We start from the raw sequence: 122,433 nt of genomic DNA, 5'->3' as shown, positions 1-122,433 counted from the left end.
TATGCATGCCCCTGTTTTTGCAGAAGGGTTTCTAAACTGGGGCAGATTGCATGGAATTCCTCTCTTCTCACTATATCTGTGTGTGATCTGTTTTTCACTGTGCGTTTTAATTTATTGCTTGCTGAGTTTGAACAGCAATAGCATCAAATTGCATCAAACTTGAAAACTGGCTTTCTGATTGTTTTCCTCCCTAATCCATCGGCTCATATCTCTCTAAGCAATATAACACATTACCTTTGTATTATCTCGTTATTATTTGTCACATTTTTTCTCTCCTTATCCCTTGGACAAATGTTCAATATTAATTCACCTATTCATTCCTTATTCATTTTCTGAAGCTGTCTCAGATTATACTTGGCCTCATCTGTCTGTTCTCCTCTGCCTGGATGTAGCCTGTCACAATATTTTTGTGTGTTTCACTGTTTCGGTGCTCATGTTACAATGCTGTCAGATAAAGCTTTTGTCTTGTATATCACAGTCACAGTTTGCTTGTGTGCCTTACCATTTGGTATACTTTCTATACTGTATTTTTTGTCATTTGATGTTTATTTGTCATACAGGTTATTTTGGGAGGAACTGTTGAAAATGAGCAGTATGGCTAACATTGACACAGATTAACGTACATTGCCTCTGCAATCACTAAAAGTACAGTATATTGCTACACTATTGATCCCATGAGGCTGAAAATAGGGTTATTTCCTTTAATTTTTTCGAATCAAGGGACTCAGTGTATATGATGTTGTATTGCTGCACAGACTGTGAAGCCCCCTGAGGTAAATTTGTGATACCGGGCTACACAAAACTGAAAAGAAGGGAGAGACCAGAAAACGAAATCACTGAATGGATGAAAAACAAGGATATATAGACATGGGTGAAATATTTCATGAAAATCAGTGCCCATTGTCGGGTGTTGTTATATATTTTACACATCTATGGAGCTCTAATTGAGATATGAAAAACTTCCTTTCAAAAGATTATCTGGTGTGTTGTTGATGATGATGATGATGATGATGATGATGATGATGATGATGATGATGATGATGATGATGATGATTAGCGTTGTTCCAAAATTTCCCCAGTACGTGTTTAATTGGGATGAGGTTTGTTGACTGCAATGGCCATAGCACAACATTTTCATATGCATCAAACCATCCAGCTACCCCTTGTATCCTGTATGGAAGCATCAGCTTCTATTCTTAAATCCTTACCACTATACCAGGCTATGTTGTAACCTACATCAAAAGTGTTTATATTACAATACCTCAGACTCAGTTTGTCAGGATCACCTCTTGATTTTCAGACTCATTCAGATTTTAAGAATCTAAAGGTAAAGTCACAGTGACCGGTCAAAGCTAAACAGAGTCTCCTAATCATTTTCTATTGCAGAAATATTATGTTAGTGCTTTGCAAATATAGGAAGGAATATAGAAAGATAGGAAGGAAACATGTAGTATATGTTTATAGTACGCCTGTAATAATGTGACCATTCCAATATGTTCATGTCTCTCTGCTTTGTTTCTTATCTACAGGTTTAGGCGGTGTGTGTTCCTGCAAAAGTGGAAGTGTTGCATTATGAATGGGGACGCAGATCACCTACAATGCAGTCACTGAACACTGTGCAAACCTGAGATCTTTCTCGCTTATCCATTTGACACAGCACACAAATACACGTAATACGATTCCGAGCAATAGTAACAAAAGAAATCCAAGATGTCCAAAACAGGAGTTGTAAAAGTTGTCTTACTGTTTGTTCTGGAACCTGTGAGACACTCTGTTCTCTAGTGCTGTTCGAAACTCAGTTTTCTGTCAGAAAATGAGGATTTAGATCAGTTTGATTTATTCTTGAAATGCTATTTTCTTTCAGTTATACAACATGTTACATTGTGATAACCGGTTGTCCTAAGAAGTGAGTTAAAATCCACTTTCCTGAAGATTGTCATGAGTCAACACTTACTATCTAACAAATCCAGTACACAAGTTATCCATCATAACAAAATAAAGTGGGTTTACTGGATGAAATACAAAAACATTTAAATAAAAAAAAAAAAAAAATCAGATTCAAACCTTAATCTCTGTTGTGCTGCCTGCCATTTTGTATCATATGCAACTATTTCTCAAAGTCAAATTCAGTGTAACGCTTTGGCATAAGTTCCTGTACACACTTATTTGCATATGCTGCACATGGTGGATTTTAGCCGTACCTTAATTTGCATATCGCTGAGCAGTGTCCTACTGTTCAGCAGCTGGTTGTACTGCCAACCCCAGCCAACCTCCCCCACAAAGCTCTGCCTGGGTAAAAGTGGAGGGGCATGTGGTGCAGCCCGGCACAAAAAACTGAGGTCACCTGTGGCCTCAGGTGATGAGGCACCCACACCGATGTACCGGGGGAAATAATTTGATCTTGGCCTGTAGTCTCCAATTCCATCTGGGCCTTGTTATAGTCAGTGTTCATGTGAGAAAAGAAGATAAAGACCATATAATACAAGATAAATAAATGTATCTAAATAATTTACTAACAAGTACGATTATACACAGAGATATGGAGAAGTTACTAACAAAAATGAAAACATTTTGCAATATTATCAGCATATATATGAAATATTGTTGATTTAATCTCCACACAATGCTTTCAGCAGCCAGTGAGACAAATTCAGTTTAACTAACTGAGACACACAGGATGAATAAAATATTGTTTATGTAAAGTTAAAAAAGAAAAAAAGTGCATCCATTCAGCATTTAGCTTTGGGTGATTTGTTGCAACTAATTATCTTTTTCAAGGCATTTTAGAACAAAGGATTACTGTTTTTCAGAATATCAGAATATGCACTCTTTGAAGTTTCTTTTTTTAATTCATTGTTTATTCTTACTAGTAACAGCTACATAAAGGAAACATATATTATTAATCTTTGGAAAATATTCAAGTGTTCTTTGTGATATAATAGACCACAGAAATAGACACAGTAGACAGTAAGCTATGCAGTCCGTAAAGTGCAGATCTAGTATAGCTGTGTGTCCAAAGTCTATAGTGCAGTACATTACACTACTAGTATATTAATCTTCATAGTATACTATTTTTCCCTGTTGGTTTACAAGAATTCAACATGATGCTACATTGTTTTACACTAGCAGGGAATGTTGTAATATGTGTGCTGTGCAAAAGCAATCAAGCTTCAACTTCAGAGTGCTACTGCTGAGGTATTACTGTTCCTGGAGCTGTTTCATCCCCATCCACACTACATATTCAACACCTCCTTAAAATTAGCACATACACAAGTGGGTCACATGGGATTGCATACTAAATGACACATTGTACACTTAGACACACTAACAATCTGTCAACTTACTTTTGGCCCTAGTTACAATGCCATCATGTCACAAATTAGAGTTATGTTTGCTTTGGCATGAGCCACATTACGCTTAGACATCGTATAATTGTTGAACAATGCTTTTGGGTCTCTAAATAGCACAATTACAGGAAACTGGGTTAACGCAGTCTCACTATACATACTTTCCCACCAGTTTTCAGCCCTCTAAGTAGTAATAAGAACACCAGCATACTGCAGATAAAGCTACAGAGATACTGCCTCAATTGACAATTTCAGTTTTTTACAAGAAAACAAAACTTCTGTGAGTTGGATTCAGGTGAAGAACACAATAAAAACACATCCGCTCCATGCTTCTCCTACCTGTAAAAATCATCCTTTGTCCATGATGTGGCCCTCCTGCAGCTGCTTCACTGTTTTGCATCATTATTTGTTCAACTGTTATGTTTGGATCAGCTGAAGGCTATCTACACCTATATAATGGGCCGCCTTGGGTGATAACATGAGCCAAGCAGTCTGCTCTGTCCATGGGGTCATGGTTGGTTGTCCTGCAAGCACTGGTTGTCATGTCATGGCGTCAGTGCTTGTGGCCTAGTTACATTTTTAAAAACAGAGGATTCTTCTGCTATTGAATCATGTCCACCTCATATCACATTTTATCTCAGTTAATCTCAGATCATTTAATGAAATTAATGCAAATGTATGAAAAATGTTCCAAATGTTTTATTATTGTCGTATCTTTATTGGGAACTTTTTGTGTCTTCGGGATACAATAATGAATTGACAAAAACTTTACTTAGTTAGTTCCCTTACTCTACAGGAACATATATTACATGTTTTATGTTCACCCATCCCGATAACTAAAACTAGACTGTTACCACACCTTGAATCTTTAGTATCTATCTAAATGTGTTATCCCCTATTTCGTCGCTAGGTGGTGCCAAAGCATCACTTTTCCATATTGCATTCCCTCCTTCCCTCCTCATTCCCCCTTTTTTTTTGTTAAATGGACTCGCCCATGACCCGCCCCTTGTGACCAAATCTGTGTCAAATCACACACAGGCAACAACGGTAAAACCGGAAACCCAACTATTTTACCTTCAAAGTAAGATTCTAAATTTGGTCACAAAAAAAAGCATAATTGTATGCAAAAATAACAAGATTAGAACTGCAGAGCACTGAATCAGAAACAGTAATTTGATTAAATGGTCTGTCAGAATGAATCATATGGCCACTGAAAGTACAATGCTGCATGGTAGACTATGATACAGTACATTGCCTAATTTTATGGGGCTTTGATGCCATGGACAATCATGAAAATAAATCTGGTGCATAACTTGAAAATACAGCAGGTTTTGTGTATTGAAGGGGCTAGTATGTAAGATTTAGTGGCATCTAGGTGAGGTTGCAGGTTACAACAATACCGCTCCCCTTCCAAGCATGTAAGAGAACCTACAGAGACTGCAAAACTCACAAAACATACAAAAATGCCTTCTCTAGAGCCAGTATTTGGTTTGTCCATTCTGGGTTACTGTAGAACCATTGTGGTGCAACATGGTGGACATGTTCCATTGACTGTAAAAGGTAATGAATGTAGCTACATTGACGTCCAATGCCATCTTCGATTTTTGGAACAAGAAGTGATCATATTTGGATGAGAGGGTGGAGCTGATCCTAACACTAGCTGTTAGCTTGGATAGCATGGTGCATTTACAGTCTATGCTAAACTGTGATATGTTAATGCTATCTCTAGTGAAAAACATGCTTAAAACCATTAAAGCAAAATGTACATACCATAAAAAATGAACATGGGACTTGTAGTTCTTTTAGTTCAACCAAACACTAAACAAGACTTTTTTAGCCAACTAAAATGTCAGTTAACTTTCATGAACTGAAAACACACTGAAATACGGCTATGCCTATAATCCATTAATCTGGGGTTACGCACTACGCACTGGTTACCTAACTAACATTGTCATTGTGGTAGTGACTTGGCATTCACAATGTAGTCATGCCCTAAAGCATACCCTACTTTATCATCTATTTTATTCTAAATAGGACCACTGTGTATAAAATTAACATTATACTGTATTGGAGAAGACTTGAAACTAGCAATTGAGACCATACACTCATTAGGAAAGTGTTTACTGAGGTAATAAAGTAAGAAGTAGGGTCATCTTACAGACCTCAATGGGACCTCTTTTTGGAGCCAGTGGAGATGCTCCATGTTGGCCATTAGAGATAATGCAGGTTTAAATCACTTTTGCACTTGCTTCACTTATTAGAACCACAGCCACCCATCAGTGTATAAAGATAACTGGATACAGTATTTGGAGGCAGATCCCTGTTTATTCCTATTAAAAGTTGGCACAAAAAAAAGCCATTTCCTGCTGTAAAAAAAATACCTGAAAACGTACTGCACACGGTCTATGGGCCCAATGTGCCAATGGAGCATGCTCATGACAGACTTCCGCCAGCTGACACTAACTTCTGCAAGCTGACACTGCCCTATGACTAATATTAATGAGGATAACATGAGTCATTGTGCAGCCCCTCCAGACTTTTGAAATGTGATCAGACAAAATGTATCAAATTCTGATTGTGAAAAAAATGTCTTTTGCGGGGGGTTGTGATGCTAAAAAAAACAACTGCTGACATCTCATTGTAAGTCTATGGGGGGAAAAAGTCACTTTTGGCCAGTGTGCAACACCTGACATTGTAATGACACAGCCTGACCAATATATAAAATTGGCTTCAGAGCCACATGCTGTTCTGGTGCTTTGGAGCCACCACTTGACCGGCTCGCTACCGATATAAAAGGCTAATTTTAAGGTTAATGCAAACACAATGATTCTTATTTTCAGGTGATTATAAACTAATGAAAATAGATTTATGAATAATATATTGTCAGCATATCCATAATATCCCCTTAAATCTTACACACTGCTCCTTTAATATAGCCCCATGCGCTGCGTCATTTTGCATGTATTGATAGTCAGTGCAGCTCAGAGAACAAATACCACAATTATGCATTGATTTACTGCAGAAAGACCCCTCCCTAAAACATACCGTATCATTCATTCATTGTCCCTTTGTGTTACCACTTTGTGGGACCGTGAACAAAAGCAGGTATTTTGAAAGCCTGTTGGAGGAAGTGGTGCTTGTGTTTGCGTGCGGGTTGGACTCTGGCGTGTCAGTCACCATGGTGGCACACAACAGAGAGCAGCGGCGGCGGACCCAGCTCCACTTTTAGACCCGTTTAAAAAAAAAGGACAATAATGTGTTTTGTCAGTGAGTGAACCCGGGTCTAACTCTCAGTATGGACACCAGGTTGTTGTTGTTGACGGGATAAGCGTTTAGCTCTTGGCTCACTTTTTTCCCTCCGTGTTTAGCTGGATCATCCTAACATGGGATTTCTTTCCGTCGCTTGCAGAAATGCTGAAGACACAAGGAATGGCTAATAAGAAAGGGGCATTTTTCACGTTGAGAAAATAACTACAAGAGACTAATTTGAGCCGGCGTTTTTAAAAGGGAAGTTTTTACTCTCTGCGGTGGTGGTGGTGGTGGTGGAGGCTGCAGCAGCGGGCAGCGAGCAACAGAAAGACCGACACCCCGAGGAGACTGCTCGCCTGTCTGGCTCCAGTCGTGGCCTGGCTCCGGGCACTCCCAGCTTATCCGCTAGCATCGGAGCACAGGCGACAAGCACAAAGCAAGGCAGCAGGGGGGGGGACTTCTTTTTGCTTATATCCGTGCCCCCTGGATATTTATAAACTATTTTTTTTCTTAGAATAAGGAATTCAATACCCTGCAGACGGCGTCCTCCAAAACAATGGCGTCTTATGTGGATAACAGCTTTCGGCAGGCTGTGATGATGAATCCGGCTGATAGGACGCAACAGGTCAGATGAAATGATTTATCATGTTTAGCCGCTGTTGTAATACACATACAGAAGTGGTTGTTTCTACTGATTGGTTACAGTACTCTCTAACACTGTTGCGTCCCACATTGCAACAGTGTATTGGTGTTTTTGTGTGCAATTGTTGCCATTCAGCTTTGCTCCAGAGTGGCTACATCCCGCTAAGCCCTCTATCAGCAGAGATAATCAAGGCTACTTAACATAACAGGAGCTGCATCGATGGTGGGATCCTAACTCATTAAGTTTGTGCCACTCTTCTGTTTTTCCGCATTTTTTTTAAAGGCTTGTACATTTTGTGTAAAGTCGTCTCAGGCGAAACTGACTTTTACATTTTGCACACACAAAAAAAAAACAAACATGTAAAAGGTTACAGAGGTTGTTACATGAGAGGCAAAGACTGGAGCTAATCCTATGCTAGCCAGTACACTAGCCTATCAAAACAGACGCAAACCCCGGCCAGTTTTAGTACACTGGGACCCAATTTGAAGATTAATTCTTCCTTTAGGCCTTTTCTATTGATACTTGGGTCTAGCTTTTCTCTTTTGTTGGGGTTTACAGCTTCACTGGACATTACCCTCTGGCCTAATAGTGTTTGTTTCTGTAACCTAATGCAACAGTACCACCTCAGTATCATCTGATCCGTGCCAGCATGCCTCCTGTGGGAAGTCTAGAGTGCCAATTGGGTGACTTCTGAACATGCAAATCCTGTGGGCTGTGGTTATTACCCTTGAGCCACATACAAACAAGCTTGCATGGCTGCAGATACTAGCTGTGACGCCTTGCAGATGAATCATAAACATAATAAACCCAGTTTGGCTGTAAAGATGGTGTCATTTCATTTGAGCACTGCTTCCACTGCAAATGGATGCTTCTGCTGCTGCTGCACACGTTTTACACACAATGGACAATCAATAGGCCAGCACTTAAAACCAGTGGGCTACAGTTGGTGGCACGGCCGCCTGTTAGTCTATCTGACATTGAGGAAACAATTATAGTGTCATCGATGGCTTGTTAACTGTGGTCTTTGCAGCTTTATGCAGCCTATAATTTGGATGGGTGACAAATGCCATTATGGTTATGGAAACAAAGAGTATGATACAGAATCTGGTTGTCATCAGTGGCAGTATTGTTCATCCAAGCTGGGATTAAGCGTTAGTGTTTTATATTAGGGCTTCAGCAAATTTATATTTTCATTATTGATTGTTCAGTTGTTTTCTGATTTGTATATGAAATGAAAAAAAATCTTAGAAATGCCTGTCAACACTTCTGAGAGCCCATAGCTACATTTTTCGCTTGCTTCCTTTGTCCGAGCACAATAAGCAGCAAATCCTCACATTTGAAAAGCAGGGCCTAGATTGTGTTTGCTATATTTTCTTGCATATTATAAGTATCCTCAATTGATTATCCTTTTATAAAAACAGTTCTCAATTCATTTTCTTTGCTACTCCAGTTTTTTTTAGCTGTTGTCTATTGGATTGATTTAAAATCATTCAATCATTAAGTCAAATAGCAGGTATTGTGTTTTTAGCTTTGATCGTTACATTAGTTTTTATTCTCCATATAACAGGGGACTTTCTCAGTCCAAGACAGCTGTTCTGAGGATGTGATAACAGGACAGTGCTCCGCTGTTTCGATAAGGAAGTGAGATTTAAATTGATATGATGACTGAAAGCTGGCAGTGTAACACCTGATGGTATAACCTGTCTTGCTCTGCAAACAGACCTGAAAGAAGTCACACCTGCATGGCTTTCAGTTTCATATCAATATCTTTATGCTCTGTTTGAGGCTTTCCAAGCTTCCAGTGTACAAGGGGAAATCAAGTTCTTGGAGTTTGAGCGGGAAAGAAATGAAAAGATAACGATAATGCCTTACTTGGAGATTCAGTAAACAATTGTGGTACTATTAAGGTCCTTAAACAATGCATAGCCATGTTGTGAACCCCTTCTTTTGAAATGAAAAAAATGTATAATTTAGAGGTGAGCTAGGACCTGCTCTGAATGATTTGAAAAATGGCTAAATGTTTGAGTCATAAGGTTTAAGTGTGATATCCTGTAACCTTTTGGAAGTCTTTAGAAACAGTAGATGCGTCACAGACAAGTTCACCACCTTTTTTACAGGATTAAAAGCCATTAGAAAGCCTGTGGTTATTCTGCAGGAAGCAAGTGGACATGTCTAATAAATGAGCAGCCCCTTTTTCAACATTTATCTCCACGGTATAGAATATCTTGTGACTGTAAGACTCCTTTGGTTTACTCCTCTGTGTTGTTGAGTAGCAACACCTTTCCTAGTGGTCCTTTAAACTGTCTAGCGACTGAGGTAGCTCACACAGTTTATCCTAATGGCGTTGGCAAGGCCTCTCTGTCAGGATTAGCTAACGGTTAGAGGGATCTGTCTTTATCGCTCAAGACTGTCCACAGTTGGATTTGACCCTCTCCCTCACCCTGTTGTCACATGGCAGGTTAAATAACTGACCACTTGACAGCTTTGGTTTGCATGGTTTTTACACTGTAGCTGCAAGTGCAGTGAAATTTTAGGGTGGACGAAGACGCAGAGGGAGGGGGACCCAATTTTCCTGCATATTATTGCAGTGGTGATATGAATTAAGATTACACGACGTGGCTGTTTGATCTCTTCTTTATTTCTTTTTTATGTTCAAATTCAATAATGTACAGTATTATGGAGGAAATGAATCATTTTGAATGAAACAGAAGTATGCAAAGTGTTTCTAAATAGCAGCAGAACACATTTGTTTAGAGAAACTGTGGAAACTGTTTTGTTGTGTCAGTTGGTTGATTGACAAGCTGGATGTTTGCAGGGTTTGACATTGTAACCCTATATTTATACGAGTTTATCATCTCAGTTTGGTTGCACAGATGATGGATTTCATCATGCAGATGTTATCAAGTAAGGGTTGATGGGGGTTTAATCTTGAAACAGCTTTTCCTACGCTGTCTCTCCCTAGGGACGTCTTTTTTTCTTCTTTCTCCTTTATAAATGACTGCAAGGGACAGACGCATTATCAGATTTGCAGACGTCACAATGACAGTAAGCCTGCCTCTGGAGCGGGATTCTAGTACGGGCTCATATTTGACTACTCATGCAGTCATACCTAAATCAAACATGCTTTTGCAGGATGCTGCTCTCATTCAAAAAACATTGACTGACATTAACTTGATTATCAAGGCATTGCTGAGTAGAAATGTGAGCAGTTCTTTTCACTAAGTAAGTAATTTGAATATCTTTTGAGTTTTGATTGTTGGTCACACAAAATAAGCTTGTAAGACTTGGATCTGGTAACCTGTGAGGGACAATTCACTTCAAAATGAGATGTTTTATTTGACTTGTCATGATTTATTGCAATAATTTTAAACAAATAATATATATTCAATACACCAAACAGAGACTTTGTTGTCAGGTCCCAAGGTCAGAGCTGGACTATCTGTATCTGTCCATATCATGCACGGTTTTATCTATATCCTTTTTGATAGTAATTTCAATGCAAAAACGTCTCCTTACTGCAGACTGTAAAAGAAGTTAATTTTACCCGATTAACTGAAACAACTGTAGATTTTGAGACAGCATTCGTGTCTTTATCTCATCATTCAACTATGTGTTATGGATGGAAGAGAGTAGAAAAAACCCCAGACTGCATCATCGAACCTGGAACTAATGAGTCAAATCGCTTTCTATAGTCAGGAAGAAAAACCTGCACAAGCTTCGCTTTCTGTAGTTAACTGCTTCTGCTTACACTGTGCTGTCTATCTGTAAGACATAACTGTACTCTGAACAGACTTCTAGCTGCTCTTATTTAGCCAGGTGGCAAAGCTAAAGGCCACAAACAACAGTAATGATCCTGCTTCACAGCCACTTCACTGGAAGGACAATCTGCCTACTTTACATTGTTTCCACATTCTGGACCTAGACAGGAGGTCAGCACTGGCTTCCAGTGATTATACTTGGACATACCAGGGAGAAATTAAATGCATTTAGAACATTTAGCGGCCATTATTGACCTCTTGTCTTGCAGTGAGTAAAATAAATCTCAATTCTGAGGCGATTAGTGGTTCATTACTCACAAATAACCAGCAGTTAGGAGTTTAAATGTCAAGCCAAAATCACAAATATTCCAAATAGCAAATACTTCTTTGTACTAAGAGTGATCATAACATGATAGAGAAGTGCTAAGTGAAGAAACAAAAGGGTCAAGGAAATAGCTTGCATGCCAACACGGTTATTGCATAACAGAACTTGCTTTGTTTTTTTTAGATAAGTTAAAGGAGAACAGTATTTAGTTGGAACTGGACTGGATATTAGTATAGACGTGCTGTTTACACTAAATACATATAATAAAGTATGTAAATGATACAGAGCTGTTTGCTGAATGCATTTTTCAGGAAATACATGTTTTATTTTTGCATAAATATATGCATATATAATGCAAACTTTTGTGTCATAGTATATTACATTTCAAATATTATAAGCATAGGATGGATCACACTTGAATGACATAGATAATCGAATAAAGTAGATTTAAAATATTCACTCATTTAAATTCTAGTGTAAATAGTTTAAATTCTAGTGTAAATAGCTTAAGCTAACAGCCCTAACAAATAAAGTTAAAGATAACCGTAAACCAGTACAGGAAGCAGTTGCCATAGGTTGTAAAATGACTGATGAGCACAAAGCTGGCCTGTCCCTCAGCATCCTGCTCAGAACAAGCAGGAAGAGGAAAAGCGTCAGGATGCTTTTTGAACTTAAGCAGGAAGACTGGTTTGTCAACAGAACTCCTTTTGCATCAGATGCTGTGTTTTTATTTTCTGAAGCTGGGTGTTGTTCTGTGACTGCCTTCCTATTTTTGTCATGGCGTCAGGAGCATGTGAACGACTATTTAAAAACCCTCCATATCGCTGACCCGAAAAAGTAGGACAGACTTTCATAACAAGTTATGCTACAGGAATCGTAGTGGTGTAATTTTCCCAGGCGACACAGGGTTTTCAAATTCTCCAAAACTCCCATCCATCCTGTGAATTGAGGCGCTGCTTGACTTGGCGTTTCCTTGCACTCTGCAGTGCAAAGCCTGTAGAAGAAAAGTGATGTCACATGTTATTCTTGTGTTGAAAGCGGAGGCTGAGTGTAGGCTGAAGTGGTTACACACACCGCGGCCACAGTGACGTATTCCTCCCAGTTTAAATACAGGGGATGATTTCAGGAAGAGAAAAAAGAAACAAATGCACCAACGTCCGATGCCTACACAGAAGACCAGTACAGCTTCTGATTGGCTCATTTGAATCATGCTTTTAAACCTACATATGCCTTTTTTCATGATCATGGGACAGCAATAAAACACAGCACTGACTGGCCGCCTGCGCACTCATAAAATATATTGATTATTGTATTAAAAGTATAGATTTTTCAGGGTTATGACTATACAGGGAGCAAGTGACGAAAAGGTTCGACATTAAATCACACATGTAACCTCTTCGCTGCATGACGACGGCGTTCATGGCTGTTTTACAGTTTAATTGAACAGATAAATATCATAATATCATGGTTGAATACAAGCCAGAGAACATTTGCATTCCAGACGTTTTTCCTTACTGGAATACACCAGGATGTTTGTGTAGTCCTTTGTGTGCCTGTTGCTCCTTAAAATCTAATAATGAAAAAAGACCAATCCAGACTAGTTTATGTTTAAATGTAGGAAGGAAGTTGAAGGAACACACAGTGGTTTTTCACCCACAAAGCATCATTTAACACTAGCGGAGTACAAAACTAAGCTCCAGCTCATAAGTGTCGGCTAAAATGTGTGTATTTTTTTTACATTTTTGGTTACAGTTATACAATGGGTGAAGTAGGTGATTTCTGTTTAAGTCTTGAATCTAAATTTACAACTCTTAATACCCTTTATGAAGGTCTACTATAAGTCGAGGAGGATCATTGCCATTTAGGAGTTGTGTTGTGTTCAGTCATTTACTTTGTGTGGCCTCAACTAGTTTTGTCTACATTGGTTTGAATTATAGTGATTTCCGATGCACAAGTTGAGGGTTTCTCCAGTCAAAGAAACTTGAGAGGTACAATCAATGATTATTATGTGTAATTTGAAACTAATAACAGATCTGCGTTGCGTGTTGGTCTATTGAGGCTACTGAGGAATTGGTGCCTCCTCTGCTTCAGATATCGCTGTGTCGTTGAGTGGTGTTGCATAATATATGAGTGTAAAAACATTTTAAGTGGTTGACACTAAAACCTGACATTTACTTCGGATGCATAAAGGCCAGGGTCAAACTAAATCTTTCAACGTGTCATCTAACCACGTCTGGAAGATAGACTGTTTAGAGATAGTCTACCCATGCTGAATGGAAACACTGGAAGTGGTATGAAAAACCCGTCGTCATTGAGAAGGGTGAGACAAAGTGATCGTTCAAACAGGGATAATGACACACTTTCAGACAATCTTTACTCAAAGACATTCATTGTGTTGCACTGGATTTGTACACACAAAAAATGACTGAAGTTGCTGTGTCAACAATGACAAGTGAGCTTTAGAGAGAAGCCACATTTTTACCATCTTTTTGAGTCCATATATCTGGTCACTGACTACATAAAGTACTTGTGACATTGTTGGTTTCATTAAGTTACATAAGCCCTCCCCCATCCCCCAACCTACAATTTAACTGTCAATAAGCTGACAGACGCTAGACGACCATCTGACAAGCACTTTGAAAGAAGGTAGCTATCTTAAGATAGCTATTCATTTTTTTCCCATTAAACTTCACTGAATGTGTGGATTTTGAAAAACAAACAAACAAACCAACCAAAAAAACCCACTACTAAATTATTTTTTCAGTGTGTTTGTCCCTTAGGAGGTGCCTGAAAAGTTTTGCCATTTTCCCAAGTTTGCAAAAGTATGTTAGATGTTAGAGCTTTTAACTATCTTTTTGCACCATCCTACCAGCAACATCCCGAAATACAATTTAAGTCACCCTGAGGAGTGTTATTGGTTTGGGTAAGAAAATGTGTCTTACTAAGAAAAGCAGTGGGATCCATCATAACATGTGGGAGACATAGCTACGTCTCGGGTCTAGCTAACATTACTTTGAATGTGTGTGCGTATGTGTTGTCAAGGAGGTTTTATAAGAACTGTGTGTGCCACATAAAATGTGCAGAATTTCATTTTCTTCACCATTCATTATAACATTAGCAGGGTTTTCTTTTTTCTTTTTTCCAACTCTCTTTCGAAATTCGCCACAAAATTAAATTACATCCTCCCTGATCCTATTTTTATCGGTCCTGGGACGACAGGAGGTCCTTAAGCTCGAGTCCTGGATGTCCTTCAGCAGAATCATATCAGCGTTTCCTTTTTTAACAATAGAGAAGAGAGGAAGTTAAAGTAACATGGTTTGTTTATCAGAAGACCTCATGCTGGCTTCAGAGTACTTACTTTGCAGTTTTCACTCTGCTATACTTTCACATTGTGTTCTTGAATGCTGGTATATTAAGGGCTTACCTCAGGTTGTGTCATTCATACAGTGGTTGCTTTGATCTGTTTGGTTGCACCTTTCTTTGTGTAAAACTTACTAAAGAAAACTCCGCCTTCTGTTTCCACAGTTTTATTGCATTGGTCTGAAGCCTTAGCGCACAGAGAACCCGTCATCCCCCAATCTGACTTTATGATTGGAAATTTCAACACTCAGTGCAACGTGACCCTTTTTATCTTGTCAGATGAACTGGGATGTTGCATTCAGGGTCACACTGTACATTTGTTACGACTGAATCACACATTATAATGTCAAAGGCATGTTTCAGTTCCTTATGTTCACATTCCTTGAGATATTTTTAAAGCAAAGAAAAACAACTCTGGAGTCAAGGCTCCAGAAATTCCATCGGCCTTCACAGCAGAAGGCAATAGACCTCATGCCACTGAGCAACCACAATCTTTACATAACTTAGCCCGAGACCCACTTGGCTGCGTGGAGAGCTTAGAGAATAAACCATTCCTGACGTGCAATATTTACATGACTGCTATTGAATTACACTACTAGCTGTGGCTGTCATTAAGAGCTTCATACCTAAATGAGATTTTTGGAAATTTCAGCATTCGGAAAAAGTGACATCTACATTGCATCGAAGATTGACAGCACATTTGAAACAAATTTAGGTACTTTTAAAAAGTATAGTAGGCAATCTCTCAATTCAGCAGACAAGATCTCTGCATTGTAGGGACACTTAAAGATACTTAACTGAAGCTAAAGATGTACAGATTATTGTCAGCAGTTGTAATGTCAGTAATGTAAACAAATACCAGAAAAGTTAGATTGAATCTGCTTTTTAGCCTCAGTCCCGCAGCTCCCTCGGGTGTATAATCTGCTGTATAATCCTCCTCTTGGTGAACTGCTCAGACATGACGTGTATCAGATGGAGAGCTGATTAATTTGCGTGATTAGCGATCTAAATCCCAGTGTGCAGGTTCGCCATGTAGCTTATGCTTGTTTGCAGTATTCGTAACAATGGCACTTAAAGATGTTTGCAGTTGCATTGTTAAAATTGGTGCCATGTTTTTGGCAGGGCTTGCATATAAACAAATTTATAATGCTGCTGTCTTTGGAGATTTTAATTAGGAGATTCATATATGAGTTGGGCAACATATGCTCAGATTTTTTTTGTCCATCTAGTTTTTCTTTTCAGGTCTGAACAGTTGAGGACAGGATAAAATCAAATGCGTCATGCTGAAATTTAGTGAAGTCAACATTTTCTCTCACATACTTCCTACTTATAGGGCCTGACTAAAATCAGTGTCGTCAGTAAAGCTTGGTTTAATTAAATTTCTTGTGCAAATCTATGCACTAAATGTCTCTATCCTACTACTCTGGTGTGAAACCGCGTCCAAGTCGATTTAGCATCATGGCTCTATGTGTCTGTCCACGTGCAGCAACTGGGGCCATTGTAATTAACACTGTGCCTCTAGTCAATTGCTCACCTGCTTAAGTTAAAGCTTTCACACGTCCAACAGTGAGACACTTGCAGTTTATCTTACTGCACTGAAAACTGTCTGAAATGATTTTATTTTGGCATGAGTCTCCTTGCTATGAAGCATTTTAGGAACTTGATACAATCACAGATCTATTTTAATCAATGTAGGCGGTATAATAACACTTCTAAAAAAACTCTTCTATCTCTTGTGATGTTGGAGATGTAGACTTTGCAACCTGCTATGTCTTGGTGTTACTCTTGGAGCCTTTTTTTACAGGGCTGGGTGGTGTTAGCGATAATTATCTCTTTCTTGACGATGAAATATAATCTTGATCATTTTTGGGCAAATTATACAACAGAATTTTTATAACCCAGTCAAATGGAAGCAATGAAGGTTATCTCCTTCCACCAGCCAATTGTGTTTCTGTGTGTGAAGGAAGTCCAGCCCTTCCCACTGTAAACAAATACACTGCAGGGTAGAGGAGGGCTAGAGGAGGTCTTGAGTGAAAGTACAGGATGAAGGATGATTGAAAAGTTTCTGTGACACTATCATTCAGCGGAGACATCTTTGACCCAATGGCTAATTTTACATGCTTTTGTGAAGTCCCTCTAGTCAGTCTCAAGCTGTTATGTTGAGTCATAACACTGTTTGCTGGATCTTCCTTTGATCCTAATGTGGCCTGTCATGCCTCATGCAAACTTGGGTTTATTAACAGCTGTGCCAGTAGGCAGGTGATTACTTGCCATGTGAGCTAAAGGAGGTGATTTATTACAATGCTAGCATAAGCAAAAACAGCTGTTTCTGCTAATGGATGCTGTTGTCAAAAGTGAAAACTGTAGCGCAGAGTAACAGTCTAAAAATAAAGCAAAACATGAACGGGGAAAATCAGCCCCAAATGTCATTGCTTTCCTCATTTAGAAATCCGTGATTAGGAATACTGTTGTTCCACTTCCTGTGTGCAGTGGAGCGGATTGGTGTACGATATCTGTCTTGTTGAAAACTTATCTTTGTAATTGGTCCCCGAGGGTTTGTCTAACCTGTGGCTGGTCACGTTTCCTCCTCTGCAGCCCTCTATCCCTCCGTTGCCCATCAGGGAAAATGTCCGTTCATTACCAAGGCCTCAACGTAATCTGATTCTTACTGGAATGTTTGACAGATTCTCTCTGCTTCCTGCTTTTGGGAAGAAGGGGGATAATTATCTTAGTTTGCTTGAACTGAACCACAGATTACAGTCTCTTTCTAACGTCTCCGAGAGCAGATTGCTTTGGGTGCCAGTCTCGAGATTATCAGGACTCTCTCTGTTGCTTTTAAAGCAGAGGGCTTGTGTGCGCCCAGAATTTTTTAGGATTTAGAAGTTTGTGGAAACATATTTATTGCTGTGATGCAACATTCCCCTCGCAGCCCAGTCGACATTCATTTCACTGTGATGACATTGTGGTATGCTATCATCTGACCTTTGAGACAATATTTTTTCACTAAATGCTCTAATGTCAGTTACAGCTAAGCATAATTTATTAAGTAGCATTAGCTCATCGTCGCCTCCGACCTCGACCGGGCTAATTGACACTTGCCTCGGCTGACCTCAACCAGCCATCCACCGCCAGACGTTTCCCCATATGGCCATATATTTCCTTCGCACTTAAAACGTTCCTGCTGAGACCAAACCCTATTCATTAATCATTCTTGCCATGATTAGTATGCTGATCTCCTTATGTGTTATGTACCCTTAATGAAGCAAAGACCAAGTATCAAAAAACAGGATTGCATAATGCTATATTAGTTCTTTTGAGAGGCTAATGCTTGTACAATCTTCTTAAGGCAGCATTTGTGATTGAGTAAGATGGTTAACTCCACTGTTCTGTTTGCAAGCAAACATTCACAGGAAAATGCTGTTCATTAAGAGTCCGAGGGGAAATAGTGTTGAGTAAAGGAACTCCTCATTCAAAACGACAGAGCCCAGATGGTCCCTCCGGTTTATTTACTGCTAAACCTCAACCTAGTCAGTGTATTTTCACAACCGCATCATATGTACTGTTAATGTGATGCTGTGCCAAGAGTAAATAGTTGTACAAGTGGTGCTCGGCATACAACTGATTAGTCAGACATTGCTGCATATGTGTGAAGTGAACACTCAATATGATAAGAAATGATTCCAGTCCAAGAACACGGAGTAATGACTGATGCTGCCGGGTCGATATTTCAACCACTTGAAAGAAAAATCAACATGCGTGATGTAGCAGAAATGAAAATGAATTGCTAAATTCACCAATAACTCATATGCTCATATTATTTACAATGAATGATTGGAATTGGCAGATATTTAACAAAAATAAATGCCCGGCTCAACCACACAGGTTTTTCTTGCTGATTAGACCACCCCTCAGGTTGAAGAGGGATGTAACTATGCTGGCAAAGCTGTACATTTTCCCACCCTTATAGGTGTGAGAGACATAATTAGGCAAATGTGTAGTGTGTTTGTAGTGGCTTAAAATAAAGACTGTTGTAAAGCTTTTTACTTATATGGAATGATATAAAAGCATTTGAGATGTCAACTTTAGACTTGTAGCTCCTATTTGTCAATTAAAAAAAATCTTAGATCTTCACAGAACTATTCTAAATTTACTTAAAATCCTTTTTGCACATGAAAAGTAATTACTTGTACAGTGTTTGAAGTCCATCACAAAGAAATGAGAAGTTGTGAATAGGTTATGTTGTTCCTGGTACATATTTGTTTTATAAGCTAATCGTGTTTTCACTCAAACATTTGTGGAATTTTCTAAAATAAATGTAACTTGAAAGATTAATTAGTGATTACAATGTGACTGTGTCCATGGTGCCATGTTCTAGAGTATATTTATATATGCACTGCAAGTACTTGTGCTAATGGTTTCTAAGTGTCATGAAATATGCAACTCACATAGGGACAGTGTTCTCATGTGACAGTTTTCTCGTACTGTCTGCCTGTGTAGGTCGTACTGCCTGCGGCTATGTTATTATTGGGCTAAATGAAGACTGTATTTGATTATAATTGGAAGGAAAGATGCAGGCCATTCATGCATGCTTCCCTATAGGCTTGGGTGCTTTGAATCCACCAGCAAGTGTGGTGTGGACCCAACACAATGACTCCCTGTTACAACCAGCTTCTGCTTGTCAAAAACAGTTAAAATCACCCCAATTATATTGTCGCTGCACTGGACCCGCACTTTTAACTAAAGTGTACCAACTGCAGGTGTACACATGCCAAGCAGACTTAAACAAAGACTTGCATTATTGTCCAATACCACACGGGTTACAATCTGGCTTAATTTTTATAGACTAGTACATGAAAAAGGTGGATTATTATTACAATAAGAGAACCAACAATCATTTCATGGCGCTAAGCCAATTTCAAAGCCTCTGGCTTTTATTGAAAAATATGCATAAAGTGTAATAAAAAGCACATATGCAAGACAGAAAATGCTATGAATGTACCATTAAACTCTATAAGATCCCAAGGAAATTAAATAATGTAGGAATTTTAAAATGGATAAAAATTAGCCGTATTCATTAGTTTGCTTTTGACTAACCTAAGTGATGGCAAGGAACGGGACTGTCTTGACTCGCGACTGAAGTCAAATAACATCACAATGGCCCAACATGGTTCACTATGTTTCTTTTGTAAAACATCCTCAGGATATAGCCTGAAATCCCCGTCCGTCTGGTGCTGGGGCCTATTTTAGTCTGAGTGAAGTGAAAGGTCTTGGGTGGGATCATAATGCAACTCTGTAAACAGGAAACTTCCATTGAAGACGAAGCGAGCTGCATGGGCGCTCCGGTATCGTACAAAATTCAAGGAAATGAAGAGGATTTTCACCACAAGTCATGTAGTACCTGGTAGAGAATGACATTCCCATTAGCACAGATCTCTCACACAGGAGTTTATATTGTATGGTATAAGGTTGTACACATTTCTGAAACAGACATAGCTGAAACAGCCAAACAATCTGTATGCTTAAGTAGCTCTCACAGCGCCGCTATCTCTTTGTAGCTATTGTTACCTTAACTGGCTCACCAGATGCATCATCATCTCACATTAACAAGTGATAATGTGCATTTTTCTCTCTGGCTTTTGGAAACAACAGCGCCATTGTCTGCTTTTGTATGGAAGGTTTACTGTGTGACAATCACACCCTTTTGAGATAAAAAAAAGGTGAGGAGTCACACCTAACACCGACAGGCGCGAGACCCCCCTCCATTGTGATGGCGAACCATGAAAGAGCATAGATGACAATGTTGTCTAGTTACTAACAAAGGCAATACTGCTGGCTTGCTCCCAACTCGGAGGGAACATGCTGTTCATGTGCTGATAGTCCTGCATCCCCGAGACCCTCTGGAAACACTCCAAACATGAGACCACTGGCAGTGCCAAGGTTGCATTAAAATTAATTTAGGGATTTAGTGCATCAAATTGCCAAATTAAGATCTGTAAGTCGTATTTATTTAAGTAATACATTCTTTTCAATGCCTTTTCTGAGCCTTGGTTGAATCTGGTAGTGCTGTAAATGTTATTGCAGGTCGATAATGAAATATGATAGTATTTTATAAAGGGCTTTCATATTTGACAAGGTTAGGTAATACCCTTTTTTGTGATTTGACTTTTTTTTTAAGTGGGCTTTTTTCTTGTGTCTTTTGTTTGGGTTCAAAAACAGAATAAAATCCGAGCAACCCATTAACTTACAAGTCGGGGATACTCATCAGATCTAAGATATTGCATGAATAGTGCAAAGACAAGGCGCCATCAGCAGTTCTGCTAACATGATTTAAATGTCCTTTTTCATGTGGATACATTTTTAAAGTGCACATCCTTTTTATGCCACCACAGCAACATCAACAAGACATGCTCTCAGACATCAGAGCGTGAGATTTTTACATGAGATTTCTTTACAACAAACACACTGTCCCGCTGGTGAGCAGGGAGTGTTTGTCGCCTTGGGGCCCAAAAAGAGAAATCTGGCTTGTGTGAAAGCGGTTTTCATAGTGAAAGAGTTTCTCTGGTTGTTCCCTAGCAACCAGCAGCCAGGGTAGCATTGTAATGCTGGAATTACTTTATGCAGACGGCCATAGGAGACGCAGCAGAGCTTTAAAAGATTGATTATTGAATTCCATAAATATTTCAAACGCACCAGGGGGATATTTGGGATTAATGGCTCTACAGTTTAGGAAACAGACCAAATGTATGCAGTCATAGCAAAGTATTGAACCAGGGCGGAGTTGGGATTCTGTGTTATTTTTCTCCCATTGTGGAACTCTGGGTGTTTTCATTAGTAACTGTCCTCCAGCCTTTGGCTTCTATTTGTGTCAAGTTAATTGGACAGAAGAAAGAGGGGGAAGCTGGAACCAAACATTTTTGGATCATTTAGGCCACTAGGCAAGCCATTGGCCCCAAGAAGATGAAAGCACATCCCCATCCCATTTTTATCCACCCAACCCCTTTTCTCCTTGTTTTCGCTTTGAGCTCATGAATTGATCTTTATATGATGTTGCATAACTTTGTGATGATTGCGCTGCACCTCTTTGAGGTCTTTGTTTGAGCGAGATGGAGCGAGTTTCATTTGGCCAGACAGTTGGCTTTGTTCCCGGGTACGGACCTGCTACGATGAGGTTCAATGACAGAGCTGAGAGATCCCTTTGTGTCCGGTATTGGTCAGAGTCCACCGGTGAATCCACATTGAGCCATTGTTGTGGTTAGTTGTGCATGTTTATGGCTAAAACAAGTCTAATTTTGTAATCCAAGATATCATTAGGAATAAATTATTAAACATTTAGTGTACTTGCAACATCCTGTGTTTCTTATCTAAATGAAAGGAATGACAATTGCAATGCTGATACACCACAATTTAACACAAATTAAAATTGGAATTGATTATGCAAAAGATGACATGTGATACTAGAGCTGCAGTTCATTAGTGTCTAATCTGCAGATTATTATCTTGATTAATCAATTAATTGTTTGCTTTATAAAATGTTAGAAAATAATAAAATGTTTTTTTTTTGTATTTCATAAAGCTTAAATCTAATAAATCTTTAAGTGACAGTCTGAAACCCAAAGATATTTTTAGACAAATTATTTGGTTGAATGACTTTGTTTCAGTTCTGCAGCACACAGGAAAGAACATAAGCAACAATTACAGCAATGGGAGGTCCTTTAACACTGAGAAAAAAAAATCAGCATCAAGTTATTGTTTCACTTCTTTAACTTTGATTCCAACACATGATTCTACATGATTAATTGTGCAGAACTACAGCAGACAGTCTGTGTGCAGAGGCTGTTTTCATAGGGTACAGTGGCAGACTCTGAATGAGTCTGGGGTCAGAGTGGTGGTTATCGTGGTGTAACACTTTGGTCACAGATTGTGTCAAGAATCTGCAGACTGGAGGTTGTTTGCTTTTATAGAGTCTGCATCAGTGATAGAGACGGTTCTGGCTCTCGGTATGAAATCTGGACCCGTGCTCAGCTCAGATGGATTAAATATACCACTTTCATCGAGGCTGAGAAAAGGCGATGTTATAGCGGAGAGGACATCTTGACAACACATGAGTTGGCATAAAGCAGCTGAAGAAAACAGATACAATATAATGACTTTCTGTTTAGAGATATAAAAACTGATATGTCAAGAAAGGGAACATTACGACGGAACTTTCATATATTCATTTCCTTGAGGTGGACCCTCAAATTCTATTTGCACTGTTGGTTTTTTTAAGTGCGTAGTTGTTATCAAAATGCGTCTTAAATCTGCATTGTTTTGAAATAATAATGAGCATTACTGCTAATATTTAATCAGCTGAAACCACTTCAAGCTGCAAGTTGTAATTGAGCAGATGTTTAACTTAGTTTACCTCATCAGTTTTATTTCTATTGTCAACTCCCAGATCTTTCTTTTAACTTGTGATATGATTGATAGCTTTGATGTCAATTATAACTTTGACTTCCTCTTTCCTTGTTTGATAATATTCTATGTAATATGGGGTGTGACTGAGTCAGCAGATAAGATTCAGCTCTAATTAGATAGCTGTGAGGTCCTGTATGAATTTTGGCCTGAGTAATGCCGTTTGGATCAAATTCAAAGAGCACTAGTCAGATGCAGGAAAGCTAATACTTCAATATCACAGACAGCATAGCTTGTTTTTTATGCCCAATGGCACAACAGTGCAGCACTCGGTCCTTAACACTGTTTACTGCAGGTTCTGAATTTCTCTCTCACCATCATGCAGTTTCTTTTTTCACAAATAAAACCTGTATTAATATTTCTCCATGTGTACTGTGAACTATGCAGTTATTTCCTAAAGGCTGATCACAAGCTCCTTTCTTCATTGTGCTCATAAATTATTACCTTTCTTACCTTGTAACTTGTAGCAACCTTCCACTCTCCAGGGTTTTAGCCTGCCTCCCACAAAATGGGAACTGTGTTTTTGTAATTTTGTATTCTGTGAAAATATACATCTTTTACATGAATTGTGTAGGTTTATTTGTTTATAGAAAATATGTCAAAGTCATGGCAGGTGTTTGTGGTTTCTTAATTATCACATTAATTAAATTAATTGCCCCAGATGTTTGGTATTTGTTGTAAAACTAAATAGTAAAATGTATAATAGCATTTAGCTTCATTTTGTTTTGCTGAAAGAAGTTAAAAAAGAGGTAATGACACATCCTGTAATTTTTCACCTCGAAAAGGGTTTTTGTTGATAGCGTGTGCTGCTTTGCTATCATGCCGCTATCAGAGGGAGATAGTGAGCTGCAGAAATAAGTAAGATATATTTTGACATACCGCAATGACACCCAAGCTGACAGTTTTTTATCTTTAGAAGAGGTTGCTGAAAGTTTGGCTGCACAACTCTATTTTTGGAAGTGCTCTGCTGAAGACACACACACACACACACACACACACACACACACACACACACACACACACACACACACACACACACACACACACACACACACACACACACACACACACACACACACACACACACACACACACACACACTTCCAAACCAACATCTGTGTAAGCTGGCTGCAGCACTGATCAAAGCAGTTAGGTTGGATAGGTCAGTTAGCCATTAGCCTTCATTTTGACATTCTTAATGCTATGATAAATCTGCTCTCTTTCCATCAAACGCTGACATTATTATTTGGAACATTTTCTAGCATTATTACATAATAACAATAACAATAATGATAATAATAAACCCTCTAACAACTGTTATTATTGCAGTTCAGCATGTGTCCAATTTGCATGCCCCAAGAGACCGAGTGCATTTTAGTTCTTGAGGGTTTTATACTGGCAGCTCAAGTAGGTGCTGTTAAGCTCATTCACATGCCTCCCTGATTCCTGTTCCAGCCAGTCACCATGTCCACCAGCTGCCCGACCATGGTGGGAAATAAACAGCAGCTCCCAAGTGCTTTTAAATTGTGCCTGTGACTGCTTGGTTGCTCTGCTGCACCAGCCACTTCAGTGACTGACTATCACTCACACGTCTAATTCTATTCAATAAATGCCAGCAGGCTGGTGTAAAAGTGGAAGAGGCAGATGATTGGATGTATTAGATGCCTTCTTGTAGACAAAAGAGAGTCCTGTTTACTTCTCAAGCATTTCTGAACAGGTGGAAGTGTAATTGTATGTCCAGTGCTTAATTCAGCATCAACATTCAGCAAGCACAGAGGGGAAGAAGGGGCCATGTGCGCCGCTAGCTTAACCTGTTGAGTTAACACCCAGTGCTTAATGTTAATAAGACTGCTAATAAGCTTTGTGTAATATGTGCCAACTTCATTCAGGTGGCACATGGTTTTAATGTAGTCCTGGTGGCAAAACATGAAAGGTATCTTTAGAGTTTTGTTCCTTTTGATGCACAATTTGGGAAGTGTTAATTGACGCCCCCCTTCAATATAAAATTTAAAAAAAGTTAAAATGCAGTCAACAACTAAATTCAAGGTTTGATAACAGTTATACTTTGCCAGGATCCTTTTGTTATGATAAAACATTTACTTAAGCATGTTTTCCCCCCCCAAGGAATTAATGTCCTGTTTAAAAAAATAACTCTTACGTTCTCCCTGTGACACTATTTGCTATCACTGTATGCTGTGTCTTTGTAAAGTGGTCACTCAGACCTCAACGTTTGGCCAGAAAAGCCACCGATAACGATGTAACGCTGCTTGTCACTGTGTGACCTTGTTGTGGCCCACAAAGCCTCCACCTGCTCTCTCACACAGGCTAATGGATAAAAATACCCAGCAGATCCCACACTCTCTGTCAATAGAGATTCAAGGACAACTGCTGGCCACCCTGTTAACACAGGGAATGTACAAACAAAGGCAAGGGGAATGCACACACACACATATTAACACAAACAGAGACAGACATGCACACAGTGGCACCCACTGGAGCATCATACTGCTGCCCCCGAGGTGTATGATGAACATTGTGCACATTTGGAATAAACTGCCGTCGCTGCTGTTCTGTCTGCTTCAGGGGGGCGGTCCTCCTCAGTCCCACTTGGCACACTGACACAGACATGCTGTGGCTTATGTGCTGAGCAGACAATATAGTGAAATATATTGCCATTAGCAGATACTGCACTGTAGGCAACATGACCTTCCAACCTTCAACACTAGCTGTCTGACTCCCAGTGGTCTGTTTACCTCGTTAACCGCTACAGGCTGTTTATCTCCTCATACTGCAGCTCTGTCCACCTCATTATGCTCTAACACTTGCTTTAAATTGTTATTCAGTCTCTGATGCAGCCTTAGGCTGCAACTAATCTATTCATTAATTGTTCGGTCTATAAGATGTCAGGACATATTGAGACATGCCTATTGTAATTTCCTTGTCTTCAAGTATCTGTTTTTGTCCAACCAAGGCTCAGACTTAAAAACATCAGGTTTATCAACACATAAGACAAGGAAACTGATCAAATTCCGTCAACTGAGATAGATAGATAGATAGATAGATAGATAGATAGATAGATAGATAGATAGATAGATAGATAGATAGATAGATAGATAGATAGATAGATAATCAACAAATAGTTGCAGATGAGACAAATGCAGAAAATAAAAAATAATTTATTAATTGACTAATCATTTAAGTACTCATGTAAACTGTAATAGTGATGACTGCAAATACCAAATAACAAACAGCATCCACCTGCAATTATGCGTGATGGATTATACTACTCACTGCTGAAAAATCAGTGCCTATAAGGAAATATTAAGCCAAAGTCCTAGTAGTTGACACAGATGGCTCCTCTTGGTATGCCATATAGTACCTTCCATAGGTTAGGAAGCAGTAGGGGGTGGGAGACATGGCTGGGATGGCCTCTTTTACTTATGTGTGTCTGTGTCTGCCTGTTAGTACCGTGGACACCGAGACATTATCTAGCCAGTGTCATCTGAGGAATGCAAGCCTCACCCCGAACTGACACACAAGACGGCCCCCTTCTCTGTCACGGTAACAAGATCCAGGAATACCAACACATCACCGAAAGAGGGGTCGTTGGCTTAAAAAGGCAAACCTGGAAAAGGTCAAAACTTCAAAGAAATTTCCTTGATACTGACGTGGTGTGGAGCTGCACAAAAAAGTTGAATGAATAAATATATTTGACATATTTTTCAAAATACCAGATACATTTTGCAGTGTGTAGAATTTAGCGGCATCTAGCAGAACAGACTTGGCAGAAATGAAAAATATTAAGTATGTTTTAATTAGTTTATAATCACCTGAAAATACAAATTGTTGTAACCTTTGAATGAGCCCTTTATATCTACAAGAGGGGCGGGTCCGCTTCAACAGAGCCTGCCATATTGCAACGCCATGTTTTTACAGTAGCCCAGAGTGGACAAACCAAAGATTTGTTCTTTAAAGGGCCTTTTGTTTTTTTTGCCAGTTTTGTGGCCACCATTGGTTACCCTTCAATTTTGGAAAGGGAGGGGCTATCAGTTAGATAGATCCCACTAAATCCTACACACTGTTCCTTCAAACAGAAAGGCATTTCAGTTTTAACATAAAATGAAAAAAATCCCAGGCAGCTGCATTTGTATCTCAATTATGCTAATCACTGAAAAAGAAAATAATATAAAAAATATTTCAAAGTCAACACATTCTGCACTTCAAACATGAATTTCTTTTATCATGCTTCTGTAGCTCTAACAAGATGTTTTTTTCTGCATACCGCGTCCATGTTGAGCATGATTCCAGCTTTGAAGTTGCCACAGTTAAGTTCAGAGGGTGAAGGTACGGGGAAGCAAGCTCACCCCGCAGTGACAAGTGAGCAATTGTTATAAAAGTAGGTCGTCCTTGCTCCCAAGTCGTGGGGGGATTAATTTGTGCTTTTCGCAGCTATTTTCTGAACCAGAACAACAGCAAATCCTCCCTGCACAAAGTGCCGCGATTAGAACGGCGATTCCTCCTTTGACTGCCAGGGATCAAGGTCGTAAGCATCTTAGACAGGGATGGTGTAAAGAGCAGGCTGTTAGAAAGAGACGCAGCTCGTCTCCTGAACACAGCCTCTCTCTCGCGAACTGGAAACTGCAGCAGTCGATATCGCAGTCTGAATGTCATATTTAATATCATTATTTTCAATCACAAGTCAAAGACGTTCTGCGCTCATTGTCAGGAAAGCTGTGCTCCACACTGCACTTAGGAAAGAGTTATTTCACTCTCACGAGAGAGTCCAAACTGTAGCTGATAGGGAAAGTGTGCCATGTTTAACGGTTTGACAGATTTAAACCAACGACCCTGAAGGCCAATTTAATGTTTTCTGTATTCGCACACAGTCTGTTCATACTTTTTTCATTGGTCCACGGGCACAGACACGTTCCACATGTGCCTGCTAGTAAACAGGGTTGCAGCGTGATAGCATTCCAGAGTTGGTAAATCCAGTCTGTGAGTATTACAAACCGCTGTGCTGTTTTTTATCTGATCAGCTTTTAAATGCAATAATCTGTTACTCCAACCGGACTTGCTGGATTGTATTTCATTGTATCACTGGCACTTTAAACAACATGCCCAAACCAACACAGCCCCACGTATTGTTTTACACAGGGCTGTTTTTAGTCTGAATGCAGCTGAGGAGTCCCTTTATGTTGCTGAGCTGAACAAGAAGGAAAAGTTGAAAAAAGGAAAGCTTAATGAGAACAGGAATACAGTACAATAGATGTGACGGGCAATGCTATGTGTCCAGTCTGCACAGTGACGCTGCATGCCAACGCCACAGAGGGGTCGCATGGACTCTCGTGGCCACACTGATTCCGAAAGTATGAATTGGCTTTGTATTGAGAGCACAGGTCCGCTCCTCTGACTGCCACCCTGGACAGGAGTGATCACAATGTGCCAAATTACACAATTTGCCAGTGAGGCTTTGCTCAGTGTGAAAACTCATTCAGACAAGTTCTTTACAAGTGGCCTGGCAGTGCCATCAGATGTACATATGCATCACAGTAGGTGGCCAGCCTGGTTGATCTCTGTCATCCTGCCTCTCTCTGTTTTACTCTCCTTTCTGTCGGCTTGATAACAATAGCCATTTGGAGTTTGGAGTTTGCAGACAAAGAAAACATGTACCGGAATGGACATTTCTTAGTATGTCAGAGTGAAAAAAAGTTAAAAAAGCATTAAAACCAGATTAACTGTATTAAAAACTGTCATTTCAATACTGTTATACAGCTGCAACAATAATTCTGCCATGTTTACATTAACAGGGACATCTGTAACCATCTAATAGTCACATCTAATACTGTGTTACACCATCTGACAAATGGCAAACAGGCAGACTGGGGCAAAAACAGAAGCAACTGTAATGTATGAGAGAGATGGAGGAGTAACATGATGCAGTGAAAGTCAAAGTTTTTACAGGAACAACAAAAACAAGAACAAGAATCTGAAGTAAAAATGAAGGAACCTCAGATGTTGGTGGTGAGGAGGAATAAATATATTCTTCTAACCAAAGTTCCGATTAAAAAAATCTTGGTTGGATATTCTGTGTATCTTTTTTGGTCAGAAACTTTTGCAAGATATGTTTCGTACCACCAAGTGATACCACAAGTACTGTATACTGAAACGTCACCACAACATGCAATATAATGACGCTATCGAGGCCATAAAGTGTACCAGAATATTACTGCACTCTGACCGCAAAACATCACCAAATGCAAAAACCATAATGTGCCCATGATGTGGAAATCTCTTTCCGCCAGTGAGAGAATTGAACTGACGTTAAATATCTCAGGTCAAGTGAGTCACATGTTTTGCAGCTCGGGCCAGAAGGTAACAAACACGTAATCGTGATTACTTGATAGGAGGATTTCCTCGATGGTATTTTCGATAAGAGCAGACGGTTGAAGATGTTAATGTTGTCAACAGAGGAGACAAGATCATTGATTTACTCTGCCGGGTGACTCAGTGAGGGCAGCGTGTCATTAAAACAGCAATCATGTGTCACGTTTTATGGCTTAATAACTGTTCATCGGACATTCCTACACCATATAAAGCACAACAACACCACTTTCAGCTTGCTCCTTCTGTCACATGAACATGAACAGATCAGTCTTTCTGTCTTTAGAGTGTAACATTTTTTAAATCATGTAGATATTGTCAATTTTCAAATAAGATCGGCATCAGAGATGTCCTTCACCTTCCTACCTGACACTCTTTGTTTACCTCTCCCACAGTGTCCCATTGTTTTTTTTTAAAAAGGTTAGTGCCCTTTCTTTGATGCTTGTCCACAGTCTGTGATAAATGCATGCAGAGGTTGGCTATCTGTACTCAGCCAGAGCCAAATGAATAAATGGATTGACCATTTGTGCCACAGTGAAAGGACCCAAACAGAGGATAGCTTCCTATCTGGCAAACAGACACTGTGGTGTCAAGAGATAAGAAAAGCAGAGTCGTTTTCGAACCACAGTTGAGGATAACTTTGAGCTGCTGAATTAATTGAAACAATTGAAGCTGCTGCAGTGTTGCAATTTAGGAATCGTCTATTTTTTTTGTTTTTTGTTTTGGGTCTTGTAGGAGTAGATGGCTTAAGCCGAAACTTAAACAGGATATTCTGATGTCTGAATCCCTGATTTGTGATCCCGTTACATGTCAGACAAGGTTCATTCAGTCAGTGTTTGTTTTATTTATATTCATGCCAAGCTAATCCCAAGCATTAGCATCTCCGCTTCAATGCACAGTTTGGATTTTTAAACCCCAAAAGAATTTCTGTTCCCTTGTGTAATTTTCATGTGAAACTGTATTTGTTTTCACTGCAGCCATTGGCTCTTTTATATTCTCACAAGTCTCAATGAACACAATGGAAGAACAAAAAAAAAATCAAAATTTTCTTGACCTCCCTTTGCCCACTGAATGCTTTGCCACTCAACAGGCTGGCACCTGGCCCGACGTTGCACCCTTTTCCTCTGGGGCCTTACATAATGGGTGGAAAATGGAGGACGCCTCGATCAGTGTGTGTGTGTGTGTATTTTGGGCCCCAAATAGGGAAGACAAGGCCTGCTATTGTTTAATTTGTATCCTCAAGAGGAAATGCCTCCACTCGTTTGGCTGCATTGCTTTGCTACCATCTGTCTTACAAATGAAGGTGTAAATAAATGACACATTGTGTTGCATGGAGGAAACAAGCAGGGAAGTGTACAAAGAGGTTAGATTGACAGTATGTAACTGGTATGCGAGGAATGCCATTGGTAGTTTTGCGCAAACGGCTTTTGAAGTGTCCCCAAGGTTTTTTTTTTTTTTTATCAAGAACAGCATCTTGGTATGTTTTTCCTCCGGTAGGGACCACCTGTATTCCTGGAAGGATTAGTGTGGAAAAGGAAGGGGGAGGGATTAGATGGTGGGGGAGTTTGAGCTACCCCCAAAAAGCACAAAAGCCAGTAGTTTATAAAAACAAAAAAAAGAACAAGCTTTGTCTTCATGCAGTGCAGACAATGAGCAGAATTTTGGCTGGATGCAGCCTTCATCAGCATGTCCTAGTTTCAGCTACCCACTACTGCTACCTTCTTTCCTATGTCTTTTCTGCGAGTCCAGCCTCTTAGAAGAGAGACTGTTGGTGCTGCTTTAAAGATGTGAATGAACATTAATCAGGCCAAGTGATGTTAAAAGCATAGATCAAACACTGTCTGCTTTTGATCTCCGTACTGAGAGGGAAAAGCATAAAAATCAGCTGTTAGAATAATTAAGGTCCATGCAAGGTCTTTTGTTTGTTTGCACCAAATGCGCCACAGCCCTCTTTGAAATTGTAAAGCTCGCTTTGGGTTTGATGCTCATGTCTGTATCCTAAAACATTCATGTACGCTTACAAGACAAAACCTAAGCAAATCTTCTGTCTATGCACTTTGTGGTGATTGTGTTTGGCTCGGTCTAAAAGGAGACCAGAAAGAGAAAAAGAAAGAAAATCAGACCGGAAAATGTAGGGCCTAGGGAGTGGAAAAGATGGTGTCCTTTACATTCTTTCCATACAGTCAATCTGAAATATTTGAGACTGAAGCCACAATTGATGGTTTTGCATATTTCTCCCTGTGTGGCTGCGTTTGAGTGGCGCTGTTTTATTCACTGTGATGTCACTGTGGAATGGGGAAAAAAAGAAACCTGCAAGACTGCCACCTAGTGGTGGTAGTTGATACAGAAGTTCAATTCTTCCCACAGTCAACACAATCACAACTGATCTGTGTGTAGTAGGTCAATGAAAGCTGCTTGTAATGACACTCTACCTATTATGTCCCTTTGTTTTTATTGTCTGTACAAATACCAAATCAAATCTATGCTTTTTGTATCTATTGGAGAGCATTGAAGCAATATATGAGATATATGTATATTCATATACATATGAAACGTGGGACAAGACACAGGAAAAACATATAGCGAAGGGCCAGGTAGAGGACCTTTGGAACATTGACCTACATGCTCATTGGTCAACAAAGTTTGTCTTCAACTTTTAACATAAATATAAACATCACCTTTCAGTTAAAAATGCAGCATTAGAATTTGAGTCTCACTGAGATGAATGAAAGCCATTAAAGGTTTTGAGAGCACTAACAGTGTTTAAAGTTAGAACTGAGAATTGTATTAGTTAAAAGACTAAAATGGGAAGTACTTATGTCTGTGTTATGCAAATATTGGCACCCAGAAAGAGTTGACCTCTACACCAAATGCAAATACTTGTGTGCTAAATTTTGTAAACTGCACATGTACACCGGAATATCTGCATTCCTTTTATATTTGTATAATTGTTCATTGACCACGCCTATAAATTTTTTTAGCCTTCATAAAATGAAGAGTACATGTTAATTTACATTTGCAGTTTTGCAGAAATGTGTCACAGCAGTCGTCACTGTGCATTTGTGCCTTAAAAGGACAGTTCATGAATGTTGCAGTTCCTCAGTCCCATCTGTAGGTGTCAGGAGATGTCTGAACATCGCCTCTGCTCCTCTTGACAGTGTTTGACTGACCATAGACACTTTGAACATAAGGATCTGGTTAGTGAGGATATCACTGTGTGATGTAACAGGGCCTGGCAACCCTCAGGACAATATGAGACTGTTTCTGTGTCCACTTTGTCAAGGCCAAAAGCCAAATGGAAGAAAAAAAGCTTCAAGAGTTTAAGGGACCAACACCCAGTTGTCTTGTTTTATAACAGTTTTGATATAAATTCAGAGGGTGTAATAATGTGTCATATTTGTTTACTGGTAGATTTATATGTTTATAAGAGTACAGACTCCACTTTCCACTCTCCACTTGCTTTCTGTAAATATTCACTCTTTCATTTTGTTGATTGTAATAGGAACCTCTGAATTTAACCTTAGGCGGAGCATTATGTGCATGTTTTCTTTGTGTGTCTTTAATTTTCTGGCCAGTTGTTATAATGCTCTTTATTTTGTCAGTCTAGGAGCCATGTGCAGCTGTTTCATCCTTTCTACGGTTTGATTTGCATAAAAAATACTAATAATAATAATCACGTTTGTCAGACTTTGACTCAAGCTGGCCTCAGGCTTTGTCTTTTATCCAAAGCATGCGTACATTTTAAATCACATCTGAAATAAGTTGGGTTTGTTTTTTTCCCAACTAAAAATCTTTTCCTTTTTTTTTTGGTGGTATACATGTTATTTTTGTCAATGATTTTCGATTTCTCAAATCGGCTTGAACTAATCATAGAAAGGCTTTCAACACTGGAGGCAGTCTGGCGCTTCCTCGTCTTCTGAGACAATCACTCCAATGCCAAATCAGCACAAAGTGTTATTTAGGTTTTGTGGTCAAAATTTCATTAAAAAAATAGAAAAAATTCAATAAGCTTATGATTGCTGTAGTCAGAAACATAACCCAAGAACAGGGTGGCCATTCTGTGCGGCTTCATGTCGGTGTTTGTGTGTATGTTTGCTGGGGTCTGAACACAGAGTCTCTGTTGTCCACTATGCTGTCGCCACATCTACCTCAAGTTGCTGCCGACAAAGACACCCCAGTAGCTGCAACCAGCGCCACCCCACACACACACACACACACACACACACACACACACACACACACACACACACACACACACACACACACACACACACACACACACACACACACACACACACACACACACACACACACACACACACACACACACACACACACAACATACATACATACACAGTCAGTGCCCCAGTGTGTACCAATAGACAGTGGAGTAGCTGTGCTGGCTGCCAGTGCTGAAAGAGGGCCACTTTGTTTCACCTCTGACTTGGATTCACGCCAAACAATCTGAGAGTCGCTCACTGAGTCATTTGATGAAGTAATTGAATGGGGAGTTTATAGTTGTGCAGTGTAGTTCTTTAATTTTTTCCTCTGCGAGGTGCTTTATTGCTTTCTATTCCAATGCTCAGTCGCACAAATCAATGTCACTGTCCTTGTACATTTTTTTTTGTTTTGTTATTTGAGTAGCCAGTTTGTCCACTGCAGTATGAAAGATCAGTATTACAAGCGCCAGTGTGAATACATAATGAATTTGAATGTGCATTTGTTGACACTTTTTGCTGACACAGTTGGCTGTGGAACAACTCTGATGATCAACAGATATTTTGGGTCATTTATTAGGAGAAAATACTGAAATATTCAATAGCTTCAGCATTTCAAATTAGGAGATTTGCTGTTATGTAATTGCAAATTAGATATATATATTTTTTTGCACTATTGGTCAAACCAAACAGATACTTTTAAGACATCACCTTGGTCTCTGTGAACATTTTTCAAAACTATTAGATATTTCAGAGACAGAATGATAAATAAATCCAAATTAATAATAGAGTGATTTGAGTAAGTTCTCTACCATTACATTATAATTACATACTTTTATTATGATGTCACTTTTAAACATTAACTGCTGCGTCTGACAACATTTTTTGCTTTTTTTCTTCAGGACCTGGAGATCGTCTACTCTTATCTCCACGGCATGGAGGCCTTGTCCAACCTGCGAGAGCACCAGCTGAGGTGAGTGTCTCTGCGTCTTCCTGGCACTTCATTAACATAACTTAGAGCTTGATATTCCAATCACATGAATTTCAAATGCAAATTTAAACACTGTGACAACTCCTCAGTGTCTGCTCCCTAACGGTTGTAGTCAGGGGTGGAAAATTAACACCGAGCCGCAAGCCAGATGCTGCTGAATTTCGTCTGGCTTTCTAATCAAGCAGCCGCTCTGCCCTCCAACCACTCGTTGACTGGAATTGTTTTACTCTCTAAAAAGCAAATCTGGCTGCTAAAAGTACCAGAAATCCGTCTCTGAATGTGATTTGGCATAAAGACGTACATTTTCTAGATTGAGTTATTTAGTGTCAACACATATTTCTGAAGTTGTGAGACTTATCACTGTTATAGATAAGAAAGTGATACGATCGGTTGGTTCTTGTAGATGTGTACATATTAACTTGATAATAGATGTTAACAGCTTTAAACCTCTGAAACAACATTTTGGCTTTAAGCAAACTTGTTTAACTACATCTGACCCTAGTATCTGCAACATTTTTCTGACTTTCTGCATCTGATGCATTCGCAGACAATTGTGCAGTTGTTTTACAAGCTTCTGAATGCTCCAAAAGCTACTGAAAGCAGGGTTTCATTAGTATTTGATGGATTCATATTAACAAAGTAGTTTAAATTTAGATTTTTCATAGAGTTCAACTGTTCAGGGAACTACAGTGCATACAATTTACCCTCAGACCAAGCACTTCACTCAAAAGATGTCAGATTGTCTAACATCGTGTGAAACTCTCTTTCAGACAGTAGCCCCAGACAATTTTTGCAACTTTCCCAAACAGGCAATCTGACAATGTATATTTTCAGTCTCATATAGTGAAAATAAATCAGCTACTGTGGCCAGTTTATGGAAAGTTTAGTTTGCTGTGAATCAGTCTGAACTTTACAAACATTACAAACACAGCTGATCTCAATGCGAAAGGGACCAAAAAGACAAAGATTTGACTAAAGTGCATCTGAGTTTTCTCAGAGTCAGGGCTCTATTATTACAGTCTAGAAATTTGTTGTAGTTCAGCTACAACTGAAACGATGTGAGGGTTAAAAGAAATCAGCAACAATTTTGATACTGAGTTATTCAAGTATTTTTTAATAACAAAAAACTCTTATTTGCTGGTTTCTTAGTCTTCTATGATAGAACAATTCATATTTACAGTTTTGGACAAGTGGTGCTGCAAAACAAGCAATATGAAGATGCCATCTTGGGCTTCAGGAGGTTTTAATTGCTTGTTTCTCTATTTTTATAAACTAAACCATTTAATGGCTAATTGTTACCTGCAGCCCTAATTTCAGCTCTCACATTTGGTCATTTTCTGTTGGAATCAGACTCCATATCTAACTATAGAAATGAGTTAGGACAATAAAAGAAGCCATTTCTCTCTATTGAAGCAAACTTTATGATTCAGGCTGAAAAAACAAGTGTATTATGACATAACAATTTTTTTTAAATCTAACCTAAACTGTTGTGAACATTCGCTTCTTCTCATCATTTTGCTTTTCTCACCTCCCGTCATCACGTTAAGCTGCCCATCTTATCTGTCTGGCGTAGACTTTCCAAACAGTGCATGTCAGAAGTCTGTTCCCAGCATGCCTTGTGTGCATACATGTGGATTATACTGGCGAGGGAACAATGTAGCAGTACATGACCCGCGAGCTGGAACATTCCACTGTGTGACCCCTCGGAGGCCTCCCACCCCACAGTAACCTTTCTCCCCTCTGCTCTCTCCTCTGTTTGGATGCTGAGGAATGTCCCCGTGGTCCCAGAGACCAACCTACCACTCCAAAAAACTTTTTTTTAAAACCAACAAAAAAAAACCTCCCAGGCAGCCAGACATCCCACTAACTATGGGATTATGTTATAGTTCGTTTTTTTTTCCTCCACATTTTATCTGAGAGGAATGTGTTGTTTTTCTACTGCGGCTCATTTTCACAGCGACTTGTTTTTTAGAGCCGGGGATTGTTTTTCAGTGCTTGTGCAACGGGGGCTACAACACGACTGCCGCCCCCAGCTATTTTTGAAGGCTTTTGTGTTTTGATTAGCTTCTGTTTACTGTAGTTGCCAGTCTGCATGTTGAAATGCACTTGTCTTCTCTGGATTCATCATTGGAAAGCCTGATATAGATGAGTTTCTGTTTGTTTTCACACATATGAGGGGGAAAAATGGGGCTTTGCTTCTAAACACGTGACCCTTATGAAAGGAACAAGTAGAAAACAATCCAAGAAATCCAAGAAAATATGTTCTGCCAAATGTTGTGTTAAATTGGTTGAATAGTGGTGATAGTTTGGAATTAAACGCGTGAAGACAAGTGTGTTGAAGTGCAGTCTGGCTCCTTCATGGAAGCAATGCAAGTATAATGCTTAATTTGGGAAGGGAAAAAAAATAGTGATGAAATGTATTAATAACTTACTGATATAGAACACTTGTTTTAGGAGCAGAGACATAAAGGGGTTTATGTTGTCTTGCTGCCCTTTAACAAGACATTAAACCAGCGGTGACCAAATACAATAATATGTCAAAAGTGCAAATATGAGGGTGTTGCACCAAATTTAATGTAGCTATATTAAACTAATATATCTATACAAGCCTCAAGGGTGATCACACCTAATGGTGATGTCATGGCGTCTTAGTGTACATCACTGCATTAAGGCAAGACGAAAACCACCAGAGGTCAATAGGGTATTAAGCTGCTCTTTGGTTTTTGTGTGTGGGGGGAAAAACTACAATATATTCAGCACAAGTACAATAAAATCCTACATGCTGTTACTTTAAAGAAACAAGTATCTGTCACTGATAGCCAACAAAATAAATGTAAATGAAACATTTCATCTGAAAATACATTCTGAGATCACAAATGGATGCCATCTAACTGTGTCAAGACAATAAAATGTGGCACTTACTGGATTCTGCATTTGAAGCAATGCCCCTACGAGAGCTCAGTCCATTAATTCTAGTCTGTTTTCGTAATATTGTTTGTGCTTCCTCTAATGAAATAAATGTATTATTTCCTCCTTTTGTTGTCTGACCCGCTCTTTTCCCTCCCTCCCCTCTCTGTCCCTGCAGGATAATGTGTGAGACGGTGCGTTATGAGAGACACGAGGCCAATGAAGTGCTATACTAGTAAGTACCACTATGTCTGGAACTCTTTTGTTGTTTGTGTGTGAATAGATATTGATGGTATTAGAACAAATACACGTATCCCTACCAGTGTATCAGCACATAAAAAACAATAACGGCAGCCAACGTAACAATATTTCATTTCGGAGTGCTCAAAACACTTTGGGCTCGGTTGTAACTCAGAGTTATTGATGAGCTGAAGCATGCCGGGTCTACACGGCGGAGCGACCCGGGTGACTTAAATGAAAACAAATGTCCATAAAGCACCGATGCAGTCAAACGATGCCTTTATGAAGCCGTGTGTGTGTTTCAATACCACAACAAACCACTTTAAAACATGGCTGGAGAAAAGAAGACCTACATGAGATTTACAGTGTAATTTTAGCTCGATTAAATAAGTCTGTGTGTTGACCCAGAAAAACTGGCGATGACAGCTTTTAAAAGCATTTCCTTCAAACGGGAGAAAGCTAGCTAGTAAGCTTTGGCAATGCTTATAGGCTCCTCTCTGGTAGGTGCTATGGTGGGTCAGTATAGTTGGAAAGCTGTATTGACAGCTTCTCAGTGTGTTTTGGGCTTGTTTTGAAAGGCTGCCACAACTTAAGTAAGCAGCGAGCACACACTTTGTTTGACTGCTGTCACACGTTAACATCTTCCCGTCACCCATAGTGAGAATTAAGACCGTTAATTAACTCTATCAGCGTCTCGAGGGGCTAGAGAGTGTGTGTGTTGTCCCTTCTCTGCCTTGTGATCCTGTGTATATGTGTGTGCATATATGTATGTGTGAGTGTGAGGGGGGATGATGGGGAAAGAGTCAACACCTCATTAGAAGCCCACTTGGAGGTGTGGGAGCTGATTAAACAATAGGAATGCAGATTAAGCGGTGGTCGAATAATAGATTCCAGTTTCAGCAAGATTCCCTGAGGTCTACCACAGTAGTCACTGCACACACATGTATACACACACACACACGAACACACACAGCCCAGACTGCTTTGCATTTTTAATAGTATCGTTATTCCTGGATATTTTCATCAAAAATATAAACTATGCAGATTCATGCTCGTATGCGAACAGTACTAAACTGGCTAAATCTGAAAATGCATCTTGTTCAATTCGCCAACACTGAGCTCGCATTTTTCACACCAAAATACAAAGCTTGTTTTAAAAAAATCTGAAATCTAAATCTTTCGCTTTAGTGTTGACAGGAAAGTCAGCTTTTGCGTCACTGTGAGCCTGATCTGATACCATAAACTGTGCTGTTAAGCAGTAATGTGAAGACTACTTTCTCTCACCTCAATCTCTTCCTATAATCACTTATTTCTAATGACCAGCAGCTGATCACACAACACAGCTGTTAACTATTAACCTGTATTTGTGGTGATGTTGTCTGACAATTTTGTGATCATGAATAGGTGAGTTGATCGTTATCTCCTTGGAGCAGCATAGGAAAATCTGTTGGGTCTGACTAACAGGTAGTATTAAAAAGTCATGATCAAATCCATATTTTCTGCTTCTTCAGCTGTCAACAGAAAAAAAAACAGAAACAGAAAAACAAGTTGGAGAACAGAGGTTTAACAAGCTGAGACTCAACAGAAAAAAACAGGCTGTATTTGTCCTTCTCCTTATTAGATGTTCAATGTGATAAACACTTTTTTAGTTCACCGTCTTCAAGGAAATAGAAAATATGATTTGTTATTTGTTTATGTCTGAAAATGACCCCAAAGCACCAGCAGGGAAGCATGTTACTTTTACATATAAACAATATTTTCAGATTTAGCAGGCCGAGTCTGGACACAGTCAGAGAGAAGCTGTCTATACTCTGCTTAGTTTACATCCAGACTCGAGCACTGAAGTACAGCAGTAATTTTCTTTTTGCTTTATTAGCTCATTTCATTTGCACTTTTGTCCTTGACTGGTTGTCTTTTAACAGCTGTTTGTTTGCATTTAATTATGTTCATGTGTATGTTGCATGCATGTGTCAACCTATAAAATGTGGCGCTCTCTGATAAGAGCTGTGTGTTAAACAGCAGCAGATCAGATTGAGTTCTTTCTTCCGCTGGATCTTAATCAGCTCTCTCATCTGAAAATACAAGCTCTTAACAGCCTGTCTTCATGACTTCGTCTGTTTATAACAAAGCAATAATCTGCTGGGAAATGAGGGCTCTAAAAGGCAATGAGGGAATTTAACTGAGATAGTATCACTATTAAGTTGTAAAAATTGTATGGCTTATACATTAAGATGTAGCTCAGACAGCTGTGATGTAAAAAAAAAAAAAAAAATCTTTAAAGGAACAAGCCACCATAAAATTAAAGATATTTATTGCAAAGCTAAAATTATATTGATACATGATCAACATACATTTTTGCTTTGAGCTCTTGAAATCAAGGACAGGGTTATTTTCAGATGTCATTTTACATCAAGGTTCAAAAATCATTTAAAAAAACATTTTACAAACATTAACTTACACTTCACAAAGTGACATTCACATTTAACTAAACGTGTCTTCTGTTGAATGAATGCTCTGGTTTGGAAATATGGAGGATCATTTATTTGATTGTATGCATCATTACATTATAACTACAATGATATTGTGATATAGTACATTAGAGAAATAATTAGAGAAACTCTTGATTACATAGCCAGATGATAATTAGCACTGAGTGATATTGACAAACTCACATTGTAATTACTTTAAAACAAATACTTTGATATCATTGTATAACAAAATAATGTGGAATCATGTTACGAAAAACAATCTTTGAAGACTAAACTAGGTACAGTGATTCACTGGTCATTTTATTGAGCTTTACACTCATACAGTCAGAAAATTCATGTAAAGCAGCCTTAAAAACAATATTTGATGCATATCTGGATGTTATAAAATAAAGGAATCACAGATGATATCGAAAATCATGTTAAGATATAGATGCATCAATATTCCACCTAGCTGTTGCCTTTGCCAAGTATAAATTGGAACCAAATGTCTCTTTGTCTGGCAGCCATCTTTCTTATTGGCAGTCCTTCAACATCCAGAGAAACATTTTACATAGAACCGAAGGCTCTCATGGACACGTTCTTCTCTTTTTATACAATCACCACTGTTGAATAAAAACACTCAGATTCGCACGAATGACCTCGTCGATGACTCGTACACTCACAGTCTCACTCCGAGTGTCCCTGACAGTCGGCAGTCCTGAAGTAATGATAGGAGGATCAGGGTAATAGTTATAAAAGTACTCTTTTTTTTTTTTTTTCCCCGCCTGGGGCTCTACGTAGATTGCCAGAGCGCTAACGCTGCACACACGCACGCACATACAGAGTCACACACAGTATCTCATGGAAACATCCCATGCTGCGAAAGCCTGAACCTCTCAGGTTTTACCGTCCAGAGATTATAGCGCTAAAGCCCTTCTGAGATGGAGGGTGACCTGGCACATTTTACAGTGGCTGGTTGAAGAGGGTTAGTATCTTGTGTTCAGCCTTTAACCTCATCCATGTCAGCTCTTTCAGTGCAACCCTCGACCTTTGACCCGCACTGGTCTGTGTGGTCTAAGTAAAAAATCAGAGAATGTTGCAGTTTTACAGTTTGTTTGCTTGGGAGTGTAATTTGTTTAGTAAACTTTGTGTTGCTGTAAGTATTCAATCTGTAACCATTTGGATCATAGATTAATCTTTTAAGTCATTATTTAAGCAGGAACGTCAAAAGCAGCATTACTTTTATTATCGAGTAATTCCCATAATATTTTCTCAACTAATCGATTATTTGTTTTGTCTATAAGAAATGTACAATGATATAAAAGAGAGAAAAACAACAAATCTTCATTTAAAGAGGTGGGACCAGCAAATCTAATTATCAGAATAGGTGCAGATTAATTATGTTTCAGCCGACTAATTGTTTCAGCTCTATTTAACAATAGCTTCTGGTCACAATAGAAAATATTCTTAGTCTTATGTGATCATTAACTGGCTTTTGATTGCACAAAACAAGACATTTGAAGATGTTGCCTTGGGCTTTGCGAAATTATGATTTTCTTTTTTGACAGTTCTATTACGTAGGAAAATAACAAGTCATAATACATAATAGTCATTTTTTTGTTTCTTTCATTTTCTTTTTGTCAAACACAATATAAGAGTCAGTTTACTCATTATCTTTTATTATGGAAACAACTGAAGGTGAAGACAGTTGTCCTTTCCTTTGTTTACTTTTTTGGTTGCTTTCTTGTCACGATAATTCACATTTTAATTCAATACACGACAGATTTTTGCCACCCAGCGTGACCTTCGTGCTGAAATCCCATTTCACCGTCGCAGTCAGAGAGCTATACGTGTTGATAGAAATAATTAAAAAGAGGAAGGACGACTTGTCTCCTTGCAGTGGACTGAATCAGTTAATGTCAAACAGCTGACGTCCATATTTAAATAGAGTTCATCGAAACTGGTTGACCACGATGTTGCCAGGAGAGACAAACTCCTGAAAGTCTTATCTCACAAACATTAAGCGTGGCAGCCGATGTGTTGAGGTTTTTTGACTTGATAGTTGTTTGTTTGTCAGTTTATTTGTTTTACATAAAAATAAAATAACTTTAACAAAGTATTAAGGCAACGTAGCAATACTTAAGAAGAACAGTTTGGTCACTGTGATATTTTAACCCCTGGCTGAGGTTCAGAGGGAGCAACATCCCCTTGCAGCTGTCAGAAATGTGTCCCCCCCCTTACCAGCTCCTGTTCCCTGTGACGCTGTGAAGCTCGAGACAGCAGGGTGGACGTGGAAAATGAAAAAGTCATCACATCACAATGACCTATTGGCATATATAATTAAATGTTCTGGTAAATACAGTATGTCCAAAACTGACATGGAGACATCACACAAGTGCTATGAATGTCTAGTCTAGTGTCATGACATATAGCATATGTGAAGGAAGTTTAAGACCGCTTCCCAAACATATATACATATACATACATACATGTATTTTATCTTATTCTTCACAATAACTAAACATTAAACCCACAGTTGCCTCCAAATTGCCTCTTCTCAGTTATTTTTAAGTTTTTGTTTGTTGGACACATGTGGTACAAATGCTCAGTTTCACAATGTCACCGCATTGAGAGTCTCTTGACAGTTTCATGGTGAAAACATTATAACAATAACAACTTAAAATCATCATATTTTTAGGTCCTCGTTCATATTGTAAGTATACACGACTGTTGTGTTGCAAAACTCCTGGCATCCCACCATCCTATCTGGTCTAAACTCTGCATCCATTTTAATCATCTGCTTTGTTGATATTGGCTCTACTTCCTGATTGTTCGGGGTCCCATAGACGCTATTCTCATACATTCAATTAAATATAATAATTTACAGATCAACAACTTTTCCCCTTAGATATAGTTTTCTTTTTGTTTTAACCTAATTAAAACCCAGTATCTAAAAACATGTTTAATTGGTATTGTTGGCACAACTTGAGCTTGCACATTTGATGGTGACAAAATACAGAAAACACCATAAATCATTGGCATTACACCAAATAAGATAGAGATATAAATATAAATATTTTGACAAATAAGACAGCAAATAAGATGCTGTCTTAAACCACAGAGAGACTGAACTGCTTTTAAATGGACAAAATAACATAAAACTAGATAAATAAAAAATAAACAAAGGACAAGAGTATATCAAAATATGTCGGAGGTACAATGATTCATTTATTTGCCAATTGGCAGAAAACTAATCAGCCGCTACTCTTGATAATTGAGTAATTATTCAAGCAAAAATGGCAAAAGTTAGATTGTTCTAGATGCTCAAATATGAGAAGTTACTGTTTTTCTTGGTCTTATATTGTTGTAAAATGAATATATTTGGGTTTTTGGACTGTTGGTTCAACAAAAAAAGATTAGTGATGACATCACCTTGTGCTGTAGGACATTATGATGGACTTTTTCACAGGCTAAATAATTACATGATTAATTGATAGTGACAAAAAAATAATTAGTTGCAGCCTTAAAATTCATTGTATTTAACTATGTCATAGCAGATTGAGTCATGTCATCAGTTGAGATTCACATCTCATTAATTTAGGAAAAGTCATGAATCACTGAGGTGATAAAACAATATCAAAAAAGTATATTTTTGAGCTGTTATCGTACCTAGCTTATCATTTTTTCTCAGTTTTATATTTTCAAAAGGGGACATTTCATTCTTGAATGAAATCATTCATTTTATAAGTGTCAAACCTGCTATAATACACATAATAGTAATATTTTCACCCTTCCCCCACCCCTGCAACCCCGCTCTACCACTGCCATGGCACTCCCATAGCCCGATTCCCTGCTGCTAAAGGCTTCCCATGTCGGGGGGTATGATGTTTAGCATTTGACAATTGCTTCCAGTACGCATGACCCAGTTCAGTCAAGCTGTCGTAGCTCATAAGAGTCTCCTATCGCCTACTTTTTTGGTGTATCTCCTCTTCCTCCTCCTCCTCCTCCTCCTCCTTTCTCTGCCATGCGAGGTGCTCCTCTCGTTCGGTGCATCTGTATGCCAGCAATTAATAATTGAGCGTTTCATTTGTGTCGTCTGCGAATGCATGGAAGAACCATAAAAGGACGGAACGAGTCTGGGGGGAGCGGGGATGGAGATCAGTAGAAAAAAGAAGAGAAAAGAAGAGAATGGATGCTGTTGGAGGCAGCGAGGGGAGATTTTGCCCCGTGTCAGTAGGGTGTGCTATCTACAGCCTCATTATTTCTGCAAGGAAAGAGTGGAGAGGAGGAGGAAGGTGGAGCGAGACTTTGTTCTCAGTGATTTAAAAAAAACCAAAAAGAAACTCAGTCAGCACAGTGATGCTGGGTGTGAATATGTGTGTCTGTGTTGGGGTGAGTGTATAAAATGTGTCTGTCCTTACCTTTTAAGTTAGTAAGCAAAAACCAGTCCCGTCTTGCTCATGTCTGACTGATCATTGATTTTCTTTTTCTTTCCCCTCTAGTCCAATTAAAAACTCTCACTTAGACCAGATGAACCGCTCAGCGAAAATCACACAAACTGCTGTCTTATTAACACCGTAGCACCTTTAAGTACAATAGATGTGTTCAGCTTGACGAGCAGACATTCATTTACAGTGATGACCTGGCGCTCAAAGGCACAGACTGGTAAACAGACAATTGAAGACTTCACATGAACAAACATCCATTGGAATTTCCAGTTTAGCTGATGTCCATCAATAGCTAAGTTAATTATAGGTTTTGTGCCTTTTGGCGAAGCCTGACTGCAAAACATGTAGTGACGCAGGCTCATAATAATCAAGTAAATGTCTCAATTGTTTCAAAACAGTTTCAAAATGATATCATGACTCTTCCCTTACTGTTTCAAGGAGTAGTTTCCCTTAAAAGCTTGCATAATTCAATAAATTAGTACAACCTCCTTATTTCGGGATGCAAAATTCTATTTCACAATATTTTTCTTGTTTATCGTATGCTTGAATGAGAATTACATGCATCAATTTGAAAAAGAAAATCCCGATATCTAGAAAAGTATTGTTATTTTTTGAAGCAGCTTTAGCATTAAAATAGAAACAGGTTTGTATGGTCCCTCTGACTGAAATATTATTATATAATTAGCTTATTAATACTGAAACATCAGTGTGTAAGAAGCAGCTGCTGAAGGTTGAACTAGTTTCAACTACTATATTTACAGTTGGATCATAAATCAACATAAAACAGCAGTCAGCTGGTGACTCCTTACAAGAAAAAGGAAGGTTGTTGTTTCCTTCTTCCTTCACAGCAAAACAAAACTGTTTCACAAATAGTTTTTACCAATGAGTTATTTTTGGATGTTAGCTTTTTTTTTCTTCAAAATGAATGCCCAAAGTAACATTATCAATCTTTTTGTGTCCTGCTGTACTGAAATCATATACCAAACCATGACCCCAAATCCGAGAAAACCGAACAGTGAATCTTGTGAGCCAATGCGCTCCTGTTACCGACATGCCTATTTTTGTGCACCTCTACCAAAACCTCATGTCAAATTCCCAGCACTGGAGAACTGATAACAGTGTTACGTGTCACGAGATACTTCCTTGTGAGAATTATGTGGTTCCTCTTTACTGTCAGAGAGCTGTAAGGTGACATGTTGATCTAGGGCTGTCAAACAAGGAATTTCTTAAAATCACAATTGATCTCAAGTGAAAGTAAGACACACACCACTGCTTTGCTCAGCTCCAGCAGAGCTAACGTTGAATCCCAAGTAATCCTATACAGTATACACCAAGAATCAACAGTAAATATACCAAGATCCTCCGTGATATTTGACCTGAGCTGCATGGTGACTGCATATGCTATGTTTGTCTTTTAAGCCGTTCTGGCCCGTCGCATATAAATGAAAGCGCGCATTAACTTTCTTATCCGACTCCATAGCATTTATTTACATTCTCTGTATGTTAGTGTACACCCTCTCTGATAATCCAGCATGTACTGATTTCAAGAAGATTCAGCGTATCTCGACCTCGTGAGAATATCTTTCTGCAATCCCTATGGTGGCCGTGAAAGCCCGAGATCACTGAGATGAGCAATGAAGCTAAATTGATGCATTTAAAACATTTTTATACTTTAGCATGCTTTATTAACACGGATAGACCGCATTTCATTTCTGAAAAGTATACTTTAGAATTTGTTTATATGAAAGCAAATTCTCTTCTCTTTGATGTCCCTTAATAAGCTCTGTGGTTCACTATAGCTGCTACGTAATATTTTAAACCTTGAAAAAAAAAAAACTGCAATTAAAATAAAAAAAAAAAAGAAAAAAGTATCATAAGTGTGGTGCTAGTGTGTAGATTTGTATACTTGTGTGTGTGTGTTTGTTTACCACTAGTGTTGTAAAAATATGCCAGCTGTATCATCCAGGGGTCAGTTTGAGTTTACTTCGTCTGTGATGCCCAATTTCCTTGTCTGTGTGTTTCAGCAGGGCCACGAGTGTGGGTGGATGAGAAATGATTCCTCAGTTCATTCATAGTTCTCTCTCTCCCTCTCTCTCTCTTTATCTCTCCCTCCAACACTCTCCACTCTCTCATGTGGTCTCCCTTTCTTGTCTCTTGTTAAAAATCAGTGATCTGTACTTGGCACACACAGCGAGCAGTCTTACACCACTGATGCACTAAATTGCAGCAACAGTGCATCACAAAGCAAATATATTAACATAAAACAAAGGACATTGTCATCTTTTTGCTGCCTTGTTCGCAATGTCATTATGCAGTATAAGTTGATCATTTAGTAACTTGGATTTAAAGCTTTCACCAAGATTTCTTTGTGTTTGATAAAAAATGTAATTAAATTGCCAGAAATACAGTATATGACATTAAAAGATAAACTCATCACTTTATTTTTTGGCCATCTCCTGACTTAGTTTTAGTTAGTTTATTTCAGTCAATCATGTCATTAAAAGAAAGGTTACAAACCAGAAAGAAAAAAAATAAATAAATAAAGAAAAAAACATCAATCAGAATAAACAATAAGTAAACAGAAAAAGAAAATTTGGACCGAAAAGGCATAGGCTGAAGCATAGCTTATTACGCCTACCCTGTTACAACTCTGATTAATTAAAAAATAAAAAATAAAAAGTTAAAATGTACAATTTGTTATTTATTAATAAATGAAATAAGCAATCACAAAACAGTACGCTTACGGTTACACTCTGTTGTATTCAGTGCTAATTTGCGGTTGTTTTCTCCCTCTTTCTGTCTTCCAGCCCCGACGACATTGGAAGCTGCTGGTACATCCTGTTATCTGGCTCCGTCTTCATCAAGGAGTCCATGTTCCTGCCCAGAAGCAGGTAGGATCATCAGCCGTTTTGGTTCAGGTCACCATTTGAAAGGCTCGATCTTGGCACTAGCATGCCGAGGGCGTCTTCTCTTCAAAGCCTGTTTAGAACAGTCACAAAAGGAAAGATAAAAAGCTAATCCTGGACTGGCAAGAGATAGCCAAGTTAGATTCTCCTCTTTGTTTCCTTTCCGGTCTATCCAGAGGAGTAAACAGTAGCAATTCCTTTTACCAAAATTGACTCCTTATTCGCTGTTTGCCGAGCGACCACAGAAGGTTACAGAGGACACACCTGTTTGCTGGAATTCTCAAAAGGAAAAGTTTTTACCCAATCGTCGCCTGTTCTTTTAGAAAAGTTTCCGAGAAGTATCCAGCAACAAATGTATCCAATTTTTCCAACCGCTGGACAAAATGTGATTGTGTCAACATATGAAATATTTAGCAGGAAACCACCACAGCTACTCCCACTTTGTGCTACTTGCTGGTCTAATCAAAAATATCCTGATATCCCAGTATGTCACATATACAGTGTAGTTGCTTTTATCTGCTAAAAAAAAAAAAGTGCTGTGCTGTGTTTTAGTGGATCTACCTAAACAAGGACCACACTTTCTAGGACTTACTGCAGGGCACCACACATGGCATCAGCATAACCTCCCTGCAATTGTAGGGAAACAATACATTCACAACATCTCTATTGTATAAATGCTGTGTGTGCCTTACCAAGGTAAAGTCCAGAATGAAAAGAGATGACAGAAGAGAGCATAAAATGTACCCTAATGTTACAGAAAGACATACAATTATTATAATTCTGTCCCCTTTTCTCATAAGTTAGGTTGTGCCAGGAGCTTTAAATATGAGTATTTGAAGACAGAAGTGTGGCATAGAACAAGTTTGTCATTAGCGCCCACCTCCGTGATGGATGATAATGATCTATGACAGCTTCAGAGCACTTTAAGATTCACGTTCTTCTCTCGAGCTCTCCGCAATCAGTTCACAGCAGTGATCACAACCTCTGAAGCCAAGACCCAAATGTTAAAAAGCTGCGATTTCACAAGTGGATCTGTTACATGAACCATCTCTGTGGGCGTCTCGAAAACAATGATCTTTTTCATCCATTAGGCTTGCGTAACATACCTACGGCCACTCATAGCTCCGGCCCGCCACTTTAGCCTGTGGAGCAGAACCGTCCCAGCAGTGCAGCGGGGGGGCGGCAGCAGCGGTCATTCTCCAGATTCACGCGGACGTGGGAGACATTTAGAACGCAAGGCTATCGGAAATGTGCCAAAAACCTTCTCCCCTCTCAAATATAACCTTTTCAGTTTTGCCAAGGTGAAAGTATGTGTGGGATGCCGGAGGGGGATTTGCAGGTATTGGCAGATTAAAGTTAATGCCCAACCGCAGTCACAGGGGAGGACAGGGCTCTGAAAATGTTTACTAAGCATATGTTGCAAGGAAGCCTGGGGAGGGATCCGGTCTTCTGTGTGGGGTTACAGGGTTGATAATTAGCTTAGTTTTAGAGTGATGTCAACAACACAGCACAGTCTGTCAGTTCCACTAAATTATAAATGTGAAACACAAACTGCACACTGAGCAGTTTCAATCTCAATCACTGAAATTTCCAAATAAAGGTTGAAGATCATGTGAAAAACTAGATCTGTAAAATTGAAATTGACCGGTCAGGACCTCACACTTCTCACTTTCTACACTTACACAAGCTACAGTCAGGATTCTGCCTTTTTTTATCCATTTACTAAAGTATAAGAGAATTCTGAGCCTGTCCTCACCAAGAAAACATCACCAGTCCGATGTTGAGATGCATAAAATAACGTAGCTGTACGTTTTCCTGAAAAGCAACTTTTTGTGGTCGTATGAGTAACGACTCTTCTCCTTCAGAATCAAAAGAGAAAGTAGCTTTACAGTTTTTTTAGTACTGTAAAACCACTACGTGAGATGATCAGGATGTACAAAGTGTGTTACTTTGACATCTGAGCCTGTGGTTCACATCCCATCTTCTACCAATAATTAATATTATTATTATTTTAACCATGGTTAAAATAAACTCAGCTACACCTTAAACACAGAAGTAGCAGATTAGAGAAATATTGGATCAACATATGGCTTACAAATATTAAACCTTATTAAAATGGATGGACCTGTAGAGTACAGTCAGCCAGCCAAAACACATTATAGAAGAGCTAGGTTAATGATATATATATATATATATATATATATATATATATATATATATATATATATATATATATATATATATATATATATATAACATCAACTATTTAAATACATCAGTACATGTTTCTCTCTCGTGTTACGCCTCTAAAAAGGTAGTCCTGATTATTCCCAGTATGACCAGTTACAGATTGTGGTCTGTGGGCTGATTGATTGGCTCATCTTAGGCCTTAAGGGGAAATTGCTCTGCTTTGAATATGACAATGTATTTAAGTTTTGCATCACCCAGCAGACTTTCGCCAGCAAATCAGCGGGGGAGCTCTAGGTGGGTGCAGGCAACATAGAGGGAAGTTAAACATTGTTCATTTGCATATACTGCCCACATTGTAATGATGCAATACTGATTGAATATTGGCCAAGTTGTACTTGTCATAATTTATTTATTGAAAATTGTAATTGAATTTGGATACATATGGTTTATTTATTGTTGAAATCACCACAGGGTTTTGACTAAGGCTGCTATTTGAAAAAAAAAATGTGGGGAATGAAGCAAGACCGATTCCCAGAGTGACAAGGAGGCCTTTTCTTTTTAAATGACACATTCAGAGCGACACATTTTGATTCAAGGTTTCAAGGACTTCTGGGTCATGAAAGTCCCTCAGAACTTTATCAACTCAAGAGTGAGAAAAGAGAATAATAAAATTGTTTTTCATGTCAGAAATGATATGACTGTATTCAAAGTAACACTACCAGATAACTTCCTAGTTACAGTAAGTAAATGTGAAATCAACAGTGTGTTACTTGACAGATGACGGCGTCAGTTTAACTGGAAGCCGCCTGACGTCAAAATAAATAACTGTCAGGCTTTTTGCTTCAATGATTTCACAAGTGCTGTCATGAAAAGTGACGTTGATTTTGTTTGAATCTTTCCTTATTCAGACTTTAAGATTCAGTGGTTGGTGTTGAGGTCTGAGCCACTGTTGTATCTTTTCAAAATTATTATAGATGTCGATTTCATTTTACAATATTTGTTGGACATTTGTTTCCTTCCTTCTTTCATTAAGCTACATTTTTTAAATTGGCATTGTGATAAAGACAAACCAAACACATCCACACTGCATCACCTAGTCTATAAAGAGGAGAAATAGTGAGTGCAAAATGGCTCTGAGGGGAAATTGGTTGTGACATGAGGAACTGAATAGAGTCCAGCGGGACTTCCTGAAGCTTTTAAAGATGTGGTGGAATTGGGTTTCAGACAGGCCCTACCCAGAAATGGCTGTTCATATCTACACTGGCAGCAAGGTTGAAAACCTGATATGCCTCTATCATTCTCTCAGTGCTTCACTCTCTCTCTGTCTGTCTCTCTCTCTCCCCTTCCCTCACCTCGTCTCTGGTAGCTGTAGTGAGATGTGATCCAAGGGAAGATGAATGACTCAGTCATTAAGTGAAGAAGCTGGAGCCATGTGCCTTGTTTAACCCAGAGGCCAGTGTGAAATCAGATACAACCCAGTTACATTCATCTTAATAAGTGGGTGACATAGATGTAAAACCTGTATGCTTAAAACATTTAATTAAAGGAAATGCATCCATTCTTAGTTTGTCTAATTTTTAAGATCCTCTTAACATTTGACACAGGCTTGGCAGTGGGAGAGTTGAATTTTCCTTCAGAATGTTGTTTTTGAAACAAATCATTTCTAAATAAAGTGTCAATGATGCCACTCACAACTTTCTGCCAATGTGAAACTTAAAAAAGGAACAATTGGACATAATTTTAATCATTTTCTAATTACCGAGGCCCTTCAAATTTGGCGAGGTATGAAAATAACAGCTGTCTTAAAATGTACATGTAAGCATTTTGGAAGGATCTCTATTTTAAAATATTGTGTAATGAAAATGTTTCAGTTACAGTTTCAATATATACCATCATATGAAACTCTTAACTTGCAAAACATGTACACTTTATTAACCTCGTGCTGGTTTCACTTCCCATGCTTGATGGCTTTGCACACATTTATTATCTTGATCAGTTGACTGCTGTCAGGACTTTACCTCCGGTCATTCAGAGAACAGCTTCCTGACCATCAGCCCTCATATTGGGTAACCAAAACCACAACTCCTAACTGAATCAGCTCATATCAGCAGCCAGGGGTTTAAGTAAGCAGAGAAATGTCGGCCTCATCGCTTTTGTACGTGTGAACGGCAGGGGAAAAAAAAGGTCAGTAGAGGTCAAATCATGTCTTATTAGCCTGCAGCAGCCTAGACAGACTCATCTGTGACTGTTGATGACAAACTGTAGACGATAGCTTATTCTCTAATTGCGCAAATATAAATCTTACTCATCTTTTCTAGGTGTTGCTCATATATTTTCTGCTGAAGTGGACACTAACATGCTCAAAAAGCTTGAGCTGATTTTCAGTCCCGTTGTGACTAAAAAACAACACTTTAACTTCACATTTTAAGAATATTGCTCCTTGGATTCAATTTGATGTGATTATTCATGCGGTGTAAGTTTTATGAACCCTTTTTAGATGTTGAAACATGTTTACAATCAAGTGTCACATTTCAAAACTGGTGCAAGCTATGAGAATTGTTTTCCTTTTTATTAGAGGAACATATTTCAGAATAACTTCTGGTTTTGGCCAACAGCAGTTCACAGAAGTGTCAGAACCAAAGTAATAAATCCATTCGCTGATTTGTAGACTACCTCTGAAACACTGATATTTACAGGCTTCAGTGTACAACCTGTTAAATTGTTTCCTGATAATAACTGCCTCGTGGTTTTGAAATTTCAAGACTATCTGACTTCTGAAAATCAGCTCAGTAACGAGGCTGGGTTCAGATAAAACACAGAATGTACCATGTTTTAAATGTCTAATACTTTTCTTACTTATTCTTTAATATCATCTGATTGTGATAACTAGAAAATTAAAGTTGACAAACTCTGAAACTGACCAATCAATCATCTGTGCTGTAGTTTGGCTTGCAACATGTTTCCCTTCAATCATTCTTTCCCAAAAAAAACCCTCGTCATCAACCTTCCACTGTCCTGCAAAGTCAAACTTTGGCCCAGTTCGGCTCGAACATTCACAGCGAGACAAAACAGTTTTAGAAAGTTGGAGGGAAACGTTGCATCGGTGTTGAACATGTCTCAGCTCGAATGACGCTGGCTGGTGGTGTTGCCTGTGACTCAGCTTGTCAAGTTGCCAGTGGCTGGTTTTAGAACATAATGCACGCTTACCTGTTTCAACAGCCAATCAACACGTAGCAAAGCCTGTTGGTCACGTCAGCTAACTATCAGCTGATCGTAACGGCAGCATTTCGGACGGAGGAAAAGCTTATTTAATAGGGAAAGATACAATATGCATAGACAGGCTACAACTGTCTGATGCAAGTATCATGTCATCAATACTAGAAATGAAATTGTAGTAAGTAACTTCCTCATATGTTAATAAGACACTACAAATTATATCCAGCTACAACAAAAGCTGTCAGCTAGAACGCTAGCACAGAGTCAATACACCATCAATACACCGTCTCATGAGTTTTGCAGACCAGCAAATTGCAAAAAAGCAGTTCCAAGTTACATCTTGTCTCATCGTGAATCTGAACTGGGCTTAATATATTAAAGCAGAAGCAGTGAGTCATCTGTGTATGGTTGCGCTGAGCTGTTTTCAATGTGAACGGACCAGTTTTGAATGTTTACAATCAGACGTCACAGATTCTTATGTAAATTAGTATCCAGTCTCGTTTCCAATCATCGATCAGCACTGTTTTCTCCTACCACCTCCAAAACACATTCAGTATTAATCCAGCTGATCTTGAGCATTTTCCTGTAGCACCATGTCCTAAATACATTTATCCTTCTTATTACTTCCTCTGTCAATATTTATATTTTTGATTTATTTCTAAGAACAGAAAAGAAACAGGTTTTAAAGTGATCTTTTGACATGTATGAAATTTATCTTTTTTCTCTGAGTTAATAGTAAAAGATGAAATTATTTAATTACATTTACTGTGAGTTGATTTTACAGTGTTGTCACAGAGTTCATGAGTAATATGTACCAAAAGAGGGAATATAAAAACTGGTCCACACCAGCCGCACGCATGCAAATACAAACACGCCCTCCGCCCTCTCGCTCACTTATAACTCTGTAGCAGGAAGTGAATCGTACGCTGGTATGCTGGCTGTAGTCAACGCACCACATTACACAGAGAGAGAGAAAGAGAGAGAGAGAGATAGAGAGAGAGAAAGGGGGCAGAGCCATTGGACAGAGGCTGATCCAAACACACTTTCAGAGCCACACACTCCCTATTCTCACACACAAATCTCAGACAGCAGCACCGGAGTGCACGCAGGACGATAATGCCGCAGTCACACCAAAGTATCGGGACTCGCTTGTTGGACTTACTGTGGACTAACGTTGGACAGATATTTTAGAAGAGGGGGGATCCTCTTATCTCATCAGGTGGCAGTGTCACTCTGGGAGGAGTTTGGAGTGCCGGGGGTAAGTTTCCAGACAACCATGAGCGCTTGACTCCTGTGTATGACTCACTAAAGCACTGCCTAAAAAACTTTAGTGTTTTGGTTGTAATTTAAAAATCTGACTCGTCTCCAAGCCGGGAGCTGGTTGCAGTAAAACCTTCAAGTCTGGAATGTGAAACTTGACTTTGATGTTATTTTGGATTTGTCAGTGTGCACAGTGTGCTGCCAGTAAAAGGGGTGTGTGTTCTCCATATTTGGGAGGGTAAGACACGAGTTTGGCAGCTTTGAAACCAAAACAAAGATGCAGTCCCTGCTGTGGGGGGAATGTGTTAGAAACGGATGATAGCTAGCAGCAAAGATTGATTGACACGTCTTGGAAAAGTTTTAAACAGCTAGCCCAGTCTTTTTTTTTTTTATCCCCACTAAGCTCTCTACTTCACTGCCCTTTTCTCTTTGCCATTACAATGTCAGTGAAGTTGTATTTTGGGAAGCAAAAGTCACGAGTCAATCGCACATTCTCGGCTGCAGTGTCAGCTTCTATTTCAGAAGTGGCGGGGCAAAGGTTCGGCTTATGTGTGCGGTTCAGCCACGCTGTTACTCCGAGGAATTCTGTTTATGTTTGCAAGGTGAGAGGTGGTTAGATGGTCAGCTGCAGCTCTGAGAGGATGTTGGTAAACCCCTTCAATCCTGGATGCTGTTTTCATTGACTTAACAGTCATGGCCAATCACTCCTGAGACTCTCCTCCCTCCTCCTACTCTGACCTCTCATTCTCTCTGCCGGGTCTAAAGTCTTGCATAACCAGGGAGTTTAATCTTTCTTAGGGGTCTGTTGGGTTAAAAAAGCCAGTGTGCCCTCTCACCACTCGCTCAGTCAAACGGCTTAACAGAGAGAGGAGACACCCCCCTCCAACACCCACCCATGTCCTCCTCCACCTTCTCAGACCAGGGTGCAGATTAGGGAGTGCACCGGTTCAGTCAGACGGCAGAATGGATCTGAGGCTTTGGTGGTGGGCTGCCGGGCTCACAAAGTGAAAGGCCGGTGATGCATGTGGAATGACATTCCAGACACCCAAGCTTGTTGTGTAACGGGGGGAAATGCGAGGCTGCCGAGGCAGGAAAGATGTCAGTCAGTCAAGTGAGAGAGAAAGTCAGGGTTTAATTTTAAAAAAGAGATACTGGCTGCCTGTCTGAAACAACAACTGAAACAAATGTGGGAACTTTTTTTCCCGGAAAGTGGTTGGTAACACACAAAATGTTGATTTAACACTAAGTCAAGCTCGATTATGGTGCCACCAAAGAGCTCCACATAATTCTCCACCACCATTTACTATGAATTTTTCATTAAAAACTGCATCACTTTTTTAGTTTTCTTTCCTCTCTTGGTTTAAAGCTTTAAATAGTGTTTCCATCGCCTCCTCAAGGAAGTGTTATACTAAGTCAGGTGTAAAGGGGATCGTCAGAATCAACCTTTAAGACTCAGTCATTTGGTGTCGATGGTTGAAATTTACATGTTTACGACTTTGAAGTGCTCAAGTCATCTGACAGCTTTTGTAAGATTGCACAGTCGGCAGTAATGAGGATATTCATTAAATTCGGGTTTCACTTCTGTAATCGACAGACAGCTGATGTGTGACATCCTGTTTGCTTTGTTTTTAGCCACTTCTGTATTGTTAAGTGCCAAGTTGAATAGATGAAACCTTCAGAAAAAAATTGCCAGTCATAATTGTGGGTTGGATGTTGATACTACTTACAAGTCTTAAACTGGTTATTTACAATATATAACATTATCATAGCAGTATGCTGTCAAAGATAAAATGCAACAGTTACACAAAAATGTCTTGAAATGTTTCCAGTTTAAAAGTTCCCATCTGTTTGGGGCTTTTTTGTGTGTTTTAGGGACTATTTCAGACGATATGCTTCTCCTCTTTATGCATTGTTCTCAGTATTTCAACGTGTTCTCACTGCTTATTAAAATTCCCCGCCAAGAGACGATAAAGTCAAGTGAAATAGTGTGACAAAGAAGAGTGACATAGAAGATACATGAGATAACTTGAAGCAGCTATGATGATGTATGTGATGATATGATTTGAGTGCAGGAGTACAGATTAGATTATGTAGGTGTGTGTGTGTGTTTGTTTGCATGTTTGGATGTATTCATATAGTGCTCTACACTATATAGTGCTCTACACTATATGAATGCAGTCCATTTACCAGTTACATCAAATTGTAAAGCTACATTATTCCATTGCTGAATTATTCATAGTGAGTATATTGTGCACACACTACGGCATCATTAGTAGGGCTACTAAAAACAAATATTTGCATGGGTCACCTCAACCTAACCAAGCATCCATTGGGAGAATCTGATGTTTGTTTTAATTACACTTTTTGCCTGATATACATTTACCCACACATCAGGTCTGGTACTTATTTATTTGTTCAGGACTAGTCATTAAGTAGTGGAGGCTTTTAATCTCCAAACAAGACACTTTTGTGTTAGAAACCCCCCACCCTCTCACTCTCCACTTCCATTATCCCTTCTTTAATATCTCACATTGCTAGTGGCATTTGCCTCCTGTGAAATGGAGGCCTGGATTACTAATGTCAGGAATGTAATGGTGGAACATGATTGAACATGTCACTTTGGTGTTTGCGTTCAGTGGCCTAACGTGTTTTGTAATGGGTACTGGGTGGAATCACTACTCGCTTTTCCACAGTGTGGCGAGCCAAGAGAGGCTCAACAGGATCAGGGTTGGTACCGACTCCAAATGTCTGTAAAACCAGATCAAAAGCACTCGTTCGTTTCTCTGAAGCTGCTGCCCAGCTGACAAATCATCTCTGCTGGAAATAAGTTGCAAAAGAACTAGCACTTGTCTTCTTGTGAGAACGTGAGCGAAAATACTGAGTAAGCTCTCCATACTGTGGCTGTGTTTGGCCCTGTGGTGGAATTCAGGCTTGTGTACATCGGGGATACAAGCAGAGCTAAAACGCATTAAACCGAAGCTCAAGCAAAGCAAAGAGCAACCATCAGCATTAACCCCCTCGCTGCCTTTATTCACGCAGCTCGATGTTGTCCGGCCAGTCAGTCATGTTGTCTTTGATTCCAGTTTATGCCTCTCAGCAGTTAACCAGGAATCGGGTGGAGTTATTAGAAAAACAAAAGCTATCAGAAAGTTGACGAATTAGCCATGTAAAATTGCAGCACTGGCATAGAAACAACAGAACAGCTGACAAAAGAGCAAAAAACACAAAACCTAACAAAGGCTTGTCTGTGAGAGGAGGCAGAAAGAGAAAAGCAAAGCCAGCTAAACTGACTTTTAGAAAACCAAACGCACCACAAAAATCATTATTTGCTATTTGCCAGAGTGGCAGGTAGAAAATCTCACAAGCTTCAGCCAAAATTGATCAGCTCTTTGCAGTTAGCTGGTATTTATTTTCCACCCTGACCAAGTTGTGCACAACAACATGTAGCTACAGGCCCAGGGCTGTGAAGCATTTAGACCACGCTGTGCCAGGCGTCAGCACCTGCCGGCGTGATTGATGAAAGCTGCCACCTCCACAGCCTCAGTGTAGGTAGCCACACCGTTACTCACCGCTCACTTCATCTGAGAGCGCTAAGGAGAACTTTCTTCATCCAGAGTTACTCAGTCATACAAGTGTGGTCCGAGAAGAATTGGCTTAATGCCTGTTTGATACAAAGATGTGTTGCATTACCCTTATTATCCTTTAATCTACATGATTTTCTTGAATTGATTAATTGTTTTAGTATAGGAAATGGCAAAAAGTAGTGAAATACATCAATCATAACCTCCCAGAGCTCAAATGATGTTCTTAATTTGATTGTTTTGTCCGACCAATAGTCCAAAATCCCAAAAAATGTAATTAACCCACACATATTACAAAGACAAGCTGCTAATGCTTGTATTTTAAAAACTCAAATCAGCAGATGTTTGATATTTTTGCTTCAAAAGACAACTCAAATATCGATTGTTGCTGCACTAAAATAAATCAGATCAGATTTAAAATATTTTTAAAAGTATAAATATATGAAATAATATAGAAAAATAATACAAAAAAAATTGGAACATTTCAAGAAATAACATAAAAAGATGATTTTCTGTCAATCCACTACTCTGTTAACCAAGTGGTTCTAAAAATTATGAACACATATGAATGTTATGAACTTACATGCCATCTTAACTTTAATGAAAATTTAAAGAGATGCATCTCATTTCCTGTTATAAAATCCCAGCTCGTCACATTGAATAATGCAGAACAACAAGGCACACAAACTCCACAGCACTGCGCGCTTTTTGAGTCACTTGAGTTTATCTTACAAAACTATCAGCAAACCAACAAGATGTGGGTCACATTCTGAATCGCAAGATGTTAAAAATAACAAACAAAGAGGGTCTTGTGTCACTGCATTGAGGTCGGACGCTGGACAAAGACGGCATTCTTCACTTAACCCGCAAGTTGGATCTCCTCATGCTAAGAATTTCCATGGCTGCTGCCGCTCTCTGAGACATTTTGGTCTCCGTTGCTTTTAATATTCCCTCGTTCCCTCCTCATTCCTCATTAGGGATAACGAGGCATACTGTACAAATTGTGACGTCATGAAAGTGAACTTTTTCCAGAAGCGGGTGTTTCCCTTCAGGTGGGAGTGGTCACAGCTGAAAGGAAGAACTGTCCATTCAAGGCAGCTCTGTTTCACATTTTATACAGAAATTCCATACTGAATATTTAAAATGTTGGGCAGAGAGGCGCCTATAGACTCTGAGTCTTCATGTGCCTCTTGGCTGTCAGAGAGCTGAAACTCAAAAGAAATATATCACAGTCGTAGACTTACAGATTGTATGGAGACTGATTGGGGCAAACAACATGAACTAAGCTGTCTCAAGTAAACGCTGATTTCTTGATTTTTCATCATTTTATTTTTATTCTTTTTAGTTTTGGGAAGCGGTCGGCAGGCAGCCTGCGACGTGGATGTGAGTGCATCGTCCTGGAACCATCAGAGATGATTGTGGTGAGTCCCATTTTTCACACTTTTAGCACACAGGTGTCAAGGCATTATTACCTCACACACGCACACACACGCACACACACGCACACACACACACACACACACACACACACACACACACACACACACACACACACACACACACACAAACACAAACTCAAACAGCATCAAACATACAAAGAATACAATCTTAATTTTTAATATGAAAAACGTTTCCCTTTTGTACCCAAATGGAAAAACCGAGTATAACAACAGGATACAGAAGCAGAGCACATACTCAAGTTTTCTAAGTAATATGTTTCATTCAACTGTCACTGCAGATCATTAATAAATCAATCCCTGATTTAGGCTTCAAGAGAAACCATCAGTACTTCGGATCCCAAAGACTAAATCTAAAATGTATTTAGACTTAATCAGTTGTTGCTGTAAGCATACTGGAAAATTATCACCAATATTGATTTTGTAATTACATCATGTATAATTAGGGAGCTACACCCATGTGAATCACCAAATGCACATTACCTACATCAGAGTATGGATATAATTTGAAATGAACACTCCAGAGAGTTTGCTTGTGATGGGTTTTTTTTTTATTAATATGTGTAAGTGCCTTCTATCGGCATTTCATCACAGCTGTATTAACTGTGCGTTTGCTGGAATCCTTCCAGTGTGTGTGTGTGTGTGTGTATGTAGTTTTTAGCATCCAAGGCTGGTAGAAACTCTGACCCAGTTTTATGGCAAATCAAATGTTGGCTTGCAGAAAAAGTAGTTAAAAAGAAATCATTCCTTTCTCAATGGGACACAGAAGCAGAGGTAGCAACACCATACTAGCATCTGTTGAACTGAAGCCCTCTATAGCCTGATGTTATTCGGGTGACAATATTCCTCTGTGAAACAAAATCGACCTTGTACAAAATCAAACAGCTGTTGGCAGTATCGCTGCGAGTAAATTGGTGTACGGTATACTCACTGCAACTTCAGGTTGGCTCATTTGATAACACTTCATCAAATAGGAGGAAAATGACAGGTTAATGTGACAGGAGGGCCAGAAAGTTGAATCTAAATCACTGGATTGCACTTTAAATTGAAGATCTTTTTTTCATTTGAAACAATGAATAATGCCACTTGTCCTCAATTTAAGGTGAGGATCACCCACCATTAGGGAGGGCATAGTGTCATATAAATAAACCCTGGAGATAAAATCTGTTATCATAACTGCTCCCTGATGAACTGGGCGGACATCACTCTATACCTCAGACCAGTGACTTTGATTAGACTTGAGTACCCAAATTATTGATATGAACCCTTGAAGACATACAAGACAGGGGAAGAAACATGGCATTTTTTTTTACTTCATTAAACTCTAAAAAACACTGGATCCTACATTTCCCATAATGCAACTTAACAGCATATTTTATTTGACGCCCTTCCTGCCTGGTAGATGCCCACATCTTCAAAACTCCACATGTCCAGTTGTAACACACACATTTTGACCATCAGGTTTATATTCTCAGTAGTACTCCTCATGATGAGTGAGATGAAAACCCTTTTAACAATGAACACATATTTCATGTGTAAAAATGGTGGAGTGCCCCTTTAAGTAAACAGCACCTATTACTGAGGAAAGAGGAACATGGTTATGCAAAAGTAGGAACTGAGAAAACACAGACCACAGGACACAGATGAATAACAATTCATATTTTGTTGTTGACCAGTTGCATCAAATGAGGTCAAATATGTCTTTGACCAATATCACAAATTTACCTGAGGGGGTTTTACAGTCTGTATAGTAATACTATATCCTTTGTCTTTAGACCATTTGATTCAAACGAATAAGTAAAAACTCCCTAAAAGCCCTTTAACGGGGAAAAATGAAAGAAACCTCAGAAAGAGCAACAGAGGAGAGAGTACTCTACCAGGACGGACAGGTGTGAAATATATGTGCATACACAATAGAACTGAAATTACAGAATACAGCATTGAACAGGATAACAAAATTATATATGAAGACTGGGATGAATAGGATGAAGAGCAGTTTCCAGGTGCCACCAGAACAGAATAGGACCGGAGTCACGCGACCTCCGTCACCATGGAGACCTGGCAGAAGGACAGACTGCACATGCACACGCACACGCACACGCACACAGGGGAGACTCACATCACAGCATTCACATACACAGTGTTGTGTTTTGAGGGGAAGAGAGAACAAAGCTGTGCAAATATTTTGACTACCACAACTCCAGCCAACAAAACTGCACACTATGTTGTAAATGAAGCCAATGTGTCCATTTAGGTAGCGCTAAGATGCCAATTTTGAATAGGTTTTAAAAATCATGCACGCCTGTCTGTGCATCTACACACAAACACACTCTCCACCTTTTATGGCATGTACAAATCCATCCTTTGAAGGGGTGTGTGTCTCTCCCCCATAAGACTGTAGTCTGTGTAGGTGCGTGGGCTACGACACGAGTCAGGGATGATACATTTTAATACACAGCAGCATCCATTTTCTCATTTTATAATGTCATAAGTAGTTTGTACAAATGATTTTGCCGGACTCAAGCGGAACCTTAAGCTGTTTAAACTTGAGCGTGCACAACTCACATCCACGGTTGACCCAGATTGCACAGTGACAAGCAGCACTAATATTTTACTCTGTTTAAAAGGTTAACACGAGGACAACTGTGCAGATTTATTATCAAATGAGAGTCAGCCATTATTATTTTGAAAGTAACGTGTTGTAAAGTTGGGTCACTGAGTCTACTGCAGCAGCTAAAATAAAGTAGAATTAGCAGCAAAGCTTCAGTAAACCAATTCGTAACTTTAGATCCAGGCTATCAATGGTTTATTGTACATTTTAGATGGATCCAGCAGTCTGCGTATCGATTTAGTCGCATCTTTAACTTTACAACAAGCTTCCGATCCGTGTGTGTGAATCGTTGCACCCCTAATTATTTGCCATCTTGTAAAGGAAGACATCAAACGTAACCACCCTCTTGTCAGTATCAAATAGCAACTAGCTGGCACTGATGCAGTCACAGAATATCTCAGTAATCTCCCTTTCACATGCTGTAATTGCTGTGTCTCCTTGAATGTGAATGTGTGTTAACTGAGCTTCTATCAGATGCATACCCCCCCCCCCCCCCCCCCTTTACTATTATAGGTGCCAACCTGCCCTATAATTACTGAGGAGGATTCTGTGCTGCTGGAGTATAGATGCATGATAAAACTGTCTTAGTTTAAGTTTGGTGAATAAACAGAAACGTGCAGACCTGCAGTTTAATGCACAAGCACAGAAACTTAACACGTCCAAAGAAAAAAAAAGAGAAAAGGGAAGAAAAAAAAAAACAGGAAAAATAAGCCTCTCATGTGTCTGTACTGTACAAACACATGCATGCACACGTTGTTCAGAGATTTGCAATTAGACACACAATCACACTTACGCTCTCACTCTCTCGCACAGCTCCCCTACCGTTGTCATGGCAGCAGCTGGTACGGCAGAGTGAGAGATTTTAGTGGTGTAATCCCAAAGGCTGAGCGCTGTGAAATGTGAAGCCGCAGTGAAAGTAGTAAGCGAGATGGGGAGAAGAAAAAAATGAAAAGAAAAGAAAGAAAAAAAAACCTTAAATATGTCATTCCATCATGACCCAAAGCCACCAGGCAACAGAGCTGTACGGTTTAAGTAGTATTTAGCCAGAAATACCTCAGAAAACTGTATAATATGACTTCACTGAGTGCTCTGCTGAAGTGGCATTACAGTATGTGCCAGTTTCCACGTGGATTTTTTTTTTCCTCCTTCCTCCCAGTCCATTAAAATGGAAACATGGATTTTATCTTGTTTGAACTTGTAATTTCATTGCAGTTAATATGTTTAACAGAGACAGAACGTTGAGGTTGTCTTCTTCTGGCTCCATCTCTGTTTATCTCAGTTTGTCAGTCAAATCTATTCCCCATCGTTCTTCTTCATCTCCCTCCTTCCTCACTCATCCCCTCTGTTTCTTCATCCCCGTGTCTCTCTTTTTTGTGTGTTGTGAGCACCCTTTGACGTAGGTGTGCAGCCCACACACACTTCTATTTTTACGCAACGAGAGGGGCGGTAGGCAGGGAGGAGGCGGAGGAATAGGGAGATTGAGTATAGAAAGGTGGGGTTGATGAAGCTGAGTGTGTGAGTGTTTTTTTGGGGGAGGAGCGGGGGTGAGTGGGGAAAGGCACGAATGAAGACTAAGACAGTCACTCCCCCCCTCTTCTCTTGTGTCCCTCCCTCCCTGTCGTTTCCAGGTGGACTATATGGATGAAAATGAGGAGTACTTCCAGCGGCAAGCCTCGCACAGACAGTCCCGTCGGCGCTTTCGGAAGATCAACCAGAAAGGGGAGAGGCAGACAATCATCGACACCGTGGATCCGTATCCCACCGGAAAGCCACCCATAGCCCGGGGGTACCACACGGTGAGTTGCGTCCTGCGCTACAGTTTTTCTTGTTTACCCCTCGCTGCGGTGGATCGCTGTGTGCTCCAGAGGCGGCTCAGTGTTGCTCTGTTGCCGTGTTGTGTTCTGTTTGTGTGTCAAGCTCCTTCTTCAGAACCTGTTGTGCAGTCTCGCTTCCGGCAGTAGCCGAAAATGTGTGCTCCCTGTTACATCCACTCTGTGTTCTCTCTGTGTTTGGTGCCCTGTTCTGACCCTCGGTTGTAGTTTTTCTTGTGTTGTTATGTTTCGTGTCCTGGGGAAGGGCACCCTTTTCCCAACAGGGTGTGCTTCGAGCCCATTTCCCTAATCTTTCCAGCCCTGAGCTCTTCTAGCTGTGGTGTTTTAATTGCTGTTTTACTCTCCCTTGCTAGATTACTGTTGCTACGCGTTGGTGTATTGTTTATAGCTTCCTGGCTTTGGTGTGTTGCCCTACTGATGCTCTACCCACTCTATAATACATGTTTTGTAGTTTGTTGAGCATCCCATATAGTTTGTCTGTGCTGAACCTGCCTCCTTGAAAGCTTGCTTGTCTGTGCTGCTTGTGGTTGTCAAAGTCCATCAGTGTTTGATTTTATTCATGTTTCATGCACTTTAGTGTCTGTACAGCACATGCACATGAAAACACATGAATGCAACACTTAAGCAACTGTCTGAAACCAAAGAAGCTGTTCTTAAAAAAACATACTTTATTTTCAGTCAATTGTGTAGTGAAAGAATAATGAATAAACAGTACAACACTACTTATAGACAAACAATCAATACAATAGCAAAGTCACATATGCTTAAAACTGCATGTTGTTGTTTGATGGTCATATAACCAAGAAGAGACTTGACTTTAAAGACCTGCATAGCACCAACATGGCGGTTTATAGAGCACTGTGATCTGCTGGTCAACCTTTGCACTGTAGTTAGAAAGTTAGAAAATGCTGAATTAACACAAGTATTCATGAATATGCATAAATAAAGTGTCTCAAGGAATGAACTACCAGTGCAGCTTCAGTTGTTTCAGAGGTTTCCTTGGCAATGGGGATGGGGAGGGGTGGGACACACACTATCTTATATAAGTTTTGTCTTTGCAGCGTAATAGAGATATAACTTACTTAAAGGCACTCTGTGGAATGAGCTGCATTTAGAAAGTTGACAATATCTCACTAGACAGACAAATATTTTACATTTCATTCATTTCTGGCACCTGACTGGCAACACACATTTACAACTGACTTCAACAGAAGGCTTTTGTTGTTGTGACATTTTTTCAAAGTACTCTCTTAAAAACTTAATCGAATGAGAGGTCGGACCAATCAGCCGAGCTCTGGAGAGAAGTTTAGATGATACTGACAACAAGCAGCGCACTGTATAATGGAAACAAACATGTGGTTTGTGGCTCTGACTCTCAGACTTTTTGTGGAAGACTATCGACTTAAACCATGTGAAGGGATTCGACTCCAGCAGAGGAAGAGTTAGTTGCCCGTTGAGTAGCACCAGGCGTTCTCCCATCTGTGCTTTCTTTCCCTGGGAATAGGAAGCAAAGCAGTTTCACACTAATGATGCAAATACCCAGCATGCAGTTGCTGCACACAGTTTTTTCCTGTTCTGCACAATTTCACTGCATTCCCTTCATTCCTGACGATCCCCAGGGGGTTATGTCACTGTACCCGGGTTCCTCTTGGAACACAGTGAAAAAATCACACTTAAAAAGGGAAAATGCGGCAGACGTCATCTTCCTCCTGCCTCCACGTGGCCCCACCCTGTTTCCTAAATTTAGACTTGCTGTGTTTTCGATTCAAAAGACTGCACTGAACTTTCTCATGGCCTGACATCTCCCGTCACACACTCAACTCTCCTCGCTCTAGTGCCATTCCTGTGGGAAGGATGGAACAGGCGCCATGGCAACCAGCAGTCCCAAATGGGCTCTGCTCGAGTGCACTTAGAAGTACAGTAGGGAAGGGAGCTAACTTAACAAGAGTGCAGTACGCTGCTGCTGCTGCTGCTGGTGCTGCTGAGGCAGAGGCAGAGGGGTGGAGGGGAGCAGAGCGACAGAGGAGCTGAATCTGGGCGGATGCTAAGCTGACATAGCCAGCTAATCTCCAGCATTTAGAATGCCAGGCACCGCTCAGATTTTCTTCCCTCCTACCCCGAGGCATATTTAGGAGGTGAGAAATGCACCGAGGAGAAACTTGGGATTGAAGAAAGGAAATCTCTCCTGCTGGCAAGGTTTTTATTCAGCTTAGTCACTCCTATGAAGGCAACTGTGAGGCCAGGTATGAAAACATCAGAGGACTCACTGATTTTGAAAATTGCAAAGCTCTTCTTACTGTAAATGATGAATAGTATAGACAAATCTGTTTTATTTAGAGCAGCAGTAGTTATCCATTACTATTATATGATTGATTAATCCTGTAATCTAAAATGTGTAAAAACATGTCATAACCTAAGATGATGTTTTCAGATTACTTAGTTTGTCTGACCAACAGTTCAAAAGGTAAAGATATTCAATGGAGAAAAGTTGCATATTTTCACATTTTAGTTACTTATGCAATAAATCAGTAATCAGAATTATTGCTGATTTCTTTCTGTGTGACATCTAGTCGACTCATTGTATGTTGTTTTTATTAATTGTAGGCTATATCTCAAACAGGATTTTACCTTAATGGAAGTAACAGGAGTGGAAAAAAATAGAATACCTTTATCCTAAAGACTAAAGAGTTGTAGAGGAAGCATTCAAATCCTTTACCTAAGTAAAATGATATATAATCAGGGTGCAAATTGCCGGGGGTGATGGTGGGGATTCCCCTCACTCTCCCACCCCCGGTCTCTCTATATCAGAGCCTCTGCTGAGTTATTTTCATCCTTGGCGAGGACAAAAATGTATCTCCCTCATTGTGATTAATGCTGCTTCACCCATAGACCATATAAAATATTAAAATAAAAACAATCTAAGTAAAGCGATCTATAGTTCAAACAGCAATAAAATCAGAAATGGATTTGGACTATCAGCGCTCGTGTGACAGCAGAGATGACACGGAGTCTAGACTACATAATGATGCAGTAAATGGATCAGGTGTTGCCTCCATCCCTGCTCAGAGATTTGCAAAGATGTGAGTAAAAGAGGGGCCACTGTGTTCTTAGTCTGACAAGTGGGCATATGATGACAGCATGTTGTGCTATTGCATGTTGTTGATATTTTCTACTCCGATTTGAAATTTATTGCATATATAGCTGAATTAAACAGTGACTCACACGAATGACATCAAGTAAATTTGTGCCTCTGGCCAAATGGTGCTATCCACACTTCTGCCAGGAGCGGGATTTGGGAGATTTAATTCTGGCATGTTAAATTAGCATTTAGCCTTTTGTTTGTATATGATCCCATCTCCTATGTGTTATCATGAGGAAAGGATGAAGGAATTAAATAGTCCTGCACATGCAGAGGTTAAGTTTATAATTATTTTATAAATGTTACTCTAACAGCTGCTCGAAATAGTGTATGTGACACTCTCCCTCCCCCCCTCTGATTTTTCACACATGCTGCCTTTAAATAAGACAGTACAAAATATTGTATTACAAGTCAAAGTCTGACATTCAAAAGTGAAATAGTTAAGGATAAGGAATAGAATAGTTAAGAATTGTATTGTAACATCATTTTTTATTTTGAACTAAATGTCTAAACTCTATTTTGGTTTCTGAACAAGTGTTTTAAGATGTGAGGTAACGATACCAGTCAGTGCTGTATTAAATCATTATCCAGAAATAGGTAATGCATCACCAATAGCAGAGTGTCCCTCATTTAGCAGGACCGTACCATGACAGCGAGGTTACAAGTTTGATTCCTTCAGTGGGCAGAGTGTCTGTGAATAGCTGTGTGTGTGTGTGTGTGTGTGTGTGTGTGTGTGTGTGTTGCTGTTATCCCCGAGCAACACACATGCTCAGTCATTGTAAGCTACTCATGAGAGTGCCAGTTTAATACCTAAAATATAAATGTAATGCTAACCCAGTAGTGGAACTCCCACTGGGAGTGCTGAGACACACACTCACACAGACACACACACACACACACACAGACACACACACACAGGCACACGCGAAGATACCCCCAACCCCCACCCTCTACAACGATCTGAAGCTATTATCTGTGTGAAGTGAGGATTATTTGGCTCTCAGGGTTCAAACATATTGCAAATTATTGCATGAACAATTTAATATAGAGTCTCGCCTTAGAACAATATTCATGTGAATTAATGGCTTCATTTGAATCTGTGTGGATAAATACTAAATACTACGTTTGGCAATAATTTAGAGAACTCGTGTAAGGAGAAATAAAGTGACATATTTGTTGAACACAGATTATTCCATTAGCTGATGATGTTTTTTAATCAGTCAATCTTGATTATGTAGCACCATCCATAGAAGTAAATGTTTTCACAATTAGATGGAAATAATTATAAATCCCAAACAATGTAAGATCTGAGATTAAGTGCACTAAAATATTGAAACCTAACACTAAAATGTTTTAAGTCTTTTTGGATGTGTTATTAATCCTTTAGTGCTCATATATCATCTGTTTCAGAGCTGATTAGAGCCTGGAAACTGCTTCAAGTCTTTGGGATACATAAGCTCAGGTCATGGAGGACATGAGCGATCTGTCTGAAATGTATAATTAAGCATTTTCTGAACATGGTCTGCTGCACGTAAAAAACTGCATGGTGTATTCTTGAAAAATAGTCTGTTTAAAAAAAGTTAACAGCAGCACTCTGAGCAAGCTGTACCTGAGCCTTTTGTCTTTTTCTTTTGTAGTTAAGATAATAGTGAGCTTCAACAGTGCAGGAATTTGTCTTTCAGGAGTCTCCTCCAGAGAAAGAGAGAAATGGACTGACCTTTGTAATATTTCTCAGGTGAAAGATGGCATTTTTGGCTTCACTTCTAACACATTGTTCAGATTTATTGTCAGAGTCATATACCACACCTAGTTTTTCCCCTCGTCGAGTAACATTTATGGCTTTTAAATTCAGGTATGATGTAAGACATTCCACTTCTTTTTTTTAACCTCGATTTATGATTACCATGAGCTCAATTTTATTTCCATGTTAGAAGTTAAGCTTCTTGTCCAGCTAAAATTAGCTTGGCACAGGAAACATTATATCGCTTTTTGACATTTACTTTATCGTGTAAAGCGCCTGAAAAGAAACACAGATCTGGTTTAAGCCTAAATTTGTACTTTGCCATCATTAGAAGCACAGATCCAGATTAGATAGATATATAAAAAATGTCATTCTGTTTTTTTATAGATGTGTTCTGGATAAATCAGGGCAGTGAAAGAGGGCAGTGTTTAGGATGCAACCCGTGTCGTCTGTGCGCTCAGAGCAGCGGGTTAACACTTGGGTGCCTTGTTCAGAATGGAGACCAGTTATTTGTAGCATCTCTCTTTCTGCCTCCCTTCACTCCCTTTCTGTCTGTCTCACACATACAAACACACACACACACACACACACACACACACACACACACACACACACACACACACACACACACATACACAAACACTCACACACTCACACACAGAGAGAGACAGACAGACACACACTCAACCTCTCTCTACATTCTCCCTTGAAAAAGGCTTGTAATCTCCATTTCTCAGTCTCTCTCCATTTAGCACTTTATCTCACACATGGCATCTCTTACTCTAATATCCAAAGCCATTTGTGCTGGTGACCTGCCACACACACACACACACACAGATTTTCTCTCTGATCTCTCACTCAGCCACTCACTTTAAGGTCTTTGTGTAGATTCTGTCTGTCGCTCTTTTCGAAATGAAATGTTGTGGCTGCCATCAAACGCTAAACTCACGATTTTATCAATAACAAATTATAATTTCCACTATCTCTTTTACCCATTGTCTTCATTGCCTTCTCTCTTTTCTCTTAAACTCTCTTCTCCTGCGCTCCTCCTCACCTCCACCCACCCTGAACTCTCTAAGCAGATGAGTAATATTCCTCCTCTGGGTTTACTCAGTGGCCAGTAGAGCATCCAAATGCCCAAACAGCTGTTCTATAATTATACAAGCAGCATGAGGCAGACAATCAATACTCCTTTTACTCTTTCCTCCACCCGGGTGGCCTGGTGGTTAGCGAGGCCGCCCTGTAATCAGAAGGTTACAGGTTTAATCCCCACAACAGCCAACGTGTCCATCAGCAATCGTGGGCTCTGTCGGAATTGTCCTTGACAGTGACATTGCTCCCAACTACCAACTACGTTTAATTACTTTAAAATACACTGTAGATTATTGCACAGATTTCTTTATTTGATGATGGGTATTTTTGTTCGAGAGGTCCTGGTAGTAAGAGTCTGAGGGAACTAATGTGAAGATTGTCTATTTGCACAGGCTTCTGAAATGTGCCACAGGGCTGTGGGTGGCTGTGGGTGCAGGGAAGCTTTTCACCTTACATCAGATAAACTTCCATGCCTCTTTATTTTATTATATTAACATACCTCTTAATAGGGCTGAAAGTTTTGCTTTTGCTTAAAACACTGTAATTTTTAATCCACAAGAGCAGATATTTTATTGACAGATGACATTTTTTTTAAAGAGGAATAGTTTCACATTTTGGGAGATATGCATATTGGCTTTCTTACCAAGCATTAGCTGAGAGGATTATGACGATCTCATATTAGGCTGTTCAGTATGAAGCTACAGCCACCGGCCAGTTAGCTTAGCTTAGCACAAAGACTGAAAACAACCCAAAATCCACTCAGCAGCAAGTCTAAAGTTCACCATGACTTTATATTTTGTTTGTGTAATCTGTACAAAAACAACAGTGGAAAAAGCAACTATCTGTGTTCTAAATTGCTCTTTCAACACCGGTCAGACAGATTGCAATTATTTCCCCTAAATCAGAAACAGGGTGTGAATGGTATCGGAGTTTGTATGCGTAACAGAACAGTTTTAATGAGATAGAGGCTTTAAGCTTTCTCCACCATGCTCTCATGTGTGAGATGTAATTATACCAAGTTAATTTGGCAAAGATGTAGTGATTTTTACAGGAACGCTACACATCGCATGGTTTAATTGGCCACTTATTGTCTGATTGGAAGTTGAAAATGTCCTGCAGTGGCAATGAGGAGGTTCAAAAGTTGAAGTGATCTCTTCAGTAATCTGCAGGCACGCTACAATGGAAAGATGTTCGGTTCAAACAAGAATAGTAATGCACATGTCTGTGTGTTACCCACCTGTCCTCGGCTAAGAGCGCAGAGAAAGTTTTCACCTTGAAAATGAATAAATCTGCTGGGTCCTAGAACACTGAAAAAAGGTTCTGCCATCTTTGTTTTCAGTACAAGTATTCTTGTTTCAGGATGTTTCTTGAACATTGAAAAGAGTGACATTGTCTGCCTCACCATAGGAAGGATAGTCTCACTTGTTTTAAAAAGGCTACATGCTACAGGAGAAAAAAGAAGCATCAAAAACAGAGAAACTTATCAAAAATGTAATTCTCACAGGGTGAAAAGTTACACCTTTTTTAAATCAGATTTTAAGATGCAGTGAGACACAGCTACAGCCTACATTCAGTGTCTTCCTAACATTTTTTTTCTTAGTTTGGTGCAGAACGCTGCATTTTAACATGTCAGTGAAGCTTCACCCGCTGTTTCTCACATCCTCGACTGGCAAGTGGCATGTTTGATAACTTTCATTTCCTCTGCTTCTTTTCATGGCTCTCTCCTTAACCTGGCTCCCAGGAATGCAATAAACCTCAGGTACTGTATCTATTAACAATATTATCTGTTGTGTGCGTTTTCGTGTGTGTGTGTTCTGCTTTTTGCGTCTTCAAGATGTCTGTTTTTTTGTGCTTTAGCTGGTAGTTTTTTATCTGTGTCTGTTCCCCATTTGTTGTATCTTTAGCTGCTGGTAGACTTCCTTAATAAATACCTTCCATTTGCTGGCATGGAGGCTGATAAAGACGAAGAGAGAAGCCTGCACCACACTACAATACTATTACCACAACATTACCAGGAACATGAATTAGGTTTCTTTTTTTTAAAACAGCGCTGATAAAATGCAACATCTTCTGCTTCCATATATATTATCCTTTTTTTTAAATCTGCGGTTATGTTGGAAAACGGAGCGTGCTTGTTTGAGAATGGACCTTATCATGCTGCTGGGTGATGACAGAGAAATGATAACGATCATTCAGGTACAGCTTATGGGCCTGTAAATGGAGATAATGGCAACAATTAAACTGATTGAGGCACATAGTATATCAAACACTGTGCCTCTCTGATGTGCTTGATAATGGTGTTGACTGCTTTTAGGCTCTTTGGATTATTATTATTATCCCTGCTGCGTGGGTGTGGTTCTGTTGGGTCTTGTCTTGGTGTGGAGCGCTGAACGATCTCCTGATGGTGCTGTTAATGCGCTCGATGTTTCATTTTGATGGCTTTAAAACATACTGTATGTATCCAAGCATAACGTGGCTGTTTAAAGACCATTTGTTCAGGGTGGGCTTGAGTTATAAAGCACATAAACATGGTATCATTATGACCTGATAGCAGCAGAGCTAACATATATCATATCTCAGTATTTGATCGCGGAGTCCTGCAGTGTCTGAGCAGAAACAGAACGCAAGGAAGAGGTTGAAAGGATCAGAGCTCAAGGTGTTGAGCAGTCAGACCTGCTGAGAAATGCGAGAGCGGAGAGAACAAACCTGCCACTCTCGTCCATGGAAAAGCTGAGCTCCTATTTTTAGAGCTGTCCTTTGTGACAACCTGCTCTGCTTCAGCTGTGCACAGATACAAAAGCCTCAGTTTTGAATAGACATTGTGTAGGAACTGCGGCTGAGAAAGAAAAAACGTTTTATTGTACGCTTTTTTTTCCTTTTTTTTGGTCATTTTCACACCTCTTGCATTCCTTCATCATAAGGTATTTGGGCTTGAAACTATGCAAAGAAGCCTTAAACCAGCGTTAGAAACGAGTAAAGACAACAAAGATGACTTGAGTCAAGCATGGTTACAGTGAATGCTGAAAGATGATAGAGTTTATATATTCCCCATAGTATATAATACAAGAAATATGCGTTTTCATAGTCAGTTGGTCTTCCTTTGTTTCATTTAGTTGAATACCTCTTTGTAAGCACAGACACCTAAAACAAAACTAGGTTTGTAGTTATTTATAGCTAAATATCAAACATTATGCCATGATGGAAATAGAACAGGTATTTTTGGGAGAGCGCATACTCCATAAACCAGGTGAAATTGTGCCTTGTGCAACTGAGGTGAACGAGCTACTCATTTATTGGCTCTACTTCCTTTTTCTAACCAGTGTTATGAAACATGCTTACTGACATTTGATGTGCTTTGCATGTCAGTTTTGACATTCAAAGACCTTTTTGAAAGTTGAGTATTTTCAAAAGGCTTGACAGGTGACATTTATTTGGATGGTAATGAGCCTTCATAGTCAGGATAAGAAAGTAAGCTGTTTTAAATTTGATCAAAATCTCCCCCAAACAATTGATAGCACGATTGTTTGATCTGCTCAGCGTTGAGCTGGTGTTAGATAATGCTAGCTGCAGCAGGAGATACTTGAGATGTTAATAACAATTGTGCCATACTTTTCTGGCTACATAAGGGTTAAGATATGTTGTGTTGTGTGTGTCTAAAAATAAAATGTGTGCAACTGTCTTGCTTCATGTTAGTTACACAGTGCTTTGATTGCGTCTTAATATTGAGAATAGACACAAACATAAAACCAGATTGGATGATGTGCTGTTTTTTAGTGTTCAATTCACAACAATCAGATGTACAAGATGAGATTTTGACTTCTATTATTAAAAAGAATAAATATGTCTAGAGGTAATATCTTCTGACATAAGGTTGTACAATGGGATGAACTATTAAGCTGTAAAAGATATCAATTAACACATCAGATTTCACGCAAGCCATTATTGCTCACCCAGAGATCCATTTGTATCCGACTTGACACATTTTCCAACAAATTACACAGTAACGGCAGTTTTAAATCCTGCCATAATGACTCCCTGTCTCATCAAGGAAATATTCACCCCGGACTCTCTTACTCAACAGTTTGTCATAATCTCTGAAGTTGTGTCTTACCCTCATATCTATGTATAAAAAATAACAAGTAGAAGGAGTTAAAAAAGAAAAAAACGCAGCATGACTTGAGGCTACTGTCTGTTGGGATAATTGGTTCCTCTGCTTGTTCTGTGATGGATTTTATCCTGTATGGTTTTTGAAAGGCGGTGCAAATTGCAGAGTTGTGCTGGAAATGTCAAATGATAACATCAATTTGGTCAGTTTATCTGTGAAAGTGAAAATGGAAACGTATAAATAAGAGCAATTTTTTCCACCGAGGATTGTGGTGTCTTGAGGAAGTATAACCAACATGAACAGTTTGGTTTGGATGTACTTTACGGTCTTATTGCCTAAATTCAATCATCAGTTGTTGTTTTTTTTAGCCATTTGAGCGGCTTCTGTTTTTGCAGGTATTTTTTTCCTGACCAAATACCTGCATCAACCTCAGCTGTACTTTGTCTTTAGTGCTAAATAGCAAATAAATATGGTAACATAATCATTGGTAGGTGTGTGGCTTGTTATGTCCTGTACCTTTAGCTTCCCTCTTGCATTTGAATTTAATGGTTAAAGATTGCCTTTTACCCTTCTATTAGCTCCGTTCTTTCTTTAACAAACTAGATAAATCGGAGTGGAATGGAAAGTACATGAAAATTAGATAAGAACAAGATAGGTGAAACGTGCACCTTCACACTGACTCACCTCCACTCCCCCCTCCCCCTCCATCTCTGTTAAGTAACAGACTTCCAGTTCATAACCCTCCGCAGTTAGTCTATAACATAATCCGGAAACTTCTCGTTACTGATTAACGTCAAACACAACTTTCAGGAATGTTCCTCAGCCATTCTCTAAAAGCATCTCTTTTTAATTCATTTTATTCATTTTTTGATTCATGCATCTTGTAACAGCTGCAGGGGCATGACAGATGTTTACCCCCATGAACCTAAAAGTGTAATCTTTTAAACGGGGGCCTGGCTGCCCGGGTTTCTGCCAAATTATTTTCAGAACAGCGTGCAGGTGACGACGGATTGATAAATGAAATAATCTCTTGGGCTGTGGCGGCTATAAAAACAGTCTCTTTATTAGATCATCTTTCTCATTCTAACAATGCTATTTAAAGCCGTTGTAATGGGACTGATGTCAAGGATTAATGCACTGAGCTGGCATTCAGGAGAGCTGTGTTTTCTCTACGTGTGGCTTTCTGTCGACTTACAAACAGATTCACTGAACAAGGTTAGACACAGATCAATAAATCTGGGTATGTCGACTTTGATCCCATAGCTCCTGCGTGCGTCCATGAAAACCCATTTGTCCTAAAGTTTAAACTAGCTGCTCATTCACTGAAAGTCAAGATGTTGGGAACTCAGGTTTAGCATCTTGAGGTGACTGAAGTTTTTTTGTTTCTTTAGATTAGAAATAGATTTATTTTTGGGCATTTTTTGCCTTTTATTTGAGAGTACTTGGCATAGAGGCTGACAGTAAACAGGGAGAGAGAGAGAGAGATAGGGGAATGACCTGCAACAAAGATCCCTTTGAAGTTTTGCTGTAAACTCTGACCTGTGTAAATGTATTAATCCGCATCTGAAAATAGTCCCCAACAAATGCACATACTCCTTTTTGAGTAACATTTTCTGCTATAGTAGACTGACTTAGGAAATGACTGATTTTTTTAAATTTTGTTTTTAATGTGTTTAAATATTTGTGAGCAGTGGTTAAAGATTGCCACAAAGAAGTTAAGAAGTCTGAAAGTACAGAGAGACATTGCAAATGCATTGGTTGGTTTGGTCTTGGATTGGATTTGTTGACTTGTAAGAAAAAGATGGAATCACACCAGCCTCGTCCATTTACTCTGAGAGTGTAAAAATCATCCATCAGAGTTAAATTTAACACATGTCAATCACATTCTCAACAGCGACATCAGCTCTGAGTGGACAAATAACTCTCCTGTCAAACCTGTAAATGTCAAATAACTGTCAACCAAAAAACGTCTTGTCTAGAAATGTTGAAGTTTCAGCTGGAGATAAATCAGCTAAACTCTATTTAGCGTGAGCTGTGCTGTCATCTTAACACCATGTCTGCTTTCTTGCTATCAAGTTGGTGTGGTTAAAAGAAATGCTTCCCAATGCTAAGAATTTCAAGTGAGGAACTGAAATACTGGATGAGGAACTGAGCCTCAGACATGCACTACAGACATGACAGAGTTCACGATAGTTGGTGATTTAACATGAAACAGCTTGTCATCATTCTGCTGTGTGCTCTGTGTGTATGCCTCTGACTGTAAATGCTGCGATGTGATAAAGCATTTTTCTTGTGCTTCATTGTGCTGAACAACTGTTTTTTAATCTAAACTGTTGGGTGATTGCAATGCATAAATTTCTGATATTGCTTACTGCCTAATTTTGCCTAAAATTGCTGACAAAATGCTTGAACTTGCGCTGTTTTTTTCTGAGCTTGAGTGTAAAAAGTTGAATTAAGGAGTTAAAGAAGACAGATGGCTTTCATGTAATAATCTGTTGTTTTTTTTTCCTTATCTGTATTTCTGTTTGTATTTTCTACATTGAACCCCATGAAACAGTCGCCGGTGTGTGTGTGTGTGGTTGTGTGTGTCTGGTGTGTCATCTAGCACAGTAATGAGGTTTTTATAGCCCTAGTGCTACGCATCAGCAAGCCAAACACCATCACATGGCCTCTGCTATAATGTATGGAACGGTTGCAGCCACACGGGGTTCACAGACTGTTTACGAATGGCAGATGAGGCACCGCCCCCCCTCTTCCACACACACACACCCCTCATGCATTTAGCACACACTGCAATTGAGCATGAGTGCATTAACGTTATTCTCGAGTGCCGTTTTTCACGTCACTGTCACAATCCTCCTAAGATCAATGCTCCCCTGCCTCTCTCCCTTTTACATTTAGCTTGTGATTAGTCAGTAAAAAAATGATTAATAGGCTTGTTTGTTCCTAGAAAGCTTTAAACGGAGGGGGGGAGGAGGGGTTGGGCTGCGAGGTCTGATATTCCCCAGACGCGACCCCGTTGCCGCGGTGATGTAATGATGCCCCGGTCCTCTCCCCGCGGCGATTGTTGGAGACATTAATAACCGCGCTGCACAGCAAAGCACCTGAGCTTTTTTTTGTTGTTTTGATACATTACATCATGGCTCAGGGCAGGAGGAGGTGATGTCATACCGGGTCTCCTACCCCCCCCCCCTCGCTGCCTCCCACTCACCTCCCCATTGCTTTGACTGGAGCAGCTCCAAAAACCAGCCCATACTACGTCGCTGTCAAGGCATTGTCTGAGGCAGATCGACCAGGCTCTTTATTCACCGTGACAAAAAAGCTCCAGCCTCAGCAAACGTCTTATTGATATTGACTATTTTCAAATTGATTAATCATCATCAATAAGAATCATTGTATTTTAGAGTCTATGTATGTGGGTGTTAGTACAAAAAAGCTATTTTTTTAGTGTCATGAATATAAATACTGCAGAGCTGCTACACCCCATTTTTTATTGTATTAAATCTATTCAATGATTTTAAAAAGACCATCATAAGTTCCCAGAGATAGAAACGCATCCATCCAACTTTTTGGTCCCAATATCAGTACCTGGACTTTGGGTATCGGCCCATACTGAGTATTTGTGCCTGGGGTTGGGATCATTTTTTTATGTGTAAGGCAACATCAGGCTTGACTTAAACTTTGCTTTCCTAACTTTGTAAAACAAAAAAAGAATATATATATATATATATAAATGCATTTAATTGTTATTTATTAAGATAATGGTATCCAATTCACAAGCCAGCTGTTTGAGGCAGTGTCAGACCAATATCCAATATCAGTATCAGTGCATCTCTATCCAGAGTCTAAGGGGGCAGTCCAAAAACCCCCCATTTATAACTCAACAATTAAATAAATATATAAATAAAGGCCAAATTGTGTTAGTTTGAGGAGCTCGAACCAGGAACTGCTTAAATAATCACTAGTTATCACGATTTCTGTCAATAGTCATTGTAACACTTCAATTGTGTTTTAAGTGTTCATATTTTGTAATATGATAAATGTTGTTATATTGTACCCAAAGGAACTTTTCTCTGTCTCAATTTTCTTTACATCAAAGTGACAAACAAATAGCAGCAATGGAACAAGATTACAGAAAATGATTGACGCTGTCAAAATGCCAGAAAAAAAAACATGGTATGACAACAAAATGACAAGTAACAGAAATAAAATAAAATTAAAAAGTCATGTCTACTCTTTGATGTGTGACACTTTTTGATGTGCTGCTTCATCTGCTATAGAATCACTGTATAATTGCGACAGCTCTAGTTGGCATTATTTTGTGTTTTTTAAGCTGCTGATATGAACTGCTGCAGGTCTGCTGTTTATTGTCTCGGATGGCCTTTAACCCTCCATTGTTCTCTGCGACGTGCTGTCCTCCTCACATCTCTGTGTCAGGAGACCCTCCTTCATAAATGGCATCATCTATGGATCCAATATCCACAGTCTCTAGAGGATTTTTGTCCACACACGCACATATATAATTCACACACACACATGCATCCTCAGTGTTTATCTTCCTCTCACAAAGCAGAGAGGTGTATGCAAGTTGTTTATTTTGCATTCAAAGCTGTGTCCGTGACGCTGCTGCTCATTGTAGTACAGCTGAGTGAAGGTGAAGTGCCATTGCCACTTTATTGTCTCTTTCTCTTTTTACACACACACATACACTCCTCCTCTCCCCCTCTCTCCTCCATTTTCACCATGTCTCGCTGCTTCCGTCGCCACAGCAACTGAAGGCCCTGGAGGGTGTGTAGTGGGTGTGTGTGTGTGTGTGTGTGTGTGTGTGTGTGTGTGTGTGTGTGTGTGTGTGTGTGTGTGTGTGTGTGTGTGTGTGTGTGTGTGTGTGTGTGTGTGTGTGTGTGTGTGTGTGTGTGTGTGTGTGTGTGTGTGTGTGTGTGTGTGTGTGTGTGGGGGGCTGGATGGCTGGGTGCCGGTGCTCACCCAGTTGCCATGGCTATTCCAGCTGAGTGACAGGGACAGTGACATCATTGCTGCCAGTCTCAATGTTTTGCTGCTGTTGGCCCATTTCGAACCTTTTTTTTTGTCTTTTATTGATCCTCTGCCAGCATCTTCCAGCCACCATCTCTCCCTCTTCTACTCCTTCTTATCCTCTCAAGAAGTGATGCTACTCTTTCTCCTCTCTCTTGTCTGTCTCTTTTACTCACCCTCTCAAGAGGAAGTGCTGCTGTCTCTCTTTCTGTCTCCCCGCCCAGGAAATGGCTTTCCTTCATCCCGTTACTATGCCAACCGGCTCCAGCCGCGGTCTTGTGCCGAAGTGAGCATGATAATGGCATTACTCGCACTGTTCTCCTCTCCATCCTCTCTATCACTTTATCATCCATCCATCTATCTACCGCTACGGTTTGATTTTTTTTTCTTTTCTTTTTTTTTTCTTCCTGCCACCACTCCACTGTGTATCATCTCTCGCCTGGCGCTTTGCTTTGTATGACATCTCATTTCATCTCTCCGTCTCATCTCTCCTCCTCACTTTCTTTTTACTCATCCGCCCTTCTCCTCTTTCCATCTCTCTGTCTGCTACTGTTGGGGGGGGGGTGTAGTAAGCCCTCCAGAGCAGCACAGCCATAGTGGCTGCTCTTACAGCATCACTGTCAGGCAGGGAGGAGGTCCTTACCCCTCTACCCCCCATCTCCCCCACTCCCTCCCTCCCCTCCTCCATCCCTGACACACATACACACATCCCCCTGCTCCCGTTACAAACAAACCGCTGGCTTTAACGTACAGTACCTCGGTGGAGGCTGCAGGCGTCTCGGTCTTCAAATAATCTAATGGTGCATAAAGGCGTCAGTGTGTGTGTGTTTGCGTGTGTGTAGCTTTACTTTCGGGAGAGGAAGAGAGGTAGAGAGAGGGAAGGCAGGCGGAGGGAGCAAACGTGAGTGAAAGTGTTGTCAGCCATTTTTCTCATCTTTTTTTTCTTCCTCCTCCTGTTTTCTGCGTTATTTATCGGCGCGCCGGTGTTCTCCTGCTGGAGATGTGATTGTCAAGTGCGGAGAGAGAAGAAGCTGGCTCGTCCTCTGCTTGGATAAAAGGATTTTTTTCTTTCTCTCTCTCACTCCCTCTCTCTATTCCTCCACCACCTCCTCCTCTGTGGTTTTAAGATATTTCTCTGGGAGGCAGCGGGGAGGCTGGAACAAACGCAGGAGCTGGTGTTGGTTTGGAGAGTCTAATCAGGCCAAGGAACAGCGGATACTCCCAAAACTGTCAAGCCGCCGCCTCCTTCCAGGGGAGACGGTGCAGCCGAGGGAGGAGAGAGGGCAGGCGGCTTGCATGGAAATGGGGGTCTATGCAGTGGCATAGAGAGGGTGCGGGATGTTAGATTTTAGCCCGGCGAACATTTTTTCATTATGAAACCATTAGCAGCATCAGACAGCAATGGAGTCCCGAGCCAGCCAGATAAAACCCCGGTAAGTAGCCTATCGACGTGCAACGTTTTCTCTTCATCTGCCCCCCCACTCTCTCTCTCTTTTACTCTCTCTCTCCATCACCCCCTATCCTCATTTATGACCCACCAGATATGATTACCGGCCTTATAATGGATGTGCATCGGATTTCTATCGAGCTTGTACAAGATGAATGAACGCAGGGCCGGCCAAGGACGCGACGGGACCGGAGATCGGGTTGATCAGAGGCTGATTATTGCCCTGTCGAGCCTCCGATGTGTGTCAGTGTGTTGCACTAGAAACGGCCGCCATGTGCTTGCTGTCACTTGCGAGCAGACACACGCACACTCGCATTTTAAGGAGACTATCGATCTTACAGGCCTGGCGCGTAATAGTAAAATAAATGTTATAAATATATATATCGGATTGCATTTTTTTATGAAGTTAAACCATCTGATATGTGGGCAGTGATAACTCAAAGATGCATTATCGAGGCCTGTAAAGATTTTTTTTCACACATCCAGCGGTGCAGATGCTTGTGTGTGTGTGTGTGTGTGTGTGTGTGTGTGTGTGTGTGTGTGTGTGTGTGTGTGTGTGTGTGTGTGTGTGTGTGTGTGTGTGTGTGTGTGTGTGTGTGTGTGTGTGTGTGTATGTGTGTTTAACGACCGACGTCTCTGCCCTCATTATGTTTTACGGCGCACCGAGGTGGCAATACTATATTGTAGGTCTATAAGATGTGCACATGAAATTAACCACGCCAGCTGTCATTTACATTGGAGAGAGAGAAAGAGAGAGAGAAAAACAATACAGCACAAGAAATAGGTGAGGAGGGTTTGACGGGAGGTGGTGTCATGTTTGCAAAGATGAAGCTGCCCTAAATTCAGTTATCCCACCTTTTAGCCTGGAGGAGCTATTAACGTCATGGCAACTAGTCGTTTTAAAAGCGACTAGATCGACCATTGACAAGAATATAGATGATTTTTCGGTAGGGGTTGTGTGTGTGTTGGGGGGCTCATTGTGATCACCAGCTGTTGTACTAGTTGACCCACCGGTTTATTTACCGCTGCTGGTGGCGCTGTCCGTGGTGCTGGAAGCAGCCAGCAGCTCCAAGCAGACACTTGGAGGCCTGAGCTGATCTGCACTTGAACGGTAAACGGATTGATCGGCTGTCAGCGCCGCTGGCATCACTCACACGCCAGGACACACACGTACATGTACACATACACACACACACACACACACACACACACTGGCAGGGCTGTAAATCACACTGATGGACGGTTGTTGGGTTGAAGAGCACAGATGCCGAAGGAAAAATCACCTTAATATTCTTGTAATAGTCATAGATGTGTCATTGTTGATGACATATCTCATCCTCCCTCCCCACAGTTTGTGCAGCTTTCTTCAGAGAGGCCTATGTAGCTTGTAGCACATAGATACCAATAATCTCTCTTGTGGCTCTTTTGTATCAAATGCAGTCAACATGCTGAATTTTGAAACTATATATTTGCACGTTTTTGCATAGTGCCTGACTTTTAATTGCTGACATTTTACATTGTTATCATTTTGAGGATTTCATTATCTCTTTTATGTCAGCCAAAAGCATCTCTCCATAAGTGTGGATAGTAATGCACTCTGTTTTTTTCTAGGCTATAGGGACTTAAGTGCATACTACAATGTAGCATCTAATGTTATGTTGAGTATACCTTGATCATTCATGCTACTGTGGTGTTTCTGTAATGATCCATAGACCCACCTAAGTATGTGCTGTGTCATTTGAGTAATCATTGAAATAGATCTTTCAGCATTGATTTGACTGGTTTTCCAGCAATCGTGCCACCATACCATTTATTATAAGGTTACTAATTATCTCAAGGAATGGGAAAACGGCACGTGTCCTCAAATAGCACATCTTTCAAATTGAAGAAGAGTTGGCAGGACGTAATCATTCCTACCGCCAACACTTGATTAACAACACACATGCACCTCAATTTAGATTAAACAAGCAGACAAGTTAGCACAAATGGCAATTATGTAAAACATAGAGGAACATGAGTGCAGTAATCCTAGTTTGGCTTGTTTTTCATTTGGCTGTCTTTCAGCATGTTGAAGTTAGCTTGATACTCCTCCTTTCGTATAAGATAGGAGTAAAAACTGTCAATTTAGTTTTTTCTGTTGTCACTCTGTTTGTTTGTTTGTTTGTTTGTTATTTCTTCTTTATCTCCCTTCATTCCATTGTTGTTTTCTTATGTTTTTAGCATATTAACAGAGGATTGTGCAAATATTTGATTACCCCAGCAGGAAACCCAACATGTGTAGAGTAAATAGCAGCAACTATATCTTATTACAGTGATGACATCACCATCATAGGCTCATGATCATTGGCTGTTATAAGACTGTTCATCTTCCCTCTGTTTTATGTTTTATATTCACTCCAACAAGACAGACATTCACTTATACCAGTATAGTTCATGTTGATTTATTAGGTTTTCATTCAGAACATTTTATGGAATTGGTGTCCATATACTGAAGCTCAGTGCCCAAATGTTGTAGCTGTGTGTGGCAATTGTGAGCTGGGAATTGACACTGATATACTTTTCTGTACCACAAATGTAACTTTTATTATTTACCTGAAGTTATACATCCATAGATGTATTTCATCACTCATGTCCCTTTTTATAATCTTGTCTGTCAGTAATATATTAACTGTAAGCAAACTGCTGATTGTGAGGTGCTGGCTGGTGGAGCTGTAACTAGGGAGAGGAAAGCCCAGTGAGCATATCAGGCCCATTTAATCGGACTCCCCGCCGAAAGAGTTTTAATCTCTTGATCCGGCGAGCTCAGGAAAGCGAGAAGCTGCCACCATGGTCAGGGGAAACTCTGGGATGTGCCTGCTGTCTCTTAGCCTTCTAACATTGGCAGTTCTCCATTCTTTTGCAAACAGACAAAGTTAAAACCACATGTGAAATGTTTAAAAGAGTAGCGCGGCTTCAGGCAATCTTAGCTGCTTGAATTCTGGAGGAAAATTAATTTTGTTGTTGTGTTTTGCTCCATAATTTAAACCTTTTAAACCCTTTATTTGATTTTGAATGTCGTTACTGAAACTATGAGGCTCTTTTTGAGACTCTTGCATCCTTTGTACACCACGGGAGGGTTGCATTTCAGAGCTTGGCCACCCTTAGTAATGGACATCTAGTCTAGTAGCACAGATTCACCCCCAGCATATAAAGGCGGTAAAAAGACTGAGAGCCAGCCAACGCTTCCACCCAGGGCTTCCACCCAGCAATCTAGGTCATTAGGTCTACAGTGTAATTTAAGCAGCACCACATCTGCTCACATGTAGGCAGAACTGAGTGTTGTGGATCGAGCATTAGAGCAGTGCTTAATCCTCCTGTGACAGCTGATTGTACGTATTTTTGGCTCTGGGTTCTGCAGAGCTCACTTCATTTGTTTGCGAGAGAGTAGTGAATTTGGAGCACAAGCGTACAGAGAGGCCTACATTACTGTAAGGTAGGAGACGAATCACAGTTTCATGCTACGGTTGATTTTGAGCATATAGACAACAGACTTAAACAATAGCATGCTAATATAGACCCTGTAGATCGATTGGGGTTAACAGCACCCTTAATGTATTGCCGTGTCATCGTGCTACTGATTGCAAGAAGCTTAATGAACGAGTGTCATTATTGTTGTGCTGGCATCCATCTTGGCCCAGTCTCTTGCATGCCATTGGGCCGAAGAGGTCAATGGACCACATGCTTATGGACTGAATGGACCCTGGCTTATTGACCGACAGACGGATGACCTAAATGACTGGAGAGAAAGGATTTAGTGTTTATTATCCTCTCCCTTTATCCCTTATTCGTCCCCTCCCTTTATCTCTCCCTCATTCCAGGGGAGGGGCTTGTGTATGTAAGGGGGGAGGGGGTTTGTTGGGAGGAGGTGGGACCTTTCTAATTGGTTGTGGAAACCAGTGGGGATATTAATATTGACATATAGTTCAACTCTCTGCTGGTCGGAAGTCCATATTGACAAACTCAACATGACCAGTCTTATTCTCTCAATAATGAGAATATTCAATTCATTTATCCCCGTGCACTTTCACCCCTAAATCAAAAATATGTTAACAATTTAGGCATTTACATGATGTCAGACTGCGCTTTGATTTTTATATGGCGGTAGTAGTTTTATCTATAATATTTATTTCTATATTCTCAAAGGACAAAGCTAGTGATGTTCTGTATACTGAGTTCCATCCCCTATCTGTGGCTCATTTATCTTTAAAAACAAGTCTCACACATAAATATTCATATTCACAAAGGCTAAATAAGTTTTCTGAAATGCTGGGCACTGTATTTTTTAGCAAATATTAGTCAAACAGGCAGTTGAAAGTACATTTGATTGGGATTTTTATTTTTATTTTTTGCAGATTTGGTGCACTAGTTAGTGTTTTTTAACTCCAAGGCATCCAGTGGTTATTTATGTATGTTTTTCATTTTTGGGCAACACTTTTGGGACACTTAATGGCACAAGGAAGAACATGGTTTTATTAGGCTTTGGTTGCACAGACAGACTGAAAAAATATAAAGTATTATCAGACTGTAATATTTTAATGTTTTATATTTAATCCTACTAGTTCATGTTTGTTACAGTCAGTTCTTTCTTGTGATCTATGTGTTCGATCCCTGGGTATAAACAACATTTCCTTCGGGATTACAATAAAGTTTAAGCTGGAGACACACTCTGACAACAGATATCCAGCAATAAATATAAATGGTCCAACATAATGTCACTTTGGAGGTTTCTATAGACGAGTGATATACTGAAACAATCTCATTTTGTCCCAAAAGTCATCAGAAATAAATGTGATGAGGATTTTATGGCTGCAGTTACATACAGACAAAGAGATTCATCACGCAAACACAATAGTGTCCAGCCAGTAATAATAACGTGGGAGTCAGCTGGAGGCGTTCAGAGTGAAGTCAAACAGACATGGGGATGGGAAACAGTAGCCTGAGGGGGGGGTTAGTGACTGACTGGCCCCTCCAGTCGACCATTTTGGTTAGTGCAGCCATCCAGATAATTAAACGTGATGGCAATCTTTGACACAGTGTAATCACATCACACCTCAGTGCCACAGGAGCTGTAACTGTCTGGCTCTCACTCTCTCGTCACCGGCACATACAGGCGCTCTGTTGATAGATGTATCTCATATTCTAATTTTCTTCTTAGAAATGCTGGAAATCTTCATTAGCTGAGAAAGGTGTCCAGATAACTTGCCGCACCTTCTGCCAAATCAATTCAGTGCAGCGACACTTCCAAGCTCTTCAGTTTTACCGCAGCTGTGTCCAATAATGCAGAATATTGAGAACTCTTTTAGTCAAAACTAGTTTCCAGTATTCCACGGTGTTCACTCTGGCAGAAGAACGCGTTTCCTCCCATTTCCAAAACTCTTTAATTAAGCTGCAATACAGATGAGTGCCACTGAAGCCGTGACGACGGACGTTTTCTTAGAGTACGTTGGAGAGCCGATGACAGCTCAAACCCATTTACTTGCAAATGAGCCTCCCAAGATGTATTTCTATCCAGTCTATTCCATTTGTCATCCAAGTGAGACTTCCCAGTGTTGTCACTGTTGAGCCAGATTTCCAAAGACGCTTTAGGGCAGTGTTGTTGTATAAAGTGGATTTTGAGTCAAGTGACCCTGACACCCAGCATACTGTATGTCAGAGACCATTTTACCTTTACAGCTCAGAGGAAGAGCTAAAAGCCTGAAAAGTGTCTTCAAAATATGTTGAATGTCACACTTACATCAGGATTTATTAGAGCAAACCTAGTAAATTCTCTAAAATTCACAGTCTGACCTTTCTTTACTGGCACAGACAGTCAGTGAAAGTCAGTGATTGATTATACTTAAATTGTGAGGTTATCTATTATTAAAAGTTTTAACTGCAAAGAGCAAACATTTAAAATCTTCATATATAAAAAGAAGTTCCACATGTTGTTTACTATCCAGATTTAACATTATACAGCTTATAAGTAACTGTAAACTCACTCTAAAGATGTTAAGATTTAGCTCTTAGTATCACATAATGAATGCAGCAACCTAGTTAAATCAGTTACATTTGATTTTTAGGTGTAAGAAATTTAATATTGATGATCTGCCGCAGCCAGAAATGTAGTCGCAAGCGGCTCAAAACGGTCTCCCCGCTGAATATCAAGTATATATTGGTAAATAAAACATTTAGTCATGAAATATTCACGTCTATAGACCCTGTGAACCAGTTTATGCAGTTTGATTAAATTCATAATTCACCCCTGTGGCATTCTGGTCAGATATGATGAGTTTGATTCATTATGACACAATGTATTGTGTACATTTAATTAAAAAAACAGTTGAAATCAAATATTTATTCAACTTCTTTAAAATACACCAAGAGAGTGTTACTAATTTGTCTGTAAAGGGGTTGAGATAACCAGGGTTTACTCACACCAGTAATCAAACTCGTACATACAAGTATAAATATCTCAGTTTGAAACCAAACCATAATATTTGAAGTACTACACACACACACAAACACACACCCACAGAGTACAGCACGTTCTTCAAATAAACTGCTCCACTAACTTATATACTTGTTTTTGTTTTATTCATCTGCCTTCTAAAAAAAAAAATTCAGCGGGGGGTTTCTGATGTTTTTTCCATTTCGGGGTCATCTCCATGGAAAAACTGGGTTGGTTCATTTACAGTATGGCTAATTAATGCTGGGTTTTCTTGTATATTATACCGTGTGAATTACTCAGAGGGGTTTCCCCCATTTCAGCCTGATGTTCATGTAGGTTATGTGAGTTTTGTGCTTTAATCAGGGTGTTTCCTTGATGTATGTTTGCTCAGTTCATTAAAGGTATTTACATGCAGAAAATATGCCGCTAAAAGTTTTAGCATTGTTTTGTTGTGACTTGTACACAACACTTCTGATATTAATGAGAATTTTTTAGTTTTTTGACTCCTGGTTTAACAGGACAGCAGATTTAGTGCATATTGCAGGAGGGAACATGTTTAGTCAGTCCCATAAACTCATGAAATGTTTTTGACAGATTTCATGAAGTCAGATGAATTAATCATCTTTCCTTTTCTGCTTCTTCCATGCTTTGATAATACATTGTGTTAGGTTGAGCTCTTCCAGTGGGACTAATTAATATATTTTTTTGTTCCGTTAATATTGTTTAATCAAAGCAGTGGAATAAAGACAAAGACAAATCCCTTTTATTCATAATAAGAAAAGAAATTGAGTGTTTTTAAGCTGCTGTCCAATTAAGACTAAAGGGGCCGTATTTTTTAATGCCGGAATATAAATCACATGCAAAATATACACTTGCTTTGCACAGCCTACTGTCACCAAAAATCTCTCTTATCCAGTAGTGATAATGGCAAGGATGTCATTATGAAAAAAAAAAAAAATGAATAGAAAAAGGCAAAAAAGGAGATCTAAGTGAATAGAAGACTTTTCTCTACATTGTATTTTTAGACCAACATGCCCCTAAGTGTGTTTCCAAACGGCTGGCAGTCAGCATGTGTGTTAGTGCGAGTGACCAGAGGTGTCTGAGCTGGCTGATACTGACCATCTGTGTGTATGTTGTGTGTGTGTGTATGTGCAGCTCCCCGCAGACTTCAGCAGACTTCACCTGGCCGACGGCTTGCACCCACAGGTGACCCACGTCTCCTCCAGCCACTCAGGATGTAGTATCACCAGCGACTCTGGAAGCAGCAGCCTGTCAGACATTTACCAGGTAAGGCCTCCCCAACTGGCACTGGATCCCCAGATTGGATTCCACTTGATGATTAAGTAGGTGTGATCATTTGTTGACCGGTAAATTTCTTAAATTTGGTCACCTGAGATTAAAACTCTCCAAAGTAGGTAAGTCAGTCTAGCTAGGGAACTCATCCTGCTGCTAATTTTATGTGTTGCTTCTTCTGTGGACTGCAGAAGAGTTGGCTAGTGCAAACAATAAAAGAGTAGTTTGTCTTTTGCCTTTTAAGGTACTATGAACATCAAAGATGGGTGTATAACCAAATGAGTTTAAATACTGTGAGAAACAAATGTCAGAACTTAAAGGTACTGTGTGGAACCCATTTATGAGAATGATGCGATCTAGTATTCGCTAATCATTTAATGTAATATCACTGATCGATATGACAGTTGATGGCTGTAATGTGCCGAGAAGTATTGCAATGGCAAGGGAGAACATGCAACATGGATGTAAAAGATGGAAATTTATAATTCTTTCAAAGCCAGATCTGCAAATTTTGAAACTGTGAATCTACAACAAACTAAAAAAAACTCCACAGGATACCTTTAATTATTTGGGGTTAACATGCATTGACAATAATGTGTTTTTGTTGCAGCGTACTAATGTTAACTAACATGTTAATTAAATTAATTATGAGCTAATGTTATTGATCAGATCTTCTTATTATAAGTCTGTGTAGATAATTAGAGGTATGGTTTCTTTGAGTGCGACAGCTGAGTTGAAGGCACAAATGTACCTCTGGGAATGCAGGTTAGTCTCATTAAGTAGGGCAACACATTTTGGGAAAGAATTTAAACGCTTGGCAGCTAAATGGACTGCAAGACACAAATAGGACAGTGTCACTGCTCAGCAGGAGATGAGCAGAAAGGCTGGTGGCTGCGTGCAGGTGGTCCTGCCTACATCCTGACTCCAGCTCTGCCTTTCATCACCTCAAAGCAGAAGAACAGAACTCCCATGGAGCTCTGACGTAAAGTTTCAAACAGAAAACATGCCTTTTATCCTAAAATATTACACACATTAACGGTAGATATAACGGAATATGTTTTCTGGTGTGACTACGGTAATAAGTAAATAACACTGATTAAAGAGGGAAATAACAAAAGAAAAAGTGAAATTAGAAACCAGTCCTGGAATTTGAACCCACTCCAGAGGTGAAAACAACACAATTCAGCTCGAGAGAACACACAAAAAAAAAATCTCATGACTGTGCCCCAAACCCTGCAACTAATCCTCTTAACATAGCGCACCCACCCCATTGGCTCCTAATACCGTCACCTGCTGTGTGCTTATTTGTGAGTGTATGTTTGTTTGTGTTTGTGGCTGTGCTGGGGAGCATCAGTCAGTCTCACTTTGTTTCTGGTTTGTTCTGGATGTGTTAGCTCGAATTGTATAAATGCGTGTGAGGCCTGTATATGATGAGTGTGTGTTATTGCAGAGTTGCGTGTGTGTGCGTGCATGTTTGTGTTTGGCCATACTGTGGCTGGCTGGGGCAGGTTGAACAGGCTCTACTGTCCCCAGTCTATGATCCTGGTCTTACAGCCATCTGCTAGCAGCTCTCTTGATTTCTGTTTCTCTGACACACAAACACACTGTACTGTTTTCTGGCTTCAGTCTCTGTCGTCCTTTCCTGGATCTTATTTCCTTACTCAAACAGCTACCCGTAGCACCTTCTGTCTCTGTACACCATTTAAACACCTTGCCTTACCTTCTGTTTGCTGCAATCTCTTTGTCTTTCTCAGTTGTCTAAGATCACTCACACACGCTCAAACGTTACTGCTCTACTCACTGGTGATCTACTTATTTGTGTGCTCGTGCTACCTCTGTCTGTGGAAAGGTTCTGTCAAGTATACAATCTGTATTTCTCGTGCACTCGGCTTCACAGTTCTCACCTGAATACTGTCTTGTTAATCAATGAGTCAGTTGACAGAAAATGCATCGGCAACCATGTTGATTGTCAGTGAATCGTTTGGATCTTTTCCCCAAGTAAAAATGTCAACATTTGCTGGTTTCAGCTTGTCAAATGTGAGGATTTACTGCATTTCTTTGTCTCATATGATGATAAACTGAATCTCTTCGGGGTCTTGGACTGTTGATCGGACAAAACAAGCAATTAGAAGATGCCACTTTGGGCTCTGGCGCATTGTAAGATTCAAATTAAGCATTTTACATACAAAATGATTAATTGATAAATTGAGGAAATAATTGGCAGATAAATCAGTAATGAAATTAATCATTAGTTTCAGCTCTAGTTCACTGTTAATCTTCCAAGAGCAGTCATGTCCAACATGTTTTGGCTTGTGATCAATTAAATCAACAGCATGTCAACTTGTGAGAGGGATAGTTCCCATTTGTCGAGGCCTGAAAAGGTGAAATTATCCAGTAATTCATAGAAAAAGAAGGGTCTAAAAACATTGTATTGTAGAATTTTTTCCCCCCTAGCCTTAATAATCCTCTGACCCCTCAGATTTATTTTATAACTCATGGGAGTTGCTGCTGCATTACCACCGTAAAGGGGATTAAGTGACAGTTGTTGTAGATAAAGAATAGAGGCCGTCGTTTCCTTTTATCGGCCAGTCTGCAGGTTTGAACTCCTTCTAATCCCAAGCTCCCTTCTGTAATTGTTTGACTGCTTACATTCAGTGCAAAAAATGAAAATGAAATTAAAACTAAAATTAATCTCACACTATCTCAGGGTTGGTATGACTCTTTAACTGTTTGTTTACTTGTTTTATCTAGTTACACAACACAAGTTTCAGATTTAATAATGTGCTTTTGAGTAGTCAGATCAGAGGAGGCCACAGGAAGAAAACATGGTGGTCTTAAATTTTAACTTGACAATTTCAACATGTAGCTGATGCTGTTATAAAGAACTGCTGAGCAGATAAGAGTAACAGGGGTGCAGAGCAGAAAGGTGCCTACAAATGAAGCACCCTTTGAAGAGTCCCACCTCATTCTCACGTCACTGGCAACATGGCGCACTGTTTTGGGTCTGAATAAATCATGTAATTGGTCCTTCTGAAGGACTTTGAAAGCATTGATCCAAGAATAGCCCTGTTGAAATATTAACAGCACCTGACTTCCCCACTGACTCTTAATGCTTACTGCACATTTATGGATTTTTGATGCACACATGACATGAAAAGAAGTCTGTGCACAAACACGAAAGCATAAAGGCAACCTTTTGTTAAGATTTGTTGGCTCTGATTCTGTGATTCATATTGAATGTTTGCACCATGTTGAAATCATATAAAGTCGCTGTGGCATTTAGTAAAGAATGTTGTTTATATCTTTAGTTTTCTTTTGCAGTTTAATGTTTGTTTCCTTATATATCGTATGCACAGAACTACCTTGGTAAACCTCACTGGTGTCTGCGGCTTTAGGATAAAGTGTACTTAGTATCATTTCTCTATTTTCAGATGCTCTCAAAAAATGTTAGCTTTTAATTTTATACTGTAGACTGCTACTTTTTAAATCTGCGAATCTTCACTATCAAAACTCACACATATGTCCCCATCTTGTGAAGAGCCCCGCCTCGGCCCCGCCCGCCGGGGTATGCACTGGTGACGCCCAAATGGCCTCTCAGACACTGGCCTGAATCATTAATGAGCCTTTTGCACATGGCATTTGAGAAGAAATGACATTGGGTTTCAGTGAGTGATCGGGCACAGGGACTCTGAGCCTTGAAAAATTAAAAGCAGACTGACAGTCTGGCAGGTGAAGATGCGTCTGGCTCTGGAATTGTGCGGAAAGTTAGCAAAGACAACCTTTTCTTCTCTTTCTATCAAGAAGCTTGAGGTGGGGTACCGTATTGAGGTAAGAGGTGCGTTGTTGCACTTGGGCGAGGTAGCAGGGCTGAATCCTTTGTAGTGTTCTCTGAATGCTTTGGTTTGTTCTGTGAGAGGGTTTCATGTTGGGTTAGCATGAATCAGGCAATATGGCCTCTGTCATTTACAGAAATATTTTCTTTGATGATAGCATTTGGTACAGCTCATGCACAAGTAATTGCATTACTTTCGCTCCTCATATTAGTTCATTTTCTCGGTTCCACACATATTTCATCTTGTGCTTTCAAAGAACAGGATCTGGCTGCGAGGCAGGCGGTGGAGTTTGCTGAGGGGGAGAGGAGAGGAGAGGAAAGTTGGGAGTTAATTAGCTTGTTACTATGCATAGCAGACACTTTGGTATGCAGTGTTGATGCATGTCTTTCTCATACTGTTCTGAATACCTCTGATCTATTTCATGAAATGAGTCAAATCTGCTCAGCAATTTTACAGAGCCTTTTTTATTTTTATTTTGAGTTGAAAATGTTCTGTGTTGCAGCTGATGTTGGTATTGTAAAATGATTCCAGCAGTATGTGCATCCTGTGTAATATGCACCACTGTACCTTTATAATGCTGAATTTTTACACTGGCTGATTAGAAAAGACTTTACTTTGACTGACGTTTAACAGTCAAGTATGAGCTTCCGACATTTATTTAGCTGATATTCTAAAGCACTGTTTGTAATGGGCACACATGGCTATAGATGTGAGACAATGGTCATGGCGGAGATCAGAACTGCTACCTTACGGTTATGAGACATGCCAGTCGCTGATGTTGGGACGGATACATCGAATCCCTCACATTTTTTATCAGTAATGAAAGATGACCGACACATTTCTCGTCTGTTCACTGTCTGTAGGCCACAGAGAACGAGCCAGGTGACATGGACCTCAGTGGCCTGCCAGAAACTGCAGTCGACTCCGAGGAGGACGATGATGAGGAGGACATCGAAAGAGCTTCAGATCCCCTCATGAGTCGAGACATCGTCCGGGACTGCCTGGAGAAGGACCCAATGGACAGAACTGACGATGACATAGGTGAGCAAACTGCCAAGGGTATCATTGTTAAGCAAAAAACAGAACAAGCTGCAGTCTCAATGCAGTGTAGGAATACTAGTTTTGTGATTAAACTCATTTGGTGTTTATTTTAAACATATCCAATCTAGTTTTTGTGAATGCTGAGCACTATTTTTGCAAGTTGTCTCTAAAGAACACAAGCAGTGTTGTTCCCTGCAGGGGACAGGGCTTCGTGTCCCAGTTTTAGATTAAATTAGTGCTCTGTAAAAGCCACACCCAAATTTAAATCAGTCACATTAAAATGTACATTTGTCTGGAGCCTTTTATGCGCTTCTTGCTCTCATTTACGTTGTAGGCTTTCGAGTAATTCTCAAAGCCACATCAGGCTCGCAGTATCATGTCCTTTAAAGCTATGACTCAACTGCCATGATAATGATAGCCATGTTTAAAAAAATAAGTACACACTCTCAGAGCTTAGCTACAGATGTGGACTGAGGGAGGATGATGTATTGGATGTAGAGAGAGTAAGAGTGAGTGCCAACCCCCACCTCCTCCTCCTCTTCCTCCATCGTTGATCTCCGTGCCGCACACCCCTCCCTCTGCCAGCAGGCTTTTCTAGGTCACTCCAGCACATCCTCTCGCCTCACCTCTCACAGCACATTAAACTTTCAGTACTTCCACAGCTTCACACACGACGCTTTTGCCATGCCAAGTACAGGTCAGCCAGGACGCCAGACTGCTCCTTGCCAGCCAGAGGAGGGGAGCTGGTTGGTAGCTGAAGAAAAAAGGGATCTTTTCTTATCTCCCATTTTTATATACACAAATATACCTATTTTTAAAAGACCCAATTTGTTCACCCAAATTGAAAACAGCACACTTACTCTCTCACTTACCTCTAATGGTAACTAGTTATGCAAATATTTGTCCAGTTCTTGAGGTATCAATTCAGTACAGCAGAGATGAATAGAACTCTGTATTCTGTTGATAATAATGAAAACATACATTTGAATAGTAAGAAATGATTTACTGGTGTCTTTTCCTCACTTTGCACTACGCAAATATGTAGTACTGGAGAAATATTCCCCATAAAAATGTTTACACTGCCGTAAATCTTTTTCTCATAAGGCAAGTTGCTTTGGTATTTTTAGAATATGTCATTTTCTAAAGGATTTCAGCAGCACAAAGGAAATCTAATGCACTAGATACTACTGTAGAAAATATGTTTTTAATGTCTGTCCTAAAACAATAGTCAAGTGCTCAAATGAACACTGAAATGTTTGTCTTGCTTTAATAATGCCTCCTGATCATACTGACCATTAAAAGGTCCTCTCTAAATGCACTTGCCATCTAAGTGATGGAGGACAAAATCCACAGCCCTTATGTGCATAAATGAATAGAATGATTACTACCAAAAAAAACCTGCTTCAATGGTCATTTTGGAGCCTGATTGTTGTTTTAAGGCAACCTCTAAAAATTGAATGTGAATTTAATATGATTTCAGAGGTGGTTTAGTGTCTGCAATAAACTTTTTTTATAATGCACACAGAGGTCACTGAGTGCAGTGTCAGCAGTTATTCTTGGCTGGCCATGAAAGTTGATGTCAATGGGATTGATATTTGGCTTTAAGTTCTCCTGATAACGATTCCTCTGTTGGCTTTTCATTGTGGTGATGATCCATTTTGATGCTCATCTTCCAGCTCGTGCCGTCTTGGCTGAAAGTGAGGTCAGGCTTGCCAGAAGCGTTGCCTGTCTTCACTTTCTCTCTCTCTATCTCTCTCTATCTCTCCTTTGGGTGTTAAGAATGTTTGCCCTTTCACTCAACCTCCTCTCCTTCCTCTGCTGTCTCTCCTCTGTCCTTCTCACAGAGCAATTACTGGAGTTCATGCATCAACTGCCAGCATTTGCCAACATGACCATGTCAGTGAGGAGGGAACTCTGCGCCGTCATGGTTTTTGCTGTAGTCGAACGCGCCGGCACCATCGTTCTCAATGATGGAGAGGAGGTGCGTGGAGAAGCCCAGTCTCGTGACTTTGTCTTGCCTATAATTGTATTTATATATGTGTGTGTGTGTTCTCAGGGAACCTTAGTCTCACCCCTCGCACCAATGAATCTTTCTGCTTCCATTTGATGTTTTTTTTCTGCTCTATTAAACCCGAATGATGAACATCCCTTATCACTGGTCCTCTTCAGGATCCCTCAGGCAACTAAAGCAGGCATCACTTATTCTCTTTCTCTCTCCCGTTAAGACATGACCTGAGTTTCAATGAAGAAGATGTGTTGGTTTTTGCTATAGTGCACCAAAACTATAGAGAGCAGAACTTGCCTCTAAGGCTTGGTCACTTTAGTAAATGTCTGGTTATAGAGAATTCATGGTTCATTGAGCATATTGTCGCTCTCGGGGTGACGGGGTGTCTGCAAAATGTTTGCTTTTCAGGAATTCTGGAAAACATCCCTTTCCCTTTTTTTAAAATTCTATTTTAACTTTTCCTCAAAACATGATAATTAGATTTTCCTTTTTTTTCAATCAAGCATGTATTACTTCTAACAAAGGTTTGATTGTATTCCAACTTCTTGTTTTAGATGCTTTGCTAAGCAGCTCTAATAATCTTGTGCTATTGTTCTATCCCTCTGAGGAAAGTAAGAAACCATCTGTTAGTGCAGCAGTGCCTTTATAGTTACTGCATATGGTTCTTTTTGATAAATAACTTTGACTCATTAGGAGACAACAGCTGTTGCGAACTACCGGTAGATTGAACTTAAGCTTATCTACAAAATCTCTGTAATATTTATTTTCTCCTTCTTGCACTCTTTGCACTTTTTTATGTTTGTTTTTACTTGCTTGTACTCTCGTTTCTTCCTCAAACATCTAATTACTATGATCATGTGTCACTGCTTCAGCTGGACTCATGGTCGGTGATTCTGAACGGTTCGGTGGAGGTGACGTACCCCGACAACCGGACAGAGACCCTTTGTATGGGGAACAGCTTCGGGGTATCACCAACCATGGAGAAGGAATACATGAAGGGCGTCATGAAGACCAAGGTGGACGACTGCCAGGTAAGATCCATGTGAATGTTCCTCTGCTGCAATAGGATTACAGGTCTATTTTCTCTGCATGACAGTGTGAAAAGCATGTCACGAAGTCTGCCCACCTTATCGTATTTAATCCCACTGTGACTCACTCGTGCCGAAAGTGTTTGAACTCGTGGCACTGAGAGATGCTTGGCAATAGCACCCACTAATTTGCATATAAATATGTAAAATAACCATTTCAAAGGACAATCACATTATTTAGCTCATATGAATAAAATGCAAAAACATTAAAAGTAAAGAACTGAAATGTTTTCAGCCCTTAAGTCATCAATCAATGTCTCAGTATGCTGGGAATATTGCACACTAGAAACTTAACTATTCTACTTTATGATTCCCTTGTAAGAAAAGAAGGATGAGAAAATCTGTTCCTAATTAGAGAAAGTCCTTTTTCATAATCGGCAGTGCAGTTAGTGGTTCAGTTGTTATACAGATTTTTTTTTCTCAGCTGTTATATTCATTTAACATTCAGTCTGCCGTTTGTTTACGAGTTCCAGAAATGTCTTTGATGAAGTGATGGCATTAACATGGTTAGGCTTAAGGGGATCCAGCATCCAGCATTATTTTCCTTTTTGTGTCAAAATGTTTGCCAAATCTGTCCGTAACTCTTGTTTACTGTGTTTTGTCCAGTTTGTGTGTATAGCCCAGCAGGACTACTGCTGCATCCTCAACCAGGTCGAGAAGAACATGCAGAAGGTCGAAGAGGAAGGGGAGATCGTCATGGTGAAGGAACACCGCGAACTGGACCGCACTGGGACAAGGAAAGGACACATTGTTATTAAGGTGACTAATCTATATCATCATTTACATTTTCCGGGGACTGCTCAAAAGACACTAAAGTCTATCAACAGCTAGAAAATAATTACACATGGATTTTTCAAAGGCATATTTCAATCCAATAACACCATAATGTTTAACCTCAGGGCACACCGGAACGTCTCACCATGCACCTAGTGGAGGAACACTCAGTGGTGGACCCCACCTACATTGAGGACTTCCTGTTGACCTACAGGACCTTCCTCTCAAGCCCCATGGTCGTGGGCAAGAAGCTCCTGGAGTGGTTCCACGACTCCAGTCTCAGGGACAAGGTAAAGACTCCAAAAAAGGATTTGTGGGTCACAAGATTCTCAAAGACATAACAATGTGCTTCAGGCATGTTGGAGCAGAATTTTAACTTAATAAACTGCATGACACATCACCATGTAAAACTAGTGAACCAGTAAACTGTGAGTTGACCTCTACTGTTCATGTTATTGCTGCAGGTTACACGGGTAGTCTTGCTGTGGGTAAACAATCACTTCAACGACTTTGAGGGTGACACTGCCATGACACGCTTTCTGGAGGAGTTTGAAAACAATCTGGAGAAAGAAGTAAGTAAAATACATTCACAGAGCCCTCAAACATTAAAAACAATTTGATTCAATTTCCTCACTGGATTCAATTACCTGTTTTTGTTTTTTCCAGAAAATGTGTGGGCACCTCAGACTGTTAAACATAGCATGTGCTGCTAAAGCCAAGCCACGGCTGGTGACATTGACCAAGCCGTCCAGGGAGGCTCCATTGGCCTTCAGTCTTCTCGGAGGTCAGGAGAAAGGTTTCCGCATCTTCATTGATGCTGTGGAGGCCGGGAGCAAGGCAGCAGAAGCTGGCCTTAAGCGTGGAGATCAGGTAAGACAGTTAGTCTTTGCATTTTTCTCCTATTAATTAGAGATGGATAACAGTACATGTTGATATTGGTGGTTTGGTGTCTCATCCAAGAAAACTTCACCATCCTCCATAACATTCTCTTTTTCACCACCCTTATCTGTCACACTGTACAGTATGACACAATACACAATACAGTATGACTTGTCCGGATAAATATTAGGGATGAAACCTGCAAATGCAGCTGCACATACTGTAGCTTCCGAGTTTCACAAGTTTAGCAGTCTCAGGAAACGCTCTTTTGTCTGCAGGCTTCAATTGTGGAAATAAATCACTCCAGTCACACAGACCAGTGCTCGAAATGATCTTTTTTTTCCACGTTGAAGTTCATTTTTGTTGTGAAATTGGTTTTACGTTTTGCTCTAACTAGCATTAAAAGGGTTTTTCAAAAAGTCTAAATTGAACTTGCTGGTAGCTGCGGGCACCCTGTGTTGGCTTTCTCCGCGCAACTTGACTTCTCAACCATTTTCACACTCGGCAGTCCTCAGGGCTTTAAGCAAAGTCCTTTAATCCTTGAAACCATCTTGAGAGTGTCTGGATGCGAGTTAAGCTCTCTTGACTCCAAACATCCCCTGCAGCTGTTTCCCCCCAAAAGGAAGTATAGATGCTGGCATCCTTGGAAGCATTCACTCTCTTCCACCAATCACACCATCCATTTTTTAACAACTTCACTTACTACTGTAATTCCCTCAAGACCCATCATTTCAGCGCTTTAGTATTAGTCTCGGGTGTTTCGTATTTGGTGAACGCCAACCATTGTCTCACTAATCGCTGATCACAAAACTGACATTTGGTCTTGTTAGTCAGCATTTACTGGCCTCACAGCAGCATAAGAAAGCATGTACTTACACTGCAGTCAAAGGTGACTTCCCCATCCACTAAGGAGTGAATTATGAAAGCTGCTTAGTAGTTGTGTTTGAATGCAAATATCCGGCCCTTATGGGGGGTGAAGTCAAGCTGTTAAGACAAAGACAGGACAATCTTAAGCTGCCGGGGTTCAAATTAATGTCAAAACCAACAAAAATGTCATGATGGACAACATGACAGAGAGTGGGATTTTGTTGCCTTAAAGTAAACCCCCACAGCACCGCGAGGCAGGGGGGCTTGCTATCCAAACAGGCCCTTCCCCGGCCTGTCAACAACTATTATGATAAGAATTAAAAAAAATAGAATAAAATACAATAACATAGGGAACACATGATGATATTGACTCTTTACATTTAAAACATATTTCCTAGTCCATAGTTTTCTTTGAAGATAAAAGGCCATGACTAATTGGGGAGGAGTCAAATACTCTGTGCTCTGGACAGCTCCTGCATTCTTGGCCATCGTCGGATCAGCACCTTGACAGAGATTTTGATTGTCATGTTAGAAAGCTCCAACAGTTTAAAATGTACTGCATACAATTAACTCCATAATCTGTGTCAGTGTTCTAAAGTGATAAGTATCCTCACTATGAAAGATGTTAAAAGTCGCCCACTCAGTGCTGCAGGAGAAGGGCTCACTAGGGTGGCTGCGGGGGAGCCTCTTGTTTGCATTACGCTGATGTGCTTCTTTGTTCACTGGATAAAGACATGTAGTTCATTGTATTACCTGGCTGATTTTCTTTGCTTCAAGTTTAATCAATTTTCCACTCAGATCTGATATGCTCTGTAGTTTGACGTGACATTGTGAGCGGTGAGGCAGAGGATTCATTAAGTAGTTAACTGGCAGGTTTTCCTTGCGCACCAGTGCAGAAAAATGTAGATTTAGATTAGATTTATATTTATCACAGAGGCCAAACATGTTAGTATTTTGTTATGATAAGACAGATGCAAGTATTTGTGACACAGAAGGTACAGACCTGGTTTGATGTGTTTATTTAGCTTTGAGGAGCATTGCAAAATAAATCTCAGATGTTGCCAAATGAATAATGAATAATAAAATATATACATATTTATGCAACGCAAAGTTTGGGCACAACTTATGAATAGTTTGGTAAAATGCATCTGATGGATTTCTCCCTTCTTCTCTCTGCAGATCTTGGAGGTCAACGGACAGAACTTTGAGAATGTCCAGCTCATCAAAGCCAATGAGATTCTGAAGAACAACACCCACTTGTCCATAACTGTGAAAACAAATCTTTTAGGTAAAGTTTTTGGACATGAACTTTATTTGCTGTTTGCCCTTTGTTATGTGTCCTATGGCTCATCCATCCATATTTTTTCCTGTCCAGTGTTTAAAGACCTGCTAACCAGGCCAGAACATGACCATGACATGGATGGTGAGGAGGAGCACGACAGAAAGAACGGGGCACCCCACCTTCCAAAGATTGGGGACATCAAGAAGGCCAGCCGCTACTCCATCCCCGACCTGGCAGTGGATGTGGAACAGGTTATGGGCTTGGAGAAGGTCAGCAAGAAGGCAAAGGCCAACACGGTGGGAGGACGCAACAAGCTTAAGAAGATCTTCGACAAGACACTCACCAGCATCCTGCCTCCCAAACCATACAAGTAACAAGACTTATTTGCATTATATTGTGAAAAATGTAATAATAATACCAGCAGTCAATGGTCTAATTGTTAATGGTTTTCATACTGGCAGTTCAAAATGGCGATAGAAGTAAGTAAACATGCGGAGAAGAAGCTATACCTCACACTAAATTGAATTTGGGAAATTATTTAATTTAAGAGCTGCAGTGTCACTAAGAATGGAACATTTTTCTATTTTATACTTTGTGATTTAAGTCGTTTTGAAAGGAGGATATTTTTTGATGGATTGGAAATACTGTCAGGTATATTTCTTGGAGAATAAATTCTGTAGATTGCACTGCCAGACGTGCCCACAGCCTCCCAATTCTTGCCAGCACAAATATCGCCCTCTGCCTTTTGTTGACAGAACTGCCCCCTCACCCCTCCCATACTCTTTTCCTTCTTGTTTCCATAGTGACGTTTGCGTTGGCCAATCGCAGGACGACAGCATTGTGGGGATGAAGCAGTCCAAACAGATCCCACCAGCTCTGCCTGTCAGCGGCAACCTCTCGTCGTCAAACCCAGATCTTCTGCAGTCTCACCACCGCATCCTCGACTTCAGCAACCAGCCTGGTGCGTATTTAAATGCTGTAATAAATGTGTGGCAACAATACACTTACATTTACGTTTTCATGAAACAGTTGGTGTCAAAGATTGATCGCTCCTTTACTACTATAATAACTTAATTGATCTAAATTAACTATATTTTTATGGCCAGTTTGCATAAGAGCCAGTTGAAACTGACCCACTGTGTGAACAGGCTTTTCAGGTTGTTTTTTTAGCTTGAGCAACACATTAACACAAAGTAATATCCAATTGAGACAATATAGATGGAAATTTCCTATTGCATTTCATGTAGTTTTATATTGATGCACAGTTGGGTGACAAATTATTGGAAAGTATAATGCTATGCGCAATTGGGGAAACATAAATATAGTATATAAAATACATGATTCATGCTATAAACAATTGTGAAACCATTTTTTAGATAAAATAACCAGATGGTAATGTCTGCTGTTGGTTAATCCAGCTGAGTAAATATTGTACCAAGCAATGCACTTCCTAGAACTTACCTAGATGCAAAATTACCAGGAACTTTAAAATGATAGCTTCCTATAAACAGCAGAATGGCAAAACATCTGACAGCAGACACATTTCACACCGTGTATCATCACATTGCCCAACCCTCTTGTCTATTTTGTATCTCCACCAGCTATGTAGAGGCAGAAATAGAAATATGGAAATCTGTTCTCTATATTTCGATTCCTCATTAACTCCTTTCCATCACATGTTGTTTATGTTCTTCCAGTCCCAGTGATACTGAGTGAGTACCTTGCTCTCCCCGTGATCCTGCTTCTCCTAGCACAATCAAATCTTTGTCAGGGCTGTCAGACTCCATGTTAGACTTACGAACATTCATCAGCTGCTATGCTGTAGTTTACAGATGTAACATAAACTCAATATATCTGCATTCATGCTTGTGGATGCTAATCGAGTAAAGCTCAACAACATTACACTGACTTCTGACCTTTGAGTTTTCTATGGAGATTTTGGTGTCATATGATCTGTAAAGGGAGCTATACTGTGTGTTTCTGATCAAACTAATGAATGCTGGGAAATGAGGTTTGTGGATGAAATCACAAAGATGCTGGTGTGTTTTTGCTCCAATGCTGCCTGATGGAATGGCTCTCGGTAAATCTTGGGAAAAAAATAAACAATTAAAAATCATTGCGATTGAGATTCAAACAGCTCACACCTCAATAAAATGCTATTAAGTGAATATTTACTCTAACTGTAATGTCTGGTTCTGCATCCTCAGATATGTCAGACCAGGTATTACGAGTCTTCAAGGCGGATCAGCAGTCTCGGTACATCATGATCGGGAAGGACACCACGGCTAAGGAGGTGGTGGCCCAGGCCATCAGGGAGTTTGCCCTGACCGCAGCACCGGAGGCTTATTCGCTGTGCGAGGTCTCTGTCACGCCAGAGGGCGTCATCAAACAGAGGCGGTTACCTGACCAACTCTCTAAACTAGCAGACAGGATTCAACTAAGTGGCAGGTAATGACTTCTTAAGTTTGATGCGCTAACCACCATCCTGTGTCAGGATTATTTATAATTGCTTGCATTGTATTAATTAAAAATAAATGAATAATCTCCTCGATCATCAGATACTACCTAAAGAGCAACATGGAGACAGAGACGTTATGTTCGGATGAGGACGCCCAGGACCTCCTTCGAGAAGCTCAGATCTCCCTGTTGCAGCTCAGTACGGTGGAGGTGGCCACACAGCTGTCCATGCGGGCCTTTGAACTGTTCTGTGCCATCGAGCCCACAGAATACATCGACGACCTGTTCAAGCTGCGCTCCAAGACCGGCTCGGCCAGCCTGAAGCGCTTTGAGGAGGCCATCAACCTCGAGACCTTCTGGGTGGCCACAGAGGTGACGCGGGAGCCTAACCAGCTCAAACGCATGAAGACCATCAAGCACTTCATCAAGATCGCCCTGCACTGCCGCGAGTGCAAGAACTTCAACTCAATGTTTGCAATCATCAGGTGAGACAGGCAATAATAAATGTGTTTTAAATTGTGTCACGCCTTGATTTTATTCAGTTGTTATTTAGCTTTTCAGTTCACTTTCTTTGTTTATTTTGAGATCAGTAAGTCCTTTAGGTGTCAGCACATCTGTACAAATGACTGATTATTTCTTATTTTAGCTGTTATATGAGTGAACTAATGAAAAAACTTCTAACCAAGCCTTATTTATCATAGATAGACCATAGAGGTAGACGCTAACCTCCTTTTGGTGAATGTGTTTTTTCCCTCACAGCGGTCTAAACCTGGCTCCAGTCTCCAGACTGAGGGGAACATGGGAGAAACTACCTAGCAAATATGAGAAGCTGTTTGGGGATCTGCAAGACCTCTTCGACCCTTCCAGAAACATGGCCAAGTATAGGAACGTTCTCAACAATCAGAACCTCCAGCCACCAATCATCCCCCTGTTCCCCGTCATCAAGAAGGACCTCACTTTCCTACATGAAGGTATGTAGCATTAAATTCATGTCTGTATGTTAAATATACACAGCTGATCCCACCTACAATGTTAGTATTTGATAGAGCTTACAGTAGATCATCTAGCAACTGAAATGCTATTTCATAATATACTGAGCTGTGTTAATTATGGGTTATTGTTATTCACTTTTTTTCTTCTGAATTTCTTAGGCAATGACTCTAAAGTGGATGGTCTGGTGAACTTTGAGAAGCTGAGGATGATTGCCAAAGAAATTCGCCATGTTGGTCGCATGGCCTCTGTTAACATGGACCCTGCCCTCATGTTTAGGACCAGGTAAGGAACCTTCCAGGAACAAATCCATATTTCAGATTAATTATCCTTCACCCTCCCTGTTGGACCAGTCAGCACTCCAGCACTACCAGACTCTTTGGGGTTAGCGGGTTCACATAGATTGAGTCAAAATTCTGCATCACGCTTTTCTGTCAAGCAGCTGTTCCCCCTGGCAACTGTTTCTTCTGGCAACTGTTTCCCTATACACATTGTTGGCATAAGATGTGCACAGTGCTGCTGTGAAAGTGTGTCTCTGTCTAATGATGTCTCCTCCTAGTGGTGTTACCATTTGATTTTCTGTCTGACTTTCACGTGGGTCTTTGGTGAAATTACTTCTCTTTGGTGATCGTGGTGGTCTCTCCTGTCCTAAGCTTTGTCTCTTTCTCTCTCTATTCATCCACCCTTTGCCCCATGCTTCTCTGTTCATGGCACCCACCCTCTAGGAAGAAGAAATGGAGAAGTTTAGGGTAAGTTTGGTGACCCTACAACTTTTTGCCCTCCCTGCACTGCAACCTCTTTTTTCTGCCAATTTGCGTGATTCTTTTCTTCTTCTCTGAAACCTTGTTTCCATTAACCAGTTTGAACCCTGCTACTAACACTGCTTGATCCAAATCAAAGTGCATTGAATGAAACAAAGGTCACTTTGCTAACATTATGTTATGCCAAACTGTTTTTAATTTTGAAAAACATGAAAACAGATATTTACAACATAAATTTGACACACATGGGATTAGAATATTACTTCTTTCTCATTTCCAAACTAATATATACTGTATATCCTAAACATGTTATAAACCCTTATTGATTAAGGAGTCCAGCCTTGCATTAGCAACATGACCTTTTCTAATACATTGTTTAACTAACAATATGCATGCAGTTTTACTGTTAAAATTCCACTTGTCTTTGAGGTTTTATCAGTATATCAAAGCTCCACACAGCCAGAGATTCATGAAGCAGTACGTTTTTTTTTGTCATTCTTTACATTCTTGTGGGTCAAATGGGACAGCATACAGAACATTTAATAGGAAAAATACAGGGAGCACATTACATTAACCCAAAAAGGAAGGGGAACATTGTCACTTCAGTATCTCGTAATTATGACTGCATCTTATAATTAGGAGACTTAACTACAGAATCTTGTAATTACATGATGTATATCTCGTAATTATGAGCTATTTTTCTCATTAATTATGAGATCTTAATCTTGGAAATATGAGATGTTAAGTTATATTTACAGCATACTGAAGTCAGAATTACAAGAAAACGCCTCTAATATATCTTTAGTAATTGCAATGCGCTTCCATACAAACATAGCAGAAATTGTACATTTCACTCTGATGATTACAAGCCAAACATGGAAATGAATCCTGATAAATATATTTCCACCGACCAGCACAAACGTAACTTCTCAGTGACTAATAGTGTATATTCTGTAAGCCCATTGTCTGTGTACTGCAGTATTTGGCAGAGAGATCATGTGCAAGTTAAGATTTTACTACTACGACCAGCGCTGACTGAAGCCACAGAAATGTAAACTATGAGTGTTTCACTACTAGAACTCCCTCTCTCTACTCTCCCGTTGTTTGACGACAGCCATCATCCCTCATTCCCCCCTCTGCTGTCTGGAATGTCTGGAATGTTCTGGAGTTACCAGGAATACCTAAAGCTGCTCTTTGCATGTTTGAATAAATATAATACGCCCTGTGTAGCCCAGTAGTACCACCTGTACAGAAATACTTTAGAAAAGGCTTATTTACGCACTAAACCAATTTATTAACATGTTTTTTTTCTACTTTCTCTATTTCTTTGTGTGTCTTTGTCTCTGTTTGTGCCTGCAAATTTGCATTCCTCTGTGTGTTTATGTGCATGTTTCTATGTGGGTGTGTGTGTGCACAACAAGGTCTCTAAGCCAGGGTAGCGCCAATGCGGCAGTGCTCGACGTCACCCAGACAGGCGGGCACAAGAAGCGGGTGCGACGCAGCTCATTCCTGAATGCCAAAAAGCTTTACGAGGATGCCCAGATGGCCAGGAAGGTCAAACAGTATCTGTCCAATCTCAGCCTGGAAACTAACGAGGAGAGTCTGCAGACGCTCTCGATACAGTGTGAACCCTCCATAAGTACACGTGAGTTGGTGACATAGCTTGGCACACACGACAAAACATAAAAAAGATTAAGGCTTTTATAGAAATCCAATAAGCCTCAATGAAATATTTCGAGGAAAGCAAGGAATTGTTTGCATATTTTTCTCGAGACACATGTAATGTTCACAGGAATTACAAGCCACAGGCAGACAGGGTGTGACCACTGGAGCAACTATTGACTCTCAGACTTGCTTTAAGAGTCAATGGCAGGAATTTAACATAAATGAACCACTAGGCCAGTTTCCCATGGTGAATGCCAACTTAATCCATTCATCACTTGCTGCTGATGCTTTAATGGACAGCAGGGTTGTACAAAGTGGTCACAGAGATCATCTCAGGCTGGCAAACTGACAGCTTGGATTCCTGACTGTCCATCAGCAGTACATTTCTTAAACTGCCTTCACATAAAATTGTCAGTTGAAAGCCTAAAATCTAAACGCAGCTTGAAAATTGCAACTTTCTCTCTCTTTCTCTCCCTACTCAGTGCCCAAGAACGCTGGTGGGAAACGACCAGACACCTCACCAGTCGTCTCCAGAGCTGCCAGCCAACAGAGGGGCCAGCTGGCCAAAGGAAACCAGGCCCTGCAGGTCCCAGCTGTGGCCCTGTACCCATCCCGAAAGAAAGTGCCAGTCAAGGATCTGCCACCTTTCGGTAAGATGAAGATGGAGGCTTATAAATGATAGCAAAGTATACCAGCTTTTGAGCAACCTAATTCAGTTTTATGGTGATAACTAAAGGTTTTCTTTCATTGTAAGGTATGGAGTAATACGGATAAAAAATATTGTTTGGAGTTAGTATTAGGATAATAATTGGCTCCAGTACTGCAATATGTCCCACAAACCTTAAATGCAACTGAACTGTACAGTCTCTGTTTTTTTTTTTACAAGGATGTCATATTGCTGCAGTCCAAAAGTATTGGATACATTGCAGCTGTCACCTTTATTGATATAAAGCTACATTAAAAAGTCACACAATCTTTTTATGTATTGAGTGAAAAGAAGCCTTTATAAACCTCCCTTTCACCTTTCCTTCTACAAGCCACCATGTTTTCTTTTCCTCATCCTGTTACTTGCAGACAATAGAAGAACCAGCTTCTCTGTGACAGAGCTGCCACCTAGAGGCTGTTTAGCAATAAGAAATCACAGAATCCCAGACAATGCATTTTAGCATCCCAACACCCTCGGGGGAATGGCAGAGTCCCCTCATGCTAATTCTGCTCATTTTCTTGCAAAATGTCCACAGGCACCAGTTCCCCCCAGTCTCTGAAGAAGATCCTGTCTCTGTCAGAGGAGGGGAACGAAAGGCACAGAAGGCAGCCAGAGGACACCGTGTCCAACGCCTCCTCCCAGCTCTCCTCCCCTCCCACCTCCCCCCAGAGCTCGCCCAAGAAGGGTAAGCCAATAATCCTCCCTCCTACACCATTCTCCAGACTGCCTCACTCAATCATGATGTGACACAAATGCCACCTGGTGGTTGCCATTATGCATTACATTATATTTCATTTATGTTGCATATAATTTTTTAGTTTTTATTTAAATGCTAGTTATTTATTATTAGCATTCTCATCTCCTACATTCATACTTAAGGTACCAATTTTACTTTTTCTTTTACTTTAGAGACTTTAGAAGTTAAACACATGAAGGGAAAATCACTCATATCACTTTAAACACTAATTTCACTCAACACTATATTTGTAATCATTATGAGTAGCTGGTAAATTCCTCTACTGTGGTACCTGTCACACCAAGGCTACCATATTCCCACCCAGCTTCATCCCATAAAGTGTCATTGTTCACACTGTCACATCTCTGCATTGATCACAGGGTTGAGGACACTAACAGGCCTCAGAGTCAGGAATGTGTGTCTTCCTCTTAAACCCCTGCAAGTACAGGTAAACTGGTACCAGTCTAGTGATGAGCAGAATCTTGTAGCTGTGAAAACCATGGCACTAACTAGTCTGGAGAGTTGTGTAAATATAGTTTATTTGGTGCTTCTATAGTACATTTTCTGTTGATTAGGCTTATGACGATGGCTATTAATGGTTATACACAAACAGTTCCTTTATCTTGTTATCCCTAACACAGCATTATTCCTTATTGTAGAAATAAAATTGCTTTACTTAAATGTCAGAAACAGTGTTTCCTGGAAAGACATTCAGCATTATATCAAACTCTCTCACTGACAGAAAGCTATTTCAAAGTGAAACATCCTTAATTTGAGATGAAGAAACGTAAGGAATTCACAACAGTTTCTGCCTCCATTAGCGATCAAGTAATTGTTTTAAAGCAAAAATGCCAAACACTCTCTGGTTCTATCGTATAAGTTGTGAGGATTTGCTCAGCTTCTCGAATGTGACAATTTGGTTTTCTTTGTCATACATGAGAGGAAATTGATTATCTTTGGATTTTGGACTTTTGATCAGACATAACAAGCAAGCTGAAAGCCTCACAGAGGTCTCTAAGAAATTATAAATGTCTTTTTTTTCTCATTTGTAACATTGCCTAGACTAATCAAGAAAAGAATCAACAGATGAATTGAAAATGAAAATTAATCGCTAGTTGCAGCTCTACTGTCTACAGTACCAAGCTCTCTTCTGTCTTTGCATTTCAGATATTTGAATTTAAATTTGCTGGCGTTTTTTTTTTTTTTTTTTGTCGTCGTCATTGCTGGAACCTCAAGGGTCCTGTGAGTTAATGTGTCTCTCCTTTGTCCTGAGCTTTATTGTCATATCACCTAGTAGTGGCTTGTCCTTATCACCTCCTCCTACTCCTTTATCCGTGCTGTTAAAGCTTCCTAGACATTTTCATTTGATCAGCCCCTTCTTTGTCCAGATTTTAAAGTACTTTTCTTGAAAGTTGGAGAGGTTATTGGGGTGATTTATACTGATAATGGCTGAGAAGTATAACCAACCTTCTATTAAACACTATAGCTGAGCTTCAGCAAATGCCGCAATGACAGTCTCCTATAACTACTACTGTTTACATGTGTCAGCTGTCAGCACCAGTGATTTCTCTATACTTTCTACTTTGTTGTGCATATCTCAATCCCCCTCAGGCTTATTATCTAAACTTTTCCACACTCTTCAGTACCGCTTTGAAACCCTGAATGTCGTACTAAACTGCTGTTTCAGTAAGAATCTAATGCACTTATCCCAAAAGAGCTGGTTGGTGAACTTGGAAAGGGGAACTCTACAATTATCCCTGCAGTTTGTATGTGTTGCCTTGTTTAAAACGATTGACAGAGATAAGATACATGATGCAAATTTAAAGAAGGTTGAACCAACATAAGTCATTTTGATGTTTCTTTTCGGGATTGGAGCTGTGTGTTGGAACGTAGCTGAGACCCATTAAGCATGTAGACGGCTTTTTTCCTCCTTTTCTTTTAAATACAGGCATTGATGTTGTACTGAATATTCTCTCAGAAGATTTGAATGATCTGAATTTGGTCTGTCAGGTTTTATTTGCACAAAAAAGAATAGATGGAAACATTTCTCTTATTTTCCATATTCAGGCTCAGTATATTAATGTACCCATCCGACCCCTTTTCCTATCCCCTCCAGGCTACAACAGGATGGGAGATGCCTACTCAGACTCCGGTCATAGTGAGATCTCCTCTCGCTCCAGTCTCGTCAGTAACTCCTCTTTCGACATGGCCCAAGAAGAAAGGAGACTCCGTCATTCCGGAGGAATCGGAGAATCCCACCTCGGGGGACCACGACTGGAGCGAAGAGCAACCACCGATCCTGACCAGTACAGCCTGGGGTAGGAACACTTTTTGAGGTTTCCTATGATGTGAAATTGGTTTATTTCAATCTGTTTTACTCATCTAACCGTCAATCTTTTTTTGTCATATTACAGATCATATTCATCAATGCAAGACTGTCGAGGCATTTACGCCGGCTGCCCTACGGTGCTCTCCTCACCCAGTTCAGAGGAACTGACTCAGGATCAGGGTGATCGTGTTTCCCTCGATGCTGCAGACAGCGGCCGCGGCTCCTGGACTTCCTGCTCCTCTGGTTCCCACGACAACATCCAGACCATGCAGCAGGGACGTAGCTGGGAGACTCTGGCCTTTGGCGGAGGCGGAGGTGGCATCGTAGGGCTCCCTCCTGGCGGACCGGAGGCCTTATTAGGAGGACCTGCTGCACTGTGGGCAGCCCAAGCCAGGGGGAGCTGGGCATCTGCCAGCTCCTCCTCCTCCTCAGCCGCGTACTGGGGAGAGGACTCTGAGGGTGACACCGGCACCATTAAGAGGAGAGGAGGGAAGGATGTCAACGCTGACCCAGAAACAAGTAGCATCACATCCACCGGATCAGAAGAAGCCAAGCAGCTCGGTCGGCCCTCCCCATCACCGATCACCGCTGGGGGTAAAGGCCTCATCAGTGAGTGAATGCAGCTCACACTCCTGGTTCTTTAAAGTGACAGTTAACAATATTTTGTATTAACAATGGATCTCATGAGTACTTGCGTGAAAACAGTGGCTCATAGTAAAAAAAAAAAACACTCAGTGAATTATCATCTGACTCTGCAGTTCCTCTCCGCTCTTCAGATTGTTTCGCATCTTTCAACCTCATGGTTTTGGATTTCTGGCCCTCAACTGTAGTGTGGATTAACTCGCACTGTAAAATCTTACTGTATGCCTCTAGCTCAGTATCGAAAGGCAGACAAACAAAGTTAACAATCAGTTGGTGAACATAGTGGAGCATTTAGCAGCCAAAGAGTCAGATATTTACATTCATTGGGTGGAGAGAAACACAACTCCCAATGAATGCAAATGTTGCTCTGTACCAGCTGAAATAAGTAACATGTTTGCCATATTAACTTCTCAGTATGTTCATGTTGTGTTTAATTGTTGATTCATGAAGTTTTTATAGCAAACATCTTCCATCATACTTAGTTTCGGCAGAAGAATTTAATCACAACACAACGAGGCTGACAGTCAGACAGTGAGATTTTAGAAATCCAGGTTGTTCTGTGCACCTATGACAGATAGTTTTAGAGTAGATAGTATTTCCAGGTGCCTTCATCTTCATCTCTGTTGTGTCCCTGAAGCACGGAAAGAGAGCCGTTACCGTGAGCCTCCCCCAACACCACCAGGCTACACTGCCCTGACCATCTCTGACCTCGCCGAAGGACAGCACCCAGCTCCGCCTGTTCCCACGTCCACGGCGACCCACTCTGGCCGCCGGCCACCGGACTACACCACAGCTCTGCAGCGCTCGCGCATGGTCACCCAATCGCCTGACTCCCACCAGGCTCACCAGGGGGCCAAACAGCGGGCGGGCGGCCTCCACCGCACTCGCTCACCGGCTGAGGAACAAGAGCCCGAGGAGGAAGAGGAGGGTGAGTCCTTGTCTTCCAAACTAGTCGCTCTGAGGAAGCCAAAGCCAGTGGCACAGCATACACCTGAGACTCCCAGACCATGAGAGTGTGTGTACGGGGGTTAAAAGGCAGGGCCCCTCTCCCAAAGGCAGGTAAAAACTAATTTATCAGGTTGCCCCCCCCCCCTCCACTTCAATGAACCTGCATGTAAAAAGGAACACAAACTTGGTCTGAGACTGATCATTCCTTCACACAACTTCCTACAGCACCAGTAGGATCGGTCCCATGCCAAATGACAATTCTATATGTTTGAAACCAGTTACTAAAGTTAAAAAACTTTTAATATTTAGAATCTGTTGAATTGTTCATTTGGAGTGGGTCCCTCAACTTTAACCCACAATACGTCATCATGCATGAGTCATACTGGTTCGAGACCAGAAACTCTTTCACCACTTCTCTGCCACCACACATTCTGCTCCACTCACTCTCTCTCACTGTCTCACACACTGTGCCGATTAGCATCCATCAGCGGGCACAGTGCTCTCACCCATGCAATCAAACTCAGTGCCTGAAAACATGCACCTCCATTCTCCTGCACCAGCACGCACCACCCACTCGCCCACAGTCACTCTGGATGAATTCTGTATTAATGTAGCTTCACTTTTATACGTTCAGTTGACCAGTATTGAGTAGAAAGTGTGGAGATGTTTAAATATTGTATAGTAATATTAAAGTGAGGAGTTTTCCGCATTCTAATCAGGGCTGATGTTTAAGCTTAAAATGATTTAAGGTTTTCCTATCTACCAGGCAGCCTTTGGCTTACACATGAATACATTTAACTGTAAATGTGAGGGTTCATCTGAAGTCCATTGACAGATTAAAATAGCACATCAAAATAAAACATTGGTTAAAATCAGATACAAATTCAATCAAATTATTGACTTGAAACTGGCTTGAGATGGAAAAATGATCACATTTTGCCACCTTTTATGTTTTGTAAAAAGTTACAAAACAAACATTCAGCAGACATAAATTTTGTTAGTAGTTTTGCATTCAAAACATTGTACAGCCGACTCAGAACCTTAATGTCCACTGGATGTGACTGTTGTGTAGCAGCTCAGTCACTTTTGCTAGAGATGCATTTTACACAACAACAGCGTGAAACTATACTGCAGATTTGGCCACTAAAAAATAGAAACTTCTCTTCTGAAACACTTCCAGCGACGCCGCTGCATCCAGTGGACATTCAGATGATTATATGTGACAGTGATCTGTTTGTCAACCAACAGGGAGTTTTAAGAAATGGCTGACACATCACTGTGTGTCAATAATACACCTCAAGAAAACATCAAACTGACAACATGTCAACTGTCAAATTTTAACTTTCTGCAAATTAATGTTTATATCGTACTGAAATTAATTGAAGGCAGGAAATCAATTAAAACATGATGGCATGCTTTAAGAGCTACAATGTTTAGTCCATTAGTCAGTTAATCAGCAACTATTTTGAATATCCATTAATCAGCTGAATCATTTTTCAAGCAAAAATGATGAGAAATTTGATTTGTTTCAGGTTCTTTAATGAAATTGAAAATTCCCTGCTTTTATTTGTCTTCTCTTTACATTATATTGATTCCCTTTGGATTTTTTTTTATAACATCACTTTGGGCTTTAGGAAATAGTAATGGGCTCCTTTCACCATTTTCTGAATGTTTATAGACCAATGAATAATCAATAGGTCGATAAAATAATCAGCAGATTGATTGATAATGAAAATAATTACAGCCCTACACACTGTGGGGAAATGTAAGGCAGTAAAGTACACTTGATTCATGTGTGTATTACTAAAAAAAAATGTTTTTTCATCGCAGCTGGTCTCATTAGTAAGCTCTCACTGTACTTTGAATGTTTAAAATATAGGCTATATGTCCACATTCTTTGTAACCTCTGACTGTGTTCATCCCCTTTCTTTTCACAGAGGATGAACAGGTGTCAGCAGTCTGAGGGACAACAGTGGACGTCCTTTTGCAGTAACTTGAAGTCCCCCTCGTTCGGGGTGGGCAGGATTAAAGAGACTGACAGATAGACAGACCAATAGATTCATCATCAGTTACGTACGTGCCTGCCTCCTCCACTTGGCTCTCCCTCCTGAACGGTGGATTCCTCTGCTCGTCTCCCTCCCCTGCCTTAAAGCATCATGGGGGGTTGAATGACCCTGCATGCAAAAAATACTGTGAAGAAGAAGAGATGGAGAGAAGGTCAAAGACGATGACAAAATGCCTGGCACTTTGGGAAAAAAAAGACTTCAAAAAACTGGCGCCGGAGGGGTCGACCTGGCCACATATTCACAAAACCACATTGATGTTGCTGTTAGAAACGGGCCCGGCTCCTTAAGACTGGCCCCGGCCCTCCACCCAGTGAGAAAACCCCAAACCCACCTGTTGACACAACAGCATCATGATGTGTTGAGCTTCATCTGCACTTTCTCATTTTCTACCTTCTAAAAAAAAAACAGAACAAAATAAAAACAACAAAACAGACAGATGATTTGAAGACAGAAACAACAGTTGACTTGACTCTTTATTTTAAACTCACCACTAGATTTCTTTTCTTTTTTTTTTTGTTTTAAATTTCTCTGACTGATTGCACTCTGGGGGCTGAAAGGAGAAACTGAGTCGGCCCATTTCTTTGCCTGGACTGAGACAACCCATCTGTTCTTGAGTGTTTGAACTATAAATCCAGTATTATCTCATGTTTCACATGTGAAAGCTTATCAAGTGTTGGTTCAAATCAAAGCTAGGGGGAGAGCTCAGTAGGGAGAACCAACATGCACAGTGTACTGACACACACACACACACACACACACACACACACACATACACACACACACACACAAACAATACATTTGATGCACCACATACACAAAAAAACAATTTAAAAAAAAAAAATAGCACTTTCAGCACAATCCTAGATGTTACCAGACTTTTGGCCTGGATACCAGGGTATGAGTGAACCATATCTTACTGTCATCCCACCTCTGTGCTTTTCTGGTTATATCAGTCTTTCATCATTCTGTTGCTTGCTGTTACATCGAGAGCATTTTTTACTGGACTGTCGGTGATATCAAGAAGCACAGAGGTGACTGACCCACCCACTGAAAACTGAGCAAACGTGTCGGCCTCTACAGCGCATCAGAGGTACACAAGTTAACTAAAATCACACATCGCAGCTGCAGCAGACAGGATTGAAACCTGTAGATTCACTGTTTTCGCCCCGAAATCGAATGGACGTTGGCGGGAAACCTCACATTCATACTGGAGTTTTGGAATCAGGACACAAACTGTTTTCTAATCGGCAATGAGTGAGCGCTCCGTCCAGAGACATCTGGACTCACTGACACTAGAAATGATGCTCGTCTCTTCTTCTGATATAACGGGACACACAAGGACACACTGACCAGATTTATAAACATCAGCAGATTTATGATCATCTTTTGAGTTTCCTGCCGCTTCCATTTGCTTTGCTAAATGTGTAACTTGTGAGTGTACCTCTTAACTATCTACCTTTGCAGATGATCTTGTACAGAGTCTTAAAATACACACATTTACCTTAAAAACAAGTACCCATGAATTCAGATTTGGCTTTTTTTCCCCAACTTGAACATATACCACATTTTGTGAATGTCCAAAGCGCCTTACGATGCCATGATTGCATACATTTTATCACATGGTTGGTCCAGTCACGAATCACCTTGCTTCAAGAACGGTCTTGAAGCAAGCAGTACTGGAGTAAAATGCCTTATTCAAGATACTTATAAGATATTTAATACATTAAGACTCAGTACAAGATGAAATCAAGCATTTTCTTTGTTTTCAGCCGGCATAATCAGACTTTGGCTGCGGCCATCACATGTTACAGTGTGGTAGATCGTCTCTTTGTCTACACACAGGCCAAGCGGGAGCCTCTTCCTCTGCTGTTGTGCTACTAGATTCATCCTCAGAAACTCTTCTCACCTGTTACAAGACATCAGCTCAGTGGATGCTGTGTGAATATAACGCTTGCATCCAGTTTTACACCATATCTTGCCATCAATGGGAGTGACTGAAGGACGTTGTGATTTTTTTTTTGACTTTGGTGGAGAAGTTGGTATATGAAGAAAAGGCTGCCAATCAGAATGATTAGAAACCCAATTGTGAAAAGTAACTTTTTTTCTTTCTTCTATCACTGAGTCGCACTGATCACATTGATCAGTCTTGAAAACTACAGACTGAGAAAAAGATGAATGAGTGCAGTGTTTTCCACTGTGTTCTGTGACTACACGCTAATAATTTCCTGGGTTTTTTTTTTTTTTTTTTTTTGTTATTGTAATTTTTTGTAATGGCTGCAGATAGATTGTTGATACATTTGTTTGTAATACAGTGGTGACATGCATCATTCAATTTCATTCAACTCTGAAGATAATGTGCATATTAGCGGGCCGTGTCCTACTTCGAAAAACAAAAAGTTGCACAAAAATGTACAAGCGTAAAGATAAGTGTAGTAGGTAGAACTGCTACTCCGTTTGATGTGTGATGTCAGTGAGAAATGTACATTTAGCTGGTGATGACCTTCTTTTTCTTCATTCTTTCTTGTACTACTTTGACCTGTATGTCTTTTAAAAAGACAATTGGTGGAGTATGTATCAGTTGTTTTTGTATTTTTAATACAATAATTGTAAATATTGGTTATATTTTTGTTCAAATGTACTATGTTTATGCCTCAACATCCAGTTTATATGAAGCTGGGAATCAATAAATACTGCATAAAGAATCAACACCTAGGTTTAAATGCACTTATTCATTTCTTCTTCTGCATTTTGATGTCTTTTTTGTTTGTTTTTTTCAAATTCCTTTTTCCTTCAGAGGTTTTTCCCCAGATACCGTCTAGTGTTTGCACAAGTCATGGAAGCAACTTGAAAAGTGTAACTCTCATACTTTTCTATCTGACCACAGTGTGTCAGACTTAATAAAAAAGAGATATTGAAGTCTCCCCTTGCTTTTATTTACTTGTATTGTCTTGTTATCCAGAGCTGTGAGGATAGCGCAACTCCCAATTCTAATTTACTGTTCTAATTCATTTCATTTCTCATTTGTTGCTTACATTACGTACATTTTACAATAAAACTGCATATCTCCCGCCCACAGTGCACTGAACAGTCATAATGAAAAATGAAGTGATATCAAACACATTACTGGTAGCAAGTGTTTGGGGGATACGTTTTACGTTTTAGTTATTTCTCCTGCAAGTAAAACATTAAATTTGTGTCTCATTTGTCAACATAATTACTGAGACTTACTCATATTCAAATGAGTACACTATGAATAAATCATAAGAGAAAATGTTCCATTACATAAAAAAAAATCATGAGAAAGTCATTAGGCTGAATTGAAATGATTAAGTAGCTTTGCTGTTTGTTAGATATAAATAAGTAGAAACTATGGATCTTAATTCCTCAATATTACATAGAAAAGTTTTTTTTTTAACGTATTTCTGCTTTCTTGCCACCAGATGGCACTCTTCTCTAATAAACATCTGAACTACTGTCATGACACATACAGGTGAAACTCTGTTCATAACAACATATATGCATTAGAGGAAAAATGGGAGCAACTCTTGCTCACGTGATATGATGACACTGTACCAGCAGGAGCAGTTAAAAATTACACAGAGAGGGATATTATATTCTGACAGCAGTGCACGACTCCATTACAAAGATGAATGCACATTTAAGTTAAGTGGTGCATAACCTATAGGCACTGGTCTACAGAGATGTGGAAAAATGGTCAGATGAGTTATCCTCCACCATATTCTCCACGAGTGAGTGATTGCATGTGTCGCATACACCAAGAGAACAGTACAGGCCTGAAGGCTTTACCCCTACAGTGAGGGGATGTGGTGGCTCTGGCACGATGTCGGGGACATTTCGGGGACACTTGTCCCTTGAGAGGGAAGGGTCACTGCAAAATGTGAATCAGTATGAAAATGATGTGAATTATAATGCTGTAGCCTTCATAGTCACCAGATCTCACACCAATTAAACACCTACAGGAGGTTCTGTACCAACTTGTTAGACAGCGCTCTCCACCATCATCAAAACACCAAATGAAGGAATATCTTAATGTTGTTGTTTTTTTTTTATTTGTCACATGTCTGTATATTAAAGTAGCCTATATAGCAGTTATATACTAAATATACGCTAGTTGTGTTTGTTTTAACTGTAATTGGAATACAAGCACACTATTATTATTATTATGACAGCCTGTATTCATTCATGACAAAAGAAAAAAAAGAAAAAAAGTTCCTTAAACATTCATGTCAGTGCTGTTAACTTAATCATTAGTTAATGTGAGGATGTGTGGGTTCAGATGTGGAGATGCAAGTGCTCATACAGTTTGATATTCTGACTGTAGTACTGCTATGGTAGTAGATATCATATCTCAGCTCCACATTCCCACTCCATGAATAATACAAGCAAGATGGTCCTGGTTCCCTCTATCACAGAGCCGAGGGCCTCAATTTGTTACACTCTCCAAAAAATGATACACTCTCTACTGCGAGAAATGAGAAGCTGCCCTGACACACACATACACACACACGTACACACACACAAACTTTCAGCTAAGTAAATAAAGGCAAAATGTCACTTTCACTGTCTCTGGCTCCATTTCTTTTTCTATTTTCAGTTTCTCACATTCACACAGAGAGAAAAACACACATGACGGGTTTGAAGATAACAGTATTTTTGGATTCAAGCTGCAGGTAAAAAATTGAGTCAATATTCCTAATTTCTTAAAATGTGATGTTAATCTATGAATGATCGAATAAACTCATCAGCAGCGTTTAGATCATGAGACTGTACAAAAATCAAACTTGAGTAATATTTGGTAAGCAGTTTTTTAAAAGTATTGTGTTGTTTGTAGTCATTGAAATAACAGAAAATAAGCCTGTTACTCAGGTGCATGTAAAAGAACGACTAAATGTCACCAGCCTGACTATCAGTGTGTGTTGTCTGCAGATGGTTACAGTCTGGACCTTTGAAGGCTGAAATCAATATCAGTATAGCTGCGGTTTTTTGTCCATAAAAGCAGTTCCTGAGTTCACTCAGTGCAGCCAGAGACTCATAATTCAAAATGTGTGGCATCAGAGCAACCAACCCCCCACCACCCTTCTCCACCCCCAATTAAAAAAAAAAAACCCAAACAAACCACTGCAAGCAAAAAGTAACATTAAAATAACTGATTTTCCTTTTTTCTAATTTCCTCTCAAAACAAACTGAGGTACAGCCCTAACACTGACAAATCATGTTTTCATTGTGATAAAGTAACGGAAGAAAAAATATTCTCACTGCAGTCGCCTGCATTAGAAAGATAACTGTGACTGACACGAAAATCAATGTGGAACCAAAACAACAAAATATTTCCCCAAGCACGGATGCTGCATGAAATTACAGACGAAACACTGCTGTAATCTGTGTCCGACAGTGAAACCACCCCCACACTACAGTTAGAGGCGACTTGTTTACTACTGACTTGGCCTTGTAACTGTGCTGAGCCCTCTGAGGCACCAGGGGGCACTCTTCACTATGAAATGCCTCCAAGTGGAAGCGTCCACTCTTTCCCTGGGCAATGGACCTTATCAAGGGGTAGCAGGCAGTCAGTGGTCCTCTGTAGATAGCCGGGTGGTTATTTGTGTAAAGCCCAGGCCCAGAGTTGTCGACCGTGTTCAATCGAGGCAGCCGTGGGTCATATTATGGGACTGTCTGGATTCCTTTCATGGTAAATTGGATGAAGGCAGCAGCACTAGAGCTGAGGGGAGTGGAGATGTCACAGCGTTCACCAGCTTGTGTCTGGACTCCACAGGCCTACAGAGGCCTGAGCAGACAATTCAGTTAAAAGCTGTCAGAGTCAAAGAATTGAGAAAAAGAAAGATTAATAAAAGCTGTAGGCTCTTCTGTCCAGGTGCTTTCCTGTGCAATTTGCTGTGGTAAAATACAATGAAAGTTGGGGGGGTGGGCTGAGAGGGGGGGTCGAAGAGTAGTTTAGTGAACATTTTGATCCTTTTCTTTTTTGATCGAGAGAAATGTTCCACCTCTCATGTGGTTCACAAAGGGACTAATGCTGTTTCCATCACTCACAAACACTCCTGTGGAGAGCCAGTAATGTAATATTTGCACAAGGTTATTTAATTGTGCACTATCACAATTTGTAATTTTCTCTGATATTTTATATCTAATTGGTTAATAACTATCCTTGAATACATATTTGATGTTAATACGAAGCCATGAAATATTTTCCTCTAATGGATAAAAGCCCATTCTTCACACAATAAGAGAACAAACCATTTCCTCTGTGCTATTGCCTGTCCTTTCAGCCTTTTAAACTAGACTCCCATCTTCCAATAACACATTTACAAGAGGCAGGACTCATTGTAAAAAAAAACAACATTTGGAACTACATCAATGTATTTCGATATCTTATGTCACCTTAAAAAAAAAAAGGAATCGATACCACAAATCGGCTCAACACCTATTTTTAGATAAGCGTCTCAAAATGATTCGGATGGGTTATTATCTCATATCGACCGTTTGGTTATTTGCGACAGAGGAACAATTTTCTTTCTGTTCTTGCTCTTGGTGCCGTTCCCTCGACTCTGCTGCTCTCAAGTCCCCACTCCGGTAGATTAGCAGATAGTGAGGTCTGCTTCTGACAGAGCACCTGCAAATGTACAGAGATAAGAAGAGGGACCCACCCTATAAACAGGGAACAAAGCAATCCACGCATACTGTAGCAGCTATATTACTCTCAGAACCCTCTCTCTGCATTTATTCATTATTCTGCCTCTGTAGTAAATGATGTCAGCCTTTTTACTTAAAAGTACTGCAGATGAGTTGTGTTTCTTTCCATCTATCTATCTATCTATCTATCTATCTATCTATCTATCTATCTATCTATCTATCTATCTATCTATCTATCTATCTATCTATCTATCTATCTATCTATCTATCTATCTATCTATCTATCTATCTATCTATCTATCTATCTATCTATCTATCTATCTCGCACCAGTCCCATAAATAAATCTGTGTCTTCCTGCTCATTGTTGCCTCTGAGAAGTGAGTGTGTGGAAACTGTCACCTCACGCAGTAATGACTCTCTTGTCATTCATGGTGCTAGCAGAAGAAATCACAAAGCGGGAAAACATCCTTTCAGCATCTGCTGTGGATTAGAATAAAGGTCTCGACTTACTATGGAGAAGCATCAACGGTTCACTAAAGGTTCAGAGATTTAGTCAAACAGCGTAGTAAAGCAATTAAAATAAAATACACTTATTTACTTTCTTGTCGAGTTAGACAAGAAGATTGACACCTCTCTTGTGTCTGTATGAGAAATATGATTAGCTTAGCTTAGCTCCAGGAAATAGCGAGCATAGCGCCGTCCAAAGATAACAAAATCATACAAAAACCAATCTGTAAAAATGACAAGTTGTGATTTGGCAGTGCGGTGGAAGAGTCTGACTTAACAGATGTTCTGGTTAATCATGGTCAGCAGTTGCCCCTTACGACAGATGAAGGTCGAATGTGTGAATGTGGAAGTTATTCAGTCTCTTATCTTTGTGGAAAAAATATCATATGTATGTCTGACTTCCACTGTCTGGATGTGAAAGTGCTGTGTGGAGTAGCAAAATTTATCCAGCAGGAATAACTTTCTAGTTTATGATTTAATTCATCAAACTCTGTGACTTCTCTCATAATTTAAGGTACTGTAAATATTACTGTCCACATGATAAAGTAAAAATGAAATATTGGCTAGCAAAAATACTTCAGTACCAGTGTTGGGGAACGTTTTAAAAGTAACTAATTACATTACAAAAGTTACTGCAATTTAAAAGTAGCTAGTTACATTACAGCATTACCTTCTGAGAAAAGTAACTTGTTAGAGTACTTTTGCGTTACTGAAAATGAAAACCCCTTCGTAATTCCTAGTGCATGTTGTTTTAGTCAAGACCTCCATTAAATATATTTTTGAAGGTGTACTAAACAACTTAGTACTTAAATTGCGGACCTAACGTGTTAGATTACTCATTGCATCAAAAACGTAATCCAAGTACTTTGTTACTTTGAAACGCGTTACCCCCAACACTGTTCAGTACCAAGCTAACAAGCGGGTGAGATTGCAGCTCACCTTTGCATGTTTTTATCAGTACCTTGTTGGTCATAATGTGATAGAAGTGTGATGAGGATTTAATGGAGATATATGTAAATACAATTTATTTGATGGAGTGGAGGCGTGTAACTTACATGTCTTTTCTAAAGTCTCAGTTTGTTGTTATAGCAGCTGGTAACAGAACACATCAAAGCACAGTAAAGAGTCGTCTGTAAAAAAAACGGACTAGCTGTTACATTTTGCTGAAAACATAAACCTGCTTGACCATAAAATGTAGGTAATAGCATATGATATGGTTATATTTTCAATGTATAACTGCTTTTATTGTAACACCTGGATATATTTCTTGGCAAAAACACCCAAACAGTGAGATCCTTTATCATAAATTACACTGTTAGCATATGTGCAAGTTTACAAGTGAGGCACCACCGCAGTAATGCCAACTAGGCTACTAATTCTTTCGGTAATCTCATAATTCTTCATGATATAATATGATACATATTTGGGAAATTATAGAACTATTCCTTTGATGTCTGTTTTTTTTTAGATCATAAGAAAAAACAGAATGTCACCTTATTGTTAAGCACTCACAGATTAGATTTTAAATTGTCTTTTGAAGGTAAGCGCATAAATAAATTCATTATTAGAGTTCGATTCACGTGGATTATAGAGCTCCTGTCACATCACATTACAATATGCAGATCTAAAGCATTATCCTCAACTACAGCCATATACTGTATAGTAATTCCCAGCTTACTGTAACATATTCCATATTAACACAAAGGCCTTACATCCGGTCAAAATCATTAAATGCTGGAAAACGTAAACATTTTTTTTGTCATGGAAAATGTGTAGGAAGCATGAAACCCAATAAGTGACTCATTCCCTTGTGTCTTTTCACATGCTGTGTTCTGCTCTTTTTCATCGACCCTGGAGGATCCCATTTGATCGCTATCCAAGCTGTAAATATAGCTGAGAGCCATGCTTTGAGATGCTCTGAATTCAAATGGTTCTTTTAAGGGAACAACCACCCATGGATTCACTTACAAACTTGACTCACAATAAGCTAGTTGGCATGCAGAGAGGAGAGGCTGGCCCTCCATTTCAATGGCCT

The 122,433-nt window shown here is 39.9% G+C and overlaps 2 protein-coding genes across 8 annotated transcripts; one reads left to right on the top strand and one right to left on the bottom strand.

The window, feature by feature from the left end:
* Positions 1-1,740: 1,740 nt before the first annotated feature.
* On the bottom strand, positions 1,741-3,750 carry LOC133986302 (protein SPMIP2). The gene is made up of 3 exons (XM_062426129.1): positions 3,687-3,750; positions 2,202-2,431; positions 1,741-1,803 (listed from the first exon to the last, which is right to left on the bottom strand). Exons 1-3 carry the CDS (start codon positions 3,748-3,750, stop codon positions 1,741-1,743), a joined length of 357 nt encoding a protein of 118 aa, XP_062282113.1.
* A 2,806-nt stretch (positions 3,751-6,556) lies between these two features.
* On the top strand, positions 6,557-116,135 carry rapgef2b (Rap guanine nucleotide exchange factor 2b). Of its 7 annotated transcripts, none has more exons than XM_062425088.1 (29): positions 6,557-7,221; positions 34,637-34,707; positions 37,811-37,867; positions 47,596-47,679; positions 59,287-59,362; positions 63,638-63,805; positions 88,018-88,149; positions 92,852-93,029; positions 94,874-95,010; positions 95,907-96,065; positions 96,729-96,881; positions 97,022-97,186; positions 97,361-97,468; positions 97,563-97,766; positions 99,822-99,930; positions 100,018-100,294; positions 100,728-100,885; positions 101,622-101,636; positions 102,132-102,372; positions 102,483-102,866; positions 103,141-103,352; positions 103,533-103,656; positions 105,554-105,777; positions 106,280-106,447; positions 107,039-107,188; positions 109,356-109,557; positions 109,654-110,177; positions 110,848-111,138; positions 113,096-116,135. In XM_062425088.1, the coding sequence occupies exons 1-29, from the start codon at positions 7,153-7,155 to the stop codon at positions 113,119-113,121; spliced, it is 4,866 nt and encodes a 1,621-aa protein (XP_062281072.1). In that variant the 5' UTR covers positions 6,557-7,152; the 3' UTR covers positions 113,122-116,135. The 7 variants fall into 7 exon arrangements, with proteins under 7 accessions (XP_062281072.1, XP_062281070.1, XP_062281068.1 ...); XM_062425086.1 differs by having other exon boundaries at positions 110,848-111,269; XM_062425084.1 differs by lacking the exon at positions 113,096-116,135 and having other exon boundaries at positions 110,848-112,159.
* The last annotated feature ends 6,298 nt before the right edge of the window (positions 116,136-122,433 follow it).

This window comes from Scomber scombrus, chromosome 9 (genome assembly GCF_963691925.1).
Source record: "Scomber scombrus chromosome 9, fScoSco1.1, whole genome shotgun sequence".
NCBI lineage: Eukaryota > Metazoa > Chordata > Actinopteri > Scombriformes > Scombridae > Scomber > Scomber scombrus.
This window is presented reverse-complemented; position numbering and strand designations above follow the sequence as displayed.

Excerpts from the sequence above, each read along its gene's own strand:
- LOC133986302 (XM_062426129.1), bottom strand. The coding sequence starts at position 3,750 with ATGATGCAAAACAGTGAAGCAGCTGCAGGAGGGCCACATCATGGACAA. Across the intron at positions 2,432-3,686 it reads ACAAAGGATGATTTTTACAG|GCCCAGATGGAATTGGAGAC; the intron begins GTAGGAGAAGCA and ends GACTATAACAAG. Across the intron at positions 1,804-2,201 it reads TCAGCGATATGCAAATTAAG|AAAACTGAGTTTCGAACAGC; the intron begins GTACGGCTAAAA and ends ATTTTCTGACAG.
- rapgef2b (XM_062425086.1), top strand. The coding sequence starts at position 7,153 with ATGGCGTCTTATGTGGATAACAGCTTTCGGCAGGCTGTGATGATGAAT. Across the intron at positions 97,469-97,562 it reads AAAACAATCTGGAGAAAGAA|AAAATGTGTGGGCACCTCAG; the intron begins GTAAGTAAAATA and ends TGTTTTTTCCAG. Across the intron at positions 110,178-110,847 it reads TGGGGGTAAAGGCCTCATCA|CACGGAAAGAGAGCCGTTAC; the intron begins GTGAGTGAATGC and ends GTGTCCCTGAAG.